Source organism: Callithrix jacchus, chromosome 2 (assembly GCF_049354715.1).
Source record: "Callithrix jacchus isolate 240 chromosome 2, calJac240_pri, whole genome shotgun sequence".
Lineage (NCBI taxonomy): Eukaryota > Metazoa > Chordata > Mammalia > Primates > Cebidae > Callithrix > Callithrix jacchus.
Window position 1 is genome coordinate 66,484,525 of NC_133503.1, and position 144,179 is coordinate 66,628,703.

At 44.4% G+C, this 144,179-nt stretch overlaps 1 protein-coding gene across 1 annotated transcript; it reads left to right on the forward strand.

Annotated features, from left to right (window-relative positions):
• The first annotated feature begins 2,339 nt into the window (after positions 1 to 2,339).
• Positions 2,340 to 72,633, forward strand: NSG2 (neuronal vesicle trafficking associated 2). The gene is made up of 5 exons (XM_002744559.5): positions 2,340 to 2,462; positions 3,357 to 3,507; positions 21,835 to 21,918; positions 67,932 to 68,042; positions 70,759 to 72,633. Exons 2-5 carry the CDS (start codon positions 3,379 to 3,381, stop codon positions 70,948 to 70,950), a joined length of 516 nt encoding a protein of 171 aa, XP_002744605.1. The 5' UTR covers positions 2,340 to 2,462; positions 3,357 to 3,378; the 3' UTR covers positions 70,951 to 72,633.
• The last annotated feature ends 71,546 nt before the right edge of the window (positions 72,634 to 144,179 follow it).

The window sequence follows — 144,179 nt, forward strand, 5'->3', positions numbered from 1 at the left end:
TGTGTGTGTGTGTGGGTGGGACCCACCGAGCCTGATCACCTGGCTCCCTGCCTCAGAGCCATTTTTAAAAGTTGAATGGTTGACTCTCTCCCAGGTGTTCTAGTCGCCTAAAGAAAAGATGCTGGGATCTGTGTGATTTTCCTTGCGGTGACTCACTGCACCGGCTGAAACAATGGCACTGAGATTCATGGCACTTTTTTGCCTGGGAATCTGCTGGCCTGGCTCCCTGTTCCAGTCCTCTGTTTAATCAGATGAATGGGTGTCTCTGCCTTCCTGGAGCTCCAATCACCAGCTTAAAAGGGCAACCAGAGCAGTGTATTTTGTATGGAGAACTGCTGCACTGGGGCACTGGAAAACAGTCATGCCAGGCAAAACAGCTGTGCTGGTGACCCTTGGGGTTCCTCCACCTGGGAATCTCCTGGTCTGTGGGCAATAAAGATCCATCTGGAAATGTGGCATCTGCTCACCCTCTGCACTTTCACTGGGAGCTGCAATCCTGAGCTGCTCCTAAACAGCCATCTTGGATCTTCTCCTGTATATGTCTTCTTTAGAGAAATGTCTATTCAGGTCTCTTGCGAATTTTTAAACCATATTTTTTGGGGCTTTTGAGTTGTTTGGATTTCTTATATATTCCAGATATTAACCCCTGGTCAGATGCATAGTTTGCAGATATTTTCTTCCATTTTGTAGGTTTTCTCTTTAGTTTGTTAATTATTTCCTTTGCTATGCAGAATCTTGTATTGGAATTATTAAAAGTGTAGTTTCTATGTGTGAATCAATCACGAGACATGTCAAAAGGAACTTCTTTTTCCTCTGGAGGCAGCAATAATAGGATTAAACACAAGTGTTCACAATTGACTCTATGTGGTTGTCCACATTGTGTCGTCCTGTTGTCCTTAGACAATGATTGCACCTGAAAATCATCTAGGTCTTAGGAAAGAAGGGAGTTGAGGACTAACATTTATTGGGACACTCCCATCTCATATATCTGCATACTTCTATTAAAATAGCTCTGTGCAACTCAGATGTGTTATCCTTTGTCCTCTTAGAAAATCTCTCTCTCTCTTTGTCTACACACACACACACACACACACACACACGTTTCACTACTGAACAATATATATAATACGTAAGTTTTCTCCTGGCCTTTTATCTAGTAGAATGTATGCTCAGCACGTGGGCACTAACTAGGGTGACCTATTTATCACATAAACTAGAATACTTTTGAAAGCAAAAGAAGACCCTATTACAAATGCCAAGACAGCTGGACCTCATGAAGTGCATCATAAACAGCACTTCAGCTGGGGAATAAACAACCATCAGTGACTTGAGTCACAGCTTAGTGAAAACAGTGGCAACAGCCTTGACCTCAGAGGATTTGAAGAGTCTATGAGCAATCCCCAGGGATAAAATAATTCAGCCATTCAGAACCTTGTCCCTAAGTAATAAGGGGTTTCCTTGAGCACAATCTCTTCTCATATTCACAATTACTCTGCAAGAGAGATATTATTATTCTTATACCAGAGATAAGGAAATGGAAGTTTAAGGAATAAATGCAAAATGCCCAGAATCCTTACAGCCAGAATTTGGTAGAGTAGACACTAAGGACTTTGCCCTCTCTGATTCCAGACACCAACTTGGAAGCCATATAATGCCCTGGGCTGGATACAAATTTTAGTGGTCATGGATCAGGGTTGAAGTCCCAGCTCTGGTTACTTTGGCTCACCTGTAAAATCACAGTGCAATGATGAGCATAGTAGCTTATGTGAATATGGTGCTTGCCATAGTCCCTGCTCTGTACTAAATGCATTCCCTATGCTATCCCATTTCATACTTTGTACTAACCCCATCATGTAGGTACTATTAGAAACCCCGTTTTGCAAATGAGGGAAATAGTCTGAAAGAGGATGGAAAAGTGCCCACTGCATGAAAGATACACAATAAATATGTTTCCCTTCTGTCCTGACCACAGGGTCAGAGCACAGTAGAGATCTTGAACCATTCTGTTTTATGATATTGTTCTGGAAGGCCTTAGGAGGCAATCCGTTCTCCAAATGAATGTACCTGCTTTTCCAGTTTTTCCAAAGGCTCAAGGATTCCTCGTTATATGGTGCAAAGAAATTTATTTTTGATGTGGCCAGAATCCCTCCCACTTTCTTAAAACCATTTTGTCCCATGCAGTGGTTGTGGCCATGCATAGGAAACAGCAGGTGGTGCCAGATGACAGATGGTGTGGGAGCGCGTTCCCCAGTAGGAGGGGGCGCGAGCGAGCAAGCAGGCAGGCAGCTGCCAGGAGCTCGTCCCCGCTCGCTCACGCCTGCTCTCAGAAGCTCCGATCCAGACACACGCGAGGCGCTGTCCTTTCAGCACCACAAGCTCGGGCTGAGGAGGGAGGACTCCTGGCCGTCCTCCTCCTCTTCAAATTGGCTTGAATCTGCTTCGACCCTCAAGAGTGCAGCACAGTAAGTAGACATTTGTTTTTGTTATAACCACTCCCCAATATCTTCCAACCCCGTTCACTCCCACAACAACACTGTTTTGTCTAATAACGTTCCATCAGCAGGATTGAGAGAAGAAATTCAGTTGTGTTGAGCTTCTGGGGGTGGGAGAGGAGCACCATTTGACATCCAAGAGATCTGGAGACAAATAAATGTGATTTGTTTATTTAGTTGGCAATCTTGCAATATGGGAGCTGCTAACTTTCCATGGAACCCACCCCCCCCAAAACAATGACCCTTCGCTATTGAGGAAATGGAGGCATTCCATGGCTGAATAACAGGATCAGGTTCAAGCTAGCCTTTTTGTTTTGTTTGTTTTAGGAAATTGCACCTCATGTGCAATCCACATATGATGTAACAGGGTTCACATAGAAACACTGAATGGATTTATTGTGTTTTAGGGTATTGCTGATGGAAAACCAGTATAATAAAATAGCAACCAGAGTGGTGAGGTGAAATTTACCATACTGCGGGAGGGGGTGGGAGGATGGGATAATAGGACTTCATTTTGTACTAAAAATAATCTTTTTACTGGCATTGTTTGAACACTTCAGCTTTAGTGTCTTGGGTATTTGTTTTACACATATATTTTTTTGTGTGTAGGTTTAGGATTTTCCTTGAATTCCTTAAATTTCAGTGCTGTTGAACCCTGTGGGCAGGTGGCATATTTTGATAATTAAAGAAGTTTTATTGGACAATGGGAATCATGTAAGGAAATCTAGTGGAAGATCAATGACTGATCGCTAGACTGTGAGCCACTTGAATGGAGCTGTTGAGGACAGCGCTATTTTCTCTGTCATCAGCTTTCTCTTTCTGCCTCACCTCCTGCTGTAACCAGAATCCCACTGCTTGCCTTAGGTCTGGGAAGAAAGGCGCAAGGATGGTGAAGCTGAACAGTAACCCCAGCGAGAAGGGAACCAAACCGCCTTCAGTTGAGGATGGCTTCCAGACCGTCCCTCTCATCACTCCCTTGGAGGTTAATCACTTACAGCTGCCTGCTCCAGAAAAGGTAAAGCAGGTGCTGTTGCTCTCATCAGCCCCCAGGCTACCCCCATCTCAGGAAATAAAGCAGCAAAAAAATCCACCTCACAAACCCTTTCATTCCATTATCTGCCAAATGTGCTCCATTTCTTGTAAAATGTAGTTATTCCTTCCAGAGCCAAGACATATCTTATGTTATTTCAGATTTATGGTAAGTGTTTATTCATTTTTTGTTCATATCTGCATAAATGGGCAAGCAAATTAATCTTTCCTTGTTAAAGTTTTCTTACAGCTGATGAATACTAATAAGCTTATAGATGGTGACAGAAAATTCATCTTGATTATTTTGGGAAGGTGTTTCAAAAATTGACAGGTATAGATTTGAGGACAGAGGACTGGATTCACTCCAACAAGCATTCAGTTTGTACCTGTTAAGGCCCTGTCCCTATACTAGGAGTTGGTTATAAAAAGGCAAAATTACAAAATCCTTTTCCAGTATGACAAATTAGTCTAATTCATCCGGTTATATGCTATATGCGAGGATTACAAAGATTGTGAAGGTGCGCAGGTGGAAACAAATTCTTTTGGGGTGGAGAGGGTTTGGGAATGGGACTGAGAAGACAGGTTAGGCAAACAGCAGAGGAAAGCATTTGAATTGGGCCTTTAAAGGTGAGTAAAAAACCTTTTTGGCAGACCATGGAGCAGGGAAGGGAAGGCATTTTTAAGGTAAAGGGCACACATGTGCAAAGTATGGAGAGCTTTCGGGGAGCAGCATGACTGCAGGAGAGTGTCTTTGGGGGAGGCGTGGCTGGAAATGAGTGACTGGCTGATGGCACATCTCCTGACATGGGAGTAGTCCATGAAGAATGGAGGTGGGCATTCATACAAAGGTGGGGTGGAGGTTATGGACACATGGACACAGAAGGGAGAAACAGTATCATTTAAGGTCCACCCGGGACAAGTTGGGGGTTTTATTATGTGAGCTTTTGTACACGGTAAGGGAGAGACTTGGAGGCTAATGATAGAGTTCCCTGGCTGAAGAGCGAACAATGGATCATTCCATCTGTTTGATTTCCCACTGGCATCTGTAGGAGGGTATTGTGTGTCTTAACCAATTGGCTTCAACCAATCAACAGAAGAGGAGCCAAAGCTAGATAAAGGGGCTGCTGATTGGCCAGGGGTTGAATCATTTGTTTTGAAAGTGCAGAGATTGTCAATATAAGAACGTGTACGGGTGGGGTGGCACACAGAGAAAATTCTTGAGAGCCATCCTGAGGAACTGATAAATACTTTAAAGATAAATTCTGAACAGGCAACTAACACTAAAGAGATGCGAAGTGTATAAATAGAGTACCTGATACATGTATATCAGAGCTTCTTGGTTTTGAACTGCATGTTAGAATCACCTGGGGAGCTTTTGAAACTCCTGCTTTCTAGGCCACACCCTAGAACGATTGTATCAGAGCCTCTGAGAGTGAGACCCAGGCACTTATATGAATTAAATCTCCCAGGTGACTCCTGTGTGCAGCCAAAGTGGAGGACCAGTTTTAGGTGTGCATTACCCCTGGGAGTCAGGGATTATTCATTCGCATTTATTGATGAAAATTTGGTGAGTTATCCAAGCTCACAGAATGAGTAAGTAGAAATACTGGAGTTCAAACCCAGATATAAGTAGAAGTTGGGTAGGAGAAGAGAGGAATATTTTCTTGGGGCTTTGTGAGGCCAACAGCTACAGCCTTGCAGATCTGCATGTCCCTAAGAGGTGTGCAAAGAAAGGGGATTGTGTTGAGGTCATCTCTCCCCTAGTCTTCTACATGCCTGCAGGTCCTCTAGAGATTATCATGGTCTCTGTCCTCCCTTACTCTCCTACCCACCTCCCAGGGCTTTATTCTTTCCTTGAGAGAAAATGCAGGTCTAATAACCACTGAGCATCCAGCCAGGTGTACCAGAAGGTGTCCCAAAGCCTGAAGGATGATGCATTTTCTCTAACAGTGGGCCTGCATGTGTGCAAGGGGAAACCAATTAACCTGGAAAATTTGGGGAGCCCAGTGTGACACATCCTCACAGGGGCACACTGAAGACTCCCTCTGATTGTCACCACACAGTCTTTCACCTGGGTGGCCTCAGTTTCCTGTTTTGTGACATGGGGAGGATCATACCTACTTCAAAATGGTCATATGTAAAGTGCCTGGTTAAAAAAAAAAACTATAAGAGGACAACATCGTCATTTTTCAGGTGCTTCCTAAATTCTTGATGCTAAGCTGTATGTGCACACACACACTCTCACACATGCATGCAATTTTATTTCTTCTTCTCAGGAGTTAATAGGCTCCAGTGAGAGAGTCACTACTTTGGTTCGAATTTTACAGAAACTCAGACACAGGGTGGTAAAGTAGCTCCCCACAGCAAATAGCTGGGAAAGCATCCTGGATGTAGAGCCCAGGCAGTGCTGTTCCAGAACCTTCCTCCTTATCAGGAATGAGGAGTGAGCTGGCCTGGGAGTCCCCAGGTATGGTCCATGGCTTGAACTCAGCCACTAACCTGCAGTGCACTCCATTCTCCTCTCTTAGGTCTCTGTCTTCTCTGACTGGGGAATTGTATTATCAGTTTTCTGTGCTAATATTTAGATTTTTTGAATCTTTACAAGAGTAAATTTTTTCCCCATGAGAACAGATGTGTTAAAAGTAATTTTTATTTAAGAAACTGAAGGTCTTCTAAATGCTTAGAATAGCATCCTGGTTACCAGCAATGACTCTGAAGCCACCTCTTTTGGTGGGTTCAAATCTCACTCCAACTCTTACCAGCCTGCTTTTGCTAAGAACTTGGAGGGTAGTTTCTTAAGCTGTCTCAGCCTCAGCTTTCTAGTGTATAGAATGGAGATGCTAATTTGGGGACTCACCTCACAGGACTTTTGTAGAGGAGGCAGAGTGAGCCCTGACATAGTTGTAAGCCCTTTGATTAGGCTCTAGTCAGATGGTGAGTATCTGAAGGTAAGATAATTATCAGAAAGAAGGATATTTGACCCTAATGTCAGATCATGGCTTTCGTTTTTGAAAATGTAAAATACAGAGTGTGCTTATAATACTGAAAATCATTATTCTGAGTATCCTTTAGTAGTATGAAATCTGAGTATCAAGAGAACACCTTCTGGAGGCTAGCTAGAGTCCTCTTATGGAACTTGTCTGAAGACTTGCTCTGGGCTAGGGGTGGGGACTATGCAGGACATTCGTGTTATTTCAGTTAATCTTCCTAGCAGCCATTTGAGGCGGGTTTCAGTGCACCTATTTCACTGATGAGGAAACAGGCTCAGATCAGTATAATGACCTGCCCAAACTTTACAGAAGAGTGGAAGGACTGTGGTTGGAACCTCAGTGTACTTGATGTTCCAACTTTTTTTTCTGCATTGCACTGCCTTCAATAAGAAGTCTCTTATTTTTGGATAGTAATTCCTCAAACTCTAGGCTCCCTCATCTGTGGCTGCATCTGGCCCATGAGCCCTCCCCTTGGCAGGCTCCTGGAAGGGACCTGCACTGGTCCCCCAAACAGAACACCAGAATCCCCAGTGCTCTCTCCCTGCCTGGTGTTGAAGAGACTGGTGTCTGCCTCTGCGGGGAGCACCAGTCTCCTAAGTGGCCTCATGCCTCTTCCTTTCATGAACCTTAGTCCTCCACACTGCCCCCAAGCCTTCCCAGGCTGTGCCTGGGTCCTTCTCCCATGGAAACCCTCTGCATCCCCACGCCACAATATCCCCTCCCTGAATCCTAACCTTACCACTCCAGCTCCTTCACCATCTGGCCTGCTGGCCTCCATTCCTTTCACTCCCACATTGTGCCTGGAATGTCAGCATGCCAGACCTTCCTGGAGCAGCAGTACTGCAGGCAGTTTTCTCTCCCTTGGGGACAGTTAGCAGTATCTGAAGATATTTTTCATTGTTACAACCAGAGGGTGGATTCTACTGGCATTTTATGGGAGGAGACCAGGAATGCTGCTAAATATCCTACAGTGAACAGGACACCCCACTCCTGCTCCTGGGAAGCATTAACCTGCCCCAAATGTCAACAGCACCAAGGTTGGAAAACCCTGCCCTAGAGTCTCACGCACTCCCCTGGATATTCCATGCCCCCTCCTCTATGAACATGCCATTCCTTCTTCCCAGAATGTCCTTCTGGCTCCTTTGCTTGTATGATGGCAATATTCATCTTTCTAAACCCAGTTCAGAAAGCAGCTCTCCTGAATGCCTTCCTCGACCACCCATAAGTATAGCTATAGTTGTATTTATCACACTGGAAGGTATTCCTTCATTCATTCATTATTCATCTCTCCATCCATCCATCCATCTGTCCATCTGTCCATCACCCATCCATCCATCCAGCAAATTTTGTAGGGTACCATCTGTGCGCCAGTCACTGTGCTAGGCCATAGATACACAGCCATGAATAGACAGCATTGGCCACTGCTTTCATGGAGCTTCCCGTCCAATGGGGAATAGAGACTTTGAACAATCCATTGTACAAATAAAAGGATATAGATGCAAATTGTGAGAAGGGCTATCAAGGTGTTGTAATGAGAGGAGAAATGAGACATATAGGGGACCTGATTATAATAACAGGGTTTCAGGCAGCAGGCCTGGCTGAGCCCTGAGGAGGGTAGAGGAGGGGGCCACATTGGCTGGAGATGTCAAATGATGGGGAGCGACTTAACACATGAGGCAGGGTGGGCACCTGTTCATGTGGGGCCTGGTGCTTTTTTTTTTTTTTTAAAGTGATTTAAAGCATGAGAGTCATGCTTCAATTTTTGGAAGATTGGCCTCATTGCTGTGAGCCACCCTAGGGACAAGGGACAGGCTCAGTCTCATGCCTGGTCTTCTGACCTCCATTACCTCTTTCTTCCCAATAAGTACTCCACGCAGCACAAGATTACTGTCCCCCAAAACAGAGGTGGCTGGGTTGCCGGAAGCACCCCAATATGGGAGTAGAAGAAAATAATGGGAGGCCTGACACCAGCTAGAAGGCCACTGCCACGTTCAGGGAGAAGAGGGTAGTGGAGCAGTGGCAGTGAGGTGGGGAGGCTCGTGGTATTTAGAGATGGTGCCAGGTTGCTTAGGAGGAGAATTTGCTTTCTTTGCTCCATTTGCCCCCTAGACCTAAGGCCCTAGCTAGACCTGAGGCTGTGTCATCTCGGGAGCCTTAGGTCTGGCATGCAGTGGGCAGTGGAAATTACTGGCTGATCCCTTTTCGCTTGCCTAGCTTAAAACTGGGCTCGGTTTCTCCACTTGGTAGCTGAGGAAATAGACTCAAATCTAGGTGGCTTTCCCCTGGTCATGGGAGCGAGCTCTTGAGAAGCTGGAACATTAGTCTGCAGACATCAAATTTCAGGACAGGCCTTTGGGGCCTTGCTGCCTTAAGTAGCCACAATACCCCAGGTGTCCCCACAACCCCTGTGACGTGCTACCATGATCTGCATTTTACAGGTGCAGAAACAGGGTCAGACAGGTGGAAAGCAGAACTAGGATACACCAATGGAAAACAGTGCAGCCAAGATCTGCATGCAGGTGTGCAGGGAATGCCAGCTAATGAGTGGCAGGTCTGCAGAAAACAAATCACAGACAGGCACAACCCACCTTGGAGAGCCCCAGGTGAACTGTAATCACCAAGTCTGCTGCTGTGCTGTGGGCAAACGCTCCTTTTCTTTCTATGGATTATTAAGTCTTTATGCATCTTGGAGGAGGTCATTTGCCTGCTTGTGGGAGGAGATGAACACAGATATTTAGAAACCAATGACTAGTGTATGGCATGCTTCAAATTTTGCACAGTAGGCCACATGCACTTTATAGTTTTAGAGACCTGGGTTCAAATCTCAGCTAAGCTATTTACTTACTGTGTAGCTTTAGGTACACTGCTTAGCGTCTCTGGGCTGAGTTTGTCCATCCCTAAAACAGCCAATAATATCTGCCTAAGAGGGTGCTGGTGAGGGAAACAGTGTGACAATTGTCTAATGGGCTCAGCTCAGTGCAAGGCATACTGAGGGAGCACAAAGATATAGTTTCCTTTCTTTCACTTGGCATTCAGAATATGTATCTTGAAGATGACAGGTTTAGAAGGAGACTGCAGAAGTGAAGTGTGCTGAGAAGGATAGAGTTTCACAGGTGGCTGTCTGGTCCTGATGATGCTTTGCCAGGGAGGCCTGAAAGGGGGACCTAGGGCTGTCACTGAGGACTGCATGCCTTCTGGGCCTCTCTCTGGGCTTTCTGCAGGGTTTCTTTTTCTCCCTGAGACACAGGATAGGAGAAGCATAACCTTTCCCCAGGGAACAGCAGAAATGCACATCCCTGCAGGCTCCAGGCTCTAGAGCCTCCTGGTTCTTCAGAGAATCTCAAGAGATGAATTATAAATCATCCCAAATTGGGACAGCGTCTCTGACTAGGCAGATCCAGCAAATAGGTAATGATCAATAAACATAACGAGAATACCTTATAAAGTGAAAACATAATTTAAACAAACTATACTTTTTAACCTATCAGATTGGCACAAAAAAATGGATATTTCCGTGTTGAGAACACGGATGGCAACTTGTCCTCAATTCGCTCTTGTTGGTTATGTAATGTGATGCAGTGTTTTCAGAGGGTATTTTGACATTGTCTGTAAAATGTAAACCGTGGATGCCATTTGACTGGTATGCTTTTCACTGGTAGGAAATTACCCTCTGGGTATATTTTTCAAGTATGCAAAGGCCACTGTATATTGAAAAGAACTGGGAGCAACTTGGACTTTTCCCTGAGAAGGGCCTGGTTAACTGAGCTGTGGCGCATGCAGGCGGAATCCTAAGCAGAGGTTTTGAGAACGAGGTTGATGTGCACACACCAGCATGGAAAGATGCAGCAGACACTGCTCCATCCAAACAGCTTTAAAGAGAGTGGTGTGGAGTGATCGCATGTGGGGAAACACACGCAGTGTGAGCATATTTTACTCTTGTAATTCATAAGACAGTTTTGGAAAGACACACAAGAAACAAATGTTTGGGAAATGGGGATTGGGGTGGGTGGGTTCCATTTGAAGAATTTTATTCTATACTTTCCATGTTTCTTTTCTTTTTTTTTTTTAACCATAAGAATGCACCAAATTTTATTCATTTAGTTTTAGAGACAGGGTCTTTCTCTGTCATCCTGAAGCTGGAGTGTAGTGGTGTGGTCCTATATTGCTCCCTGCAGCCTCAAATTTCTGGGGTCAAGCAATCCTCCTTCTGACCCAGGCTGATTTTTAAAACTTTTTATAGAGATAGGGCCTTCTTGCCCAGACTAGCCTCAAACTCCTGGCCTCAAGCAAACCTCCTGCCTTGGCCTCCCAAAGTGCTGGGATTACAGGTGTGAGCCGCTGCACCTGGACTCAGAATTTTTATTAAAAAATCATTCCCATTTCATGGCTGGTGAATGGTCTCAGGGAGTGGATGTAATTTGTTCACTTTCACACACAGGGAGATCACTGTGAAGCCACTGTCTCTGTCTGTACAGGGAGGTGTCACAACAACACAGTTTGAATTCAAATCCTAACTCCACCTACTTGCAGTGTGACCCTGCGCAAGTTTATTAACCACTCTGACCCTCTGTTTCCTCATGACGCTAATATTTTCCTCTAAGGATTGTTATAAAGATAAAATGAGGAAAATACATAGTAAATATTTATCATAGTGCCCAGCATATAGTAGATGCTTAATGCAACAGTGTAATTATTATTGCTGTAGTTCTTAACATTATCTGTTTAGTTCTAGAATCAGGTTCCCTGTTTCTGGAGGTCACAGGGACCACCCCAGGCAGCAAGGAGAGGTGAGCAGTGACATGGCCTGGGCCTCTGGACTGTGGAAGACTCAGGTGGCAGAGCTACGAGCACCACTGTAATGATTCCATCCCAGGCAGCTTGCCTCTGTTCAGAGCAGAAGGAGCTGGAAGTCCCTCATAGAGAAACCCATGGAGATTACCTCATCTAGCTCCATGTTGTGCATTGCTGTAGAACTAGGGAGTTACAGATTTGTTGGGCCAGGTGGTTCACTTGAGGCCAACTTTTATACTGAGAAAACAAAGGTCCAGCAAGAAAAACAAAGTTTATTCCATGGCAAGAGCTCCGAACTGGGAGTTGGCATTCATACTAGAGACCTGCTTCTGACTCAGTTTTACTGTGTGACCTGTGGCAAATCCCTTTCCCTCTCTGCCTCAGATTCCCCATTTGTGAGTTGATGGGGTTGGACAATACTGCCACTAAAGTCTTTGGAGCACTGACATTTTTATTTATTTATTTATTGCATTTTAGGTTTTGGGGTATATGTGCAGAACATGCAAGATAGCTGCATAGGTACACACATGGCAGTGTGTTTTGCTGCCTTCCTCCCCTTCACCCACATTTGGCATTTCTCCTCAGGCTATCCCTCCCAGCTCCCCCCACCACTGTCCCTCCCCTATTCCCCCCAATAGACCCCAGTGTGTAGTACTCCCTTCCCTGTATCCATGTGTTCTCATTTTTCCTCACCCATCTATGAGTGAGAATATGCGGTATTTCATTTTCTGTTCTTGTGTCAGTTTGCTGAGAATGATGTGCTCCAGATTCATCCATGTCCCTACAAAGGACATGAACTCATCATTTTTGATTGCTGCATAATATTCCATGGTGTATTTGTGCCACTTTTTCCCAGTCCAGTCTATCATCGATGGGCGTTTGGGTTGGTTCCAGGTCTTTGCTATTGTAAACAGTGCTGCAATGAACATTTGTGTGCATGTGTCCTTATAGTAGAACTATTTATAGTCCTTTGGATATATACCCAGTAATGGGATTGCTGGGTCAAATGGAATTTCTATTTCTAAGGCCTTGAGGAATCGCCACACTGTCTTCCACAATGGTTGAACTAATTTACACTCCCACCAGCAGTGTAAAAGTGTTCCTATTTCTCCACATCCTCTCCAGCATCTGTTGTCTCCAGATTTTTTAATGATCACCATTCTAACTGGTGTGAGATGGTATCTCAACGTGGTTTTGATTTGCATCTCTCTAATGACCAGTGATGATGAGCATTTTTTCATATGTTTGTTGGCCTCATGTATGTCTTCTTTTGTAAAGTGTCTGTTCATATCCTTTGCCCATTTTTGAATGGGCTTGTTTGTTTTTTTTTTTTGCTGTAAATCTGTTTGAGTTTTTTGTAAATTCTGGATATCAGCCCTTTGTCAGATGGGTAAACTGCAAAAATTTGCACTGACATTTTGCCCTGTGTTCTGGGCCCAATACCAAACTTTAAGGGCCCCAGGAAAACTCAGACCCAAAGTGGAGTGAGCAGCGAGAGGTGCAAATGGGGAAAGTTCCCCACTAAGGATGCAGGCCCCTTTGGGCAAGTTTGCATTCTCTCTTTAGAAATAGGATTTATTTGTTCACTTATTCATTCCACAGTTTTTATGGCCTCCCTAATTATGTCCTGGTTCCCCAGGATCAGGGTTCAAGTGTTAAGTGGCATTTGGATCTGAGCTTAGGTTCAAGTCTGGGCTCTGCTTCCTAGTGGCCATGTGAGGTTGTGAAGTCATTTCTGCTCTCTGGGACTCAGTCTTCTTATCTGTAAAATGGGAATAATTACCTTTACCTCATAGAGTGATTAAGAAGATTGGATGAGATATAGGATGTAAAGTGTTTGACACAGTGCTAGGTATGTGGTGGGTAACTTTACAAAAAAACAAAAAACATGATCAATAGGAAAAAGTATGATATTCTTGAGTTTGAATCCAGCTTAACTAGAGGCTGATCATTTGATCACAGGCAAGTGAGTGGTCTATTGGAGGCTAAATTTCCTCATCTGAAAAATGGGAATAATAACGATTTTGAAGGAGAGAATTGAGGGTTGGAGAGAATGTTGTCAGGAGAATTATGAGAATTGAATGAGTCCACCTCAGCAGGGCATCCGGCACCATGCCTGGCTCATAGTAGGGACTCAGTGCCAGCCATTCATTGTCCTGGCTCTGAACCTGTCTCTTTGCTCCAGGGATGAGCTGATGGATACAGCTTAGATCTATTTTTGGACTGTGCACATCCAGCTCATAAAAATACAATCTCGCTCCTTGTCAGCACTTCTGCACTTTTATTTATTGTTCCTGCCAATCCTGGGACCTCTCCATGTGGGAACCTCTTCATTATTGATAATCCTGGGAAGTAGTATTTTAAATTTTTATGATCTGTACTTTGCAGCGTCTAAGCCACCATGTATTATCTGGCCTTGCCAGTGAAATGGGTATTCTATCCAGACAAGGGGTCTTTTAGTGATTAATAATTTATCCCATTTTCACAATGCCAAGTATGTTAAATTATGTTCTTCATATTAGCAGCTGACAGGACCATGGGGATCCAATGTGTAAATATGAAAAGAAAACAAAGTTATTGCTTTGCCGAAATCCACAATCGTATTTGAAAACCTGGAGTTTATTTTTCCAAATATGTATAAAAGCCCACTTTTAAGAGTAAAATCAGTTTTGCCTCTCCCCTCTCCACTTTTCTTCTCTCATTTCTGTTGATAGACAAGGTGCTCAGGTCTCTGTTTTGCTTTATTTTCTTTTAACTGTGGGAAAAAGAAGAATGTCTAGAAGAGAGGCTTTCTTTGCAAATTTATTTTTCCCCTCTCTTGCTCTCTATGCCTATGCAAGCTGATTCCTCTAAGGTACAATTAATAATGATTGGCAACATTTCTTATGCTTTCCCTTTCAGAATACTAAAAAAAGTAACTGTGACTATATCGTTTATAGAAGGGAAATGTTTCTGGCTTTACTTCATAGGAACAGAACACCAAGCTTTTTTTTTTTTTTTTTTAATTTTTTATTGGATTATAGGTTTTGGGGTACATGAGCAGAGCATGCAAGACAGTTGCGTAGGTATACACATGGCAGTGTGCTTTGCTTTTCTTCTCTCCTTCACCCACATTTGGCATTTCTCCCCAGGCTATCCCTCCCCACCTCCCCCTCCCGCTGGCCCTCCCCTTTTCCCCCCAATAGACCCCAGTGTTTAGTACTCCCCTTTCTGTGTCCATGTGTTCTCATTTTTCATCACCCACCTATGAGTGAGAATATGCGGTGTTTCATTTTCTGTTCTTGTGTCAGTTTGCTGAGGATGATGTTTTCCAGATTCATCCATGTCCCTACAAACAACACGAACTCATCATTTCTGATTGCTGCATAATATTCCATGGTGTATATGTGCCACATTTTTCCAATCCAGTCTATTATCAATGGGCATTTGGGTTGATTCCAGGTCTTTGCTATTGTAAACAGTGCTGCAATGAACATTCGTGTACATGTGTCCTTATAGTAGAACGATTTATAGTCTTTTGGATATATACCCAGTAATGGGATTGCTGGGTCAAATGGAATTTCTATTTCTAAGGCCTTGAGGAATCGCCACACTGTCTTCCACAATGGTTGAACTAATTTACACTCCCACCAACAGTGTAAAAGAGTTCCTTTTTCTCCACATCCTCTCCAGCATCTGTTGTCTCCAGATTTTTTAATGATCGCCATTCTAACTGGCGTGAGATGGTATCTCAATGTGGTTTTGATTTGCATCTCTCTGATGACCAGTGACGATGAGCATTTTTTCATATGATTGTTGGCCTCATATATGTCTTCTTTCGTAAAGTATCTGTTCATATCCTTTGCCCACTTTTGAATGGGCTTGTTTGTTTTTTTCCTGTAAATCTGCTTGAGTTGTTTGTAAATTCTGGATATCAGCCCTTTGTCAGATGGGTAGACTGCGAAAATTTTTTCCCATTCTGTTGGTTGCCGAGAAGGAAATCTAGGCAAAACTATCCAGGACATAGGAGTAGGCAAGGACTTCATGAACAAAACACCAAGAGCATTGGCAACAAAAGCCAAAATAGACAAATGGGACCTAATGAAACTCCACAGCTTCTGCACGGCAAAAGAAACACCAAGCTTTATGAACGTCCTCTAGCTGGCTGGTTGCAGTAACTCTGTAGGGCTGTATTTTCCCTGCTCTCTTCCAGTTCCCACGAGGTGTACCTTCACTGTAGCCAGAGGCCTCTCCTGTGCCTGACTTGCATACCTACAAGGGCATTTTCTCATTTATGATCATTCCTCAGCTCTTCACTGCACTCACATTAATCTTCAAACTAGCATGGCTTTCAGAGCCTCTGTGTGCCTCTCCAGCTTACTCCCTGTTACCCACTCACCTCACCTGACCTGTTCCCTGGCCATTTAAAACTGACTCTCTGTAGTTGCCTCCGGTGTTGGCCTCCCAGGTGTCTTCTGAAGGTTTGGTGGTATTGTCTCTCAATCTAGAGGGATCTTTCTCATGGCTTTGGAAACAAGGAAGCTGGCCAGGGTAAAAGTCCAAAGAGAGATGATGATGTCCTGGACTGTGGTAGAGGCTATGCAACTGGATGGGTGGGTTGATTCAAGGAAAATTTTTGAGGAAGCTGGAGCTGGAATGGGTGGAATAATGGAATGAATTTTGAGACTAAAGGGAAAATAAGAGTCGTGAGAGATTCCTGTATTTGATTTGATATAAACAGTGTTTTGGATAATGCTGCTGTTGTCTTCTAAGTTGGGGATTACATGGAATGATGATGTTGAGGGTGAGGTGGCTGGGGCAGGAGGGTCAAAACTCAAGAGCTTTAGTGCAATCATGGTAACTTTCTTGTGTCGATCCAAGGGAGAATGTCCAGTAGGATCATCTGAGTGTTAAGTGACATCTCAGTGGAAGTATAAATTTGGGAGTCTTGAGAATAAACAACTTGATTAGCCAGGTGTGGTGGCAGGTGCCTGTAGTCCCAGCTACTCAGGAGGCTGAGACAGGAGAATTGCTTGAACCTGGGAGGCAGAAGTTGCAGTGAGCTGATATCATGCCACTGCATTCCAGCTCGGGCAACAGAGCGAGACTCTGTTTCAAAAAAAAAACAAACAAAAAAACACAAAAAAATGCCAACCAACCAACCAACCAACCAACCCACCAATCAAACAAAAACCAATAAACTTGGAAGTGATGGGAGTGAGAACATGCAGAGGAGGCTTGTAGATGGAAAGAAGAGTGGTTGTGAGCTGGCTTTGAGAAATCCCAACACTGAGAGGTCAGGAGAAAGAGGAGGAGCCTGGAGAGGAGACTGAGAGGGCTGACAGGTGAGCCAGCAAGAGAACCAAGAGAGAGGCTGCCATGGTCCCAAGGGGGGAGAAATTTTCAAGGAGGAGGGAGAGAACAAGCCTGTCAAAAACGACTGAGAAGTCGAAGAAGATGAAGGCAGACCACTGCCCATTTGTTCCAGGCAAATAGACCAAGACCTGTTGAAATGGAGATGGAATTCCAAAGAGCTAACACTTCCTTGGGTTGGAGATAAAATACTGGTAGCAGCTTGAGTTGCTTTTGGAGAGAATGTGGCTTAGCTAAAGAGAAAAGCAGATGACTGAGCACTCACATGGTACCTGCCTGTCTCTTGGCCTGTGTTTGAGCTTTGTGGTTTGAGAAGTGAGGCCCTGAAGCTAAAGGAACTGTTTTCATTAGAAAGTCACTCAGAGCCTCAGTAGCATTTCAGAGGGGTTCAGAGCAAAGCAGGACATGGATTTGAGGAATGCGTTCTGGCCCCAACTCTGCCTAACTTCAGCACCCTCTAAGCCCATGACTGCAAATGGTGAGTGGTATATTTTTTATGATAAATATATTATACATATAAATTATTATACTTGAAGCTGATGTAAATGACATCACACAACATATAAAAACCTCTTGATGTCTGATGATTTTGTTCAATGTTTATGAAATTCATCAATGCATATGCATGCAGTATAGCTGTGAGGCATTCTGTTTTATGAGTAAACCACAATTTATCCGTTCTCCTATTAGTGCACATTTGAGATCTTCCCAGTTTGAGGCTATCAGGAACAAAGCTGCTGTGAACGTTCTGGTGTCTTTTGGTGGACCCATTATGTTTTTGCGTGGACTTTTTGCTGAACCTAGGAAATCTGTTGATTTTGGTTTGCTTATTTAGTATTTGGCTATCTTACTAAATTCTAATTGCTTTCCAGTTCATTTTCTTGGGTTTTCTTGGAAGACATGTGTATCAGATAGAAAACTTTTAGTTTCAAGTAACAGAAAACCTAGCCAAAATTGGATTAAAGCCCAAAGGGTATGTATTTGCTACCATAACTGAGGAGCCCAGAGTAGGTCTAACTTCAGGCAAGTTGCAATCCCGGGATAGTATGTCATCTGGACCCAGCTCCATTCCTCTGGGTTCCTCTTGACTCTGTCCTTCTTTGTGTGCTGCCTTTGTTCCTCTTCTTGTTCTCATCGAGGTGGCAGGACTCAAGTCTTTACCACACCATCCAGAGGAAGAGTCACTCTTATGAAGACCTACAAGGCTTCTTTCATCAAGACACTAGTCAATACTACCTCATAGCTCATTGGTCCAAACTGGGTAACATGCCCATGTCTAAGCCAATCAAATTGTGTGATCAATGGGATGGTATGCCCTGATTGGCTCAACTTCACTAGGGCCCATTGCTGTCACTAAGGAAAGGGTCAATCCCACCAAACCACATGGCTGCCACAAAGTGAGGCAGGGGTGGGTTCCTGAAAGGTATACCATACAGCTTTTGGTTGAAGAAGGATTTTGGAGAAGCAACCTCAAAATATTTATTACTATATGAGAATAAGAATGATATTGCCTGTAATGATTATTCATGGTCTTGTTCTGACAGTAATATTTTTTAGTTCTGTCTCCTATCTTAACATGTTGGCTAGAATATGGGATCTTTTAAGTTTACACAGAATAGAAATGGTTTTGAGCTTTTTCAAAAGCTCTGGGAAGGATGTTCATAAAAATATGAAGAGGGAAAGACTAAGAAGCAAGTACTTCTTAATACATTTTTAAAATTTTTACTAGTCTCCGAGTTTGCTTCTGACATTTGATGTGAAGATGGTCAAGACCAGTCTGAGAACTGTGGATCTAGAAAGGAAGGGATCAAGCCAAGAGGTGATTGAGATAGACTTGGCAATGTAAAAAGATGGACTAGTTTTCTATCACTGTGTGACAAATTACCAAAAATTAAGTGGCTTAAAAACCACAAAGTTAGTATCTCACAGTTTTTGTAGGTCAGAAGTCGAGCCTATCTGGGTTCTCTTCTCAGGGTCTCCTGACCCTGAAATCAAGGTGTTGGCCAGGCTGCATTTCCACTGACACTTGGGATCCTCTTTCAAGCTAATTTAGGCTGTTAGCAGATTTCAGTTCCTTGTGGTTGGAGGACTGAGGTCCTGGTTTTCTTGTTGGCTGTTGGTTAAGGGTTGCCCTCAGGTACTAGCTGCATGGCTCTCTTTCACCATGTTAGTTTAATTCTTCAAGGTCAGTGGAGAATCTTGTTCCACTATGTTATGCTGGAGTTTTACATAGCATAATGTGATCACAGGAGGGACTAGCCCATCATGACCACAGGTCCAGCCCACATTCTAAAGGTAGGAAATTATACAGCACATGAACACCATTGGGGAGGAATCTTTGGAGCCAAATTAGAATGCTGCCTACCATAAAAAGCAATTATTACCCCCCAAGGCTTGCGGCTCAGGCTGACTAGCAAATATATGTATTATATATATTAATAGATATGGTATATGCATATATTATACACATATATATACACACATGCATGGGGAGATACAACTAAAATTGTAAATCCAAGTTTGTGAATATTTCTAAAACTGTGGATTTAGAGAAATAATCAGACATCTAAATTTTCTGTACCACTTCATAATTTGACAGTTGATCTAGTGATATCTGAAATATTTCTAATAACTGGAATTTGTAGAATATACGTTCAGTTCACAAACTACCTGTATATATGTTCTTTCATTAGTTCTATCCTAGATTGCTGTAAATTACTTAGGAGCTTTAACATTTGCTTTTTTGTTTACATTAGCTTCTGACTCTCATGTTCCCATTGCAGTTCACATGCCAATAAAGCAGGTCCTTGTAGATCACATGCTATTTCACACTTTTGTTTCTTTGGCTCTGTGGTTCATTTTGCAGAGACTGTCTTTCCTTGTCTTGTCCACCCAGGAAACTTCTATTCATCTTCCAAAACTCTTTTTTTTTAGGCAGATCAGTTTGGAGCATTCGCAAATGGCCTTGTTCTTGAGACGTCCTTGTGTTGCTCTTGATAGGCTGGGTAGGGTGACCTGCAGGCTGACAGGTGCAGTGCTCCATTTTACAGCTGCCTCAGACATCTATGGAAGATAATGTGATAGTACCCAGATGTTACTGGATTAATGTTCTGAATGTCTAACTTGCATCAACTCATTTATCCCTCTCAACAATCCAATGAGGTGGTCATGGTGATTTCCCCATTTTATAAATAAGAAAACCAAGACATGGAGGGCTTCATCAACTCACCCAAGGGCACCAGCTAGTAAGTGATGGAGCCAGGATTTGAACCCAGCCCACATTTGTACTCTCCCTACAATATTGACATTATTGGTGTCTGCTTCATGGTGCAGAATTAAGTGAGATAAAGCATGTCAAATGCTCAATACCTGCTATATAGTAAATGCACAAAGTATGAGAATTACTTTTCTTATCTGTGGTAAAAGAACTTCTGTTTTCCTATTCTTTGGCCTAGAGGGTAGGAAGAAAATAAAAATAACAGAGCATCCTTCTGTCCTGCTCCCCCATAAGCTCTCATTCATGTTTGGCTGCATTGCTTCCCTGTTTAAGGAAGCCAGGGGCTCTCTTTTTGTTGTTTGGAGGGACAGACTGCAAAGAGAGTGGGATACAGCAGCAGAATTTCCATCTGGAAATGGGCTCTAGAGATCAGAGACGGTAGGGTGCTGATGGCCAGGGGCCAGGGCCTCCTTAACTGGCATAAGTCCAGCCATAGGTGAGCTGGGTTTAGGTGTCATCTGGTAGGTGTTCAATGTGTGGTAGCGCCATCCCCATCTCTTTTTTTCAACTTCATTGAGTCCATGGCATGCCTCACATATGTTAAAGGACATTCTTCATAGAAGAATTCTTGCTGTAGTTAATACACTTGGCTGTTGTCTCCGGGGAAAGTTGGTGTGCATTTTCAGGGAAAATTCTGTTAATTTAAGCTATAATGGGAAGTAGGAGTGATCATGGAGAGAAGATTGCTTCATTTTGGCTGTGTGACCCCGGACAAGTGACTTAGCATCTCTGAGCTTGAGTTTCCTTGTTAGGAGAATGGAAATCATAGTGATAAGTAGCTAAGGCCTATGAAGTGCTTGATCTAGTTCCAGCATATAATAAATGGTTCAAAAATATTGCTCATTATCAGCTCACTTAATTCTCAAAGCAACCTTATAAAATAGGGATATGATTAGGATTATTGCCCCTATTTTGCAGGTGAGACCCTGAGGCGTAGACAGCTTCTCTGTTCTTCATGGCACTGCAGCACTTGGCAATAGTTGTTGATTATCTGTCAGGTTTCCTTTCTTTCACTTTGCCTGCACAGTGGGTCGGAGTTACATAAATGTCTTGTCAGGTTGACAGCATATCTTGATAGGATGTTAACCACCTCTGCAAAATATTCAGATTTTAGAAAATAAGATGATACAACAGATTCAATAGAACTTTATATTTTTCTTCTCACAAGTCCCCAAATCAAATTGGATCTAAGGGTGTGTGCAAAGGTTTAGAAACAGAATCTTCATCATAACTTTCTATTTTATTTAAACTTATTTAGATATTTGTTTAATTGTTGTGGGTACATGGAAGGTATATATATTTTTGAGGCACATGAGATATTCTGATACAGGCATGCAATGTGAAATAAGCACATCATGGAGAATGGGGTATCCATCCCTCCATTTATCCTTTGAGTTACAAACAATCCCTTAACTTGTTTATATAACCAAACCATGGAAGCAACTTAAATGTATAACAGTTATAGATTTATTGGATCAGTTGTAGTAAATACATGCAGTGAAATGTTATACTATACTGAAAAGCAAAACAAAATCATATATTTGTTTACATTGGAAAGTTGGAGACAAATATAGTATTGTGTGATAAAAGCAAGTTTTAAACTATAAAGTATGAATTCATCTTATAAAATATGTATTTTCATAAATAGTAAATACATAACAATATATACATACATAAGTCTACAAAATATCTAAAAAGGTATAATCAAAATTGTTACCTAGGATTGTCCCTGTTGGAATGGGGAAGTATTATGGGTAATTGGAATTTCTGTTATGTGTATTTGAAGCGGGTTCTTTGTTTTTTCGATCTTTATGTCACGTGTAATAAATTCTGGTTACTAAAAAAAGGGGAGGAAAATATTTTAAGTCTCCATACATGCTAACACACTGGTTGAATCTTTCAGGTGATTGTGAAGACAAGAACGGAGTATCAGCCGGAACAGAAGAACAAAGGGAAGTTCCGGGTGCCGAAAATCGCTGAATTTACGGTCAGTTTCTTGATGGTGTAATAGAAAGAGTAAAGGTGGACTGGCTGGCTCCAGCCAGCTCAGCACACCTCGCGCTTAGAGCACGTACTGCTGTGGTTGGGGAAATGACGCAGGCTATTTCTGGAGGATTTCTTGAAGCCATACAGTCTGGGTCACTGAGTTAAATCTAATAATAAGAACTCTGCCTCTGAGGTCTATCATACTCTCATGTACTCTGGAATGTTATGATAAATCTCATAATTGATAAATGCCTCTTTTATTCCTTCTCCTTTCTCCTGTTCCCTTCTTCCTGCTTTTCCATCACAAGATCTAGGAAATGTGATGGAAATGCAGTAAGTAACTCAAATTTTAGTCTGCTGTTGCAACAAATATGGAAAAAGAGGGAAGGGGGAAGAAAACCTGGCTTTTTGATGGTGAAACCCTAATGGTTGACTTCCTATTTCTTGATGGAGGGGGCTTGAGGAGCACTGAGGAATATGATGCAGCTGTGATGAATTGCATGAAGGAGCAACTATGCGTGCTCTGTGAGGGTGAAAGAGGAACCCCAGGGAATGCCCTGAGGAAGTCACTTAGGAGCTGAGGTGAGTGGGAAAGTGGGTATGAAGCAGGTAGAAAGGTGCTGGGAGGTGAGGAGAGTGCAGCTTATGCAAAGGCCCTGAGGCTGGAGGGAGGCTAGCCCCAACACTGAATAGAAATAAGGATGGTGAGGCCAGGCTCTAGGAGGGCATGGGGAGCAGACACAGATGAAGCAAAAGATGTGGATGGAGGGCAGACAGTTCCAGGCATTGAAGGCTGTATGAAGATATTTAGGGTTTAATACTAAAAGCAACAGGAAGCCTCTGAAGGACTTCAGGAAGAGAAGGGACATGATTGAATTTGAGTTTTGGAAAAAGCATGCTGGCTGTTACATGGTTAATGGAGTGTAGTGGATGAGAGGGAATGTGAGGGCACTATTAGGCTACTGCAGTCAAGTGAAAAAACACAAAAAACTGTATCGGATCAGATAAGAGTGATGAGTGGGTGGAGAGATGCAGGCAGACCTGAAATATTTAGGAGGCAAAAATCAACCATGGAGGCAGCAGAACAAGTGGTCCTGTGGATGGACAATGCAGCAGCCTGGCTGGGCTTGAGCCTTGGTTTTACCTTATTCTAGCTGTGTGGCTACAAGCAAGTCACCAAATCTCACTTATCAAATCGAGACAATAGTAGGGTTGCTGTGAAGATGAAGTACAAAGTACATGCAAAGCACTTGGATCTGTATAGGATAAGTGCACAATTAATAATAGCCTTTTTGTGTCAACTGTGATTGGGAGCTTTGAAAGTGAATGTGACTCTTCGTTGGTTATCTGGGAATTGAAGTGTATGCAGGGAGAAACATACAGGTTTGTTTCTGTCTTTGACTAGTTTTCCTCCTGCTAAATCAATATTGAAGCAGCTGAGTATGTGGCCCAGGGGAGGAGTGTGGTCCCTCTGTGTGCATCCCCTAGAACGTGGAACTTCCCTAGATGCCACCCTCCTCTTGGAGAGCAGGGTTTGGTCTTACTGTTTATTGTACTTTCAGTGTCTGCCACACAGCACAGGCCCAGTGAAAGTGGACCAAGACCTAGCTGCATATAAGTACTTGCAGGAATAAGCAGGTAGCTGCATGAATGAACACAGGGCTTGCAGGAGAGGCCTGGGGTATCTTGGTGTACCAGGCCATGGGGTCAAGTTGACCCGTCTTCCTGGCAAGTGATCACAAGAAATATTCCAAGATTTACAAATAAGAATGTTTACTACAGTACTATCTATAAAATCACAGTATTAGAAACTAGACTTTCAAAAACTTTCTTGTGATTTTATAAATGAGAACACATCCATAGGATGAACTACTTTACAGTTTCTTAAGAATTATCTTTTTCCCTCAGAGAGTAGTTGTCTCTGAATTATACATTTATGAGATAATTTCATCTAATTCTTACTTTTCTATGCTTTCTAAATGTTATGCAACATGCACTTAATTATTTCAATAATCAGACAAAAATGAGAATTATTTTTAAGCATGCTTAAAACAAACAAATAGAGTGTTAAGAGTTTTAAATGAAATTATTCTTTATCCAGAAGACATTTGAAATGTTGGCTATGAAGTGCAATAATTTGGGCAAATACTTAAAGAGAGAATGTTCAGTGAGTAAGGCAGAGATTAAAATTGCGTGCTTTCTAGGATTGGAGCTATGGAAAACTACAAACACAGAGGAACAACAACATGGAAATAAATGTATTAATATTTATTTTCCTAAATATTTATTTATAATAAATGTATTAATAAATAAAATGCTGTCTATGGCTGTGTTCTTAGCAGTGAGGTAGGGCTATGGTTATTTTTTGTCTTCTTTGACAACTTTTGGTGATGTGGCTATTTTATCATATCAAAATGAGAGATTGATATAATCCCCTATGGCTTGGAGAGGTGACATAACGTGCTTACCCACCAGTAAGTGGCAGAGCCAGTGTGCAGAGCCAGGGCCTGGTGGCCTCTCTGCTCAGCCATGATGCCAACAGTAGGTAACTACTGGGTAGAACAGAAATGAGTCAGCTAAATCAGAAATGAGTTAGCTGGGTCAGGGACCAGGGTCTGTAGAGGTTCTCCACCCCCACGCAGTTTGACTCAATTAGTCCTGGGGGTCAGGAAAGAAGGGCTTTGTGGTTCAGGGGCAGCCCTGCTGTCAGGCATGGGCAGATGGGGACCTGCACTTGGAACAAAATGGGAGGAATGGAACAGATTCTCTTATGCTTATATAAAGCTACAAGCATTAATTAGCCTGGTTTTTAGCTTTGTTAAAAAGAGCTCTCTCTGAGCCCCATGAAGGATGCACCTGCAGGTGCAGGGGTGGACATAGGGAGGCTAGGGAGGAGGTGTGGAGGTAATTAAGAAGAGTCTGAGGGTCTGAGCTGAGTCAGCTCGCTGGAACTCAGGATCCAGGGGGGCTGTTATGGAGGTAGAATTTACAGGACTTGCTCCCGGTTGGAGGAAGGGCATTGGGGGACTCCTTGGTGTTTGGCTTGTCTACCTGCTGCTGAGGTAGGGAGCTGGGGAGATGCTCTGATATGAGGTGCCTGGAGGCCATGGGCGGGGAGGGGGAAGATAGGTGGTCTGGCTACCCTTGGAACTAACAGGCTTGGGGATCAGGATGGAGATTTCACTAGAGAACCAGGGCTGGCATCAGGGAATTTACAGTTAGAGAGCTTGGTGCTGTTACACAGTCAATGGGTTACCCTGTAATTATATTGCCTGGGGCTGAGGGAACCTTAGGAACTGCAAAGGTATACCCCTTCTCATTCCAATCCCTTCATGGAACTGGGACAGCTTGTGATTTGAATTTCAAAATTAACCTGGAGAAAGCAGTTTATAGTAATTATTATACTGTAAGAGAGAAAAGAAGGGAGTAGGGTGGGGAGAGATGAGTAGAGAAAGATTAACTGAAAGAATTATCTGGAATTTTTGTCATTTCTGAAACTAAGGAGGCCCTGCAGTCATTGTAAAGGGCCACAGACTCGAAAGATCTTCATCAGAGTTATGTGAGAAAATGGGAACATGCAGAGAAAAAAAACCCCTCCTTCTTTCTTCATCTGAGAGGCAAGAGTTCTCTAAAACTGATTTTGCTATGGAAGGTGCTGGTGCTGTGGAAGGTGTTTGTGTCATGGGATTCTGGTGCTGTGGAAGGTGCTGGTGCCATGTTGGGGGTGCTGGTGTTATGGTGATCCTGGTGCTGGGGAAGGTCCTGGTGCTATGGAGGATGCTGGTACCATGGTGATCCTGGTGCTATGGAAGGTGCTGGTGTCATGAGGATCCTTGTGCTGTGAAAAGTGCTGGTGCTATGGAGGGTACTGGTGTCTTGGTGATCCTGTTGCTATGAAGAGTGTTGGTGTCATGGTGATCCTGGTGCTATGGAGAGTGCTGGTGCTGTGGAAGGTGTTGGTGCTACGGAGAGTGCTGGTATCATGGTGATCTTGGTGCTGTGGAGGGTACTTGTGTCACAGTGATCCTGGTGCTATGGAGGATGCTGGTGTCATGGTGACCCTGGTACTGTGGAGAGTGCTGGTGTTATGGTGATCCTGGTGCTGTGGAGGGTGATTGTGTCATGGTGATCCTGGTGCTATGGAGGGAGCTGGTGCCAAGGAGAGTGCTGGTGCTCTAAAGGCTACTGGTGCTCTGAAGATTGCAGTGCTATGGAAGGTGCTGGTGCTGTGGAGGGTAGTGGGGCTATGGAAGGTACTTATGCCATGCTGCCAGGCATGGTTGTTTCTAGGTTAGTCCATGAGTTGGAGCTGAGCCTGGTTTGGAAGTCATTGGTGCTAAGCTGTGGAGATGTACAACTGTCCTCCAGGGAGAGACTTGGGCTTGAGGCTAGGATCACCTGGACATCTTAGATATTGGCTTTGCCATATCTTAGCTACATGACCTTGGGAAAAATCTCTTCATTCCCATGCTTTCAATTTTTTCATTAATAAAACCAGACAATCATAGTGAATAGTCTAAGTCTTAGGGGCTTAATAAATGATCATTTTATTTCCTTCCTATTCATATCTTCTTATTTCCTCTTGTGTTCTTAGCTTCCTGTCTAATTAGCTGGATTCTGTCTGTTGGTTGGGATCTGGGCCTCTCTTTGCAGGCTTGTCTCCCTGGAAATGTGACTGGGAGAACCTGGAGGAACATTTCAAGGGGTAGCCGGCTCGATGTCAGGATTCATGAGTGGTCTCTGGCTTTTCAGATTCCTGGAGGGACATATTTGCTTGTTGGTAAGGGCAGGTTACTTTATTTTATTTTATTTTTTTAATAACTGGTCACCAAGGCTGGAGTGCAGTGGTATGATCATGGCTCACTGCAGCCTTGACTTCCCAGGCTCAAGTGAGCCTCCCACCTTAGACTCCCAAACAGCTGGGACTACAGGCACATGTCATCATGCTGAAAAAAAGTTTTTTGCTAGAGATAGGGTCTCACTTTGTTGCCCATACTGGTCTTGAATTCCTGGCCTCAAACAATCCTTCTGCCTTGGCCTCCCAAAGTGCTGGGATTACTGGTGTGAGCCGCTGAGCCCAGCCTGTCCATTTTTTTTGTAGGCTAATTTTTAGTACTTCAGTTATAAGATGAATAATAATAATATCTTAAATATGCTTTGACATCTACTTTTCAGCCTAACAGCAATCTTGGGAAGTAGGTACTTTTAACAGATGAGGAAACTGATGCTCAGAGAAGTGAGGTGACTTTCCCAAGGTCGCTTAGCCAGGAAGTGTTAGAATAAAATGCGAACCCAGCTCGATGGCTCTGTATCCCATTCTCTCTGCCACAACTTGATGTCACCCTGCCATTGTCCTGGCCAAGCTGTGGCCTTCCTGCCTTCTTTGTCGCCCTCCCTTTTCTTCTTTGTCGTTATTAATATTGGTTCCGTGCTGGGCTCAATACTTGTTGCTGGGAGATACAAAGTTGGGTAAAACAAAACCCCTGCCTTGAAGGAGTTTGCAAGTGTGTGGACTAGACAAGAAACATTTCTGTGAAGCTTTTCAGTTGTACTTTTTCTGGAGTCAGCAACTCTAGGATCCCTTCCTGTCCTCTTAGCTGGATTTGGGCCCTCCTCTGGGCTCTGCAGGGTCACGTGGAGGCCTCCTTCCCCATTGTCCTCTGCCTGGCTGATACCACACCTGCAGCCCCCTGTAGCTTCTGATCCCTGGAGGGCAGGGAGGTGACTGGTACATCTCTGTGTTCCCAGTTCCCAGCACAGGCCTGGCATGGATTAGGCTTTGGGTGCATTGCATTGTGGGGCCCATCTCTTGGGATGATCTCAGGAGCTTCCCTGACCCCACATCCTGATCCAGCATTCAGAGAATCTGCCTCATTAGGCTCTGGCCAGGGCCAGCTCAGAGTGGAGGGCATGCAGGCACTTGGGGAAGGATCCTGGGAATGCCTGCGGACCAGACGTGGAGCACATCCAGTGGACAGAAGCTGCAGAGGGAGGGGCACCTTAGCCCAAAGGGACCAGAGCTCACCATTCTCTCATTAAAATGAGGTGGGGCCAGGAATTGAAAATGAAAGGGCCAGTCATTTTTAAAGAATCAGTGTCAGTGGGCTATTATTAAAACAAACAGCAACAAGCAAAACAAAAATAAAACCCCAGTTGAAATTTCAGGCTAACATTAGAATATGTGGATTTTTTGCTGTTTCATCCCTTCACCAATCCATTCCACTCTTTGGGCTCCTGCCTGTGACTGGTGCTTTGTGTGCACTATGCTGCTGAATGGTCCCGGCACGCCAGGCTGGTGAGATTATTACTCCATTTGCACGTGATGAATCCAGGCTCAGAGAGGTGGAGTGAGCCATTTGAGGTCCACACCCTGGAGGCTGTGCAGCTGGGCTGCCTGTCTGGGGAGACAGGGTCATGTAAGGCTACTCAAAGGAAGCTGCTGCTGAGTGGAAAGGCATCCCCGGCCACATAGGAATGGCTCCCTAGGGATGCTGCTGAGCTCACTTACCTGCCAGTGGCTCCTTCTCCTTTCCATTCATAATATAGGGCCAAGAAATGGGGCCGTTGGCAGCCTGTCTCAAGCCTCAGCACTGCTCACATTCCCTCCAACACTGACATGGGAAGAGGTAGGGAGAAACACAGAAACCAGCCTCCTCAGTGCTAACCACCACATCTAGCAGCCACAGAGCCAGACCACTGTCCCCCTGGAAGTCTCTAGTGACTGTCTTCTTCTCCGTTCTTACTCCAACACTCTGGGTCAACCTACATCACCGCCTGTTCCAGCCCTCTCTGTGGTCCCTGGCTCCCTTTCCTCAGCCCCCTCCAGTCCTTTCTCCTCCCTTTTAAAAACACATGCCCCACAATGGCATTCCTGTGCCTTCATTGCTCACCTGCCTCTCCCATAGATGCCTCTACCTCCTGGAAATACTGGCCCTTCCCTCGTGATCCTGTCCGTTTGATGCCTCTCTGACTTTGTCCATGTCTTCCCTTCTAGCTGGATTGCCTTTCCTGCCTGCTATGAGGCCATCTCCCTATTCATCCCTTACCACCCAATAGACATGGCCCGGGCCTATGCAGTTTTGCCTGCAGTGCCATGTGAAGCCTTTCTTTCCTTCTTTAGGTTCCTGCACTTCCCATAGGACTCTCCATTCTGGTACCAATTAAACAGAGTTGGCATCAGCGAGTTACCTACTGGGTCTCCCACTGACTGGACCGTTCCTGCTCTTTGAGGCAGGAATGGTGTCTTTTTTGTCTCTGTACCCTAAGAAGCCAGCCAGCGTCTGGCCAGGTGAAGCACCAAAAAATGCCTCTAACAAATGAATAAGGCCAGGCGTGGTGGCTCACACCTGTAATCTTGCCGCTTTAAGAGGCCGAGGTGAGAGGATTGCTTGAGCCCAGAAGTTTGAGACCAGTCTGGTCAACATGGCAAAACCCCATCTCTATAAAAATTACAAAAAAAAATTAGCTGGATGTGGTGGCACATGCCTGTGGTCTCAGCTGCTCAGGAGGCTGAGGCAGAAGGATCATCTGAGCCTGGGAGGTTGAGGCTGCAGTGAGCCGTGATGGTGCCTCTGCACTGCAACCTGGGTGACAGAGTGAGACCCTGTCTCAAATGAATGAATGAATGAATAAGGTGGTGAATGAGCAGATAAAAAAAATTCCTCATGGCTGATCAAGAAACTCCATGTTGATCACACCGACAGCTCTTTCTGCCTTGTTTCCAATATCTTTATTTAAAATCAGAACTCTTTTCTGAACTCTTGTTGATAACACATCCTCATAACTCTCTTTCTGATGCCATATTTCTAAGGAGGTGAGACCACTTTTCTAGCTTCACCATTTGCTACTACCAATTTTTCATCAAAACTCCAGGGCCTCCATTTCATGGGATTCTAATATTTGCTGACAGCAGCAAATGGAGATAAGAGATTTTACTTTATTGTCTGTTGTCTTGCTTTTTATTGCTCTCCCTCTCTCTCTCTCCGTTTTAATTTTCAGGAACATTTTTAGGCAAATTATTCAAAACACTGCCTGCTGGGTTAGTAGCAGAGTCATTATTTGGATGGAAAGAATTTGCACATGCAGACTTGGTGGAGAAAGGCTGCCAGAGTGTTTCATGTTTATTATTTCACTTCTGGCCAGGGTTTTATTGAAAATCAGACTGAAGATGCTGGTCTATGTTTTTGTCTGGGTGCTTTCTCCTGGCTTTATAAGTGTTCTGCTAGAGTGACCTTCAAAAATATATGCTGTTATTAATTGATAGTTGCAAAGCAATTGTGGCTTAATTTTTTTTTTAAGCAAAACATTGCTCTAGAAGAGGAAACATACATGGTGCTGCCTTAGGAGGAGTGTGCATAGGGTTTGATGAGAGACAGGGTGATTCAGTGACCACCCCACAGCAAAAGGATGGGCTTTTATTACTGGCTTTACATTTGCATTGATCTAAACAAACATTGGTAAGTAATCGCTGCAATAAAGCAAGTCACTTGTGGATAAACTTAGTGTAAAAGAAGACTTCTAGGGTGTAGCGAGCACTGTCGTTTCCCATGGGACTCCTGCAGGGGTGGGCTGGAGCAACTCACACCCACTCCTGAGAGCTGATTCTTCCAAGTTTGCAAGCCAGTTGTGAAACTGTTGGAAGCTTGAAATCAATCATGGTGGGAGTATTTACACGGAAATAGGTAAATGCTACAGATCTCCTCCTCTACCCTCAAGAGAGGGTTTCTCAGCACACCTCTGTGTGAAAGGCAATATGGAGGAAATACATGGGTTAGGGATTTGATTCCATGGGTTTGTAAACTAGAACATGTCATTTCAGCTCTCTGAAACTGTGTTTCTCAATCTGCAAGATGGGTGGCTGATGGCTCCATCATAGGCCTACTGTGAGGCAATGTAAGTTAACATAGTTATTCCACGATGGCTCGATAAATGTGAGCTTCCTCTTGTTGCTGCATGGTAGTTTCATTTCTGGGGAGTGGGGTCTCTTGCTAGATGGATGCTGCCACCTAGCTTGGGTCTCCAGTGGGAAGCTATGCCCGGTACCTGTGGGCCTCCATCCCAGGGGACAGTGCCCTGGCTTAGTTGCTACTCCTGGCTTACCCTTCCCACCATGCCAGCTTCCAGCTTTCCATCTCTGTCCCACCCCTTCACGCACTATGAGCAAAGTCAGGTTAGATCATCATATCACTCTTCTGCTTGAGAAATCTGTGATGTCTTCCTGCTGACTAGGGGCTGCAGTGTGATGTCCTTAGCATGGCACTGCAGTCTCTTTCAAAGGTGGGCCTTGCTGCTGGTTCCTGTCCCTCTTCCACTGCCTTCAGTATTCTGGGGCTCTCATAGCACTGTAAAACTGCCACGCCTTTTTACACCTCTAGGATTGCCCACACAGCGTCCTCTGCCTCCATTGCTGTCCATGTTTTCTGGCTGGAGACCCTGCTCAGAGCTAATCTCCCCTGGAACCAGTTCTGGACTCCCCAAGTCACTTTCACACCTGGAAGTCCTGGGATCCCAGCATTACAACATTTCCTTCTCTTCCTGTGCCTCACTGATGAGATGGCACATTGGCTTTCCTAGAGTTCTGCTACCCGGCTGGATTGCTGAAGGTGCCACTGAAGAAAGGGCTTCCTAAAGGTTTCTCAAATCCTTGGTTGGAGTAATAAAAGGAAGATGCTCACAGAAAGTAAAACAACATTTAAAAAATAATTATTTGCAATAATAAATAATAACACATTTATTTTATTAAAGTTCTATTATGTGCCAGGTAGCCTGTGAGTCATTTTCCATCTTATCTTTATTACAACTCATGAAATAGGCATATTTTTATTATACAGATGAGAAAGCTGGGGATCAGCATGATTAATTAAGCCACTCAGGGACACACAGCCAATAAGGGGGCAGAGTCTGGCTTTTCTGACCCAGAGAGGTATGTGCACTGACATGTGATTATGTGTATGTGTGTGCATGCATACATGTGTATTCTTTTATCTATACCATCTTCCAAATTGGGAAACCCTGCACACTCGGGGAGTTGCCTAAATTAAGCTAAACTGAAATGTGGTTGCAAGAATACTAAAATTCTGCTGCAGATTCCTGTTATTTGCTAAGTGTTAGGTTAATTTTCCTTTGGCTCTCTTGTCTTATTTTTTCTCTTTAAATATGCTGTTTGGCCAAGTCCTGAAATGCATTGATCCAAAAGGGAAAAAGAGAAGTGACAATTTCCCAAAAAAGAGACGCCGTTTTCCTCAGGGTCTGTCATGCCACCTGCTCCACAGTCCCAGTCACAAGGCAGGAGAGTTCATCTCCTGACTCCCTTCTTCACTCTCTGGGCCTCTGCTCCTGCAATGCATGATTATATTAAATGCAATTTTTAAAAAGTTGAGATGTTTAACTGTTAGAACTCCTGGAACTGTTAGAAGAAGGCCTCAATAAAGTGACTGTATGTGCAGCTTTTCATGTTGCCACCAGGTTCTATAATTATAAAAAAATGAGTTGTTATAGCAACTGCCATGTAGGCTTTGCTTCCTCCTGGAGATGCTGAGCGCTCAGCTCTGTGATTCCAGCAACTGGGAGGGAATTTGGTTCTTTAAGGGGTTTCAGCTCTCACTTGGGTGATCATCATTAAGTCGTTCTAATTCTCCACAACCTGGACCCAGTTTTACTTCAGTTCTATAACTCACTGGCAAGTCACCTCACCTCCATCAGCCTCAGTTTGTACTTTTGCAAAATGGGGATGCCAGTGCCCACCACTTCAGAGAACCATTGTGATGATGGTGCTTGTGATGTGGCTAGCACAGTGCCTGGCATGTAGTAGCCCCTCAGATAGATTGGACATACTCCCTTTAACTTCTTTCACTGGGAGCAAATGAAACATGAAGATGCTAAAAGTAGAGAGGGTAGGTGTTTTCATAGTGTTTGAAAAAGTATTGGCATTAATTTGGGTAGCATTTGTGGCTTGAAAACCAGGCTGCTAAACAGTAATTCTAGGCTGAATCATGTATAAGATATGAGACAGGGGAAAAAGAGAAATGAAGAAGAGAGAGAAAAAAGCTACATATAAATGATTATTTAGCTAAATGAAACTGACTTGAATGGAAACTGCTCCAGTTTCTTTTTGTATTGCATTTCTCTGAGGCTCTGAAAAAAAATTCTACTTTCTAAAAGAATCTTTAAACTGAGTCAGGAAACCTGGTTTCTGGTCTCAATCTTTGGGCCTCAGTTTTCCCCTTTGTAAAATGAGGAAGTTGGGTGAGATCATCTCCAAGGGTCTTGGAACAATCGTTCTCAATTAGAGGTAATTTATTTCTCAGGGGACACTTGGCAATATCTGGAGACATTTTTGGTTATCACAACTGGAGGTAGGGGTGCTACAGGTATCTAGTGGTTAGAGGCCAGGGATGCAACTAAACATCCTGTGATACGTAGGACAGCTCCTTACATCATCCAGCCCCAGATGCCAAGAAGTCTTGCTCTAGAATTTACCAGCATGTTGGCTGGGCCTAGAACCAGAAATCACACCACAGTCATGCCACCAAGATAAGTCAGATTTGTTTGGTATTTCAGTTTCTTATCCTAGCAATCTCCCAGAGATTTGAAGCCTTAGAAAAATTAGAAAAGGTAAAGACAAAAAGACTTCTCAAGGTTGTAGGAAGCCTACTAAAGAATGAGATGGCCACAGGAAGTGCGGTGCTGCACAGCTCTAAACAGACTCAATATGATTGTTTGGTGCACAAAGCAAAATGCACTCAATGCAATTTTAGGTCTATAAATAGCTTTATTATTTTTTGCGTAGAGGAGGATAAAAACAAATCTTGCAGACATTTCAACTGACCCATTCATTTCCAGCTCCTGTCTTTGGCTTTGACATGTCAAGCCATAGTCAGAGTGTGTCTCTTCTGAAACTCACAGGCAATCACTTTCTTTTCCTGCTTCAAACCATTCTGGGACTTTTCTTGGCTGTTAGGGTAAAATCTGAATTCCTTTGCCTGCTATACTTGGTCTTCGAAGACTGTCTCTCGCTCATCTCTTCAGTCTCCTTTCACTAAGTTGAATTACTTGTGGAATTCTCAACACACTAGACCCAATTTAATCTCTACTCCTCCACTTAGCTGTTCTTTCTACTCCAAATACCCTTCTCTCCCCACAGTCTGGTGGCCACCTATTCATCTCATAAAACTGGCTGGAACATCACCTCCGGATGATGCCTCTCCTGGTAGCGTCACCTCTCTTCCCCATTTTCAGATAGGACTGACCATTTCCTCTGCTGGGACCTTATTCACTGGGCAGAGTTGGTCATCTTTCCCTCCTTCATGCAGTTATTTCTTAACCTGCATCTTTCTGGTCCTATGAAAGCCTTGGCTCTAGAGGACAGAAACTGCCATGATTCAGGCGTATAGCTCCTTATGCTTATACATTCTGGGGCTTTGAATATAGTAGGTGGTCAGTAACCTTTGTTTTAAAATAAGGATAATATACAAATGTACAACATTCCAATAGCACAGAAAGGCATTTCACTGAGAAATTCAAGTCTCCCTTTCCCTCCTTAATAATTCTCACAAAAAAATATCTGTTGTCTAGGTCTGTGCTGTTCACATTGGAAGCTCCTAGCCACCTGTGGCTAGATACATTTAAATTGGTCAAAACAAAATACAATTTAAAATTTAATTTCTCTCCGGAAAAGGAAGATGGCGCGGTAGGAGCAACTCAGGATTGCAGCTCTCAGTGAAGGCGCAGAGAGGGAGAGCAAGCCGCATTTCCAGACGGATCTTTGTTGCCCACAGAATGGAGAAATTCCCAGGTGTAGGAGAGACATGGGACACCAGCACAGCTGTTTTGGCTGGCACGGCCGTTTTGGCCAGCGCTGCAGTGCAGCGGCACTCCGCACAAAACACACTGGTCTGGGTGCCCTGTTAAACTGGCAATCTGAGATTTGGGAGAACAGATTAGCATATCCATCTAATTAAACAGGACTTGGACAGTGAGCCAGACCAGGAGATTCCCAGGAAGCAATGTTTGAGCCAGTGCAGTGGGTTGCTGCACGGGAAATCACACAGATCCCGGTGCCCTATCAGCAGGCGACTGAAACACCTGGGAGAGAGTCAACCGTTCAACTTAAAAAAAAAAAAGGGCTCTGAGGCAGGGAGCCAGGTGATCAGGCTCAGCGGGTCCCACCCCCACAGGGACAACCAAAATGGCGATTCAAAACTCTCGGGGTTGAGAGTTTCACTGCAGGCACAGCTGAACCCAGGATGGTGCAGCTTGGTGGGGGAGGGGCATCCACCATTACCGAGGCATTCCGCCCCTGCAGAGGTACACTCCCATTGCTGATGCAGCCTGCCATTGCTGAGGCAACCCGCCATAACAGAGAGACTCTGCCAATGCAGAGGTGGGCCACCATTGCCACAGAGTTTTAACCACACCCATATAAACAGGACTACAGGGAATTACACTCGGCAGCAGGGTGGAGCCCATGGCAACAGGGCGGAGCCCATGACAGCAGGGCGGAGCCCACGGCAACAGGGCAGACCACCACGGCAGCAGGGTGGAGACTTGGCAGGCAAATAGTGACTAGACTGCGTCCTAGCTGGGCAGGACAGTGCAACGGATACTCATAAAGAAAGCCCTAACTCCCCAAGACATAGCATCTGAAGAAAAAAAGGGATTTTATGAGTTCTCCTGCAGCAGACTTAAACATACCTAACAGCCCTGAATGAACAATGGAGCTCACAGCTCAGCACTTGAGCTCCTATAAAGTACAGACCATCTCCTCAAGCAGCTCCCTGACCCCTGTATATCCAAAGAGTCACCTCAAAAAGGACTGATCAGACTGACATTTGGCAGGCATCATTCTGGGACAAAGATAGCAGAAGAAGAAACTGGTAGCATCCCTCACTGTTCCGCAGCTGCTACAGGTGTACCCCAGACAAGCAGGACCTGGAGTGGACCTCAGCAGTTGTACAGCAGAGGGGCTAGACTGTTAAAAGGGAAACTACATAACAGAAATAATTCATCATCAACAATATGGGCGTCCACTCAGAGACCCAATCGAAAACTCAGCAACTACTCAGACAACAGGTGGATAAACCCATAAAGATGGGAAGAAACCAGTGCAAAAAGGAGGAAAACACCAAAAACCAAAACACCTCACCTCCTGCAAAGGACCAAAACTCCTCACCAGCAAGGGAACAAAGTTGGATGGAGAATGACTGTGATGAAATGATGGAATCAGACATCAGAAGGTGGGTAATGAGAAACTTCCATGAGCTTAAAGAACATGTTCTAAATCAATGCAAAGAAACGAAGAACCTTGAAAGAAAATTTGAGAAAATGATAACAAGAATGGACAACTTAGAGAGGAATATGAATGAATTGAATGAGCTGAAAAACACAACACGAGAACTTTGTGAAGCATGCACAAGTTTCAACAGTCGAATGGACCAAGCAGAATAAAGAATATCAGAAGTTGAAGATCAACGCAATGAAATAAAATGAGAAGCCAAGATTAGAGAAAAAAGTGCAAAAAGGAATGAACAAAGTCTCCAAGAAATGTGGGACTATGTGATGAGACCTAACCTACATTTGATAGGTGTACCAGAATGTAACGAAGAGAATGAATCCAAGCTGGAAAATACTCTTCAGGATATTATCCAGGAAAATTTCCCCAACCTAGCAAGGCAGGCAAATATTCAAGTCCAGGAAATACAGAGAACGCCACAAAGATACTCTTCAAAAAGAGCAACCCCCAAGGCACATAATCATCAGATTCACCAGGGCTGAAATGAAGGAGAAAATGCTAAGGGCAGCCAGAGAGAAAGGTCGGGTCACCCACAAAGGGAAGCCCATCAGACTCATAGCAGATCTCTCAGCAGAAACTCTACAAGCCAGAAGAGAGTGGGGGCCAATATTCAACATCCTTAAAGAAAAGAACTTTCAACCCAGAATTTCATATCCAGCCAAACTGAGCTTCAGAAGGGAAGGAAAAATAAAATCCTTTGCAAACAAGCAAGTACTCAGAGATTTTGTCACCACCAGGCCTGCTTTACAAGAGCTCCTGAAAAAGGTACTACACATAGAAAGGAACAACCAGTACGAGCCATTCCAAAAACATACCAAATGCTAAAGAGCATCAACAAAATGAAGAATCTGCATCAACTAATGGGCAAAACTGCCAGCTAGAATCAAAATGGCAGTATCAAATTCACACATAACAATATTAACCCTAAATGTAAATGGGCTAAATGCACCAATCAAAAGGCACAGACTGGCAAATTGGATAAAAAAACAAAACCCATTGGTGTGTTGTAACCAGGAAATCCATCTCACACACAAGGATACACAAGGGCTCAAAATAAAGGGATGGAGGAAGATTTACCAAGCAAATGGAGAGCAAAAAAAAAAAAAGCAGTGGTTGCAATTCTCATCTCTGATAAAATAGACTTTAAAGCAACAAAGATCAAAAGAGTCAAAGAAGGTCATTACATAATGGTAAAAGGATCAATACAACAAGAAGAGCTAACGATCCTAAATATATATGGACCCAAAACAGGAGCACCCAGATATATAAGGCAAGTTCTTAACAACTTTCAAAGAGATTTAGACTCCCACACAATAATAGTGGGAGACTTTAACACTCCACTGTCAATATTAGACAGATCAACCAGACAAAAAATTAACAAGGATATCCAGGGCTTGAACTCAGACCTGGAACAAGCAAACCTGATAGACATTTACAGAACTCTCCACCCCAAATACACAGAATATACATTCTTCTCAGCACCACATCACACCTACTCTAAAATAGACCACATAATTGGAAGTAAATCACTCCTCAGCAAATGCAAAACAACTGACATAATAACAAACAGTCTCTCACAACAGAGTGCAATCAAGTTAGAACTTAGAATTCTGAAACTAACTCAGAACCGCACAGCTTCATGGAAACTGAACAACTGGCTCTTGAATGATGACTGGATAAACAATGAAATGAAGGCAGAAATAAAGAAGTTCTTTGAAACCAATGAGAATGAAGACACAACATACCAGAATCTCTGGGACACATTTAAAGCAGTCTCTAGAGGAAAATATATAGCAATAAGTGCCCATATGAGAAGAGTGGAGAGATCCAAAATTGACACCCTGTCGTCAAAATTGAAAGAGCTAGAGGAGCAACATCAAAAAAACTCAAACCTAGCAGAAGACAAGAAATAACTAAGATTAGAGCAGAACTGAAGGAGATAGAGACACGAAAAATCCTTCAAAAAATCAATAAATCCAAGAGCTGGTTCTTTGAAAAGATCAACAAAATAGACAGACAGCTAGCCAGACTGATAAAAAAGAAAAGAGAGAATAACCAAATAGATGCAATAAAAAATGATAAAGGGGAAATCACCACAGATTCCACAGAAATTCAAACCATCATCAGAGAATACTACAAACAACTCTATGCACATAAACTAGTAAACCTGGAAGAAAGGGATAAATTCCTGGACACCTGTGTCCTCCCAAGCCTAAACCAGGAGGAAGCCGAAACTATGAATAGACCAATAACAAGTCCTGAAGTCGAGGCAGCAATTAAGAGCCTACCACACAAAAAAAGCCCAGGTCCAGATGGGTTCACAGCCTAATTCTACCAGACATACAAAGAGGAGCCAGTACCATTCCTTCTGAAACTATTCCAAATAATCCAAAAAGAGGGAATCCTTCCCAAATCATTTTATGAGACCAACATCATCCTGATGCCAAAACCCGGCAGGGATCAACAAGAAAAGAAAACTTCAGGCCAATATCCATGATGAACATAGATGCAAAAATCTTCAATAAAATACTGGCAAGCTGATTGCAACAGCTCATCAAAAAACTTATCCATCATGATCAAGTAGGATTTATCCTGGGGATGCAAGACGGGTTCAACATACTCACGTCTATAAACGTAATTCACCACATAAACAGAACCAACACCAAAAACCACATGGTTATCTCAATTGATGCAGAGAAGGCATTTAACAAAATTCAACAGCCCTTTATGCTAAAAACCCTCAATAAATTCGGTATTGATGGAACGTATCTCAAAGTAATAAAAGCAATTTACGACAAACCAACAGCCAATATCATACTGAATGGGCAAAAACTGGAAACATTCCCTTTGAAATCCGGCCCTAGACGAGGATGTCCTCTTTCACCACTCCTATTTAATATAGTACTGGAAGTTCTAGCCAGAGCAATCAGGTAAGAAAAAGAAATAAAGGGTATTCAAATAGGAAAGGTGGAAGCCAAATTGTCTCTATTTGCAGACGACATCATAGTATGCCTAGAAGACCCCATCACCTCAGCCCCAAAACTCCTGAAACTGATAAGCAACTTCAGCAAAGTCTCAGGATATAAAATCAATGTGCAAAAAATCACAAGCATTCCTATACACCAATAACAGACTTAAAGAGAACCAAATCAAGAATGAACTGCCATTCACAATTGCTACAAAAAGAATAAAATACCTAGGAATACAACTTACAAGGAATATAAGGGACCTCTTCAAGGAAAACTACAAATCACTGCTCAACAAAATAAGAGAAGACACAAACAGATGGAGAAACATTCCATGTTCATGGTTAGGAAGAATCAATATTGTGAAAATGGCTATACTGCCCAAAGTAATTTACAGAATCAATGCTATCCCCATCAAGCTACCATTGACTTCACAGAACTGGAAAAAACCGCCATGAACTTCATATGGAACCGAAAGAGAGCCTGCATAGCCAAGTCAATTCTAAGCAAAAAGAACACAGCAGGAGGCATCACACTACCAGACTTCAAACTATACTATAAGGCTACAGTAATCAAAACAGCATGGTACTGGTACCAAAACAGAGATATAGACGAATGGAATAGAACAGAGGCATCGGAGGCAACACAACATATCTACAACTATACAATCTTTGATAAAGCTGACAAAAACAAGCAATGGGGAAAGGATTCCCTGTTTAATCAACGGTGTTGGGAAAACTGGCTAGCCATGTGCAGAAAGCAGAAACTAGACCCCTTCCTGACACCTTACACTAAAATTAACTCCAGATGGATTAAAGACTTAAACATAAGACCTGGCACCATAAAAACCCTAGAAGAAAATCTAGGCAAAACCATTCAGGACATAGGAGTAGGCAAGAACTTCATGACCAAAACACCAAAAGCATTGGCAACGAAAGCCAAAATAGACAAATAGGGCCTAATCAAACTCCACAGCTTCTGCACAACAAAAGAAACAGTCACTAGAGTGAATTGGCAACCAACAGAATGGGAAAAAATTTTGGCAGTTTACCCATCTGACAAAGGGCTCATATCCAGAATTTACAAGAAACTCAAACAGATTTACAGCAAAAAAACAAACAAGCCCATTCAAAAATGGGCAAAGGATATGAACAGACACTTTACAAAAGAAGACATATATGAGGTCAACAAACATATGAAAAAATGCTCATCATCACTGGTCATTAGAGAGATGCAAATCAAAACCGCATTGAGATTCCATCTCATGCCATTTAGAATGGCAATCATTAAAAGAAATCTGGAGACAACAGATGCTGGAGAGGATGTGGAGAAATAGGAACACTTTTACACTGCTGGTGGGAGTGTAAATTAGTTCAACCATTGTGGAAGACAGTGTGGCGATTCCTCAAGGCCTTAGAAATAGAAATTCCATTTGACCCAGTAATCCCATTACTGGGTATATATCCAAAGGACTATAAATCGTTCTACTATAAGGACACATGCACACAAATGTTCATTGCAGCACTGTTTACAATAGCAAAGACCTGGAACCAACCCAAATGCCCATCAATGATAGAGTGGACTGGGAAAATGTGGCACATGTACACCATGGAATATTATGCAGCAATCAAAAATGATGAATTCGTGTCCTTTTTAGGGACATGGACGAATCTGGAGAACATCATTCTCAGCAAACTGACACAAGAACAGAAAATGAAATACCACATATTCTCACTCATAGGCGGGTGAGGAAAAATGAGAACACATGGACACAGGGAAGGGAGTACTACACACTGGGGTCTATTGGGGGGAATAGGGGAGGGACAGCAGTGGGGGGAGCTGGGCGGGGATAGCCTGGGGAGAAATGCCAAATGTGGGTGAAGGGGAGGAAGGCGGCAAAACACACTGCCATGTATGTACCTATGCAACTATCTTGCATTTTCTGCACATGTGCCCTGAAACGAAAAATGCAAAAAAATAAAAAATAAATAGAATTAGAATTTTCAGCCACACTAACCTCATTTCAAGTACTTAGTAGTCATGTGAGCCTAGTGACTACTGTGTTAGACAGCTCAAATTTAGAGAACATGTTCATCATTGCAGACAGTTCTGTTTGTCCAAAAGTAGCCTTTTATGTTCTTACATTCTCATGCAGGGACATTTTCTGAAGGTCTTTTTTTTTTTTCTGAGACAGAGTCTGGCTCTGTCACCAGGCTGGAGTGCAGTGGTGTGATCTTGGCTCACTGCAACCTCCGCCTCCCAGGTTCAAGTGATTCTCCTGCTTCAGCCTCCCAAGTAGCTGGAACTACAGCCATACTCCACCACGCCAGCTAATATTTGTATTTTTTCAGTAGTGATGGGGTTTCACCATGTTGGTCAGGATGGTCTTATCTCTTGACCCCATGAGCCGCCTGCCTCGGCCTCCCAAAGTGCTGGGATTACAGGCGTGAGACACCACGCCCAGCCTAAGGGTCTTATATGTATAGTACACACACACACACACACACACACACACACTTGATTTCCTTGTTCATCTTCTCAAATGTAACCATTTTATACACATTCTCTTGTACCTTGATTTTTTCTCTTAATATCTCAGAGATCTTTCCACATCAGCACACTGAGATCCTTTTTGTTCTTGTTAATGGCTGTAGACAGAGGATGTTTCATCATCTTTCTCAATTAGTCCATGATTGTTCTAGCTTCCAGCCTTCTGCTGCTGAAATCTTGCTGCAGCTTCTGGCCTTTTGCTGCTGAAATCATGCTGCAGTGAAATTCTTTCCAGTGAACTACACATACTACTACAGTTTGAATGTTTATGTTCTCCCTGAAATTCCTATGTTGAAATGCTAACCCCAACTTGCCATTAGGTATTAGGAGGTTGGGCCTTTGGAAAGTGATTACGTCATTGGGGTGGAGCTCTCATGAATGGGATTAGTGCCCTTATGACAGAGGCCCCAAGAAGCTTGATCTACCCTTCTACCATGGGAGGACACAAATAGAGGCACCATCTGGGAACCAGAAAGTGGGCCCATCCCAGATACCAAATCTCCTGGTGCCTTCATCTGAGGTCTCTCAACTTTCTGAACTGTGAGAAATAAATGTCTGTTATTTCTAAACTACCCTGTCTATGGCATTTTGTGATAGCAACCCAAATGGACTAAGACATATGCACATACACACATGAGTACACACATCCCTTTCATATGTTCTGCAAGTGTACTTGGAGGGCATGAGAGTCTTCAATCTTAAAAAATTTGACAAAGGGTATGTACAGCTTCCATTTTAATTAATAGGTTTTTCCAAATTGCCTTCCAAATACATTCCACCAGTCTATATATACTTCCCCCACAGTGCCTAAAAGAGTGCTGCTCCTCCCCATGTGCCAGCACTAAGTTTTAACCAACTCTAAGTCCTATCCATCTGATAGGTAGAAAATGGCCCCTCCTCTTGAAGTCTGTATCTCTCTCTCTCTCTCTCTCTCTCTCTCTTTTTTTGAGATGGAGTCTTGTTCTGTCATCCAAGCTGGAGTGCAGTGGTTCAATCTCAGCTCACTGTAACCTCTCCCTGCTGGGCTGAAGCAATTCCTGTCTCCGCTTCCTGAGTAGCTGGGATTACAGGTACATGCCACCATGTCTGGCCAATTTTTGTATTTTTAGTAGAGATAGGGTTTCACCATATTGGCCAGGCTGGTCTTGAACTCCTGATCTCAGGTGATTCTCCTACCTCAGCCTCCAAAAGTGCTGGTATTACAGATGGGAGCCACCATGCTCGGCCCTGCACGTCTTCCATTACCAGTGAGTTTGAGCTTCTTTTCACGTTCTTGTTGTCTGTTTGATCTTTCGTTCTTTTCTGGAAACATTCTTACCTGGTTGGATCATTTGTTCATTCCTCCTGATTTGTGTGGCTACCTCCCAAAGCCACAGACTTAGTTTTTCTCCCTTGCTTAGTATTTCCTCAGTCTTCCTTTGCCTTTTGGTTTTGTTTGTGGTATAACTACTTTTTTCATTCTACAAGATTTCTAACTTGTGCTTTAACTCACATTAATCATAGACTCTAGAAGGCATGAGGAAAAATATTGATATATTTGACTCTAAAAATTAAGCTCTTCTCCCACCCTAAATTTATGTTTCCTTCTGGTGCTTTTCTGATTGTGTTTTATAGGTTACAATTTTGATTCATCTGGAATTTGTCTCTGTGTAAAGAGTGAGCTGGGAATCCAGGTTTATCTCTTTTTGAATGGCAGTTTGTCAGGTGTTCTAAGATCATTTATTAATCTTTTCCCTCTCTGACTTGACTTGCAACCTTTTAAAAAAGATACCGCATTTCCATATGGGTTTCAGTCTACTTCTGTTCTCTCTTTCCTTCTATTGATCTGACAGTTTTTTCTTATTGTATACCAAAATCTTTCAATTACAGCTTTGTTATACACCTTTATATCTGTGTAAATTACTCGTCTCTCATTCCTTTCACTCTTTAGAAACTCCTTGCTCATCGTTGCATTTGCTTTTGAAGGTAAATATGCATATAAAATATAAATATATGCGTAAAAAATAAATATATGTGCATATAAATATATGTTAGATGTAATATTATATATAACTCTATAAATAACCTTATTATATATAACAATATATATGTTTATATTTTGCTACTGTTACTTTTTACTTGGGTTACATAAATTTATGAATTTCAATTTGAGGAGATATTGCATCTTTGCAATACTGAGATTTTCTTTTTTTTTTTTTTATTTTTGAGAGCGAGTCTTCTTCTGTCACCCAGGCTGGAATGCAGTGGTGCAATCTCAGCTCACTGCAACCTCCACCTCCTGGGTTCAAGTGATTCTTGTGCCTCAGCCTTCCGAATAGCTGGGATTACAGGTGCACACACCACCACGCCTGGCTAATTTTTGCATTTTGTGGTACAAATGAGGTTTTGCCATGTTGGCCAGGCTGATCTTAAACTCCTGACCTCAGGTGGTCTGTCCGCCTTGGCCTCCCAAAGTGCTAGGATTACATGTGTGAGCCATTACGTCCAGCCTAAAATATTGAGATTTTCTATCCAGAAACAAGATTGCATTTGTTGAAGACTTTCATCACTTTCTGTTGAGCTTTAAGATCATTTTTGCAATTATTGTTAAACTTATTCTAAAGTATTTTACCTTTGTTGTTGTTGCTGTTGCAACTGTAAAAGGTATCTTTATTATTTTTTCTAACTAGGTATTATTTTTACTCAATAAAAATGCTTTTGAATTTTGTATATTTATTCGCCACTAGGCAGCTACCAACTTGTCTTATTGTTTCTAATAATTTGTTTAAAATTTTGATTCTTTGTATTTACAAAGAATATACAATTGTTTCATCTGCTCTAATTCTAATATTGCTTCTCTTTTTCTGTTTGTTTTCTTATGTTATTTCCTCTTGGCAATTTTTAGATTTCTGATGTCATATTCTATCTAATTGCAGTGGTCAGTACTTTCGGATTTGCTATTTCTAGTGTTTTAGCATTTACATTTTAATGGTTTTCTTTTCTCCCCAAATGCCCATTCTGCATTTATGGACACTGTGACATAGTTTGACTTCTTTGACTCAGCATTATGGTAAATTATACTAACATATTTTCAGATATTAAGACATTCTTACATGTTCTCATTTGATCATGGTGTACCATGGAGTTCCGTTTGCTAATACATTACTGTATTTAAATTTTTTTTTGAGACTTAGTTTTGCTCTTGTTGCCCAGGCTAGAGTGCAATGGCATGATCTTAGCTCACTGCAACCTCCACCTCCTGGGTTCAAGCGATTCTGCCTCAGCCTCCTGAGTAGCTGGGATTACAGGCATGCACCACCATGCATGGCTAATTTTGTATTTTTAGTAGAGATGGGGTTTCTCCACATTGGTCAGGCTGGTCTTGAACTCCCAACCTCAGGTGATCCACTGGCCTCAGCCTCCCAAAGTGCTGGGATTATAGGTGTGAGCCACCGCACCTGGCCTGTATTTAAATTTGCTTTATTAATATTGTGAGGTTGTATTGAGTTTTACTTTTTCTGCTGTCTTCAATTAGGTCTGGTATTAATGTCATTCTGCCTCTGTACATGCATTTTTCTTTCTCCATGTCCTGGAAAATTTGAGATTAAAGAAATAATCTGTTTATGTATTTTTTAAAAACAGAATTAACCCACAAAATTATCTTAGCATTTGGAAGAATGTGGGTAGTTTCCTGTAAGTATGTGAAGAATTAATATACAAATAAATTTCATTTATGCCCGACCACCTCTCTAAAGCTTTGAAAGATTATGTTTAGAAATTCACCCATTGTCGTTCTCTTAATTGTAACTCCCTTCAGCAATTTATCTCAGAGTGACCCCATTCAATCAATAAATGTTTACAGAATATCTTCCATGTTCTGAGCTTTGGGGTAGACAGTGTGGGTGATTCATGGAAGTACAAGATGTGGCCTACAATTTAATGTACCCAGGGTGCTGACATAAAGCTGAAGCTTCCATTTATGTGAATTTGGTTCTAGAGCAGTATCATTTATCATTGACTATTAATGGAGCGGTATTTGCAGATTACCCTATAGGCTTACATTAGTCATCCTTGGATCTAGAGTATAGTAGCTCACTCCAGGCTGCACACACTGAGCCAACACATCATCTTTCCTTCTTACGTCTGAGTCTGGCTTCCATATCTGCTGCCGGTCTGCAGAATAGAGCACATTGCTCTGTGGGGCGTGGCTCTGCCACTATGTGACTCACTTCTCTTTCATGAGTTTGGGTCTTTTATCTGTAAGAAGGAGACACTGATCTTATTTTGCCATACTTAGATACTATAGGTAAAGCATCAAAACAGTTGGCACCCAGAAAATCTATATTTACCTCCTTGTTTTGGTATCTCCCAAAATACCTAGCTGAGTACTGGGCTATGAAGTACTATGGGGTATGGGATACTTGTTCAGGCCTAGACTATTTTTAGAGCCCTTGACTGGTCTTCCTACTCCCCAAATCCACTCCTTCCAATTCAGTTTCCATCCAAGCTGCCAAAGTAATTTTAAAAACACCAGTGGAACCATGTCCACGAATGTCGGATGTTAAAGACCCACGAGTTCTCTAGTGCCCCCAGTAAACTGTTCAGTCTAAACCTTATGCTCCTTCCTCAGGCTTCCTCTGCTTACCATTCAAGACTTGTCTTTCACTGTCATGTGCCACCCCGATGTCCACACCTTGGTGCAGGCTCTTCTTTCCACCTGGATACCCCTTTTACTCTCTCCTTCCAGACTGGCCCAGGAGCCCCACTCCCCAGTGCCATCTCCATCACATCACTTCTCACCTTGCCTTCTATGAGTCTCTCCTGAGAGCAGATACCAAGTATGTGTCATCCATGCATCCCACGTGCCTGGCCCAGGGCCAGTGAAGGGCTAGGCATTCAGCTTGTATCTATTGTCCAGTGAACAATTAGACTTTGGCTTACATGGTAAAATATGAATAAGATTTCCTTCTTTTTAGTTCTCTGGGGATCCTTGGGGGAAATTGTTCTTTATAACAGAAATGAGACCAGGAAAATCAATTGTGTTTCTTGGCTGCAGGGGAAGACGGAACAGCGTGACTTTCCCAAATGTCTCAGGGCACAGCACTATAACAGGGTGGCAAGAGGTGGACTGTGCTGGAGGCCCCTTTCCGTCTTATGTGCATTTCAAGCTGAGCTCCAGCGAGAACTCACCATTCAGCTGCCCACTGCTTATGAAATTCAGGAGCTGACATGCTTGCAAAGCTTCCTTGCACATCTCCTTTCTTCTTTTTAGTAGTAATGAGCTGGTTGGGCAGCTGCTTGGTTGCCGATGATTTTAGAGCTAAACACCCGTACTCCAGGGCACTGCCTTCAATAAGTGGAGGGAGAACAAAAGGCCACAAGAAAGACAGGAGAACGAACATTGATACAGCATCTTCTGGGTTCTAGGCACAGTGCCTGCTGCATTTGTCTACTTCCTTGACTTGCATAACTGCCCTGTGAGGGGGATATTATTGTAATCATTCCCTTTGTACGGAAGATAGAACTGAGAATGAAAGAGAGGTGACCTGTACAAGGCCACATGGGTTAGATAGGGGCCATTTGTGTGTCTTCTGAGCAATCACTTTGTTTTTATCTTCTGGAATCTGTGAACATTATGACGGACACAGAGTTTCCTATCACTGGTCAGGTTTCTGGAAAGCCTTGAGCTAATGTCTTGCCCACTTACTGTAAGTAGGGACACTGTTACCGCACCTGCCTCCAACGTATGGCCGTCCTTTTTCCTTCCGTTTCTTCCATTACTATTTTCCTCATCTATAAAATGCGGATAACAATAATTATACCTATCACAAAGTATTGTTGTGGAGAAACCAAGTAAACTGCTCAGGGGAGAATTGGCACAGTGGGATCACTCAGCGTGGAGCCTGTGAGTTGCCTGAAGTCATTTCTGGAAAAAGACGAAAGTGTAATAAAGATAAGATGAGTGAAAAAAGTTACGTAGCATTTATTTACTTAGCATAACTTTATTGAGCACCTACTGCAGCCAAGCCCTGGCCAGATGTAGGGGCTACCAAGATGAGTCCCCGAAGGCCTTGGGCCTGAAGGGACAAGTAGTTCAGTCAAATCCCAGATCTGCCACAAGTGCATGTCAAACAGGCTTTCTCAGCTGGGTTGATGCAAGTTTCCTCCACGGAGCCTGTAGCGAAGGGCATTCCACACTCTCTGCATCTTCTGTCCTGCTTTATTTTCTGTGTCCAGGAAGCAGCCCAGACCTGAACCTTACCTCCAGCCATGTGGTTTGTCTGTAGCCCCTCAAAGAAGAGCTTTGCATAAAGAAAGACACCTTGCTGATGCCCCACCCTGGGTCATGAGGCCCCGCTCATCCTGCCAGGGCTGCAGGGGTTATGGTTGACTGAGCACACAAACAGGGGACCCAAATTGCAGCTGCGACAGGCAGCTCCACTGAGGGAAGATAATTTCATTAGGTTCCAGGCTCTTGCTCTAATGCTCTGTGGCGATGTCTCTGTGGCCTTGCAGGCTGGCTGTGTGTGCACTCCTGTGTCTACTCGATAATTTTCTTGTTTTTGTACAGTCAGAATGGTGCATAAGGATCTGCACGTCCATTTTTTGGAGCCAGGAAGAGTGGGTGAAATGCAAGAGTCTGATTTCTGCCCCAATCAAACCATGGGAAAATTAATTAAGGCTGTGATTTACCAGACCATCTTGATGAAATTAAGCAGTCCAGCCAGGCATCTGGCTATTTCAGTGGCAGCAAGTCAAATGGTTGGCTGTATTGGTCACTCCGTAGGTGTGCATTTCAATAATAATGACAGTAATTCCAACATTTATAGGAGCTTTACATCCAGCATTTTTGGCACTCCACCCAGTGTACCTAGTAGCTGGGTGTTTGATTTAGATAGATGCAGACAAGGTGACGAAGGCTCAGAGAGGTTGCAGCGTGTACTGAAGGTAACACAGCCAGGAAATTGTGGAGCAGAGATTAAATCCTAGTCTGATGGTAGGGCCTGTTCTCCTTCTCCCACCTCACACTGCTTCACTTTTAGACTCCTGCATCCCAGGCTCTGAACAGCCAAAATGAAACTGCTATATCATTTGTATCCTGAATGCTTGGTAGCCCTTCATTTCCTTAATAACAAATTAAAATGATCATCGTGGCAGCTGTAAGTAAACTTTACAACCTCACTGCTCCAAACCCATTTGCCTGCATTTTGGGACAAATTTGGAGCTACAATCATTGCCTGTGGAAATAGCAAGGCTGTGTGATATCTTAATTTCCTGAATTTCACTTTGTACAAAATGACCCTGGTGAGACTTGTGAGGGTTTTCTTGTTTGGATCATTTTTCCCAGATGCCAGGGATTGACACGTTCGTGGATGAAAGCTCCGCATCCCAGGACAGAGGAAGGCCTAGATGTATTGAGCAAATGTCAGAAAGAAGAGGCTCGGCCTGGCCTGGCTGTGTGAGCCTAGGAAGTCCCCTCACCTTGCCACAGTCAGATGGGGATTAATGACATCTTCATCAAACCATTGTTGTTATTTTGGACTTACACTAAAGCAATGCACACAAAGCCCAACTTCCAGCTTATAGAAATGCTCAGTGATTCTTAGCTTCTTCTCCTCTATGCTCCCAAATTCCTCCATTATGGTGGGTAGTGGCCTGTATGTATTTGGAGATGTTTTGTGGACACATGTCTCAGGTCCATTTAACCACCTGCCCTAGCCTATAAAGTAACTGGCCACAGGAGCCCATGGCGCCAGCTGGGAGCCAGGTCCCAGCTCAGCCCTAGACAAGTCACACTCCTGGCGCTCACCCTGGGCCTTGTTGAAGAGATTGGGGTGATTTCTGGCTAACCGACCCTGGGCCAATCACTTTCCTTTTAACATAGGGATAAAAAACCCAACCAGGGCTGGGTGCGGTGGCTCACATCTGTAATCTCAGCATTTTGGGAGGCCGAGGTGGGTCGATCATGAGGTCAAGAGATCAAGACCATCCTGATCAACATAGTGAAACCCTGTCTGTACTAAAATACAAAAATGAGCTGGGCGTGGTGGTGCGTGCCTATAGTCCCAGCTACTTGGGAGGCTGAGGCAGAAGAAATGCTTGAACCGGGAGGCGGAGGTTGCAGTGAGCCGAGATCGTGCTACTGCACTCCAGCCTGGAGCCTGACGACACAGCGAGACTCTGTCTCAAAACAAATAAAAAGCCTAACCAGACAGGGTTGTTGAAAGGCTTAATGCAAGTACCCAAAGAAAGTTATGAAAGCGGCCGGGTGCGGTGGCTCAAGCCTGTAATCCCAGCACTTTGGGAGGCCGAGGCGGGTGGATCACGAGATCAAAGAGATCGAGACCAACCTGGTCAACATGGTGAAACCCCGTCTCTACTAAAAATACAGAAAATTAGCTGGGCATGGTGGCGCATGTCTGTAATCCCAGCTACTCAGGAGGCTGAGGCAGGAAAATTGCCTGAACCCAGGAGGCGGAGGTTGTGGTGAGCCGAGATCGCGCCATTGCCCTCCAGCCTGGGTAACAAGAGCGAAACTCCATCTCAAAAAAAAAAAAAAAAAAAAAAGAAAGTAATGAAAGCACCATCCCCAATTTAAAAACTGGGAAATTTCATGATCTCTACCTTTCTTGAAAAATCAGATCAGCCATTTTAGAATCTCATTTCCACTCTTGACATTGATTGTCTGGAGCTGGGCAGCTACTGTCCCCTGTCAATGGGGCAGGTTCCCTCTAGGTTCCAATCATGCCATGCCAGCCCTCTCACTCATTGGTGGTATGTGCCTATTTCCTGCTTGCACAGAGAAGGTCATCAGGCCAAGTTGGCTCCTTCCCTCTTGACAGGGTGAGATCCAGGTAAACAGGTTTCCATCTAAGATGCTCTTGCTTTTACTTTGTTGCCTTATAAAGGCACAAACTTGTGAATCAAGTCTTCAACTTCTCCATCCCTTATGAAGTTCAGTGTCAAAGGTCTTAATATTCTCTGGCCCATGTTGAATGATGACTTCAACTTTTAAAATGAAAAACGTTTTGGGAGCCCAGAAATTTATCTCCTACATCAGCAGGGCCCTCGGACCCTCGCTCTTCTTCCTAATGATTATGCCACAGCACATTAATTTGGGAAATGAGTTATTGCTTTGGAATGTTTCAGTTCAAACTGTGCTTTTTCTCTTTCAAGGATTCCACAACTATTAATGAGTTTCTGGCTCTACACCCAGGAATCACACTTCTACACTCATTCTTCCCATGAGGAGCTTTCCTCTCTGGGTTCTGAAAGAGACTCCTGAATTATTGCTCATATAAAGTTTGAGGCCACAGATGTTTCATTTTCCTTTTACTTTCAAAAGGCAATTTACTTAGTGAGATTCACTGGGGCCCTAGAGAATGCGCTTCTTTAATTGGTTTTTGGGGGCTTCCATGGGGAGCTGACCAAACATTATGATAATGCAATCTTTTTGGTGTGAGGATGGAGAGAACTTGTGTGTTTAATGCTGCAACAATCATACAGCCACTCTAGAGGCTGTGGAGTGAGTAGCAGGTACACATGGCTTTTGGGGTCACACCTGAATTCAAATCCTGGCTACTCCATTCATTAATTGAGTTTCCTTAGGCAGGTGACTTAACTACTCTGGGTTTTATTTTCTTGATTTATAAAACATGAAAAATGACAGGATCTACCTTATAGGGTTGGTTTAAAAAAATATTAGGAAGAAATGAGGCTGAGCATGTGGCTATGCTTATAATCCCAGCACTTTGGGAGGCTGAGGTAGGAGGGTTACTTGAAGTCAGGAGTTTGAGACCAGCCTGGGAAACGTAGTGAGGCTCCATCTCTACAAAAAAAAAATAAAAATAATAAAAAAAATAGCTGGGCATAGTGGTGCATGCCTGTAGTGCAAGCTACTTGGGAAGCTGAGGTGGGAGGATTGCTGGAGCCTGTGAAGTTGAGGCTGCAGTGAGCCAAGATTGCCCTGCTGCACTCCAGCCTGGGTAAGAGAGGAAGACTCTGTCTCAAAAAACAATTGTTGATAAGAAATGGAGTTAAAATAGCTATATCATGTTTAACGAATTCTAATATACATCTTAAGTCTTTCCAATGAAATCATTTTGGATATGAGAGCATGGCCCACTGACAAAGCCAACTCCTTTAGGGATTGACCCCAATTGAGGGATTAGACAGAACAATGGGCAGTAAGCAGGCCCTCCACACATGTCATCTCCCAAACCTGTCTTGCCATTTTAGGGTTGTCGTTTCTATCCAAGAGAGTATCTTTATAGAAATTGTTCTGATTGTTTCTATAAAGTTATCCAAGAGAGTATCTTTATAGAAATTGACTTAGGTGCCATTTACCGAACACGCACTGTTTCAGACCAAAGTCAGATAGGTGAGCTCCATGATCTCATTCCATCCTCCAGTGTTTTGGGGTGTGAGAGAGCATTATAATTCCGGTTTTATGAATGAAGAAACTAAGGCTTAGAGATGTCACAAAACTTGTTCAAAGTCGCACAGGTGATAGTATGGGGAGAAACTGCAGGGGGAGAGTGTGTTTGCCCCCAGAGGCTACGCTGGCTCTGGACCAGCTCTGGCCAGTAGCAAAGGCTGTCTTCAGCCTCATCCCAGTGTTTCACAACACACCGTGGAAACAATTCCTTTTCCTCTGATTAGGAGAAATAGACCGACAGAAACAACATGGTCACTCTGGTTCTCTCCTTTCTCGGGTATGTATGTGAGTCTCATAAATCCAAAATAGGAGGATGAATTCATTCATATTGAATAAATGCAGTCTGTTTGGCATGAAAATAACTCATCCGAAACATGAGAACTATGGGACAGGGAGAGGGAACAAGACTTTAGATCCTAAGACATGTCACTTCTCCCAGATCCTTGGTCTCTGGGCACCTCCTGTACGCCAGGTGCTGGGCTTGGTATTTCCACACAATGATTTCATTTCCTCCTTACATCAGTGCTTCAAGGTGGCTATTAGGAGTCTCATTTCCAGATGAAACAGCTGAGCCCAGAAAATGTAATAAGAGACCCAGAAAGTGATGGGTGGGAATCTAAGCATGGGTGTTTCTGGCTTCAGGCCAAAGCTGTGACCAAGACCTGGTTTTTCTCTTTATCAGGACACAACAGATTGATTTAAAAGTGAAGTCACAGTAAAACATCCTTCCTGACCTGGGAACATGTGGGCTTTGAGGGCAGACTTGGCTTCTAGGTATTATTTAAAGGTGAAATTGGTGAGCCCCTTGAAGGAGCTGAGTGGATGTGGAGTCAGCCGTTACCCACTTCTACAGACTGATACTGACAGGTATCAGAAAGTGGCTTAGGGTGCCGGAATTCCACCACTCTTGCCTTCTAAGGCTTACTGACAAGGAGGTCTGTCTATAAGGACAGGCCCCAAATGTCAGACAAAGAGCTGCTGTATTCACCTGGGAAGCATTCCCTAACCCTGAGGGGCAGTATCTCTGGTAAGCACAACTGAGGTTGAGACTCAGGACAGGACCCTCAATGCATCTGCAGCTTCCTGTCCTGTTGTGCCCACCCTCGCCCCAGGGAGAGGTCTCATCCTGCAGTGCAAGGGTGGTAGTCCAAAGTGCACACCAACCATCACCAGAAGGAAACACACAAGGAGAAAGGTACGAGAGGGTGTGTTTGTTCTGGTGTCTAGTGTCAGGCTCACTGAAAGATAGCTGAGGTCAGGATGCCACTGGGGAGGAGAGGAAGAGGGTGTGCAGGAAGAATAAGATTCTTACCCTCATCCTGACTCATGAGGAAAGAAGGGAAAGAAGAGATTGTGGGGATTTTTTTGTTTGTGTGTCTGAGATGGTTCTTGCTTGATTTGTTCCCCAGGCTGGAGTGCATGATTCACTGGAGCCTCAAACTCCCTGGACTCAAGTGATACTCTCAGCCCAGCCTCCTGAGTAGCTGGGACTACAGGTGTGCACCATCACTCCCAGCTACTTTTTATTTTATTTTGTTTTGTTTTTGTGGAAATGGGATTTCGCTATGTTGCCCAGGCTGGTCTTGAACTCTTGGCCTCAAGTGATACTCCTACATCAGCTTCCCAAAGTGCTGGGATTACAGGCATGAGTCACCACACCTAGCCAGGAAGAGATGTTAGTGGGGCCTGGGCTGTGGGAGGCAGGAAGAGAAAGGCAAAGGGCTGGAATCTGGTGCTTGCCTGACTTTAAGGCACAGGGTCCCTGGCAAAGCATAGTTTGTTGCATGTCAGACTCTGAAAAATAAGATACAGAATGTCTTCTCCTGCCTGCACATTGAGCACAGGGGCAGCTGTGTTGATGGTCTCCAAGACCATCCCCAGGTTCAATGACTTGCCAGGAGGACTCACAGCATTCAGCATATGGCTGTATTCATGGCTGTGATCTCTTATAGCAAAAGGATACACAGCAAAATCAGCAAAAGAAAATAAAAAGAGCATGAAGCAACGTTGAGGGGAATCCAGGCACAATCTTCCAAGAATCCTCTCCCAGTGAAGTTATGCAGGATGTGCTTCATTCCTGCAGCTATTTCAGAGGCTCATGGGAATGTTCGCCAGGGAAGCTTGTTAGAGACTGTGTCCAGGGTTTTCACTGGAGGCTGGTCACATAGGCACCCTTTGCTTAGTACCCACCCATGTTTCAGACTCCAGGTGTTCAACACAAGCCATATTGTAAGCACAGGTTAGGCAGGGCGAGCTGCTTTTTTCAGTTCTGGGAATGGTGGGAACACTCTTAAAATCCAACTTCCCTGACACTAGCCTAGGGGCCAGTCTTGCATGTGGACCTTTCCAAGGGTACCAGTCTCAGGCTGGCTACATGAACTGTTTTCTGTGAAAATGTCCCCGAGACTCCTTCCAGGTAGAGAGTGTCTGTGTGTCTGTGTGTATTTGTTTAGGGCAGCAGGGTGGGGAGGTGAAGACGGTAGAGATTCCTTCCTCCTCATGGACAAGGTGGCAATTGAGCACAGGGACAGAAATGCCATCTTCCCCAATGTGGCTGACTTATGCCCAGAAGATATACTGCTGGGCATGCTGGACTGTGGTATTGACAGGCATTATTCTTATCCTTGCAGGAATTACAGGGAGACATGGAGTGGTTTATCTGGCAGGGGTACCCCGACTGGCATCTCTAGCAGTGCCACACATTGAAATTTGCAGATGATTTTTAATTTTCCAAACCAACTTTGCTGATCTGATTCTTTCTTTTCTTCTTTTTTTTCATCAACTTTTCTGCCAAGAAAGGGATTGAGGAATGAAAGTAACTTAATGGAACAAGCTATTTGGGCTGCTGGGCTCATGTTTCCATGGAGATGGTAATGCAGACAGAGGGCTGGGGGTGATGCAGCAAGACAGTTGTGCGCCTCTGAGTGGAGGCTGGATCTGCACCGATGGCCCTCTAGGCTGAGGGGGATGGTCTGGCCCTACTCTGGGGCCTGTTTCTTGAGGTTGGCTGGAGCAAATAGATGTGAGTTCTTCCGAGTTCATCTGTGTGCGCTTTGGCCAAGAGCTGGGCAGGTGACCACCGAGGCACAGGCCCTTCTCTTGAAGAGCACATGGACTGCTGGGACAGGCTGATGTGTCACAAGGCCGTTATAGCACATGCGATGAATGGCCGCAGCTGGAAATGATGGCCTTGGGAGCCTTGGGGGGACCTTGCTCATGGGGGAAGTCTGGGAAGGCTTCCTGGTATGTGTGTGGGGCACCCTCCAAGTGGGAAGCCGTGGAAGGCATGCCAGTAGCAGACAGCCAAGAACTTTCAGGAACTTGGACTGTCTCGTGTGTGTGTGTGTGTGTGTGTGTGTGTTTCTGGGGTAGGAACAATTGGTGAAGTGGGACAGGTAATCAGGGGCCAGATGATGGAGATAGTACAGTGCCAAGGAAAGAACATGTGTTTTGGATCCAGACAAACCTGGCATCTAGGTCTTGAGTCCCCACTAATGGGCTGGATAATCCATTATTTAATCCACAATTTACCCGACTTCTCCAAGCCCCAGTTTTGCCATCTGAAAACCAGGAATATCAACAGTGCTCACTTTATGGAATCCTGGGTAGGACTTAGTGAGATGATACTTGTCAAGTGCTGAGTAGCTGATGATTTAAGGATATGAGTTTCTTGCCCTCCTTTTTTCAGAAACCAGACAAAGGATTTTGAACGTTGTCTTGCTCCAAAGACAGTCTCCAGGCTACTTGCATTCAAACCACCTGGATTTGTGTGGAAAATGCTGATTTCTAGGTGTTATGGCAGGATGAGGGATCAGAATCTATGTGTACTCAGGACTCTGCATCTTACCAGTCCCCTTAGATGGCTGTGATGCTTAGTCAAGTCACAGACCTGCTGTACCAGGAGATGGGAAGTCAGGGGAGGGCTTTCAACCCCACCATGCAATGTTCAGAAGAGTCATTTAAGAAGATATTTTGGTGGCCAACAGGGAGAATGGATAGGGTGGGACAGGCAGGAAGGCTCAGAGAGGAAATGACCCACGTCAAAGCTGCTTTTCTGCCCCATTCATGTGAATCGTCAGCAAAACCCTTAAAGGGTGGGGCTCTTGGGCCCTGGGTAAGCTCAGACACAGAGGGTATGGCCCTGCCCTTGAGGGGCTGTCAGTTAGTTGGGGAGTTTGGATTACAGATGTAATACAGTGTAATACCCAGGCAACACAGAGTAATACCCAACGGCTTCATGCTGAGGAGATAGCCAAACCAAATTCATAAATGATACATAATTATAAAAATAACAACGACAGCAAGAAGCATTTAATTGTCACTTTAGCGTTTACATGGTACTCTTCCCTTTTGCATTAATCATCTTGGTTTTACCTCATGACAGTTTTTTGTACATTAGCGAAATGATTTAGAGCCACTGTATAGATGGTGAGGTCAAGGCCTGTCTTGATTCTGAGGTGGCCCAGACTTGGTGCGTGAGGATGCTCCATGTGATTATACAAAGTTGGAGGGGCCACAGTGTGTAAAATGGGATGGAACAGAAGGAATCAAGATTTGTGCTGGAATGCACATGGATGGGAGCAAGAAGCAAGCCTGTAAAAACTTATGGGGAATTGATGGCAGTATTATAATAGGTGTTTTTCCTTTTGGATTTTCAATATTCTTATAATAATGGTTCTTATAATAATGGTGCAATATATTTTTAATAAAAATGAACTCTAATATCATTGTAGGTGTATAGGCAGCATAACATATGGTTAGCCAGCTGGGCTTCTGAGTTAGACAGGTCTGAGTTATAATCATCACCCTGACCCTCACATATCTGTAGTCTTTCCATTTATGTCTGATACAACATTGTACAATGGGCTCATTCATAGCACCTAATCCATGGAGTTGCAAGGGCATAAAGTATTGTGATGCATGTATGCATTCTGTGTATGGTAATTAACTAAAGGCATTCCCAGGAGAGTCTAGGCATCTACTAGGATAGGCCAGACCCATCCTGAGGGCTTTTATGTACTACCATGCCCCGCCATCCAACAGCAAGTGTGAGGCAGCCATCAGTGTCACCTATCTTTCAGAGAAGTAAGCTGAGGATTCCAAAGGGTAAGCCAACTTTCCCAGGTTCGTATACTGAGCAGGTGGTGATCTGAGCTTTCAGTCTAGACCTTCCAGCTTCAAAGGCTCTGCTGCATTCATTACTTGGTACTCGGGGAAGGGCTAGGAAAACCCGGGTGTCATCTGGGCAGAATTTACAGAGTTTGCAATCCCTTAGAACTTTCTGCTCAAGCCCTACTGTCAGGATCTTTGGGGCTCAGCCAGGAGCAAGGTGGCAGGAGGGCTAATTCTGTCTCTGAGGTTCCAGCTGCCACATACAGAAGACAAATGTCTGTTTGGCAGCCCCATTTTTATTTCCCCACAAAGTTTAATTTCCCTGATGTGAGTGGTTCCATTGCTTTGAGGTTTCCAGGGTTTGCATTCTTCATAAAAAAGAGTGGTTTATTGGGCACTGTGGTGTCGAGGTGTGGCAGTACCTGAGTGTTAATTCAGTTCATGTTTCCTGACACAATGAGGGTCCTAGATCAGTGTCCTGGCTTGACAGTGTAAGGGTTTTTGGTTTTCTCCACTGTCTTCCTAATTCCTGAGGTTTCTACCTGGGTGGTGACATATCTTCCTAGAATACGTTTATAATACATATTGTACATGATAATTTGCTTCATTGCACCATTACAAGCAAATGTAGCTGCAAGACAGGAAAATATGTATCACAAGGCCAGTTAAGTTATGGTTAGGTTTAAGACATGAGGGCTTTAGAATCAGATACTCCAGAGTTCTAAGCAGGCTGTACTTGTTCAGTTACCATGTGGCCTCAGACAAGTTACTAAACTTCTCTGTGCTTCAGTTTCTACAGCTGTAGAGTAGGGGGTAATAATTCAGCTTCCAAGGCTATCATGAGGTTTAAAGGATATCGTACATAATAATCGCTTGTCAAAATGCTTAGCTCAATTATTGAATAGTCAATAAGTGATTGTTATTATCAGGCAAGCCCATAGGCTGGACCAATACCAGGCAATTTATAGGCACCATCTCATTTAATCTTCACAGCAATTCTATGGGGTGGGATTGATTTTTTGGTCCCCATTTAACAGATGAAAAAAGAGGGGCTCAGAGAGATGAAGCAGCTTACCCAAGGTCACACAGCTTATCAGAAGCAGAAGCCAGATTGACCCCTGTCACGACGTGACCATAGTTAACTGCAGAGAACTGCCTAAATGTTTTCCGGAATGCAGGGTCCAACTCTCTCAGTTGTCAGAAAGCACAGCAGGTAGACAAAGAGGTCACATCAGGGTCAACTAAGAATTCTTCCAGCATCAGACTGCATGCAGTGATTTCATCCAACTGGGTTTTTCCCTTCCCTTCAGTCACCCTGTCAAGCTATAGAACAGTTAAGATGGGTCCTGAAAACTCACTGCAGCCAGTGCTTTGTACCAAAAATGCGGATAAGGTGTGGGCTAGGGAATTAATTAGCCTCTCCCCTATCCCATGCTAGGTCATGAGTTGCAAGTTGGGAATAAGATTTGGTCCCTGTCCATGTAATGCACACAATGAACAACTGAGATCCAGTGGGCTGAGTGCTAAGTGGTAGATGGATGCACAAAGTGTAGGTGAAAGCACAAATAGGCAAAGGAAGGCTTCTCAGAGGAAGTGACATGGTGAGTTGGGTTTTCAAGCATGACTAGGAGTTCACGAAGGGGAGACTGGCTGAAAAGATATGCAAGAGCAGTTCATATGACAGTTCTTCTGAGTGGTTGGAGCTTTTGAAGTCCATGCTGAGGAGCATGTCAGACAATGTGGGGGAACAGAGGAGCCCATATTTGTTGCACGTACACCAGGCACTGTGGGAGGACGCTATATTCATTTCCTGGAGCTGCCAAAACAAATGGCCATAAACTGTGTGGCTTAATACAACAGAAACTTGTTCTCTCACAGTTCAGGATGTCAGATGTAAACAACTGAGGTGTTAGCAGGGCCATATTTCCTCTGAAGTCTCCAGGGAAGAGTCTCTCCTTGCCTCTTCTGGCTTGTGGTGAGTGCAGGCGTTCCCAGGCTTCTGGATGCATCACTCAAATCCCGCCTCCCGTTTCATGTGGCTTCTTTTCTCTCTGTGGGTCTGTCTCCCTATGCTTGTCTCTCACAAGGGTGCTGCTTGAATTAAGGGCCTACCTGCATAATCCAGGATGATTTCTTCTCAAGATTCTTAACTTCATTACATCTGCAAGGTTCCCTTTCCGAATAAGATCACATTGACAGGTTCTGGAGATTTGGTGTGGGCATATATTTCGGGGGCCACCACTCAACCCACTATCAGGCCCCACATACATTATCCCATGTAACCCTCAGAACTCTAAGAGGCAGATGTTGTTACAATTCCCCTTTGACAGAAAAGGAAACTCACTCAAAAGATTAAAGGCAGGCTTCACTTGAGCAGGGATGCCTCTGTGCTCTTTGTGTGCCCAATGGGTGCAATTATCTCTGACCCACTGTAAGCGCTCAGTTAATATTTAGTGAATAAATAAGTATCTCAGCCCAAGCTTTGTGAGGAGCATAGCAAAGGCTAAGAGCCCAGGCCATCCTACATAAAACCAGATGCCTGACTGGATTACTTAATGAGCTGTGTGACCTTGAGAAAATTATGCAACCTCTCTGTGCCTTAGTCTTCTCATCTTAAAATTGAAGATACAGTAGCATGTACCTCATAGGACTGTTGTAGGGTTAGCAAGAGCAAATCCCTGTGCAGTGCCAAGAACAGTACCTGGCATGATCAGTGCCCAGTACACGGAAGTGGGAAGTATTACCCCACACTGTGGGTAATATTAACCTTACCCACAGGTGAGGTTAATTACAGGTGGCCTACGAGAAGTGTCTGGAAGAGCTGTGATCAGACAGGGTAGCGGCTCAAAATTGCCTGAGGACTTTTGGGGAAGACTTTGGGGAGGAGGAGATAGTTGAGCTGAGTGTAGGGTGAGCAGGGACTTGACAGGGTGGGGAGTGGAAACTGGCATTCTAGGCAGAGACCAGCAGCTGCAAGATCATGGGGGTGGGGGAAACTAGGGTGTCTGGAGCTGGGAGGGCCAGGGTTGGGGCTGAAAGGGGAATGGAGGTTAAATCCAGAAGTGCCTTGTCTGCTCTGCCAAGGAGATGAACTCTGATCCTGCAGGTGTGGTGGTGGTTCGTTCATCAGGGAGGCAGTGTGACCAAGATGGCTTGTTGGAGAGTCTAGGGTGGACCGGAAGCCTAGAGGCTGGAAGCCCAGGGGCAGCCAGGAGCCTGCTGCACCCAGGGGAGAGGTGATGGTTGTTTGACTGGAGGGCTTATGATGAAGACGGGGACAGGGGGAGGTAAATAAGCCATGTCAGAGGCAGAAGCTGCCAGAGCTGCTGTCTGACTAGGCACAGCTCTGGGGGAGAAGAGGAGGCAGGGCTTGTTGCTGAGTCAGGCCCCAGATGTGGTGGGCAGTGCTGCCTCCTGCCACCGATGAGGGTCAGACGCTGAGGCTGGTCATGGATGTGATGAGGTCAAGGTGCCCATGAGACACCTTGGTGCCTTTTCTGGACTTACCTTTTACCAACTGGGGAAACTTGGGCAAGTCATTTCACCTCTCAGAGCCTCACTTTTTCTATCAGCAAAATGGAGATAATAATTCTACCTCATATGATTGTGATGATGGTGTACACTGCATTCCCAATCACTCTCAGCATCTGTTAGGATTGTTATGACTCCTGCCACTGTGATTAGATGGAGTGAGGGTCGTGGGGCAGTGGTCGCTGTGACTGTAGTCCCAGCATACCTTTGCCAGAGTCGCCAACTCCGTGCTCTATTTTGAATTCTTCCTCTCTTTTCTCTCGAATCTCACAAGCCTAAAGAGGAATCTTGGGTACTAACCCAAACCCTGATTCTTCTCAAGGTTAAGGTTTTTCGTTGGGCGCATGTATGGAGTTGGTGGTGGGCGTGGTTGAGGAGAGGGAAAAGAACAGGAGAAGACATGCAGGTGCTTAGTGCGCCACTCCAGCTGCACATGGCGCTGTTTGGGCCAGGTTGCATGTCTGTCTGTCTGTGGATGTCTGGGGGAAGCTGTGTGTGTGTATGTCTGGGTGTGTGTGTCTTTCTCCGTGTGTATATAACTGTGTGTGTGTTACTGTGTGTGTGTCTCTGTGCGTGTGTCTGTGTGTGCCTTTCTCTGTGTGTGTGTGTGTGTGTCTCTGTGTGTGTATGCCTTTCTCTGTGTGTGTGTGTGTCTCTGTGTGTGTATGAGTGTCTCTCTGTGTGTGTGTCTGTGTGTGTGTGTCTGTCTCTCTCTGGTCCTAATTCAACTCAACACTGCAGTTCAGGAAATGTTTCTGGTCCCCACTTCGTATGGGCCACTGTGCCGGGCACAGAGAAAAGGGTGCCACTCATTTGCTGCCCGAAGCCTTCCTAGCAGAAGGTGGCTGGGAGGCATGAGGGGTAATGGGGACGCAGTATGCTGTGGTAAAGGAGGAGCTGAAGCAGGCTCCATCTACAGATTGGGGGTTCAGGGCTGGAGCTGAATGCCAAGGAGGTGTTCTCCTTGCTGAGGAAGGGTACATGGGGGCTCCAGGTCTGGAGAAGCAACTGCAGGAGCTCTCAGGGGCTGGAGGGGACAGTGTGAGCCAGTGGGGAGAGGCACATGAGGCTGGAGGGTGGCTGAGGGGGGCCAGGGCTGCCTCTGTGGGGAGCTCCTCTCTTGGGCAGGACAAGGGTGATATTGGCCTCTAAAGCCCTACAGGGCTGGCCCCTGCCTTCCTTCCAGCTTCATCTCAGCACTCTCTCCTCCTTGTCCCCTCTGTCACAGCCAGACTGCTCCTTCCAGGCCCTCTGGAACCTCGAGCTCCTCTTCCTTGTAGGATCTCTGGGAAGCTGGGAATGCTGCAGTGCTCTGGCCCGGGATTGCCTGGAGCCCAGTCCCCTCTCGCTTTCAGGACCATCCCATCAAAGGGCTCCCTTGTGTGCTCTGTTCAGACCACACTCAGTGCTTGCTTTGTGATTGTTTGGTGATTTGCTCATTGAATATCTGACTCTCTCCCTTCTGTGAGCTCCTTGAGGCAATGACTGTGCACAGTGTCCGGCTCACAGTAGGTCCTTTAATAGACTTGCACTGAGTGGATGATGAGTGGCTGAGTGAGTGGAATGAGGGGAGATGGGTACAGAGAGAGTGTGATTCTGTAGTGAGGAAACCCTCCAGTCTAGCGCTGGAGAACTAGCGAGCTGTTTATTGTGAGGCTCAGGTTGTTAAATTCAAGAGGTGAAACCAAGGGCTTTAGAACGTCCCTGAGGATAGAGGTTATATAAACCGAGTCAATAAATATTGATGTGGAATCCGGCTTTCATGTTCAGAGGTACTTTGCGGGGAAGTGGGAGTTTCTCTCCCCGGCCCTCTTAGGCTGGTCCTGCACGGTGGAGCTTTATTGCAGGGATCAGGCACATGGGGCCTCTGAATTTCACAAATCTACCAGAAATGGGGAGACCAGGTTTCAGCAGGCTGCCTCGCAGAACTGAAACCTGCCTGTAGGAAATCTCATCCTGGAACTAAACCAGGACTCTCCAGCTCCTGCCCCACCCCAGCAACCATTGCCAGCTCTGATCCAGAATCCAGAAAGCTTGCATGTGGAACTCGCCCACCTGACCTGGCTCTTCCTCCTCTTGTCTCACGGTGCTGTGTTCACCTCTGAAGCTGTCTTAGGCCATTGACTCCACCCCACTGCCCCATCTGACCTCAGTACCTGGGACATGCCGTACTATATCAGCCTTCCCACTGGCCTCCTTGCCTTCAGCCTTCCCCCCGCAACCTGCCTCCTGTTGCCCCAGAGACATCCCTCTGAAACATAATTCTGACCCTGTTGCTTCCCTGCTTAGAACCGTCACTGGCTCCCTGTTGTCCTTGAGATCAAGTCCAAGTGTAATGTGTTCTCTGCCCCCTGCCCAGACCCCCAGGCTTCCCCATCACTTACACCCCTTGGGCCAGCCATGCCAAGGCCTATGATGTCTCCAGAACAGCCTGAGTGCTCTTCTTGTTCGGTCCATGGCTGATGCCATTTCCTCTGCTCAGAGCCTTCATCCCCCGCAATCCTAATGTACTTCAATGATGTCACTTCTGATGTCACATCCTCCAGGAGGACATCCCTGATACTCCCACCCCCAGGTTGGTTAGGTCCAGAAGCCCCCTGTGCTGATGGCCTCCGTCATGGTGTTGCCTCTGCTCTGCAAGTGCCTGCATCCATCCGTCCATCTCTCTCTCCCCCTGTAGACTGTGAGGCCTCAAGAGAGAGCCTGTGCCTGATTGGCCACAATGTACTTTCTGACCTCCGCAGACTCACGAAATGGTTGGCCTTTAGTTGCAGAACTTACAAAAATTCAGGACAGGGAGACAAACTCTCTGTCAGCTAGAACAGCCTCCATTCAGCCTAATTCTGGGGTCATGGAACAGGTGATTCAGCCTGGCGGAAGTTGGCCCTGCTTGGGCCGAATCCCATGGGCTGGGCTGCACCTGTGGCAACCAGTCAGCATTAGACCCTTGACTCTGACAGTCACAGAGGACACCTGGCAAGTGTCAGTACACAGTACTGCTTGCATGTGGGGACCACCTGCCTGGACTGCTCCCCCAGAGATTCTGTTGTAATTGGTTTGAGGTGGGGCTAGAGCACCAGGATCATTTGAAACATCCGAATCCCAGGGAATTTTAACATGCGCAGCTTCTTGAGAACCACTCACAGGCAGTCCTACTGGAGCAGTGGTTCTCTTCCTGATTGCACATTGTAATTACCTGGGGAGGCTTGTCTTGGACCCATGGAATTAGAATCCATGAGGGTGGTGGAAACCTAAGCATCAGCATTTCCTAGCTCCTCAGCTGCTTCTAATGTGAAGCAGGGTTTGAAATCACTACCTAAAAGGGACCTCCTTCCCTCCCTTTTCTTTTTCCAAAAACACTTGCTGGAGGCCTGCTCTGTGCTCATGGTCTCTAGCCTTGGTGGCGCTTCGGTGAATCAGCCCCTGCAGTTTCTATTTGGGATTTCTTTTCTTTTCTTTTTTGGGGGGGATAGATTCTTGCTCTGTTGCCCAGGCTTCAGTGCAGTGGTGCGATCTCAGCTCACTGCAATCTCCACTTCCTGGGTTCTCCTGCCTCAGTCTCCAGAGTAGCTGGGACTATAGGTGCGCCACCATGCCTGGCTGATTTTTGTATTTTTAGTAGAGATGGGGTTTCACCATTTTGGCCAAGATGTTCTCTATCTCCTGACCTTATGATCTGCCTGCCTTGGCCTCCCAACGTGCTGGGATTACAGGTGTGAGCCACCGCACCAGGCCAGGATTTCTTAACTCAGGGGATGTTAGCAGTGGAAGAGCCCGCCCTGGAAGGGAACCTGTCCCACAGGCAGGCTTGCTGGGTCCTGCACCAGCTCCTAGCAGCCCTTTACTAACCTGCTGCTGACCAGCAGCCACATCCAGCCCTGTCTGGGCATGTCCATACCTAGGTTGGGACGTCTTGCCCAGCTCCTGAGTCTTCCAAGAGGTCTGGGACTCTGCCTAGGCAAGGGTTGGGGTTTGCACATGGTCATTCTGATGGGAGGCTTTCTAGGGGCTCCCTCAGACCCTGCATCAGGCTAGAGGCAATGGCAGGCTGGGGTTGAGGCTCTGAACTCCCTCCTGCCCATGCACGAGCTCTGCAGCTGCACTGTAGTTGTGGATGAGCCTGTGACTAGGTGTCCCCATCTCTCATAGGCAGCTCTCTTAGCTGGGCCCAGGTGCGCTCAGGGAAGGGATGGCAGCAGGATTTTAATGTCCCTTTAACAGAAAGAGTTACCACTTAGGAAATTGGCTCCCTGCCCCCAGTGCAGAGCTGCAGATGCCAGGCTGCTCCCTGAACTCTGAGAATTTGTTTTAAGAAAATAAGATAAACCTCACATAACATAAACTTAATGACTTTAAAGTGTACAGTTCAGTGGCATTTAGTGCATTCATAATGTTGTACAACCATCACCTCTGTCTAGTTTCAAAACATGTTCATCACCCCAAAAGGAAATCCAATGCTCCTTATCAGTCATTTCCCATTGCCCCAGACTCCCTAGTCCTAGTGGCCTCCAGTTTCTGTGCCTTTCCCTGTTCTGGGTATCTCATCAGATGGAATCACATGACATGTGGCCATTGGCATCTGGGTTCTTTGGCTCAGCGTCATATTTGGAAGGGCTGTTTGCATCTGCAGCTGGTCCTTCACTCCCTTTCATGGCTGAATAACATTCCATTGCATGGATAGACAACAATTTGTTTAGTTATTCATTCGTGGATGGAAATTTGGGCTCTTGGGAAATCTGGGAATTTTAAATTACTTTATCTCTCTACTCCAAACACATGTTGATCACATATTCCTAGGTCCTCAGCATTGGTGAGTAGTGGTCTTGGGTGGTCCCCTTTCCTGTACTATTCAGATAGAAGGTTCCTAGGGTGCCTATGTGTCTTCAGGGTATCTCTTACTGTAAGTCCAGCTTCTGTTGGTTTCTCCACTTTGGCTCCACCTCTTGCCTGGGTGATATTGGACTGATCTCTGCATCATCTCACCCCATACTGTTCTCACTCCAATCCAGAGCAGGAGGCTGATGAACGTGCAACAGGCTTCAACTACTGGCTCCAGGTAATGGAGAGAATGGACAGCACACTGTGTCAACAGTAGCTTAAAACTGAATGTTACATGGTGTTGTCCTAAAAATTCATACACACACTCATGAGGAATTGCTCAAGGACAGTGTTTGCCCATGGGATTTGGACAGAATCCTCCCCATGTCCATCTTCCTCTTTTCCTTTTCAAGTTCTTCCCATCCAGTATTTAAAACTGCCAACAAGCAACTCCAAAGTTTTGAAGCAATATAGACTCCTGTCCTTATAAACGTGCCCTGGGGTGGCAAAGAGATGGCATGAGCACTCCCAAAGTTAATTTTATTCTTTTTCTGAATCAAAAGGAACCTTTTTCCATGAGAAGAATCCTACTATATTTATAGGCCAACTGACTGAAAGGGTCATCAGCTTTAAAAAATGACACACACAGAAATTCTGCTTGTAATATTAGATGCCTCAGTATCACAGGAGCTTCCCTGCCCCCTTGTACAGAGGTGGAGGGACGGGATCAGTGCAAGCCTAGAGGTGCCTCTGAAGTTAGCCAGTTACTGCTTTCAGATGAATCCTGATGGTGACCCCACTTTGTTTGGGTTGTATTCTTTTTTTAAGTTTGCTTTCAGGTAGTGGATAGGAACTGGGTTTATGCTCTGAATGAGCTGGAGACCACTACATGCTTTCAAGCAGAAAAGGGCCATGCTTTGTTTTATTTATCTATTTATTTATTGAGACGAAGTCTCACTCTGTCACCCAGGCTGGAGTGCAGTGGCATGATCTCAGCTCACTGCAGCCTCCACCTCCCAGGTTCAAGCAATTATCCTGCCTTAACCCTTTGAGTGGCTGGGATTATAGGTGCCTGCCACCATCTTCAGCTATTTTTATTTTTTGATTTTTTTGGTATTTTTAGTAGAGATGGGGTTTAACTATGTTGGCCAGGCTGGTCATTTACTCCTGACCTCAAGTGATCTGCCCTCCTCAGCCTCCCAAATTGCTGGGATTACAGGCATGAGCCACTGCGCCTGGCCCCTGCTTTGTTTTCGATTTTTACAAAGCTCTCTTTGATTACTGTGTGCCGAATATATCCCAGAGGACAAGAAAGCGAGAAAGTCGTCACTAGTTAGAAGCCTGTTAGACGGTGCAGGTGAGAGATGATGATGGCTTGCACCCAAGTTGGAAATTATTGAGGTGGTAAGAAGTGGTCAGATTATGGGTGTGTTTGAAGGCAGAAATGATGGTTTCTTCTGGTAGATTGGATGTGGTGTGTAAGAAAAAGGGAGTCAAGGATGCCTGAGCTATTTGGCCTGAGTGACTGTAAAGGTGAAGCTGACCTTTTCTGAGATGAAGAAGAATGCAGGCGGAGCAGGTTTGGGTTGGGAGGAGAATGGGAATTTGGTTTGGAAATGTGTTGAAGGTGTGTATCAGATGTCCAAGCAGGGACAAAGAAGCAGTTGATGTCCAAGGTTGGAATGCACCAGTGGTAGGGGAAGGCGGGATGGAAAGCAGGAAGCACTGGAAGTGACGGCTAAATGATCAGCCCCCCACAGCCCACAGAGTTAGCAGGAAAAGTAAAATGAGGGGAAAATCATATTTGAAATCAGAAAGGAGTGGCCAAGCGCAGCGGCTCATGCCTGTAATCCCAGCACTTTGGGAGGCCAAGGTGGGCAGACAACCTGAGGTCAGGAGTTTAAGACCAGCCTGACCAACATGGCGAAACCCTGTCTCTACTAAAACATGCAGAAATTAGCTGGGTGTGGTGGCAGGTGCCTGTAATCCCAGCTACTCGGAAGGCTGAAGTAGGGAGAAGTGCTTGAACCTGGGAGGTGGAGGTTTAAGTAAGCTGAGATCATGCCACTGCATTCCAGTCTGGGTGACAGAGCAAGACTCCATCTCAAAAATAAGGAGCTTCAGAGATTATCCTGAAGAAGGGGGAAACTGAGGCTGAAACAGCACAGGTGACTTGCCTAAGACTGCAAGTTAGCAACAAAGCCAAAACAAAGCCAGTTCCTTGGGTCTGTCCCCCTTTCTAGCACACCATGCTGCCTGCCAGTTCCAGGTTTTGAAGGCTGCATGCAGGGGCTAAAGGTGTGCAGAGTCTCAATTTTGTGTTCCTGCAGGTCACCATCCTTGTCAGCCTGGCCCTAGCTTTCCTTGCCTGCATTGTGTTCCTGGTGGTTTACAAAGCCTTCACCTACGACCACAGCTGCCCAGAGGGATTTGTCTATAAGGTAAGAGATGGTTGGGTAGCCCCAGGTCACTCTCAAGTTCAGTTAGAGGGTTGATCAATGTCTTCTTTTCACTGGTGTTCAAATTCTGGTTATGACAACCTCCCTACTGACTATTTAAAATGTAATATGTGTTTGGCAAGGAGTTTCCAAGTTTTAGTGAGGGAGTGTCTCCAGTATGCAGTAGAATTCCTCCTCCAGGATGGTGCTTTCCAGAGTCAGGAGGTGGTTCAGCTTCGACAGCACACCAGCAGTGAGGGAAGCTCACTACCTCTTGACATGGACTGTTCCATCTTGGGAAACCTCAGCTTGACACGGGTCTTCCTGGCTCGACAGCTGTTTGCTTACCCTTGCAGTGAAGGCCCTCCAGAGCTGTGAAGGCAGGTCTGGTACTTCTGAGGTTCTTTGAAGCTGTCTCCAAGTATCACAGCTGGGCCCCTCCCCTGATTAAACTCCTTCTCTGAAAGAACGAAACCTACTGTATGACCTCTGGCTCTGGGAGTGTCCTTGTCCCTCTGAACTTCATTTTCTCACGTGCAAAATGGGGGCTGATAATGCCTGCTCCCAGGATTTTTGGGAGGCCTTAAAGAGATAATTTAAGTAAAATCAGTTAACAAAGGACCTATTAGATAACGAGCTCCCAACAAATGTTGGCTCCAATAAAGCCAGAGTCTGTTTCAGAGCTAACAGAGCTGATAACTACTAATATTTATAATTACCATTTGTATCTCATCAGACCATTTCCTAGATGTTGCCTTAAACATTGTCTCAGTTGGGCTGCACAACCACTCTGAGAAATAAAGTTTCTTTGGCTCCCATTTCACATATGAGGAATTACACAAAGAGAGTGTTTAGTTAAAAGGATTTCCAAGACATGGCAATGATGATGTTTCTATGTGGGGAGATCAAATGGGAAGTGTGCCAGCCTGAAAATATGTGTCCTTCAGTTCCGCACTACCTAGACTGCACTCCAATGTGACCGCCTCTAGCTGACTGACTCACTTATCCCCTGGTTGCCTCTCTGGGTCATTGCTCACAGCCAGTGATGTCTATTTACTCCATTTTATACTTACGTCTCTTTTCTCTTATATCAAAAGTCTTGGCTCCTAACAACGTTCTTGTAATGATGCATTTGCATTATCCTACTATATATATATATATCAGCCACAAAATAGCACCAATATTACTGCTACTAAGAGGTAATGAACCTGGAGACTACCAAATACACTCCACCGAGAGTGTAGTCTGACTTCCTAGACTTTCACGGAGGGAGTTTGGATCTGACTTCCTAGATTACACTCCACGTGGTCAGCAGCTGACGCTCTGGAAAACTTGAAACAATGGGAACAGTTGAATAAACGGTGACATATCCACACAGTGGACTTCACTACAACTGGGAAAATAACTAAGGGAGGCCTGTATCCATGGACAGAGAACACTTTCTAAGATAGTAAGGCTGAATGAAAGAAGGAAGGTCCTGCTTGTGTGTGGGAAAAGGGGAGGTGAAAGCTATTTGCTTATTGAAAGAAATTCAGGAAGTATAAATTTAAAAAATTAGTAAAAATGATTCCTCAGGAGGAAGGGAGGGAACAGAGTGGAGGGCCAGGGATGGATGCAAGGCTTCTCTGGATCTATCTTCCTAAATATTTGCCCTTGAAATATGTAAATGTTTGACATATGTACAAATAAATAAATGAGAAAAAAGAAGAGGTTCATTGTTTAAAGAACCTAGCTCTATATCAAGTTAAGGACATAAACATGCAAAGAAAATAAATCTTTCAACTGGCTGTAGATGACAGCATTTGGACCTCACACCTTCAGTGAAGTGTAATCTAAGGACACACAGAGCTGCAGAAAACCTCCAAGTTCGTATGTAGTCCCCAGGTTCATTACCTCTTAGTAGTAATATTGGTGCTATTTTATGACTGTTCTATATATATTGTAGGATAATGCAAATATACCATTATATTAATGTTGTTAGGAACCATGACTTTTGATATAAGAGAAAAGAGATGTGAGTATAAAATGGAGGAACTAGGCCGGGCATGGTGGCTCATGCCTATAATCCCAGCACTTTGGGAGGCCAAGGCAGGTGGCTCACCTGAGGTCTGGAGTTCAAGACCAGCTAACCAACATGGTGAAACCCCATCTCTATAAAAAAAAATACAAAAAATGTAGCAGGGCATGGTAGCACATGCCTGTAATCCCAACTACTTGAGAAGCTGAGGTAGGAGAATCGCTTGAACCCAGAAGGCAGAGGTTGCAGTGGGCCAAGATTGTGCCATTGAACTCCAGTCTGGGCAAAAAGAGCAAAACTCCATTTCAAAAAATAAATAAAGGAGGAAATAAACAGTCATTGGCTGTGAGCAATGGCCCAAAGAGGCAACCAGGGGATAGGTGAATCAGCCAGCTAGAGGGGGGTCTGTGGGGGTCCCTACAGCATCCACCACAGTCTGACAATCAGTATGCAGAGAAGACTGGCTTGAATCAGTGTCAATATCAGGTTCAGGTCATCTGGCTTCTTCTAAGTGGAGCTTTGGTGTTTGTGCTGGTGCTCGTTTTGGGAAGGCTGCTACATGCCAGGCCCAGGTCAGGAGCTGTCACCTGCCCTATGTCTAAGAGCTGGATGCAGCTGTGCCTCAGTCAGGGTGACTGTGTTTCTGGGCAGGTTGGGAGCAGTTTGTTGAATGACCCCTGACGCTGTCTCTTTCTTCCTCAGCACAAACGCTGTATCCCAGCATCCCTGGATGCTTACTACTCCTCCCAGGACCCCAACTCCAGAAGCCGCTTCTACACAGTCATCAGCCACTACAGCGTGGCCAAGCAGAGCACTGCCCGGGCCATCGGGCCGTGGCTGTCGGCAGCTGCTGTCATCCATGAGCCCAAGCCGCCCAAGACCCAGGGCCACTAGAGGCCTGCCCCAGCCAGAATGTGGGGGGGGGGGGCGGGATGGAGAGGAGGACCCCCATTGGCTAAGCCAAGCTCCAGTTACAAGACAACACTGTACTCCTGGGATATGGGGGCGGGGGCGGGGTGGGGCAGGGCAGGGTGGGGGGAGGAACGCACCAAAAACATGGTGTGTACTGGAATTGTCTGAACCGATATTTCTTTTTGTTCCTTGGTATTGTTGATTCGTCCCCAAGTCAGGCTCATGTACAAAGGCATGTTTCGTGTTGATTGTTCCCATGTAAGATATTTTTAAAGCCACTGCTTATTCTTTGTTAGGAAAATATAACAGCAGAAAAGGAAAGAAACAAAGAACATGAACAAAAAGCATTAAACTGACTCCATCGGAAGATGTTGAAGGGCAGTGAAGAGCACAGACTCCGTGGGCTTCTTAGATAAGAAAATGTAGTTTCAGTGGGGCTCCAAGGGTGCAGAATATGTGAGTGACACAGACCAAGACTATTTGGTTAGCCTGTGGTCTGCAGGGTAGGAAAACGGGAAATTAGGAATGGCCGAGCTGGAGAGAACTGATTTTGGCATTTCTGAGCCCAGCATGCACACAATCGATAGTGAAATGTACCAGCCTCTGGTACATTTTGCAAGATGAGCACAAACTTTCTGGGCCTCTCTACTAGGACCTGGGCAGACCCACGTGGCTGGGCTCTGAATGCTCACCCTGAGACGGTGGGCTCTGCATCAGCAAACACTGACGAGTGGGCAGATTTTCTTTGTCTTTTTCTTGCATTTTCTAGGTCCACACCTGGATACTGCTCATGATGATGAGACAGCAGTGGGTGGAGAGGGAGGGAGGGAAGGTGCAGCAGCAAGAAGGAAGGCACGGGACAGGCATGTGACAGTAGGCCATAAGCGATAAGCACAGGCACCTGACTTTTAAGTTTTTGTTTGTTTGTTGTTTCCTGAAGTGCTGATAACAATAGCAACACAATAGGATTCCAACCAGGAGTCTCAAGTGACAGCCAGGAAGAGATCTGAAGATTGGGGCCACCACAATGCCAAATCATTTCTAAAGGAAGCTGAAAAATGGGACTGTCTTTTGCCTACTTCATTGTGTTAAAAGGGGGCATTTGTCCAAACTCTCCTACCGAGTTCTAGAAGCTCCTGATGAGGAGGCAGCATCCAGCCTTGACCAGGCCTCCCAGTGTCCTGGAACCATATCAGGCATTCCGCTGCCTCTCACAAATCTTTCAGGAAGGCCAGTTCTGCAGGGTGTCAGCTCCAGGACCCACAGGTCCAGAACCAGCTGGGAGAATGGGTTATTTGAGATGTGGTACTGCTTTCTCACGAGTCTCTGACAGGCCCGGTAAAGGGTATTTTTTCGTGGCTTGCTATGTTGCTGAAATCATCATATGCAACAGCTGGATAATAAGACTAGAATAGCTCAAACTATCCTGCCAAACTCTCTCATCTGATTTTTCCTGCCTTCTCCCCCAACCTCCCATCACCCTGAGTCACCTGTAAATTCATTTGTCATCCAAAGCAGAATAACAAATTGTCCCTAGCCAAACTGCTGAGCGCTTTATAATTTCGTGGTGTATTTTTGTCAGTAGGTAGCAGAGGCTGAAGTATTTTTTGGTGTAATTCTTGAAATTTTCTGACAGGAAACAAATAAAGATAGATGTGTCTGAGAGTCTTGACCTTCCTTTGCAATGTTCTTTATCTCCTGCTCAGTGATACTGATGGGGAAGATGCTGGCGGCAGGGGTCCCAGAGAGCAGTGTGAGCCCTACAGTGTCCTGTTGGGCTGGGGCTAGAATTGGGCTGCAGGGGAACATCCATCCTCAGGCAACTGGGGCCTGAGGTGGTGCTGAGGTCCTAAGGAAGGACCAAGAGGTGCACCTGGCTGCTTGTCTGGCAGCTCAACGTCCTTCATGTGGTAGAAGCCTGTGGGACACTTTCTAGGACCAGTCTCTGCTGAACATGGGGAAGACAGCAGTGGATGACACAGAATCATGGCCCTGAAGTCTGGCGATGGAGTTGGATGTAAAAATAAAGGTGTGATGGTGCCATTGACTTAATGCAACTTGTGGTTACCCACAACTGAGGAGGAAGATGTTGAAAACCCCTTTTTAAATTAGCTCATTTAGGTCTCAGCATGACCTTGGCAGGTAGCGGTCATTGACCCCATTAGACAGATGAAGAGGTGGAGGCTCAGAGGGTAAAAAGAGACTGTACGAGGGCTGTAGCAGAGTAGTGGGGAAGGGGGCATCCAAACCTAGGCATGTGGGACTCCTCTGCACCCCCAGACTACTTCTGTTCCATATTAGACCCCAAGCAACACTGTCATGGTTCTAGTTAATTTTCCAGGAAGTCAAGTTGCAGCTATCATAAGAGTGAATGAGCTGATTCTCAGCCAGAACGCAGTATCAATGGTGACTGTGAAGAAGAGCCAACGCTTAAACGCCCTGTGCTCCATGCCAAGTATTAAATGCCTGTGTGTCTTAGTTCATACAGCCCTCCTCCCAGTTCTGTGAAGTAGGTGCTCCCACCTTCAGCACCACTGCCATCTGCTTCGTGGTCATCATCCCCATTTGGAGACGAAGAACTGGAGGAACAGAGAGGTGAAGCAGCTTGCTCGAGGTCATGCAGTCAGTAAGTAGCAGAGCTGTGATTGAAGCCCACACCTTTTGGTACCAGGATCTTCAGCCCTGTGCCATGCCACTGTGACCACACATCTCTGCATCTTGCTTTGTAGGTTGTAGTTTGTGCTCACACATCTTCTCTAATGTGGGTGGCAGGTTGTCTGAGGAAGAGACTAGGATTGACTTTGGGCAGAGTTGGAAGCTGAGGCTTCCAGTGGGTTGCTGTGCTAGGGGTTGGGGCTGAACATGCACCGTGGATGGTAGAAAGAAGGAAGATGACACAGAACCTTCCAGCTGGGGCTGCACAGGCTGCTGAGCACAGGGCCTCAGACAAACCTACCCCCTCCCATACAGCCTTGTGTTTCCAGCCTGGCTTTAGGAGATGGTGAGTGGGAAAGCACAGGGATCGGAGCTGGCATTTCACCCACAAAACCTGGCTGATCCGCATAGCTAGCACAGAAACACCCAACATTTCTTTCAATTACACAGAATCAGCTAAAGGCTTAATGAACACATGTATAAACACTCTGTCATAAGTGGATTTGCCACTCCAGTGTCTCAAAAAGTAAGAAAGCTATTGCTTCTCTGGAATGAATAGGCTATGGGTATATGAGTAGAAAGAGGGAGACTGAGAGGGCCAGGAGAAAGGGGCAGATATTTCTGTTTTCGGAGTGATTCTGGGGCCAAGTTCTATCCTTATTGCAATAAAGGAAGATACCTAACTCTTCCCCTGAATGTATCCAAGGAGTGTGGCATCAGTTAGAAGAGTTTAACCAAACGTGGTTTGGTCAGGGAAATCTCTGAATTTTGCAGGGTGGGGTTTTACAGAGCCCTGCTGGTTAATGGAGGGTCCAGGGAGCCAGGCAATGATCCTAAAAACAGCATCTTCGTTTGTAGATCAAGCTCTATTTGTGTTTTTTGCATGCTTTTTAATCTATTCACCAACACTGGGAATCTCCCTAAAGAGCCCCCAAGATAAGACAGAACAAAGGCTATACAGAGAGGGTGACTGGGCTGGGCCCGCTTGTGGCAAGATGTTCTGAGGCAGACCAGATGTTCTGTGTGGGTGTCAGCCTGGGTTCTGGAAGGACGTGGCCCTGGAACTGGGCCTTGAAAGACGGGTTGCATTATGACAGGAAGGATTCGGGAGGGTGGAGGAAAGACAACACAGAGACACCCTCCCAGGTAATGGGAGCAGCATTGTAAAGGTTTGGAGGAGGGAAAGCCCAGGGCTTCTGCTCACAAGGCTGCTGGGGTGTCTCCCCCAAGCCAGTGCCAGAGGCCAAGATTCAACTCTCTGCCCCTGGGCCCAAAGTCCAGGCCAGGGGAGAGGAGGAGCAAGATGAAAGAGCAGTCCATAGCTGCATGTTGAGGAGAAGCAATGATGACACCCGGAGTAATCCCAGTGGTCAAACAGATCAGAAGGTATTTAGGGAGATACACATTTTTTTCTGGAAAATTGAAAGACCACCTGTCAGAACTGCTGTTTGTCAATTTATCTTCCCTCAACTCCTGCAATGTATTCTAATCCAAATGGGGAGTCATGTGGAAGAAGAAGAAATCGATCCCCAATAATTTTTCCAGGAAGCACACAATACCATCTCTTTAAAAAATAGCACTCCTGAACAGTGGAGAGGAAAGGACTGGTTTCCACGGTAACGTCAGTGCTGTTTCCCATAGATCAGACTCAGGCTAGCACAGCAGGCTGTTTATCTGAGTCCGCCCTTTTGTCAGAAATGACCTGTTTCTAGAGTTCCATTAGTCAAAGTTGCCCTCAAAGATGGTTGTGCCACACTCTGGACACTCCCCACTCCTCTGTCTCCTTGCTGTCTCCTCTCTTTTTCTGTCTCTGCCTCACTGTCTCCTTCTAATGGAATGGTGTCTAGAGGCTGTGGACTGAGCTTATGTAATTTATTTTTCAGTTCCAGGCCCTTGGTAAGCTCCTTGCTGGGTTTGGGCCAGGTATGGAGGGTGTGGCCGGTGGGACGGGGACAGGGAGGTCCCAGGAGGAGAGCAGGCAGCCCTGGGACCCTGTGTGACTCCTCCTGCACTTGCCTCTGCCAGTTCCCTTCCTCTCTTCACACCGCAATTTCCTTATTTTAAAATGGGGATAAGAATTGTCTCTACCTCATTTTGTGAGAATTTTATGACATAGTGTTTAAAGATTTACCTAGAGCAGGAATTCAACAACTTGTAGCTACTGTGGATCAATCTCTCTGCCTCAGTTTTCTTATTTGTAAATTGAAATTACTTGTAAATATAGTCCCCACCGATAGGGTTGCTGTGGGTTAAAATAAGGTTATGAGCTTGAAGTAGCTATAACAGAGAAATTGATTACCTCCTGTCCACATTCAGGAAGCTTCCAGGCCCCTGTCCCTTTCCTCCCAGGGCGGCCTCATGTCATCTACTGCATGTTCCCCAACACAAAGCCACAGCCTGCCCCATTCTCTTCCAGTCTACTCACAGTTTTTAATTGCTACATTTAGTTACACAAATACATCATCTGTAAAATTTTTTCATTTTATTTTACGTTCCGGGATACATGTGCAGCATGTGCAGGTTTGTTTCATAGGTAAATGTGTGTCATGGTGATTTGCTGCACCTATCAACCCATCACTTAGGTATTAATCCCAGCATACATTAGCTATTTGTCTTGTTGCTCTCCCTCCCCCTGCCCCACCCCAAACAGGCCCCAGTGTGTGTTGCTCCCCTCCCTGTGTCCTCTGGTTCTCGTTGTGCAGCTCCCACTTAAAAGTAAGAACCTGCAGTGTTTGGTTATCTGTAGCTGTGTTAGTTTGCTGAGGATAATGGCTTGCAGCTCCATCCATGTCCCTGTATAGGACATGATCTTGTTCCTTTTTATGGCTGCATAGTACTCCCTGGTGTTTATGTACCACATTTTCTTTACCCAGTCTATCACTGATGGGCACAAATATGTCATTTTTAAAGATTAAAAATAAAGTGTTGTTATGAGGTCTCTGTCACATTTTCCAAAACCATTTTGATTAAATTCTTTACATGCACTCAAAAACAAGCAACCCCCCTCCCACCGAGATTATAGACTTTATTCAAATCTCACCAGTCTTTTCACTAAAATGCTTTCTCTGTTTCAGGATCTGACCCAAGCCCCTGAATTACATTTGGTTGTCTCCTCAGTCCTTTCAGGTTTGCGACAATTCCTACCTTATCTAGTCTTTCACCACCTTGACACTTTGGATGTGCTGATCAGGTACCTTGCAGCTTCTCTCTCAAATTCGCCTGACGTTCTTCCATGATCACACTGAAGACAGGGGTTTTGGAGGAAGAATTGCACACAGGCAATGGCCCTTCTTAGAACATCATATCAGGGGTATGTGATATTGATATGTCTTATTGCCAGCAAAGTTAACCTTGACCCCTTGGTTTGGGTGGTATTTGCCAGGTTTCTCTATTACAAGTTATATATTTTTTTCTTTGTAATTAATAAAAATATGAGGGAAGTTCCGTAAGGACAGTGCAAATATTGTTTCTTCTTTCACACATTAATTTTAGTGTTCGTCAGTGGATCTTGCCTGCAGCAATTACTATTATGAGTGTTCTAATAGTAATTTTATATCTTCCCCACTTCTTGTACATCTGTTAACTGGAATTCCCTTATAAGGAAGAGTCATTGAATCTCCACATTTATTCAATCATTTATTTATATTAGTGTAGACTCATAAATTATTTATTCTTTGGATTATAATCCAATACAATATTTATTTTGTGGCTCAATCGTTTCTGATTTTGTCATTGAGTGCTCTTTCAGGTTAGCTCATGTGTCTTTTTGACACATCTCTTTCTTTTTTTAAATTTACTAATTTTCTGACACCACAAGGTACTCCAGGCTCATCTTGTGTTTTCCTCCTTTCAGTCCTGGAATCAATTGTGTCCCCAAGGAGCCCTGGTTCCTTTGATGGAGGAATGACATTTAGAAACCCAGTTCTGGATGTTAGCTGTGCTCACTGCTGCGGGGATCTCATTGCTTCCATGCTTTCTTAGTATACTGAGCTAGGAAGTTATGGATGTATACTAGCCTGTGTGTACAATCTGTCTATCTGTCTGTCTGTCTGTCTGTCTGTCTGTCTATTCGAATCACACAACCATGAGTGTTTTAATCCCTCTTACTCCAATGCAAAACCTTAGGGTTTTTTTTTTTTTTCTAGGATTCCCTCTTGCTTATGATTTCTTTCTCTGACAGTGGGAAATAATGTCTCTATTATTTACATTATATTTACTTATTCATTCATCTCTAGTGTACATGTGAAGTCACTTCAGATACATGTTTTGTTTTGTTTTTTTGCATTTATAATTTCTAATATTGCTAGGGACACTTTCCGAATCACTAACATTGTGTTTGAGAGTGTAGCGTCTTCATTTGTGTTTAATTGTAAGGACTTATATAAAGCCACTTCATGTTTTCTGAAGGCTAACATTTTTGGAGAGGGCAGTGTGTTGCATTATTTATTTATTTATTTATTTTGAGATGGAGTTTCACTCTTGTTGCCCAGGCTGGAGTGCAATGGCGTGATCTTAGCTCAATGCAATCTCCACCTCCTAGGTTCAAGGGATTCTCCTGCCTGTACCTCCCAAGTAGCTGGGATTAGCATGCGCCACCACGCCCTGCTAATTTTGTATTTTTAGTAGAGACAAGGTTTCTCCATGTTGGTCAGGCTGGTCTGGAATTTCCAGCCTCAGGTGATCTGCCTGCCTTGCCCTCCCAAAGTGTTGGGATTACAGGCATGAGCCACAAAACGCCTGGCCGTGTTGTATTATATTTTAGCTGAGTTTCCCAAGGCCTCACCACTTAGAGTAACAATGAGGTCTTATGAACAACAATACCTTAAACCTTATAGATAACTACTCCCATCAGCTCATGCAGGATCCTGACCCCCTTGTAACCTCATTCATCAGCCCACTCTCCCAGGGACTGTCACATGTGCTCCAGCAGATGTGTACCTTCTGGACTTGGCTGCTCCTCTGAGCTCCATGGATGCCCCAGATGTTCTCAGATTCTGATGGGCAGCTCCACAGATGCCCTGGAGTTCTTGCAGTTTCCAGCTGCCTAGGGATCCAGTGGAGCAAGTGAGGAAGACATTCTTATTTTATGTAGTTTATTTTATTTTAGAGACAGGGTCCTGTTCTGTCACTCAGGCTGGGATGCAGCAGTATGATTATAGTTCATTCACTGCAGCCTTGAACTTCTAGGCTCAGGAGATCCTTCCACCTTGGCCCTTGGAGGTATTTTTCTTTTGAACTTCATTCCATTATCAGGGGTCCACTGCAGAACTGCTTTTGCCTCCAGCATCCAACAGAGTTTTAACCAAAATGATTCTTCGTTCTTTCTGTTTTATCCATAGCACCCCTACCTTTGCCCTACTCCACGTGGGACTAATGCATGACTCTGCGAGGGCGCATTGAAGGCAAATCTGAGTAACAACCGTCATGCTTGACATGCACTATACCTCTTCCTGTCTTCACCATGGCAGGCTCTGCAAATCAGTCAAATCACTCTTTTCCACTGAGCCCTGTTGCAGCCAAGTAATTGTTCCCCGTACAGCTCCCTGTGTTCCCTCTGGCACTCATTTTGATGCTGATAGTGATAGAAATTTCACTGTCAATGGGGTCATGATTTGTTATCAGGAAGGCCATAACTAGTGGGGATTTTCTTTCTTGGCCCCTCTAGCTTTCAAGCTTGATGACATACTAGGAATCACCACTTGGATGTGAATGGAAGTGATGTATATCACTTCTGGGATGTCATTTTTAAGCAAGTGGTAGGTGTTTCTCTATTCTCTCTTCTACACCAACTTTTCCAACCCTGAAATATCTGGAAGCTGAGGCCTCTCAGGCCTTAGGGGATAATGGAGCTTCAGGCTGGAAGGAGCCTGGATCCCTGAATCTCTGAATGGAGGAGAGCCACATGGAACTGCCCACACTGGGCTGTTGCCTGAGTAAAAAGTACGTTTTACAGTGTTATTAGTGAAATTTTGGGGTTTATTTATTACAGTGGAATTACCCTGACCAATACACAAATGAAACCCATTTTCTCTCTGGGCACCATACCCGGGGTTATAACTATGGCTGGGCTCATGATGCTCAGCCTGGCTTTCCCATAGGTGAGCTGTCTCCAGAAAGCATCTTGGCCTCCAAGCTTTCTCATCCACCAAACACGTTCCAGTTCATACTTCAGGACTCAGGCCAGGCATCACTTTTTCCATGAAGTCATCCCTGATCTCAAACTAGGTCGGATCCTCCACTGTAGTTTTCCTGAATCCTGTATATCCCTCTGCTGCAGAATTACCACAACCTATTTTTATCATCCAATTATTTATCTGTGAATTCCTAGACAGATGTTTAAGTCAATAGATGAAAAAATAATCTCTATGCCAGTAACTCTAAAACATCTATCTCCAGCTCTGATCTTTCTGTTGAGATTCATACCCATACACACCTCTTCCTGCTGGCTATTTCTAATTGAATATCATCAGGCACTTCAGACTCAACATGTACCCCAAAACCTTTGTCATATTCCCCCAAATTTGCTTAATTTCCTGTGTTCCTTAAATTGTATGATGACTTCACCAACCACTTGGCTTTTCAATGACTGTCGTTATTATTTCATTGAATAGATGAAGAAATTGAGGCTCAGAGAGGTTACATGCTGGGAGTAGTGAACCTGATATGCAGCCAGTGCCGGGTACATGCCCCTGTACCCTGGCATAGAGCCCCTTTGTGTCCCTCCTGCCCTCCTCCAGCCTCCTTGCAGCCCTCTCCCAGCCTCAGTCTCCTGCAGGACTACAGCATCACTGACATCTCCACCGGCTGGCTTTCCCCCCTGCCGCTTAAATAAACACATCTGATTAGGAGGATGTGCCTTCCTATGTTGGTAATTTACTCCCTTCTATGCAAATCGTCCAACTAATTAAAAAGGAAAAAAACAACACAATTTAGACCAGTAAGCTCTTGAAAGAGATAATGAAGATGCTGTAGAAGATCCTGCGCCTTGAGTCACACAGATCTGCGTCTGAATCCCAGCTCCAGTGCTGTCTGGCTATGAGACCGTGGTCAGGTCATATCACCCTTCCAGCTTCACTTTCTTCATCTGCAAAATGAGGATAAGAATCCCAAGATGCTTCCTCGCAACCCTCAGAAGAACCAACCCTGTGGATACCTTGACAAAGGATCCAGATGTTTTTGAAACTGTAAGATTCAGTAGAAGTAGTGGAAGAATATTCCTTTACATTTGATTGCACAAAAACAAACAAGTGGCCCTCATATCCTCCTGAGGACATGGAAGTAAACATGGTCACCTTGCTAGAAACTCATGGAGTTGCGATATGACTCAGGGCTGTCTAAGTCTGTTACGGGTTGATTATGTCCCCCATAAAAATACGCTCCAGACTTCATCACTCAGTTCCTCAAAATGTTACTTTATCTGGAGGTAGGGTCTTGACAGAGATACTCAAGTTCCGAGGCCAGTGGGGAGGGCTCTGATCCATTCTGACTGATGTGCTTATGAAATTGGGAAATTAGACACAGAGAGAAAAAGACACATGAAGACAGAGGATTGGGGTGATTCATCTACAAGCCAGGGTCCCAAAGATTGCCAGGAAACCACGCAAAGCTGGGGAGGCGAGGCATGGAACAGATCCTTCCCTGGAGCCCTCAGGAAGAAACAACTCTGCTGACACCTTCATTTCATACTTGTAGCCTCCAGAACTGTCAGATGATTAATCTCTGGCTATTTAGGAATGAGAGAACCATTCTGGTCTCTAGGAATGGAGAAACCAGCAATGACCAAAATGCAGACCCTCCACCTTTAAGGCAATAGTGACAGATGCCAAACACAGCCCCAAATGCTGTCCTTTCATTCTTATAAATGTCCCACAGCCATTCAGGCAGTGCCCATATTGCCTGGATCAGCTGGTAAGGACTTAAAAGATGGAAGGGCCTGACGCTGCCCTTATGAAGTTCCCATGTGAACACTGGTGGGGCTGGACTTAGGGTTACAAAAAGCTTGAAGAGAACCATATTAAGGAAGTATACCACAGCCTCTAATGCTGGGGGTTTCACAGTGTGGTGACAGAGAGGACAGTCCACAGACAATAATGACATCGTGCTGATAGTCACACCCACAACAGCTACCCAACCATTAGCCAGCCAGGAGAAAAACAAGAGGAGAGAAACTGTGTTTGGACTTGACCCAGAAAACAACCTCTCTTTCTGACATATTTGCTGGTAGTTCTCAAACTCCTTTTTCTGTAATCATGAGAGTGAGATAAAATAGCATCAGCAATTTGAAAAGGAAATCAGCAAAGGTAGTTGGCATTTAATTGCATTTGGAACAAATAAACAATAGGAACATCTTTTAAAGTGATTATTGCATTTTTTCCAGCATGAGAAGTGGTGCTTTTGATTAGTGGTTCTTTGACCCTTCTCTCAGCAACCCAGATGAAAGCTGGTCAGGCTGGGCTCAAGGCAACCTGAAATTCACTTCCATCCTCTGCCATGTTCCTTTAGTAAACAGAGGGGGCAGCTGCTGGTGTAGACAGACACCTTCTCATTGGAGAGAGCACTGCCCTCCAAGTGAAGAGGGCAAAGGGGCTTCAGATTCTGCATTGCTGAAAAGCAGCAAGCAATACTTTCTGCTTGGGCTTCGGCCTGCAGTCTCTTCCTGCAGCTGTGGGAAGAAAGCTCCTTTCAGCTGAGGCCTGGAAAATATGTACAGCTGAGAAGCACACCATGTGATTCTGTGGTGCCCTGAAATGCCTATCTTTCATCCGGGCCCATCAGACAGCTTTATTGTGGCTGATCGAACTCTTTGCAAATGAATTTCCTTTCCTGAAAGCAAAGGGACAGCTTTATTATACACCCCTCCTCCTACTCAATGAGATGGGGAGAATTCATTTCACCAGATTTCCTCCTGAGAAGAGCACTGTATTTATTTGGAAGAAATGCTTTGAGAAGCCAATTGGATGAAGGGGAATAAGCTCAGGCAGTGGTCTTAAAAATTTTTACTTAAAGTCCCCCTAACACAACAATAATTTTAAAAAAACTATGTGTTCCCTTAACAGGTTTTTAGGATGATATGTAAAGTTTTAAAATCACATGGTTAAAGAGTTGTAAAAGATACAATGTGTGATTTATTGCATTTAAATATGTGCTTTAAATATACTTTCTTTGAAACCTCAAATCTGCACATTTAGCTCTTTCAATTTTAAAAAATGTCTGCCGTGTAGTGCAAATGGCAAGGCTGTCTATTTAATTCATCAGCCAAATCAAACCGTCTGCTGGAAAACACCTGACCTCATCCCCCAGTTCAAATACATTCGACCTTGAGACAAGCATCCCATTTCCACATTCTAAGTTAGACAGACAGAGAGAGATAGATGGTTGAATAAAGTCAGACAGGAGCCCTGCAAGCAGTTTACTTCAGTATTCCTCACTCACTGTTTCTGCTTTGTTGTGGAACTGTCCATTCTCAAATCTTTCCTTCTTTTGGGGCCTGGAGACCCTGCCCTCTATGCCAAAGCACTGTCGTAATACTGAGAAGCAGTTTTCACTTTTGGGAGAGGGGTGACTGGGAAGCAGGGGTGGCATAAGAAAAAAGGGCAGGCAGACCTTGGAAATTGCCAGAGGTCCTGTGTTAGAAGCCAGGCTTTTGGAAGCTGAAGATCTGAAAACTGATTCACTAAAACAAACCTAAGTCTTTGTTTGCCATCCAGGGGTCTGCTCCACCCATTTGATGATTCTCAGACACAAAAGTGGAAAGGGGAATGAGGAAATCTTGCTAAAAGGTTCACAGATTCATTGAGATGGCTGGAACCCAACCCTAGGCTCAGCTTCCTGAGCCCAAATCCATGCTGCAGAGGGGCCTCCTAAGGAGGCCAGTGTTCCCTGCAACAGGGCAAGGTGAAAGGACAGAGAAACAAAACTAAAACAGCCTCCTGTCTCAGCCCAGATGACTCCTCTCTGGTATTAAACAGGTCAAGCCTTTCTAGAGTTAATAAAACAACACAGTGGTGTGGATATTGAAATAGTCTACATTTATAGATCTTTTCGTCCCAATAAATTGCCTTCTGAATTATGAATGCTCTTCTCTCTCTAAACTCTGTCTGGTGTCTTGGTAGTAGTTTGGGATTTCTTGGAGTGCACAGAGGGAAAATTATCATGCTGTGTTATCAACCTTTTAAAAAGATGAGCGACATCTCTCTGACTTCGGAGGTACCCGTCAAGCTTCTGTTATCCTCCAGAATATTGCAAAAGCTTCCCAGCCAGTCACCCGCCTGGCTGGGCTCTTCTTTTTCAAGTCTGTCTTCCTCAGAGGGCGCCACAGTGATCTTCCTTTTTAAAAATCTTAGAAAGTTGTTGGTGGGAGTGTAGAATGATACAGCTACTTTGAAAAATGTTTTGGAAAGTTTGTACACATATATATGAACCAAACATATACCTAGCCTATAATCAAGCATTTGCGCTACCAAGAAATTGGAAAGCACATGTCTGCACAAAGACTTGTATAAGAACATCCATAACAGTGTTTCCACACTAGCCAAAACAGTGGAAGAAGCCCAGGCCTCCCTCCATCAGTGGGAGGATGGGTAAAGGAACTGTGATACATCCATATAATGGAATACTATTCAGCAACAGAAGGAACGAGCCCCTGATCTACGTAATACCACGGATGATTCACAAAAACATTCTGCTCAGTGAAAGAATCCTTACTCCAAAGAATACAAACTGTCTCATTCCATTTACATGAAGTTTTGTAACAGCCAAACTAGTCTTGAATGATAGGAATCAGGACAATGCCTGCCTCTGAGGGTGGATGGGTGGGAGGAATTAACTGGGAAGGTTCTAGGGTGATGGAAATGTTCTGTATCTCGAGAGATGTTTGTGTTGTACAGGGATACCATTTGTCAAAGACTTGTGCATTTCACTGCATAAAATTTTACAAAGTCCATTACACCACTCTGTATGCCTCTGTGTATCCATAGCTTGGCTTCCATTTATAAGTGAGAGCATACTGTATTTGGTTTTCCATTCCTGAATTACTTCACTTAGAATAATGGCCTCCAGCTTTGTCCAAGTTACTGCAAAAGACATTATTTTGTTTTTATGGCTGAGTAGTATTCCATGGTGTATATAGCTCACATTTTCTTTATCCACACATTGGTTGAGGGGCACTGAGGCTGGTTCCATATCTTTGCAATAGTGAAATGTGCTGCAGTAAACATATGTGCACATGTGCCTTTTTTGCTATAATGACTTATTTTTCTCTGCGTAGATAGCCAGTAGTTGGATAGCTGCAGGGAATTGTAGATCTCCTTTCAGTTCTTTAAGAACTCTCCATACTGCTGCCATAGAACTTTTACGAATTTACATTGCCACCAGCAGTGTATGAGTGTTTCCTTTTCACTACATCCATGCCAATGTCTATAGTTTTTTGACTTTTTAATAATGGCTATTCTTGCTGGGTAAGGTGGTATCTCATTGTGGTTTTAGTTTGCATTTCCTTAATCGTTAGCGATGTTGAGCATTTTCTCATGTTTGTTGGCCATTTGCATATATCCTTTTGATAATGTCTACTCATGTCATTTGCCCACTTTTTGTGGGGATCATTGTTTTTTTCTTGCTGATTTGAGTTCCTTGTAGATTCTGGATGTTAGTCCTTTGTCAGATGCACAGTTGGCAAATATCTTCTTCCATTTTGTAGACTGTTTACCCCTCAGATATTTCTTTTTTTGTATAGAAGCCTTTTAATTTAATTAGGTTTCATTTATTTATTTTTGTTTTTATTGCATTTGTTTTTGGGGTCTTAGTCATAAATTCTTTGCTTAGGCTAATGTCCAGAAGAGTTTTTCCTAGGTTATCCTCTAGAATTTTTATGGTTTCAGCTCTTAGATTTAAGCCTTTGATCCATCTTGAACTGATTTTTGTGTAAGGTGAGAGTTGGGGATCCAACTTTATTCTTCTACCTGTGGCTATCTAGTTTTCCCAGCACCATTTATTAAAGAGAGTGTCTCTTCCCCAATTTATGCTTTTGTTTGCTTTGATAAAGATCAGTTGGATGTAAGTATTTGGCTTTATTTCTGGGTTGTCTATTCTGTTCCATTGGTCTGTGTGCCAACTTTTATATCGGTACCATGCTGTTTTGGTAATTATAGCCTTGTGGTATAATCTGAAGTTGGGTAATGTGAGGCCTCCAGATTTGTTCTTTTTTCTTAAGATTGCTCTGGCTATCTGGACCTTTTTTGGGTCCATATGAATTTTAGGATTGTTGTTCCTAATTATGTAAAAATAAATGCTGGCATTTTGAAAGGAATTGCATTGAATCTGTAGATTGCTTTGGGTAGTGTGGTCATTTTCATAATATTGATTCTTCAATCCAGGAGCCTGGGATGTGTTTCCCTCTGTTTGTGTCATCTATGATTTCTTTCAGCAGTGTTTTGTAGTTCTTCTTACAGAGATCTTTCACCTCCTTGGCTAAGTATATTCCAAAGTATTTTATTTTATTATATTTTTTGCAGCTGTGGAAAGGGGATTAAATTCTTTACTTGATTCTCAGCTTGGTTGTTGTTGGTGTACATAAGTGCTACTAATTTATGTACATTGGTTTTGTAACCTAAGACTTTACTGAATTCGTTGATCAAATTTGAAAGTCTTTAGGAGAACTCTTCAGGGTTTTCTAGGCGTACGATCACATCATCAGTGAACAGCAATAGTTTGACTTCCTCTTTTCCAATTTGGATGCCTTTTACTTCCTTCTCTTGCCTGATTGTGCTGGCTAGGGCTTCCAGTACCATGTTGAATAGAAGTGGGGACAGTGGGTATCTTTGTTTTGTTCTAGTTCCCAGAGAGAATGCTTTCAGCTTTTCCCCATTCAGCATGATGTTGGTTGTGGGTTTGCCACATACAGCTTTTATTATTTTGAGGTATGCCCCTCCTATGCCTAGTTTGTTTGGTCTGTCTTAAACAACACTCGATAGCACTATGAGTTTAGCATTATGCCTGCTGTGAGCTACTTCTCAGACATTTTGCTCACAGGGTTTTCATACTGATCTTATGCGGTATGTATCATCGTGGGTTATAGATTATAAAACACCGGTTCAGAGGGGCTAAAATAACATGTGCAAGTTCAGATCATTGTTAAGTCTGGATTAGAACCCAGGAAGCCCACCTCTGACACCCAATTTTGGTAATCTCACCAAGACCAAAGGCTGCCCTTTTAGAGGTCAGTAGTTATTTAAAATCTTGGAAGGTAAGGTTGGAGAAACCGTCAAGTGTCTACTATTCTCCAGCGACAGACGTGACAGAGGCTGCTTGACTTTGGCACTGCACACTTGACTCTCTTACCTGGCCCCAACTGTTTGTCCTTAGAGCATTTTGATTTTGAGACAATGACTGTTATGGGTTGAATCCTCCCCAGATTCTTATTGTGAAGGCCTTACTCCTAGTACCTTTGAATGTGACCTTATTTGGAGGTAGGGACTATAAAAATGATAAAGTTAAGGGTGGGCCCAAATACAATATGACTGACATTCCCCTAAAAGGAGGCGATCTGCACACAGAGCTAGACATGCACGTAAGGAGAATACCACACAGACAGGAGGGCAGAGATGGGATGATGTATCTATAAGCCGGCAAACTGGCAGAAGCTAGAGGAGACGCATGGAATAGATTCTTTCTCAGCCAAGAGAAGAAGCCAGTCCCATTAACATCTTGATCATGAACTTCTACGCTCCAGAACTGTCAGACAATCCATTTCTGTTGTATAAGCCATCCAGTGTGTGACACTTTGTTACGGCAGCCTTAGGAAATCGTGCAACAGTGATGTAATTCTTAGTCCTAGGGCACTTTATGCTGTGACTTGTTTTGACACCTGTCTCCCATCCACACACACATACTTAAGAATGTTTAGCTGATTTCTTCAATATGACATGTTGGAAATATGTCCCCAGAGAAATGTGACTTTTATAGTCAGAAGACAGGACTTAATTTATACAAATCTATTTTCCAGGTGACCTTTCAGGAATTATCTATGTGTCGTGTACTGCCATAGAGATGCCGGGATTGAAAGTGAGACTGTTCATTAAACCATTATGTTTTTACGTAGTTATGCTAACATCCTGTTGTCTATGGAAAAAGTAGCTCACGCTCATTTAAAAGAGTGAAGACTCAAGGTAAATAGCATAATTTTTCCCACTTAAAGGGAAAGAATAGGACACCTTCTCTTACTTGGTCTCTCTTCCTTCCTTTTGTCCCTTACCTGAGCTCCTATAACATGTCCTATAGGAGGTGTGCTAGCTGCTACTGACAATGTGTAGCAGACATGCTTCTCAAAAGATTGATGAATGTCTTTTATGGGGTAGAATTGTTGCAGAAAGAAGTGGTTGAGCTTTGGACTATATTTCCCACATCTTCCTAGAGGGGGTCATATGACTGAATTCTGGCCAATGGAGTGTGGGAGAAAGTGTAGGCTATTTTCCCATTAACCTGATTCTTCATGATAGATCAGAAAACTTGGTCCCTTTAACTGTAGATACTTCACTTCATTGTGACATATTTTTGGTTGTGGTGATCAGAAACCTTTTGGTAGGTTAAAGAGAAGGAAAATAAAAAGGCTATCATGGGGAGAGATTAGGGACTTGTTAGAACACTAGCCTTTTTTCTTTTGACAGGGAGTCTTGCTCTGTCTCCAGGCTGGAGTACAGTGGCGAGATCTCTGCTCACTGCAACCTCCTCCTCCCAGGTTCAAGAGATTCTCCTACCTCAGTCTGCCCAGTAGCTTGGACTGTAGGACTATAGTCCTCCCAGTAGCTGAGACTATAGCTACCACCATGCCCAGCTAATTTTTGTATTTTTAGCAGAGAGGAGGTTTCACCATGTTGGCCAGGATGGTCTCGATCTCTTGATCTTGTGATCTACCTGCCTAGGCCTCCCAAAGTGCTGGGATTACAGGCATGAGCCACTGCACCCGGCCAGAACACTAGCTTTTAAAGGTACCCCTGAGGCAGGGAGATGCTCTTAGGAGGCTGGGGAAAAAGCATTAAGTAATATTGAGTCACACAAAGAAAAGGTTATTCTTCTCTGAAATCTTTATACATCTTGATACATTAAAGAGACAGTCTCAATTTAGATCTACTTTATTTTAGTACATTTCTCTGTGTCTCCACCTTCAATGTATAATGGTACCTAGCTAATACTTACATTGTTTTAGTTATATTTACTTTTGTCATTACCTGTATGTATAGCAAATGCCACTAATTTTCTATTTACAGTCTTGACATGCAGTTTCCTTTGTAAATAAAAAGTTTTAAGCAAACATATCTGTTCAATTTAAAGAAGAGTATTAAGTAACTGGTGGTGTGAGAATATGGCTAAGATAGGTGTGAGGATGATGTGGTTTGAGGATATGTCTAAGACAGGGATAGTATTCAAATGCCCAAATATTACCTTTTGGAAAGGTGGTTGAGAAATACAGGCCAGGAAGATGCTGTGCTGTTTCAAGGAGCAGGGCCTTAGGGACCAGAGAATGGAAAGTGTTCGTGAAACCCTCCAATTCTGTTCTATCTCTGTCTCTATTCACACAACTACTGTATTTTGGTGTTTCTCAGCAGACCAGCTTTATCACAGTAGAAAATGGTCATCAATAGCTCCCAAATTTTATAGCCACTTGGGGCATGATTGATTGACTTGCTCTCATTCTAAATTTCACATTCCATAGAAATGGAGTCCTTATCCTAGTGGATTCAGAGGCCCATCTGTGCACAATCACTTATATCCATGAAGGCAGGATGACATTGGAGGCACATGACTGTCTGCACTACAGTCATGTGCTTAGAACCAGGAGTAAGTTGGGAGAGAAACAGAGATCCTGACAAGCCAGAGAGAGAAAAGTGGATGATTTTGACATTAAAACACAAGATTTTCTCCCAATAAAAAACTCATCAGGAACATTAATTGATAATATCTCATATCAACAAATTACTGATACTTCTGAGATATATATCAGGAAATATATATATATATATATATATAACCCCTACATATCAATTAAAAAAAGAAAACTCAATGAGAAATTAGGCAAAGAAGATGGACCCGTTCCTTCACAGACAGGCAGATCCAATTGGCTAAACAATACGTGAAGAGAGGCTCAAATTCATGAGTAATGAGGGAAAAAAAAATTCAAACAGCAGAGATAATCCATTTATATCTATGAGTTTGACAAACATTAGTAGTGAATAATGCCAAGTGCTGGTGGGGATGTGGGGAGACCAGAGCTCTCCTGCTCTGAAGCTGGAACGTAAGTTGGCAGAGTCCTTCTAGAAAGTGACTGTAACACTTAGCAAAATGAGCACACCTATGCCCTATGTCCCAGTGAGCACATTCCTAGGTATATGATCCAGATACACTCTTTCTGATGTCTGTGAAGGAAGATATACTGGGGTAGTTGTTGCTAGGCTCTGTGTGGAAGTGGAGGAGAGCATTGAAGGCAACCTGGGTGTCCATCATTGGGGCAAGAACAAGTATGATGTGGTGGATATACACTGTGTGGGGCACTGTGCAAGAGCCAGAAACCACAAATCAGGTGTACGCACAGCTGCATGGAAAGGTCTCCATGCAACAAAACTTGGAGGCAGGTAGGAAACCCAGTGAAATTAACCCCATGGCACAATGTATCTAAATTAAAAGCATCACACACAAAGTAATATTACCTATTTTATTAGAATCAATGCATATTTAAAGCTGCGTATGAGACATAGTAGGCTGGGAACTAAGGGAGGTCAGTCTAATAAAGAATCAGGGAGGGCCAGGCATGGTGGCTCACGCCTGTAATCCCAGCACTTTGGGAGGCTGAGGCAGGTGGATCACCTGAGGTCAGGAGTTCGAGACCAGCCTGGTCAACATGGTGAAACCCGGTCTCTACTAAAAATACAAAAATTAGCTGGGCGTGGTGGCAGGTGCCTGTAGTCCTAGCTACTTAGGAGGCCAGGGCAGGAGAATTGCTTGAATTCAGGAGGTGGAGGTTGTAGTGAGCCAAGAGTGTGCCACTGCACTCCAGCATGGACACCAGAGCGAGACTCCATCTCAAAAAAAAAAAAAAAAAAAAAAAGAGAGAGAGAGAGAAAAGAGAGAAATAAACAGGGTGTCTAGGCAGACACTTGGAGGCTATCTGACCAAAAGTCTAGGTATTGCATACATCAGAGATAGCAAAGACAGGAGTGGACTGGGACAGAGAACCCAGTTAGGGGCTACTAGAATAGTCTGGGTGAAGAAAGATAAGTGGCTAACCTCTGTAATCCCAGCACATTTGGAGGTTAAGGTGGGCAGATCACTTGAGTTCAGGAGTTTGAGACTAGCCTGGGCAACATGATGAGACCCTGTAACTATAAAAAACACACACAAAAAAATTAGCCAAGCGTAGTGGAATATGCCTGTACTTCCTGCTACTCAGGAGGCCGAGGTGGGAGGATTGCACGAGTCTAGGAGGTGGAGGCTGCAGTGAGTCAAGATTGCACCACTGCACCCAGCCTGGGTGATGGAGTGAGACCTGTTTCAAAACAAAACTAAACAAAACAAAAGAGAAAAGATAAGACTTGAACTAAGTTTGGAAATAAAGTGATTCCAACAGATTTAAGAGACACATGAGAGGAGGCAGAAATGATGGGATGGGTGATGGACTGAATGTGGAGGGTGAAGGAGAGTGATGCATCTAGAATACTTCTTGTGTTTCTGCACACTTATGTGGACTGTGCTGGCATTACCAGGACACAGAACCCATGGGGAGCACCAGATTTGGTCTGAAAATAATGAGCTCACTTTTGATTGTTCATACAGGATAAAATTATTGGTGTGTCCATGATGAAGTGTGTGAATGTTTTACTTCAAATAAACATTTGCGTAATGCAGTTGACATTCCCTAATATCACACACGCTGCCATGCTAAATTGGCCTTTACAAAATGGCTACGATGACTTCATGAAATGAATTTCTGGACCCAAGAAGAAAGCAAATAATATTTATATCTCAGCAAAGGTCAGATTCAGGCAGACCAAGATTGAATAAAAGGTTTTCATTTGTTGAACTGAAACACAGAAGTTTATTTTTAAATCTCTAAGTTGTAAACTGGGATTTGTGCAAAGCATTTGATACCCCGTGGACTCCAAATTGTGATGAATATCAATACTTCAGGGCTTTCATAATACAATGCCAGAGTTTATTGAGGAAAAAAAATACTTATGATGGCAACAAAGATTTCACTACTCAAACTCTCAATTCACAAAACAGTTGGCCACTGCCAGGACTGAGGACTGGCCTCAGTCTCTGACCTACACAAAGGCTGAGAGAGGAGTAAGACTCATCTTTAGATGTTGTACTGAACTCCACAAGGTCTCACTACAGGTTCGAGCAGAAGAGAGTAAAATTTAGATGAAAAGTGGGGCAGGTCACTAAACTCACTGTTAGAAAGCCTGGGTTCCTAAAGACACATGCACATGAATGTTCACTGCAGCACTGTTTACAATAGCAAAGACCTGGAACCAACCCAAATGCCCATCAATGATAGACTGGACAGGGAAAATATGGCACATATACACCATGGAATACTATGCAGCCATAAAAAACGATGAGTTCATGTCCTTTGTAGGGACATGGATGAACCTGGAAACCATCATTCTCAGCAAACCGACACAAGAACAGAAAATCAAACACCACATGTTCTCACTCGTAGGCGTGTGTTGAACAGTGAGAACACATGGACACAGGGAGGGGAACATCACACACTGGAATCTGTTGGGAGGGGCAAGGGGAGGGACAGCAGAGGATAGGGAGGTTGGGGAGGGATAACATGGGGAGAAATGCCAGATATAGGTGATGGGGGGATGGAGGCAGCACACCACATTGCCACGTAGGTACCTATGCAACAATCCTGCATGTTCTGCACATGTATGTACCGCAGAACCTGCAGTGCAATAAAATACATATATACACATGTACATATATACATATATATACACATATATACATATATATACGTATATATACACATATATACATATATACACATATATACATATATATACATATATATACACATGTACATATACATACACATGTACATATACATATATATACACACATATATATACATATACATACACATTTATACATATACATATATATACACACATATATATACATATACATATACATATATATACACATATATACATATACATATATACACATATATACACACATATATATGCATATACATATATATACACATATATACATATATATACATATATACACATATATACATATACATATATACACATATATACACATATACACATATATACATATACATATACATATACATATACATATACACACACATATATACATATACATATACATATACATATACATATACACACACATATATACATATACATATACACACATATATACATATACATATATACACATATATACATATATATACACATATATACATATACATATACATATACATATACATATATATACACACATATATATACATATACATATATATACACATATATACATATACATATATACACATATATACACACACATATATACATATACATATATATACACATATATACACACACATATATACATATACATATATACACATATATACATATACATATATATACACATATATACATATACAGATATATACACATACAGATATATACACATATATACATATACATATATATACACACACATATATACATATACATATATATACACATATATACATATACATATACATATATACACATATATACATATACATATATACACATATATACATATACATATATATACACATATATACATATACATATATATATATATATATATAATTTTTTTTTTAAAAGCCTGGGTTCCAGTTCTGCCACAGACTTGTTGGGGGGCCTTGGGTGAGTCACCTCTGTGTATCTCCTTTGGGATCTTCTGTTGCTTCATTGATAAAATAAGCCTGTGTGATGATAGGGTCTCTGAGTTCTTTCCCTATTGATTCCAATACTCTGCTCCATCCCACCCCTCTGTTTTCTACAACTGTGATATAAAACAGACAGGTTCACTCATGCGGCTTTCATTATTGAAGATGTTCCCACTCCTGATTGCTGTGGACCACATCATTATGATCCCTCACTTTTTCGTCTTTAAATAAAAAGTTTTGAGTAAACCTGTCTGGTCCATTTTTAAAAAGTGTGAAGTAAATGTAGTAGATGTGCTGCTATAATATGGCTAAGAGAAAAGTAGCATTTGAATGCTCCAATATCACCTTTTTGGTCAGGTAGATAGGAAACAGATCAGGAAGATGCCGGGATGTCCCAAGGAGCCTGACTTGCAGTCTGCAGGCAGCACGTACAGGGCCTCACTTTCTAAGTGTAGGAAGTAGTGCTCAGGAAGAAAGCAATTCCCCAGACTGCACAGGTAAAAATTAGTGTGACCAGTTATCTCAGCTTGCCTGGGACTGTCCCAGTTTTAACACTTGAAGTACCACATCCCATGAAACCCTTCCCTCAGTTTGGGACCACAGGGCAACCTAGGAAAGTGCAGTCTCAGGGATTTTACAGTCTTTGAGAAAAGATCATTGATTCATGAGAATTGGCAGGAAGGTGGCAGCTGTTTGAATTCAGGCAACAAATCCCACCAGGTACTGTTTTGAGAAGGCCGTAATGGTGAATACTTGTGCTTAGAGTATGTCAAAAGCAACTCTTATAGGGCTTCACCTTTTCCTCCCTGCCAGCAACAAGGCTATATCTTCTGGCCTACAGATTCCTGCTAAATTGGACCCAAAACAACTGTGACATTAGACACACATGCCAGAGGTTGAATTGTATCCCCCCTAACACCGGCAGAAAAGATTTACTGAGGTCCTAATCCCTGGCACCTATGAATATCATCTTATTTGGAAAGAGGGTCTTTACACCCGATCAAGTTAAAATGAAGTCATTAGGCCCTAATCCAATAGGTCTGGTGTCCTTATGAAAAGGGGAAAATGCTATGGGAAGCCACAGACGCAGATGTAGGAGAGAACTCCACGTGAGAATGGGGGGACGAGGATTGAAGCGGGGCAGCTGCAATCTGTGGAACAACAAAGATTGCCAGCAAGTAGCCAGGAGCTGGAAGAGCCCAGGAAGGATCTATTTGTTTCAGAAGGATTTCCCTGCAGCCCTACAGGCGTCTTGATTTCCGACTTCTGGCCTCTACTGCTGTGAGGCAATATGTTCTTGTTGTTTCAAGTCCCCCAGTTTGTGGTGCTCTGTCACAGCAGCCTTAGAAACCAGTGCAGTACTCAGTTGAACAGCTCCATGGGAGAGTCTTTCTGACACATCATGTCTGACCACATGAACTCTCCAAAGCAGAATCTCTCATGGCTCCTACTGCATATGGGATAAAGCTCAAACACCTTTTATCTTCAACATCATCTCCTGCTTTGTTTTCTATATGAACTTTGCTCCAGCCACCCTTACTCTCTTTCTCCTCTTTGAATTTGCCAAGTGGGTGCCCAGCTTAGAAAGGGTCTTGGAAGACTCCCTTGCAGGAAGCCTTGAGCTGAGTTTTCATGCGCTGCCCAGGATCACTGTGTCTGCCAACAACAACCTTCAAAACTCTCTGTCCCTAGCTGGTTTCTCCTCACCCTCAAGGAATTAGTTCAGATGTCACCTCTAAAGTGTCTTTGCTGTGCACACCATCCAGGCCACTCTTCCTGAGCCACTAAGCATCCTGCCACCCTGTTTCATTTCTATCATGGCACTTATTGCTAGAACATATCATCTATCATATTCCTTTATTTGTCTACATGCCCATTGCCTGTCTTCCCTTGCTAGGGTATAAGGTGCATGAAGGCAAGAATCTTGTCTGTTTGGGTCATTATGATGCCTCCAGTGATCAGAACTGGGTCTGGCACCCAGGAGAGCTTAACGCAGATATGCCAAATAGATGGATAATCACGTATAACAGATAGACCATTGTGCTAGGCCTGGTTTAAGTCCTTTAAGTGTACTAAAGTTTTAAAGATACTTTTTGCAATTGCATGAGAAATGCAGAGTGACTTGGCCAAGGTCATACAGCTGCTAAGCGGCAGAGTTGAGATTTGAATGAGAACTAGCACTGTTAACTGCCGTGCTGCCATTCCATGCTAACTCTTGGTGGAAGACAGAAAACTGTTGCAGTCACTGTGTCCTCTCAGAATTCATGCCAAACTCTTCTCACATGCTTACCCAGGGTTCCCTCCAGCTGCTGGGTGTACCTTAGCCACAGCCTCCTCCCATTGCCCCCCAGGTATTATTGTGGCTTATCTAGGTTTCCATCTGTTAATATACTGTATGATCCTTGATAACTGCTGCTGTCTGCTTTTCTGTACTCCATAGGGTGTGTCTGCAAAGTCCTGTCAATGATCACTTCCCAACTTGCCTGCGTGTTTCTCATCCTTCCAGGTCCTGGCTGTGTCAAGTTCTCTCTTGCCTCTGGGCTGTTGCACATATATTGCCTTTCCCCCGAATGCTTTTCCCCTCTCCTCTTCCTGTCTCAGCCCTCTTGCCATTTGAGGTACATCACTACCTCCAGGAAGGGCTCTCTGGGCTGGGTTGCCTGGTTGGGTGCCCTTGCCGTGGGTGCTCACAGCCTGTTAGTTGTTCTCCCATTAACGGCACCCATGTGAGTGGGGTCACTGTCTGTGTACCAGCTGCCTCCCTCACTATACTACAGAGACATGGGTGCCACAATCACATCTTGGTTATCTCTCTATCTCCCACATTCAGGACCTAGAAGAGAGTGGATGCTAAGTAAGGGCTAGGTATATAATGCCATATCTTATTGTTATTATTATTATTTGAGATGGAGTCTCGCTCTGTCGCTAGGCTGGAGTGCAGAGGTGTGATTTCAGCTCATTGCAATCTCTGCCTCCTGAGTTCAAGTGATGCCTCTGCTTCAGCCTCCCAGGTAGGGACTACAGGCATGCGTCACCATGCCCAGCTAATTTTTGTATTTTTTAGTAGAGATGGGGTTTTACCATGTTAGCCAGGATAGTCTTGATCTCTTGATCTTGTGATCCACCCACCTTGGCCTCCAAAAGTGCTGGAATTACAGGCGTGAGCCACTGTACCCAGCCAATGGCACCTCTTTTTATTTTTACTCTTGGCCAACATCTTTTGGGTATTTACAATGTGCCCGGTATCATTCTCATGCTTTCTATGTGTGAACTCACTAATCTGTAAAACAACCTAATAGGGCAGGTGCTATTATTATTTTCAGTTTACAGATTCAGAAACCAAGGCATGGTGAGGGGTCATGCCACTTGCTCAAGGACACTCAATAAGAAACAGAGTTGACTTTCAAACCCAGACAATTGGGCTCCAGAGCCCACTCTTTCAGCTGCTAAACTATACCTGCAAAGGGATAACAAACTATCTGAGGATCAGCCTCAAGCTGCCTGCCCCTATGGGGCAGAGGCAGCCCTCTGGCTGTGTTGGCTATTTCCTCTTTGGGGTGAGGACGGGACTGGGGATGGAGATCATTACCCCACATCCCTGCCCTGTGCCCTCCAAACCTCTACTCTAGTTCTGCCAAGAGATCAGGTGTGAGGGTAAGTCTCCCTCTCAGTTCACATCTATGGTTTTAAAAAGCACTACCTCTCAGGATGCTTGGGGAGGAAGATGTGCACCTTGTCTTGAATATAGCTGTCCTAAATTTGCTAAATACCAAGATCTCATAAAAAAATAACTATTCATTTATTATTTACCCATCCGTACATCTGTCCATCAATTCATTAATCATATATCCATCCATCCACCTATTATCCATCCATTCACCCATCATCCATCCATCCATCCATCCATTATTCCATCCAATCATCATTCATTCATTCAATATCCATCATCCATTAATCATCTATCAATCCATCATGCATCCATCCATTCATCATCCATTCATTAATCTATCCATCCATTCATCATCCATCAAACCATCCTCCATCCATCCATTCATCATTCATTTACTCATCTTTCCATCTATTTTCAATCCATCATCCATTCTTCATCCATCCATCCTTTGTTTATTAAGCCCTCATTCTGTACCAATCATTATTCAGAAGATTTCACAAACCTCATCTCACCTAATCTTCACAGCAACCATTCAGGTATTGTTAACTCCATTTGCAGGTACAGAAATGAGGGCTAAGGGGCTGAGCACCTTGCCCGTGGTAGCAGGGCTACGGTTCCAAACCAGGTCTGCCTGACATTAGAACCTCCAGTGAACAGGCTATTGAAAAAACGAATGAACTAACCAGTTACTGAGACTGTTGAGATGGTAATGCCTGGAGGCAGCACTACTCTATGCAGCTACTCATTTGCTCAGCTGGGATGATTCCTATTCATTCATTCATTCATTCATTCATTCATTCATCACACATCAAGGATAATATAGAGTGTTTTAAAAACTCCACTAAGGTGTTTTCTGGGAGGGTTATAAGATACTGACCATGAGGTTCCCTGAATGGAGGAATGCAGAGAATACCTCTGAAGGGCCTTCCTCCCCCTCTGCAGAGTTCTGGCAAAGTCTCTCCAGCTTTGCATAAGCATTCTCTTCTATCTAGAATGTTCTTTTCCTCCCTCCCTGCTTTCTCCCAGCCTACTGAGACTCTTATAATTTCATTTACTTAATTTGCTCACACACTCATGCAGGCCTTTGTTCATATATCTTTATTGAGCACACATGTTGCGTCAATCGCTCATTTGGGTTTTGGAGATACAGTGATGAATAAGGTAAGCAGGGTCTCTGCCCCCAGGGAGCTCACATTCTACTGGAGGAAATGGGAACCACACAAGCAAATTAGGAAATGGACCAACTACTGTCTTAGGAAATAATGGAGATGGGTAGAAGGGGCCTTACTTTTGGTGGAGGTGTGAGAGGGTGTTTGGAGATGAAAGGGGAGGAGCTGGCCATTTGAAAAACCAAGGGCAGAGTGTCTCCAAGAGAGGGAACGGCAGGCGTGGAGGCCCCCAAAAGCAAGGAGCTGGGAGGGCTGGGGTCACTGCAGGATGTAGAATTGTTGCCCCCTCCCTAATTAATCGGCTTTCCATCTGTGTTCCTGCAGCATGGTGCTTCCTTCTGCTTGAGCCCCTACCATATGGTTATTATGGATTCACGTCTTTGTCTCCCCCATGGAACTTGGAGTGCTTCTAGGTCAGAGACCATCTGTAATGTGTGGTTAACAACAGTGCAGTCCTTACAAACCTCACAAGGTAGTTGGGAAGATTAAAGGTGATAATCTAAGAAATGTCTTTAGTGCAATTTCTGAAACTGTAAATGCTCAATAAAGTCTAGTCATTGATATTGATAGTAACCTAGTGCCCACCCAGCCTGGGTGCCAACACATAGGAAGGATTGAACCCTGTGTCCAGTGTGCAGGAAGGAGGGAAACAGGTAAGCTGGTCCAAGAGCAAGGCCATCAGGACTGTCGATGGGTCACTGCCAACTGGCTAGGGGCACTGCTTCCAGGAAAGAGCACTTGCCATGGATCCCAGCCCACAGACAGTGCAAGAAACATACTCATTTTCTATTGACTTCTATTTCCAGCCTCCATGTTAGGGTGGTGGACATCATCAAATGTTTCCCTACTTTTCCTAGGGTGACATTTGTGATCTGGAGGTCTCGAATACCAGACAGACCTTGAGGATCTGGCTCCTTTGGTTTTTGGTAACATTTATTCAAGACAGGATTCCAGTCCACTGGCCCTTGGTTATCTGTCAACATGGGACATTTGTTCATTCAATAAAAACTCATTGATCACATCTGAAGCATCAAGTGCTGTCCTAGATTCTAGAGATACAGACGTGAGAGAAACAGACAAGATCATGCTCCGGAGCTACATTCTAATAGGGGTGAAGGTGGAGGATAGAAAATAATCCAAAACACATCTGTCAGGTGATAAGAGCTAGGATGGTCAGAGTGTGGGGAGTGAATGAGTGGGGGTGATGATGGACAGGGTGTGAAGGTGGTGTTTAAGCCAAGACCTGAAAGAATTGAAGGAGTGAGTCCCGGCTCGGCCTAGGAGCACTCCAGGGCACATGCAAGGGCCCCAGTGTAAGCCCCATGTGTTGGAGGGACAGCCCAGAGGGTGGGGTGGCTGGAACTGAGTGAGCAAGGGGGACATCACTGGGAGACAAGGCCTGAGGGGTGGGCAGGTAGGGTCTTGTAGGTCACAGATGGAATTGGCCTTTTGGGCTCAGCAAGACCCGGGGTTGCTGGGGGATTCTGAGCCGAGGAGGAGTGTCATGACCTAACCTATGTTTTGAAGGGATCACTCTGACTGCTGCAGGAAGAAACAATTGTAACAGGGTGAGGGTGGGGGTAAGTTAGGAGGCTGTCGTGGCAATTCAGGGGAGAAATGGTGCCTGGGTCCAAGGTATGAGGATGGCAGGAAATATAAAAGTAGAAAGAGCAACACTAGTGGGGCATCTCCCTTATACTTACGTTTTGAAGGACAAGCCCAGTATCTGCTGATTCTTCAGAGAAAATGGGTCAAGGCTGCCCTCTCAGGTGTGCAGGCTCTGCTGGGTGCTGGCGGGGTGCTCGGATGTTGTTTCATTGCTTCTGCAGCTCCGGGCCATCAGCACATCTGCATGAGCCTGTCTGGGGGCCATGTTTCCAAGACACATCATGCACTGGCTTTTGTGGTTTCTTTCACCCTCCTTGTACTCTTATGAAATCTCTAACATGAGATCCCACACACTTCTTGAGGATTTTTGTCCCTTCCTGGGGACTTCTGGAGCAGAGATCAAAGCATTTTCTCTAAGACTCCCCTGAAGTGTCTTGATCCTCCTCTGATACCTTTTTGCTCCAAGTCTGTAGAAATCTGCCCGGACTTGAGGGATGGCAAGCTATGAAGGAGGGGGAGTCTTGTTTGTACAGCTTCATGTTTTCTTCTAAATGTTTTGTGTGTGTATCCCTCTGCTAAGAATTTAGGTTTTTTCCCTTTTCTCTGCTTTAAGCTCCAGAACAGTCCCAAGGGGGAGGGGTAAGGTGCAGAATACCAGTTATAATTTGCAAAGATTATCCCACCCCAAAAGCAAAAGGAGCAGTTTGTTTTGGATCCAAAACACAAAAATATGCCTTTCAAAAATGGCTTTATTGGGGTGTTTTTGATAAAGGATGGCACATATTTAATGTGTATGATTTCATGAGCTTGGACATTTTCAAACACCTGTGATACCATCGCCACCATCGAGGTGATTGACAAAGCACCTTCCAAAGTTTCCACGTGTAGCTTTGTTTTTGTTTGCTTTTCTTGTTTTCTGGTAAGAACAATTAACATGTGATCCACCCTCTGAACAAACTTGGGAGGGTCCAATGCCATATTGTTAGTAGAGGCACGGCGTTCCACAGCAGGTCTCTAGAACTTGTTCATCTTTCGTCACTGAATCTTTTAATCCATTGAACAAGTCTCCATTTCCACTCCCCTCACCTCCTGGCAATGACTATGGTATTATTCTCTACTTCTATGAGTTTGTCTATTTTCGATACAGACATAAGTGCAATTATAAAGTGTTTGTCCTTCTGTGTCTGGCTTATTTCATTTAACATGAGTGAAATAAGTTTCACTCATGAAATATTTCACTTAATGTAAGTGAAATAAGATGAGCCCTCCAGATTCATCCATATTGTTGCAAATGGCAGGATTTCCTTCCTTTTTATAGCTGCATAATATTTCCCTGTGTTCATATACCACATCTTTCTTATCACTCCTCACATGCTTACCCTGATCATTTCTGCCTCAAGGACTTTGTCCTTGCCATTCCCTTTACCAGGCACGTGGTCCCAGCTGGGTGCAAATGGCCTTCCCATGTGCCTGGCTGGGGAGAGAGATGGCTTTCGTGAGTGAGCAGCCTATCTTCTCCATGGTGGCTCTGTGTCAGCCCACCTTCATGACACCCACCCTTTGTCAGTTGAGATCTGCAGGGTTGGAATGGCCCTGTTTTTATGGGCGTAATGTTGGGATACAGTGTGGGACTGTTCCACCTTTCTGCACCAATTACAATACAATCTGTCAGTCTTCTCAACAAATTGTGATGAAATATCCATTATATATCATGCACTATACTTGGAAATGAAGATACAAATAAAAAGTCATTAGAGTGAAAAAGATTACACTCATCCATCTACTGACACATGCATTTTGCAAACATTTACTGAGTCCTCATGTTGTGCTCAATGGTCATAGGCCCTGCCACATGAAAAGCCCATGTGAGCCATATTTCATGATGAATGTGACCATGTGTGAATAATTTCACCTCTGAGTCTCAGTTTTCTCATCTGTAAATGGAAATGGTGATATGTCATGATTCAATAATCTTGCACAGAAGGTGCCTGGAGCAATAGCCACTTCTTGGGTTTTAATATCTGAGCTCTTTCTTCCCTCACCACTCCACCATCCCCCTCTTTTTTCTTTTCAGAGACAGGTCTCACTCTGTGGCTCAGGCTGAAGTGCAGTCGCACAATCATAGGTCACCGTAATTTTGAACTTCTGGGCTCAAGTGAACCTCCAACCTTAGTCTCCCAAGTAGCTGGGACTAAACCCATGTGTCAGTGCACCTGGATAATTTTTAAATTATTTCAGAAGTGAGGTCTCACTATGTTGCCCAGGGTGGTCTCAAACTCTTGGCCTCAAGCAGTCCTCCCACCTCAGTCTTCTGAGTTGCTGAAATTACAGGCTTGAGCCGCTGTGCACAGCTTTCTCTTCCCTTTTAAGAGCTCAGACTATCTGTTCAGAAATTCTCACTTTCAAAGCCAAGGTTTGCCAACAATTGGTGCCAAAAAAGAGGGAGAAAAGCAGGTCAGAGTTTAGGCCTCCACAATCTCACTTTACATAAACAAAAAGGAAAATAGTGCCTGAATCCAGGAATGGGGAAGGATTTAAAAAATGTTAATGTGAACATAATTAGCATGGAAGAAAAAAGGGCAACTTGTTCTCTTTACTGTTGACATTTAGACAAGACTGAGCTTGGCACCGGGAGAGAAAGACTCCCATGGAGGCCGAGCACCAAGGCAGCAGGGCTTTGTCCCTGCCACGCCCCTGCCACGTTCCTCTCTCCCTTTCCTCCGGCACTCGTCCCCTTGAGTTTTCTGGGACGTAGGTGGTATAATGTAAGGAATTTGGGTGTTGATGTCTGAAGGAACCGGATTTGATTCCTGGCTCTCCCCTTTCCTACATGTGAAAATGTGAATAGAGTTTTCAGCCTCTCTGAGCCTCAGTTTCTTCATCTGTAAAACAGAGGTAGGAATACCCCACCCATGGACTGAGTGAGGCAGTGGATGTGAACCGTCTGGCGTAGTAGGTGCCTACACGTGATTGTTTCCGCCCCTCCTGTTTTCCCTTGGGAATCTAGGCCTCTGCTAATATCATAAAGCAGTTAAGTTTTTCATTTAAAATTTTCTTAGGTCTTCTTTTTCCTAATTTCATTCTCACCTTGATTCCAGAAGCTCATTCCTGCCTTCTCATTTCTAGATCTCCTTAGCTTCCTCCCAGGCCCTGGTTTAGGACACTCCACCCCTCTTCTTCCCCACCCCTCCCTGTTCTCCTGCCTGCATTCTCTTTCCTTCTCTCCTCCCCACTGCCCCAGAGGGATCTTCCCAATCTTAAATTTGACCTCAGCACATTCCTGCTCAGAAGTTCTCAGAACTTCCTGCTGCTCTTGAGATGAGGCCTACACACCCTGACCTTGCATTTCAGGGCCAGCCCTCACTCGGCAGATTCCCGGTAAACCCTATCCAGCCATAAGGAATGTTATGTCCAAATGCAAACACATCTTCTTGTTTGACCCCCTGGCTCTTTGCAGACACAATGTCCTCCTCCACCTGGCTAACTCTTACTCATCCCTCAAAGCCCAGCTTAAGTCTCTCCTGAGTGAAGCCTTCTTGGCCACTGCTGAAACAGTTCTTCCCTTGTCTTGTTTTGTCTCTATTTTTCCTTATTCGGCTGTTCTCGTGGCATTAATCTTGCTGAATCCATATTGTCTGTGTGCTTGTCAGTTGTTCTACACCATACAGAGGTTCTCTGGGTGCAGAGGCTATGTCCTGTTATAATTTATTTATAAATTCATTCTACAGGCATGTATTCAGGATCTCTTTTGCCAGGCTCCCGGCAGGCATTGGCAACTCAGTGGAGAACAAGACAGTCAAGGTCTCTGCTTGGAAGGGACTCACACTCTACCAGGACAGTAAAGACAGGAAACAAACAGATGAATGAGAAACTAGCTACTGGTGATGAGTGCTATGAAAAGAAGGAAATCAGCAGGGACAGACTGCTGGGGGTGTGTGCTGGGTGCATGTTGGGTGGTCTGAGGAGATCTCTCTGTATCTGACATAGAACACACTAGAATGCTTGTCGACAGGATGTGGGGGAGGACTGATGGGTGTACTTCCCTCTCTTTGATGCATGTGGCCTTGTGACTGGTGGCAAGGTCATAAGTGAGTGCCCTTGGGTTTATGTTTTCCAGAATGGCCATTCTCAGATTGGATTCATCTTAACAAAGCTGACAGATGCTTATCTTTCTCACTACAACCACTGCAATTACCCTGTGGGTGGAGAGACCTGGTGAGTAGGTGCCAGAGGGGGGCAAATGTGGGTTCAGTATCAGGGGAAGCTCTGGAACAATGAGTGCCATGTGACATCCTCATAATAACAGCAATTATGACAAAAATAACCTTCATCTTCCCTTTCTCTGCTTTACCTTTTGCCATGTCTAAAGTATATTCATAGCCAATGCTGTATTTGAGTCGCTGCAGCACTGTGAGATCATGGGCCCTGTCTGTAGGAAGGGCCGCTGGAACCCATGGAATGCAGTGGCTTTCTGGGATCACACAGCTGAACCCAATATCTAACCTGAGGTGCTCATTCCCAAATCTAGGTTCCAGAAAGGGTTGTCTTGGGAAGCAGTAAGCTCTATCAGCAGGTAGGTGAGGAGAGGCTGAGCACCGCCGGTCCCCCTGCAAGGAGACAGAGAAGACTGAGGGACGGGAGGGAGGATGTGGGGCTCTGCTGTCCCTTCTCAGGTTCTGGACTTCTCACTGTAAGATCGTGGGAATAAGACATTTTTAGGTACACTGGAGGCCTTTCATTTTTTCATTTCCTTCACATTAGCAAGAAAGCAGGCCTGCCCTCTGCCTTTTTCTCATTGAGAGCTCTTCAAGCCTGCTCGCCAGGTTCAGAGCTGTGTGAAAGCTGTCCCATGGTTTGCTGTGTGAACTTTAAAATCTCAGGTGCTGAGCCTTACACGGGTGCCCGAGCCTTTCCCCCATGTTCCATCATCCTTGCACCAATAAGATCTAGGACTAACCGCTGTAAAAGATGATGGAGTTTTGGATAACCATTTGAAGGGTCACTATTTGGTTCCTAGGCACAGACAGCCACCTCTAGGGAGTTTCCTGGGTGGGAAAGTGAAGCCGGAATTGGCCAAACAGGCAGACGTGTTTTGGAGGGTGTTTACAGCAGTGCTCTGCATCAGAAGCACTTTCTTGTGCCGTGGGCCTTTATGATGCCTCAGGGAGGGGAGCACTGGAGGATCTGGAGGTGACTTCACTCTCTCCAGGGCTTTGGGCTTGCTCAGCTCTGGAGGCTTCAGCAGGGCAATGGGGCCTTGGATGGAGCAGGCTGCGGAGGTTGCTCCCCACAGCAAAACATGGCCACAGGCTTCTGAAAGCCCCTGGAGGCTCTGAGTCCCTGGAGTGCAGGCAGGAGGGTGTTCAAAAGGTGTGGCCTCTCCAAAAACCAGTGCCTTTGAATTCAGAGCTGGCATTCAGTTACTGCCACAGCCGACACTTGCCTTTCTGGCAGTTCCTGAGGCTGGAGGTAAGAACAGGGTCTGCTGTCGAAGTTCCTCTTAGCAGTGGCTTTGAGGTCAGACAGAGCAGGTTTGGTTCCTGGGTCTGTGGCTTACTCACTGAGGGACCTTCGACATAGCCCTCTCTCCTCTGTGCTTCCATTCCCTCATCTGTCACTGGACCCGATAGTTCTACATGGGAGAATTTATATATGTAAGACACTTAGAGGAAGAGCTTGGTATGTGATAGCGGCTACCTATTTTGTTATGAGTATTGTTATTGCTATTGAGGCAAGCATCACTCTCTTGGCAAACACAGGAAGCATTAGGCTAAAATTCTTTCTCAAAGAAGTAATGGGCTGGGCACGGTGTCTCACACCTGTAATCCCAGCACTTTGGGAGGCTGATGAGGGTAGATCACCTGAGGTCAGGAGTTCAAGACCAGCCTGGCCAACATGATGAATACCTGTGTCTACTAAAAATACAAAAATTAGCTGGGCTTGATGGTGGGTGCTGGTAATTCTAGCTACTCAGGAGGCTGAGGCAGGAGAATTGCTAGAACCCAGGAGGTGGACGTTGCAGTGAGCTAAGATCACACCACTGTACTCCAGCCTGGGCAACAGAGCGAGACTCCATCTCAAAAAAAAAAAAAAAAAAAAGAAAAAGAAAAAGAAAAAGAAAAAGAAAGAATAAAAGAATGGCAATGGCTGGCAGTGATCACAGTGTCAGTATCTAGGCTTCTGGAAGCAGATGCAATAAGCTGGGGACACCCTTTCAGGTAGAGGACCAGCCTCTTGAGTTTGGTGTTACTGGGAGTTTTTGGAAACAAACAATAAATCCTTTATAATAAATAACAGTAAACAAAATTAAGGCTGATATTTTTTAAAGTTTAATACGTGCTGGGCACTGTGCTAAGTGCTTCCTAATGACGAATTCTTTTAATCTTTTCAATACCAGTATGCACATGTTCTTATGAACTCTGTTTTACAGGTGAGGAAATGGAGGCCTGGTGAGGCCGAGTGATATGCTCTAGGATACTGTTTAGTCCTCTGTTGCTGTGTATTAAAATTAACCCCAACTTAGTAACTTACAACAACAAGCACTTATTATCTTATAGTTTCTGTGGGTCAGGAATTGGAGAGTGGAGTTGCTGGGTGGCTCTGGGCCAGGGGCTCTCGTGAGGTTGTTGTCAGAAGTTTGGCTGGTGCTGTAGGCATCTGGAAGCTTGGTGGAGCTGAAGACCTGCACCCAAGATGGCTCACTCACATGACTGCTGGCAAGAGGCCTCAGGGCTTCGCTGTCTGTCCACAGGATCCTCTCCTTGGGGTTGCTTGAGCATCCTCATGACATGGCAGCTCTCCTTCCCCAGCGTGAGTGATCCAAGACAGAAAGCAAAGACCAAGCTCTGGCCTAGTCTTGGGAGTCACATGCCATCATTTCCAATTTACTCTGCTTTCTAGAAGTGGATTAGTAAGTCCAGAAGACACCGCCAAAAAAGGAGAACTAAGTTTTAACTTTTGAAGAAAGTGTTAAAGAATGCATTTTAAAACCACTGTAGTCGTGAACCTAGTCTCATATTCAAATCTAAGTCATCTTGAAGCCTAGGGTCCTCCTGCTGCCTTGACAGGTCACCTTACACCCTCAGGAGTGATGTGTCATTGTTGGTTCATCTCAGGTGTAAACAGGCATCATCTGAGGGTGCCTGGAGCATCCAGAATCAGGGATGAGCTGCACCTGACCTAGAATTGATAATGTGTTTTTATTGGAAAACTGATGAATCAGAGAGGGGCCTCAGGTGCTAAGGTTATCAGCTGTCCTCTGCTCACCTGTTGTCAGGGAGCACTGAGGAGTGCAGTCACTCAGAGTTTTAGGAATGAAGGGTGAGGGGTCCCATTGTGTGTGTGTGTGTGTGTGTGTGTGTGTGTGTGTGTGTAGCAAGGTTGGGGAGGCATTGGTACCCCTGTGGTCTAGGGAACTGAGCATGATCTATGAAGAAAGAGAGACTTGAACTTTAAATCTCCACTGAGCCTCATGTTTCTCAACTGTAAGTTGGGGATAAACATTGTTCTGAGAATCATGAATGTATAGTATATGCAGAGGGCCGTAGCATACAGTTGGCGCTCAGATCTGCTCTACATCTCCTCCTCATACCAGAAGACCCAGGGAATTGGGAGGGATGCGAGTCCCCCTAGGGAAGCAGAGGAAGTTAGAACTGGGGGGGCTTCCCTCCAGAGCTAGATTCTGGGTGCATCTGATTCTTGCCAAAAACAAGGCCTTGCTCCCAAAAGTTCCCAGAGCCTAGCTGTGACTCATTTCTTCTGCCTTTGTTTTGACTGGTGCCTGATGCAGCCTGGCTCTGCAATGATGCAGATGCTGATGCTGTTGCTAGGCAACGGAGTACAGCATGAATCTTGAGAGGCCTCTGTTCTGCTCACTCCCAACCCATGGCTGCAGACAGTGGTTGACTTCGAAGGGGCTGGAAAAATTGGAGAGGTTCTTGTGAAAATCCACAGGTATATTACGGCAAGGAGCATATATGTGTGTGATGGGGAGAGAAACGCAGCAACAATAACTTCCACATCCCGAGGGCTTGTTCTGTGCCCGTCACTGCATGGATTAACTCACTTCATTTTGTGTAATAGCCTCAGGATGCATGTTGTAAACTCCCCATTTTACAGACAAGAAACCCAGGACTTAGAGAGGAAAGGGGGCTTATCCATGTCCACTTAAACATGAAGTGGTAGGGCTGAGAGGTAAACCTAGGCCTGTTCGATTTCAGGGCTCCAGAAAGATAAGAAATTCAACTTTGATTTCTTCCCTGCTGCATCCATTGTCTATTGCAACACATTCTCTGCTACACGACCAGGGGTTTGTTTGGAAAACATGAAGCAGATCATGTTGTACTCCAGCATGGCCCACCTTTGGGCATCCTGCTCCTTCTCTCTCCATGCCCTTACCCCTTCTTTGCTGTTTCTCCTTCCTTTTCTCTGAGTATCATGATCTTCTTGCCTCAGAGCAGGTGACTTCCTCGCCTTGACCTTGGTAGTTCCTCTCCCTCCTTCAGGTTTCAGCTCAGATGCCCCTCATCCCTGCAGCTTACCGTCCTACCCTGAAGCTGTGGGGTCTTTCTGCTCCCAGGACCCCAGCCACCATGCTCTGCCATTCACAGGGCCCTTCTCTATCAGGTGCTGAGGTTCCAGTCTTGCTCACCCCTTTACCTATCCCAACACCTGGCCCAGGACCTGGCACAGAGGAGAGGGGAGAGGCCACTTAGTACTTTTTGAATGAATAAGTATTTAAAAAGTGAACGTTAGAATTTGTGAAGTGAGCTTCCTGGGGTCTTTGGTCTAACATTGATTTGGGAGGAAGCAGCTCACTAATATTTCTCTGTCTCTATTCTGGGCCAGACATTTAGCTGAGTGTCTAGTGCATGTTATCAAATAAGCACTTACACCATGAAACAGCCTGTTCTGCAGGTGAGAAACCTGAGGCTCAGAGACGGGAAGTGACTTGCCCAAAGCGGCACAGCTTGTGATCACCGTACCATGATCCAAGCCCGAGTCCATCTGGTACCATGACTCTGCTAGGAAGCCCCAGTTCTCTCTGAAGGGCAGTTAAAATGAAGCTGTGCAGAAATAAGAGCACTGACATTTTCACATTTCCACAGTGTTTGCAGGCACCTTCAGTCTGAAGATAACACCTGCCAGAGAATGAAAAGGCCAACTGAATGAGAGGGTGGTTGCAGGGGTGTGTGGGGAACCACAGGGTCAAGGGATTATGGAAAAGTGAGGAGAGTGAGCTGTAGCCCTACCCAGCATGGGTCTGGCCTCTGCCCAGGACACCAGGAGCCTCTTCCTCCCCCAACCATGCTCAGCAGACCCCAAACCAAGCCCCAACCAAAATGCCTTGCTCCTTCATAGGTCAAGGAACTGGCATCACTGCCTTCATCTTTGCACCCTCAGCAGCCTGGCCACTCTGACCCTCTGCACCAAGGAGCTGGGCAGGGTCTCCTTGGGCTGAGAGGGGCTATGGCCACCCCTGGACTGCAGTAGGTCTTCTCAGGGAGAGGGGCAGGAGACACTTGGAGAAGGAAGTCAGATTGCTCTGGACACATGCAGTGAAGGGTGGGTGGGGGTAGGCTTTGGGGCAGGGCAGGGCAGGGCAGTTCAGGGACAGCTCAGGGGTGGGCAAGGGGGACCACTTCTCCCTCTCCAGGGCAGCCACAGAGCAACTTCCTCTGTCCACGATGTCTGCAATCTCATTTTCTTTTCACAAAAGTGAGGCTTATTACCTCCACATGACAGAGGACCTGGAGTCTCATTCATTCATTTATTCATTCATCTAACAGGTTTTATTGAGCACCAGTTAAGCACTTGGCATCTCCACTTAGATGCATAACCTCCCTAACCTCTTCCTCTCCTATTCTTCCCATCTCCCTAGGTAACTCCCTGTCCACACATTAGGACAGCCCTTCTCTAGTCTCTTCCACATCTTACACTTCTGTGCCTTTCTACTTCCTCCACTTCTGATATATCGTCAGACTAGGTCCATTTCTTCCCAACTCCAATACCCTGGTCTCAGTGGGCCCTTCTGTGCTAGGGTGTGGGCATTCATCTCCTGATTGTTTTCTTGCTCCCTTTTCCCCTTTACACATCACACATTGGATCACATCCAGCTCCTGATGGAAATCTTCCATGGCTTCCCAAAGAACTTTGAAAGAAGCACTATCGAGTGCTTTTCCTACTTGATACTGCTTGCCTGAGATGTATTGCCCTCTGCCCCCCTCTCTCCACCCTGTACCTGCCCCAGGCCCTTTGCTTTTGTGTCCTTTATGTTCCTCATCTTTGCATGGCTGACATTCAAGCCTCAGCTCATGTCACTCTCCATGTGGGGATCATCCCTCTCCTAGTCACTCTCTGTCACAAGATCCTATTTTATTAATTGGCAACATTTATTTTCCTGTGTATTATTTTTCCCTCTCTATGATACTATAATCTCTATGAAAACAGGAGTTAGTCCTGGCTTGGCGCAGTGGCTCAAGCCTGTAATCCCAGCACTTTGGGAGGCCGAGGCGGGTGGATCACAAGGTCAAGAGATCGAGACCATCCTGGTCAACATGGTGTCCTGTTTATAGCACCTGGAACAATGCCAGGCACTGTGCTGGCAAGGCTGATACACTGCAAACTCCCAGGGGCACAATTCATACCAAAGTCTGTATGAAAGACGCTCTGTAATAGTGCAGTGCACAACTTGTGTAGCTGTACATAGCAGACCCGAGGATACAGTAGTGAGCAAGGCTGAAACGGTTCCTGGTCTCACAGAGGTTTCAAGGGCTTAGCTCAACAATTTGAGCCTTTTATAATAGTAAGTGCCAGATACTGTCATACAATTCACATTTTTCCTAACAAAATCCACCATTTTACAGATTATAACATTTTACAGAATAGGACACTGAGGCTCAAAGAAGTAAAATGATCTGTCTTAAGCTTACCCACATGGTAAGGGGCAGAGCCAGGACACAGACACACTTCAGTCTGGTGGCAAAGTCCAGGTCCTCAGAGATGCATGATTCCTGTCCCACGGAGTGCTCTGTCTTCTTTGGGCAAGACTCTAGTATTTATTGTGCACTTAGCATGTGCCTGTCATGATGACAAAGTTATGCTCATTTTTTCTTGTCATATTTAAAATCTCACAAAAATTGGGGATAGAGACTCAAAGAGGAAAAGCGGCTTCCCCAGAGTCACACATATGGAGAGTCAGAGCCTGGGATAGGGACCCGAAATCATCTGAGTCTTGAGTTCTTTCCACTTCATGGCACTGACCAGGAATGATGGTAGCTAAATGTGGCAGCTGTTGTAATTGAGGAATGAACTAAATGCTGAGTAGGGGAGAGGAGGATATTTTGCTCTGCTCAGAGAGGGACAAGCGTCACAGAGAATGACCTGGAAACAGAAGCAGGAAGGGTTCCCTGGCAAGCTGTGACATCTCAGAGGGTGGGCCTGGGGAAATGATCTCCACTCTCGAGGCCATCATCAGAAGTGTCCTTGGGGCCATAGCCCAGGCCTCCTGACCCTTTTCGTAGCCCAGAACCCTGGATGATTCTGACTTTCTTCTCTCCCACATCGACTACCAAAGGAGACATTCATTAGACATCGGATGGAATTGATAGGGAGGGTGATTTTCCAGCAACCTGAGCCCTGTTGAACTCAGTCACGCTGAAAATTTCTGGTGAACTAAAAGAAATACAAAAATGGACCCAGTTTTTCTAGATCCTTCCATTACCTAAATAAAGATCGCTGAAATGTCAGTGGCTTGAGAGAAAGGGGGCACTTGGAAGACCGAGCCTCCAAAGGTTTTAACTGCATGTCAAGATTGCTGTCCTGTGGGATTCCTCCCCTAATGAGATTTTTAATCAACCCCTTCACAGATGCCCCCTGGCTGCCTTCCTCTGTCCGTGTCAGCAAATGGCACCATTTCCCCCTTTTGCTTATAACTGGGAGCTGGGAGTATCCATACCTCTTTCACCCAGCGTATTCCCCACATCCACCTGATCAACAGGCTCTATTAATTCTGTTTCCCCATAAATCCCAGCCTTGTGCACAGTCCTCCACTTTCCAGGTCTATCTATCCACAAGGTTCTTTCCAGCATGTGATGAAGCCGACACACAGCTAGTTGTAATTCCACAGTGGCCGGGGTGGGGGTGCTACTGTAAGAAAGCTGTGGGTAAGAGGAGGAGAGAACCACTAGCTCTTTCTGGTCTGGGACAAAAGGGCGACATTGGAGCTGAGCCTAGAAGGCTGGCTGGGGAAGTGATCACAAAGCCTACAAAAGAACTGTTGACCAAGGGCCTCAGGAAGTCCCAGAACCTGCTCTGAGGCTCTGGAAGGGCAGTTTTCCAACAGACCTTTTAGTGTTCAGTTCTACAAACAGAACAGACCCCATCCCAAGTGCCACCTACCCCAGCTTAATGCCCTTGCTTGCCCTGGGCAGGCAGAGATGGCAGTCTGAATAAGGCTTAACAAAGGTGAACGGGGGATGAGGGATGCTCCCATTTTTGCATCTGTACAGTGGATGTAATCACCCTCCCCATCAGATCTGTGAAAGGTTAATTAGGGTCATGGCTGACTGCAGCCTGCCATGGGAGAGACGGACAGGAGGAGACAGAGCTGGAACTCAGGCCCAGGGTGGGTGTACAGCAGGCTTTCCCTACCATGGAGAGTGGGCTTGGGAGCCTGACTGCCAGGACTTGAATCCTCTCCACTATTGACTAGTGGGGGCTCTTGAGTGAATTGAGTATTCTGATATGTCCCACCATTTGTCAAGGCACATACAGCAAATGACCAAATTTGTTTGTCATCCTAGAGAAATCAGATGAGTTTGCTCATAGTCAGGGACTATGTCCAATGCTGAGGGCATCAAGACTATCTCAGCACACACCTCATCTAATAGGAGCACCTTGTGGGGAAGTGTAACAACCTCTGTGAGCCTCAATTTTCTTATCTGTGTAATGGAAAAATGATAAAAATAGCATTATTCTCCTACAGTTGTGGTGGTGATAAATCGAGAAAAATCGATGCCAAATGCTTTCTCCATAAGAAGAACTCAATGCATATTCACCATTCTTCTTGCCTATCCTCTCCCCTTGCTCTGATGCTGAAATCACTCCATTTCCTGCCCTGCTCTGCTTTCGGTCAGCTGCTGATGACTCCCAAGAGTGCCCTCACCAACTGACCCAGCCTCTCTCTGCTTCAGGGAATGACAGAATGTAACTTCTGGTTCATGCATCCATCTCTGGCAAGTCTGACAGATTCTGAGCCCAGTCAACTCCAGGGGCCCTCAACAAATTGTGTTTCTGTTCTGGCCAAGCTGAGGCATAGCTCTTGACCGTGGTGGTTACACCAAGCATGGAGGCAGATACGCACGTGCACCCACATACACATGTGTACACACTCACATGGGAATGGGGGAGAGAAATACACACATACATACATACAGTGGGAGAGAGAAAAGTGAGATTATTTACTAAGTGGTAGACTCTATACATGATCTTACTAGATTCTTACAATAATCATGTGGTGTTGCTACTATTATTAACACTGTTTTTATTAACAGATGTGGAAGCTGAAACTGTGCTAGGGAAAGCTACTTGTCTAAAATCACACAGCTGCTAAGAGACAAAGAGGGTTCACACCCATATCTGTGTGGCTTCTGAACTGCATGATCATCCATCCATCTATCCATGTGTCCATCCACCCATTATGTCCACCCATCCATCCATCTGCCCATCCATTCATCCATCCATCCATCCATCCATCCATCCATACATCCATCCATCCATCCATCCATCCAACATTAACCAAAGTCATGCCAGTGCCTATAAACAGTTGGTTAAGGGGCCTCTGTTTCTCTCTCTTCTCCCCCACTTGCCCCTTTCCTCTGGCATAAAGCTGTCCAGCTTCTTTCCAGTTCCTGCAAGGGGCCCCTCAATTCTGTCTCAGAAACTTTATCTAGGCTGTGCCACCTGCCGGAAGTACACTTCATCTGCCTGATGCCTTCTCCTATTTCAGGTTCCAGCTTCTGTGTCCACTCTGAGAGGCCACCCCGGTTACCCTTTCTAAAGTAGGTTCTTTCTCATTATATCTATCATTGAATCAGGTTAACTTTTTCCCCAGATTTTGTCACAGCAGCAATTAATTTAATAATTTAACATTCAGTAGTAGCTATATGAGTTAACACTTATTGAGTGCTTGCTGTGTGTCAGACACTGTTCTGTTTCTCCATGTAGACCTCATAACAACCTGATGGTTATTATCATCTCCATTTTATAGAGGAAGAAATGAGGTTCTGAGAACTTACCTTTATTCCTTTGTTTACGAGATTATTCTTTTTTCCAGCTTTACTGTAATCTTCATGAAGGCACAGCCATTGACTAGCCCATAATAGGTGCAGATAACATATTTGTTGAAAGAATGGATTCCAGGTTCTATGGGAGAACGGGAGAAAAATGAGACATGACAGGCTTAGGAAGAGAGACAAATGGTTTCAGAACCACACCGCCAGTACTATAAAAGGAACCTGTTATAATATACCAATGGAGTTAAGAGAAGGAAAAGTTCATGATGTCAAGGGGGATCTTGGAGGGCTTTCCAGAAGACACAAAATTTGAGCTGGATTACAAAAAACTTTAGTGAGTTATAATTTATGTCTGTTACATTGCATCCATTTAAAACATGTAAAATTCAATCAATTTTGACAGAATTATACAGCCATGAAACCAATGTCACAATCAATATACAGGATTATTTCCATAATTACAAAAGGATTCTTCATACTCCTTTACATGCCCTATCTTCACCTATACAAAAGTCCCAGGCTGCTGTTGATCTGATTTTTATTATTATATAATAATTTCCTTTCCTTGACTTTTATATAAATGAAATTATGCAGATTGTGTATGGCTATCTTCCACTAGCATACTAATTTTTTAAAAAAGTTTAAGGTATAATACACATTCAGTAACATTCACCTGTTGTAGTACATGGTTCTGCAAATTTTAACAAATGTATATAATTAAATAATGCTGCTAAGATTATCCAGATAGACAATCAAGATATAGAATAGTTCCATTAATCCCTCCTCAAATTCCTCCATGCTTCTTGTAGTCAATCTGTGTCCCACCCTCAGCTCCTGAAAACCATGAATGTGTTTTCTGTCCTTACAGGTTTTGTGTTTAAGTGGAATTATGCACTGTATAGCCTTATGAGTCTAGCTTCTTTCAGTTAGTATTATGAATTTAAGATTCATTCTTAAATGCTGTGGAATCTCAACCATCTATCAATAGTTAGCTCTTTTCTTTTTCGTTCTTTCTTTTTTTTTTTTTTTTTTTCTTGAGATGGAGTCTTTCTCTGTCGCCAGGCTGGAGTGCAGTGGCACAATCTCGGCTCACTGCAACCTCCACCTCCTGGGTTCAAGCGATTCTTCTGCCTCAGCCTCCCAAGTAGCTGGGACCACAGGTGCATGCCACCATGCACAGCTAATTTTTGTATTTTTAGTAAAGATGGGGTTTCACCATGGCCAGGATGGTCTCGATCCCTTGACCTCATTATCGACCCACCTCGGCCTCCCAAAGTGCTGGGATTACAGGCATGAGCCACCGCGCCTGGCCTTTTCTTAAATTTCTGAGTAGTATTTCATTGTGTGGATGTTCCAGAGTTTGTTCATTCACTTACCAGTTGAGGAATATTTAGGGTTGTACCTAGATTTTGTCGATTGCAAATAAAACCACCATTTACACACACATTTCATCTCACTTAGGTAAATACCTACAAATAAACTTGCTGGGTCCTGTGATGAGTGTATGTTTGACTTTGTAGGAAGCTACCAACCTATTTTCAATGACTGTGCCATTTCACATTTCTATCAGTAATATATGAGTTCCAGCTGTTCCTCATCTGCGTCAATATTTAGTATTATTGTAAGTTTATAACATTTTTAAAGTTATTCATTTTAATAGGTATGTGGTGATATCTCATTTTGGCCTTAATTTGCATTTCCCTTATGTAAATTCTTATATGTTTTTTCCTGGATTATTTATTTTCTTATTATTGAATTTTGAGAGTTGTTTAGACATTCTGAATACAAGTTTGTTATCAGATATGTGATCTGCAAATAATTTCTTCCAGTTTGTTGCTTGTCTTTTAGTATTTAAGGAGTAGAAGTATCTAATTTCCAACATTATGTTGCTCAATATTAGACTGTTTGTAGTAGCAGGACCTTACAATAGTATACTGGCAATTCTTCTCTCCCATCCTTTGTGCTACTGTCGCCATAAATTTTACTTTTATACATGTTATAAGCACACAATACATTGCTACTCTTGTTGCTCTAGTTAGTTGTCATTTGATGCAGGTAAAAATAAGAAAAACTGATTTTTACATTTGTCTTTGTTTCTACCTTCAGTGTTTGCTTTGTTTTGTTGTAGCTCCAAGTTTCCATCTGATATCATATTTCTTCTGCCTGATAAAATTCTTCTAACTATTTTTGGTAATGCAAATCACCCAGCTGTGAGTTCTCTCTCCTTTTGTTTATATGAAAAATCTTATTTCTCTTTCATTTTTGAAAAATATATTTGCTGGGTATAAAATTCTGTGTTGACAGTGTTTTTATTTTAGTTCTTATTAACAACATTCCATTATCTTCTGGATTGCAGAGTTTCTGTTGAGAAGTCTGCAGTGAATTATTCTTATCTCTTTCCTCTCTGGCTACCTTAAATATATTGTCTTTTTCTTGTTCATTTGTTTTGTTTTGTTTACCTAATTAATTTGGTTATTCAAGTTTTTCTCAGAATATATATTGCCTTTTTCTTAAGTTTTCAGCAGTTTGAAAGTAATATGGCCAGTGTCTGGATGTGATAAACTCAAGAAAAATGTTTTATCTTTTTCAGGTTGCCTACAATTTTGGTTTTTATAAAGGTGAGAGAAATGTTCTTTCCAGCTTTATGAATTCTAAGCTAAAGCTGTAAGTTCTTCATTATCTAGCAAGTGTATTTTAGATTTCAGACATGCTATTTTTCAGGACTTGATTTTCTATTTGGTAAACACACACATACACACACACATTCTATTTCTCTGATGGCATTCCCTATTTTTTAATTTATTGGTATTTTTTTTACTTCATTGAGCAAAATTAGAATTTTAAAAAATACTTCAAACATCAGAGTCACCTTGCAGTTTACCATTATTAATTTTTTTCTTTCTATTGCAAATGAGTCAAATTTTCCTAGTTCTTCATATGTTGTTATGTTGATTTAATCCTGAACATTTTGATTATTATGGAATAATAAACTCTGGCATATAACAGAAACTCTGGCTTTCTGTTATGTTCCCCCCAAGATTGTTAATATTTTTGTTTTAGCAGACAATTAGCTAGATTCCAACTGTGATCTCTTGTTTGCCTGGAATGGATGGTAGCTCAATTCCCAGGTCTGGATGTAATCCTTATTTGGGCTACTTGAGTGTGCCCCATTCATGCATGGTTCAGGGGCCTGGCCAGGTAACTGGACAAAGTTTATACACCAAACCCGGGTCTTCTCATCTCTAGATCTTTCCTTTCCTGGATCCTTAGTCTCCTGCTCAGTTTCTGGTGGTTGTGGCCATGCTAACCTCTGTCCTCTTTTACCACAGAAAGATGATGGGTTTTCTTTCAGAGCTTCAGCTGCTTTATACCACTCTGAGGGTACAGCCCTCCCTCAGACAAAGCAGCAAAACTGGGAACTCACCCGATGCCAGTCCTTTCAACATTCTGACTTCCCTCCAAAATTCACCTGTTTTTCATCACTCTCTAGAGTCTTTAATGTAGTTGCTGTTTATATTCTGTCCATAGTTTATAGTTGTTATTTCTGGGAGGGTTGATGTCTGCTGGGACTTAACTCATCATACTGTAAGCAGAATTCCAAGCTAATTCTTAAAGAAAAAGTACTTCTTTTTGCAGAATTTGTGGGCAAGGACATCCAAGGCAAAAGGATCAGCATGACAAAGGCATGAAGATAGGACACAATGTGATTAGCTCAGGCTTCTCTTAGGATATCTTTCCTTCAAATAAATATACGAGAGAAAAGGCTTGCAAACAGATATAGCTACCATTTCTGGCATCTCTACAGACTGCCTTTTCCCCTTGAGAGAAAGAACTGAGATAATGAGTGCTTTAAATTCATCTTTCTGAATATAGACCAAATCCTACCGCCCATGTTGTCTTCCACACAGCCCCTCAGCTAGAAGCCCTGAAGGGCAATGACAGACTTTGAACCCATTGTTTGAGACGAGGTCAGGAAACTTAATTCTGGTATCTGGATATTGTCAAAAGAAATAAATCTTCTCCTGTCTCATTAAAATGCCTTGCAGATTTTTGTGACACATCTGTAAATTTATTGGCAGCAAGTTCAATATCAACAATTTAGAATGTGTGCCACTTTGGACCCCTCTTCTGCTCATCTCTTTGCCCACCCCAGCATGGCACCTGTGTCAGGAAAGCAATCTGCACATGCATCAATGCTGTGGGCTGGAACTCTGTACAATGTGATCAAAGGCTACTATGTTTGATTCCTAGCAAACTCATAAATGTGCCATTTTGAAGTGAATAGAAGAAATACAAGATAATGTATTCCATCTGACCCATGTTTATTTTTCCTGATGTTAGTTAAAATAATTTCTGAAAACTACATTTTTAATGGGCAAAAACGCCACTATTTATGCTCACTTAAAAAAATGAAAGAATAAGTAAACTTAGATGGTTTTTTCCTCTTTACACATATCTACCCATAGTATTGGCAAAGAGTGAAATCAGAATAGATTCACAAAAGATGAATATGATGTTTTATTTATGGACGCATTGCCTGATAGTGCTTTTACCAATTAGGATTTACCAGGAAATAAATGTTGCTTTGTGAGTTGTTTCTTTTTAAAGGAAGCTTTTTCCCTCTTTAACCTCTTTTTGTGACAGCTAACACTGAGGCTGTAGTGGCCTGTATGGGTGAGAAGCTCTGCATTTGCCTCTGCTCGTTCAGTGGGAAGGAGGATGTGGTCTCTGATCCTGAGGGCGGGGCACCGAGACCTGCCTTTCCTCTGCTTTGGACTGCTGTGGAGGTTGCTCCACTCAGGAAAGCCCACACTGTGGGCCGTGGAGGGATGAGCATGGGAATGTTGGGGCCACTCTCATTCACAGCTGTGCCCATCTGAGCCAGCAGGTCCCTGGACAGGACACTTGGGCCCTTTCACACTCTGGATCCCACGACCCTCTGGAGCTCTTCTCCTATCACTACTGTTGCTTCTACATCACCCAAACACACCTCCACCTCAGGACCTTTACATGTGCTGACTGCACATGCATCCTGTGGTCCAGGTTTTCACTGCCTGGACCACAGGTCTCACTCCCTTATATCCTTCCATCTACTGTTGGCTCCTTAGAGAAGTCTCTCTGGCCACAGTCCCTGTCCTTCCCAGATTTATTTGCCTCTGGGCACCTCCTGGCATTTTATATTTTTGTTTGTTCATGTGTGTCCCTCTCCACACGAATGCCAGCTCCCTGAGAATGGGTACTTTACTTTGTTCACTGCTATATCCCTTGCCTTTTGAACAGTGCCTGGTACATGGCAAGCATTCAAAAAATTTGTTGAATGAATGAATAAAGTGTGGTTTGCCATGTGTCTTGATTGCACTCAGTCTTAGTTTCCTCATCTTTAAAATGGGAACAGTGTAAATTAGTTACACCATTGTGGAAAGCAGTATGGCAATTTCTCAAAGAGCTAATGGGAGAACTACCATTCAACCGAGCAATCTCATTACTGGGTAAACACCCACAAGAATACAAATTATTCCATGATAAAGACACTTGCACACAAATGTACATTGCAGCACTATTAACAATAGAAAGATGTGAAATCAACCTAAATGCCCATCAGTGGCAGACTGGATAAAGAAAATGTGGTACATATACACCGTGAAATACTATGCAGCCATGAGAAAGAATGAGATGATGTTTTTTGCAGGAACGTGGATGGAGCTGAAGGGTATTATCCTTAGCAAACTAACACAAGAAGAGAAAACAAATATGACATGTTCTCACTTATAAGTGGTAGCTAAATGATGACAAGACATAGACACAAAGGAGGGAACAACAGAGATTGAAGTCTACTTGAAGGTTGAGGGTGGAGGGTAGGAGAAGAGAGAGGAGCAGAAAAGAAAACTATTGGGTACTGGGCTTAATACCTGGGTGATGAAATATCTATACAGCAAACCCTTGTGACATGAGTTTACCTATGTAACAAACCTTCACATGTACCCCCCAACCTAAAAAAAAAGTTTAAAAGAATAAAAATGAGATTAGTGACACCTACCTCACAAGTTGTTATGGAAATATGAGTTATGTTGCTATACAGAATGGGAGAGTTCCATACAACAAATAATATGAGTGAAAACAGTTTTACTCTTTGAATAATATATCTGCTGGGCATCATCATGTTACAGATGTGTTTTACTGTGTACTTACATGCAATGGAAAGAGTGCTAACACCTTATGTGGATGGTCTTAGCTGTGAGCAATGCTGGCACTCAGCTGGTCTACAGAGGGCCAGTTCTGATCAGCCCAATAGCTGTTCAAATTAGTTGAAGACCCTACTGAAAATTAGCTGGGAAGTTTTTATCTCCAGTGCTGTGAGGGAGCTAAATGCTATTACTCCCCAAGTTTGATAATTGAGGAGACTCAGATGTGAACTGCCTCACTCTCTGTCACATAGTGAATCTGGTGTGGAGTCAGGGTTTAAAGCAGCTCCATCACACTCCATCCATCTATCCATCCATCCATCCATCCATCCATCCATCCATCCATCCATCCATCCTTCATTCAACAAATATTTTTTGAATACCTACCATGTACCAGGCACTATTTAAAAAATATAGCAGAGAATAAAATGAAATTTTTTCCCTTGTGGAGCTCATGTTCTTCTTGAGGAACACACGATGAACAAATAAAAATATAGTATGTCAGGTGGTGACAAGTGCTCTGTCTTAGGGGCCAGAGCAGGGCAGGAGGGTGGGTCCCAGAGTGGAGCTGGTGGCAGCAGCCAGACAGGTGCGAAGTTTCAAAGCGGAGACTGCAGTTCCCCATGCAATGTTGTCCAGGGTCAGCTCCAGGCCTGGGCTAATCAACAGGGCAGAGCTTTATTCAGTGAGGTTGTACTGGCCCCAGGGACTATTACCTCCCTCAAAACTTGTCTACTGGAGTTGGAGTCCCCTGGAGAGGAATTGTCCTTGGTCGTATGACCCCAGGGATGCTAATGTCCTCTGCCCATGAACTGTGCAGAATGGGGCTTTCTGGTTTGTGGAGGGCTCCCTGTCCTGGGTCCTCAGTGACCAAGAGGCTGGGTGGCATCTGGGGGCAGAGCATGGGCTGAAAAGTACTGAAAAGTGTAGGATCATGGTGAGGGTGAGTGTCCAGGCTGAGATGATCTCAGGAGGGTGGGAGGGGCAGGGTGGGGACACGAATTTGAAGAGTCCTGCCCCATGTAGTCACACATGCCCTGTGTCCTTTGGTGAGGCAACTGGCCAGCAACTCAGGGGCTAGAAGGGAGGTTGAGGGCAGGGGGCTCCCCTTTCTTCTATCCCTCCCCAGCCTCTGAAAGCTGTCTCACCTCTCCTTTTCTGCCTGGGAAAGTTCAAGAACTTGAAGTTCCAGCCTAGGAATCACCACCTTGGTTAGTGACCTGCTCCAGCCAAGGGACCTGGTTTGAGACCTCCCTCTTTTGCGCCTCCATAGATAGGCAGCATTTCAGAGCGTGAGCTTTGGAGTCAGACACGCCCGTTCAAATCTGGGTGAACACTGATCACTGCCATTTGGTTCAGGGAGGTCATGTCACTCTGATTTTTTTCATCTGTAAAGGATGATAAAGAATATCATCTTCGAAGTGTTATTGGAAAGATACATGAAGTGACTTAGGTACAGGGTCTGGTGTAGAGTAGGCGCTTGATGTGTCATGAGCTAGTAATTATGGTTATCATCGTGCCTTTTTCTTCTTCTGATGCCAGTGCATGCTCCTTGTCTGCCTTAGTTTCCAGACTCTGGGCCCCGTGAGGAAGGGCCTGGGCCCTGTTTTCTTTCATGTCCTGGAGTTTAGAGAGGGGTGAGCAAGCTGCAGCCCACTTTCTGTTTTTGTAAATAACAAAACACAGCTGGAACACAGCCACCCCATTTGTTTCCACGTTGTTTATGTCACAAGAGGAGTCTTGAGTACTTGCAATAGAATATGTATAGCTCTCAAGCCTCACGTATTCAGTCTCTTGTCATTTACAGAGAAAGAACAATCTAACACCTAACAGATGCTCATAAATACTTCTTCCAAGAACCATCAGATGAATAGGTGCTGTATAACTGTGTCATGGATTGTGGTAATGCATTAGCTCAATTGGAATATTTCTCTTGTTAGTTTTTTTTGGGGGAGGAGGGGATAGTAGGTTGGCTCTCTCCCCCTGGAGCTAACTTATATTTAAAGCTGACACCCTGATTATTAACTTCATCTGAATGTGGCTGGCTGTGTGGGTGGATGGTGAAGCCCTGGAGGAAAAAAATGAGAGGGAGAATAAGCAGGGGAGAAGGGAGAGGAGGCAGAGAAAGAGACAGAAGCTGCTTCCTTAGCTTTTTCTGGTGCCACTGGCCTTGGTCAGGCCCTCATTAAGTCAAGCCTGGATGGTTGCAGTGGTCCAGCCCACAGCTTGGCACGTGGGAAGCACTCAGTAGATTTTTCATTGAGTGAGTGAATGAGATGCCTGTGCAGCATTAGAAAGAGCACAGGAGTGGAGCCTGAGACGGAGTTTACATTCCAGCTTTATCCACCAGAGTGACCTCATAGAGGTCAGCTCGCCTCTGCTCCAACAGGGATAGGATTCTTGCTATGCTCCCTCCTAGGAAAGTGGGGAGCAGTGCATGATACAGCAGGCACCAAAAGGAAGAAAACTGTCATTTATGGAGCAAGAACTATGTGCTGGGCACAGAAGAGGATATTTACATCCCTAAACTGATAATCACAACAAGCTAGTGAGGTAGAGATCAGCCAGTTATATAGCCAAGAAACTGAGGCTCAGGAAGTCAGGCTGATGGCCTTTTCATGTCTCTGAGCTTTACTATCTTGGCTTCTCCCAGGAGGAACGGGGAAGGGGAGGTGGCTTCCTCAAGTCTAAGAAGTGAAATTCTTAGCTGGACAATGAGTTATAACCCAAGGAGAGGAGCTAACAATTTACTAAGAGCATTCTCAATCTATCATCCTCATTTAATAAAATAATCTAAATACATTAAATATGAATATGGCTACCATTTAGTGAGTGCTTATTTTGTGTCAGACACCATGGGACTTGCCTTGACGTGTTACTTTGCTAAAGCCACATGGCCATGCGAGGGTAATCATTTTAACCCCATTTTACAGATGAGAAAACTGAGACTCTGAAATGTTAAGTGACTTGCCCAAGGTCACACAGCTAGTCGGGGCAGAACTGGGAACTCTCATCTGTATGACTCAGACTGCTAAATTGACTGGCTCTCATCCTGCGACTTATTGGTCACTGACAAGGGGTTCACCAATGAGAACACATGGACAGAGGGAGAGGGATAGCACACACGGGGGCATGTTGGGTGGGAGAGAGCATAGGAAAAAGCTAATGCATGCAGGGCTTAATCTCCAGGTGATGGGTCGATAGGTGCAGCAAACTGTCATGACACACTTTTACCTACGTAACAAACCTGCACATCCTGCACATGTACCCCAGAACTTAAAAAATAAAATAAAATAAAAAAGAATAGGGGTTCACTTTGTTTTCCTTCCAGAAAAAGGTCGCCATTTAGTACCACGAGGGCAGCATGACTGATGACAATAATTATAATATCGTGCAAGAGTTTTCACTGCTGTTGGGTCCAATGCCACAAACATAGCCCAAGCATTCCAACTCTTTTGAAAGAGTTGATAATTAGGTTCTTGTAATTACACACCTCATTTTCTCGGAGCTAGAAAGAAAAAATTGGTTTCCTGAGTTGAGAGGGAGTTCTTTACCAATGGTCAGAAATGGCTATTTTAACAGCACTGGGGAAAATGTGAAATGTAAAAATGGCCTTTGGGAGCTGAGGCGTATGGAGTGTAGGGCCAATGACTCTGCATCTAGAAGGGTTTTTGCATTTAAAGACTCTATAACCAAAATGAGAAAAGATTTAGGCAAGGCTTAATTTTAGATTGGATTTCATTGAATGCAGCTGATACTAAAGGCAAGTGTTTGATTACAGCCCGTACCTAGAGGTACCCTGGGGGTGTGGATTGGGTGTTGCTCTCCTCAGCATTTTCTTCCCCTTCTTTGGCCAAAAGACTGATCTTCAGGTGAGACACACCCCTCTTGGACATAAAGAGGGGAACCTGGGACATAACCAGCTACTGAGCTCTTCCGTTGCTCCTGGTTATCTGCGCAAGTGAGCTGACCTCTGTAAACCTCAGGTACCTAATATGTACAATAGGCATACCCATTGTACCTGTACCATAAGATTGCTGTGAGCCTTAAATAAGATAAAAGCTGTCAGTGTTTTACAGAAGTAAAGTGCTTGGAAATGTTAGCTATCATCGTTAACTGTAACTGCTTTTTTCAGTTTAGGAAGTAACAGTCTCTGAAAGTGGAAAATCTCAAACTTCAGCTGGGTACCATGGCTCATCTGTAACCCAAGCACTTTGGGAGGCTGAGGTGGGCAGATCACCTGAGGTCAGGAGTTCGAGACCAGCCTGGCCAATATGGTGAAACCCTGTCTCCACCAAAATACAAAAATTAGCCAAGCGTGGTGGCACATGCCTGTAGTCCCAGCTACTTGGGAGGCTGAGGCAAGAGAACTGCTTGATCCTGGGAGGTGGAGGATGCAGTGAGCCAAGATAGCGCCATTGCACTCCAGGCTGGGCAATGGAGCAAGACTCTGTCTCAAATAATAACAATAATAATAATAACTCAAACTTTCTCCTCTGCTCTCACACCAAAATAGTTATCAACACAGAAGACCTCTGTGACCAAATGTGTGTGTGTGTGTGTGTGTGTGTGTGTGTGTGTGTTTCTCCCCACCACCAAGCAAGCAATCAGTTCTGCCGCAGACACCAGCTGGGTGTCGTCTAATTCAATTTGGCCACTACCAACCTGGAGACGGCATCAGATCCCATAATTTGAGGGCTCGGTCTCCAAGATTATCCTCCCACAGATACCAGTTGCAAGTCTAGGCCTCTGGAACTTCCGACAGCCTGGCTTCAAGTTGGGGTCCCATAACCCCCTCTTTGGGTTTCATTCACTTGCTAGAACTGCTCACAGAACTCAGGGGAAGTCTCACATTTATCAGTTCATCACAAAGGGTATTTTAGAGAATACGAATCAACAGCGAAATGAGATGATACATAGGGCAAAATCTGGAAGGGTCCCAAGTACAGGAGCTTCTGTCCCCTTGGAGCTGGGGTGCACCACCCTCCCGGCACATAGATGAGTTTTTGTTCATTGTCCTGCCAGTTTCCATGTGTCCATCTATCCAGAAGTTCTCAAAACTTTTTGTGGAGACTTCACTATGTGGGCAAGATTGATTAAACCACTGGTCATTGCGGAGGCTGGAGGGTGGGGCTGTAAGTCCCAACCCTCTAATCTTGCCTTGGATTTTCTGATGATCAGCTCCATCCTGAAGTTACCTAGGGGAGCCCAGCCAAGAGTCAACTCATTAGCAAACAAAACATATCACTTTGGAGTTTCTAAGGATTCTAGGAGTTGTGTACTAGGAAACTGGGTTGAAGACCAAATATATATTTCACAATATCATGGTCACATTTTTTTTGAGATGGAGTCTCACTCTGTTGCCCAGGTTGGAATGCAGTGGTGTGATCTTGGCTTACTGCAACCTCTGCCTCCCGGGTTCAAGTGATTCTTCTGCCTCAGCCTCCTGAGTAGCTGGAACTACCTGTGCATGCCACCACACCCAGCTGAATTTTGTATTTTTAGTAGAGACGGGGTTTCACCATATTGGCCAGGCTGGTCTTGAACTCCTGACCTTGTGATCCGCCTGCCTTGGCCTCCCAAAGTGCTGGGATTACAGCTGTGAGCCACTGCATCCAGCCCACAGTCAAATTCTTTAAACTGTGAAGTTAAGCACATATGAGTTATTACAAATCTTTCTGAGGATTTCAACTATCAGTCCCTCCTTGCCTGGCAGTTGGGCACATGCCTCCATTTTTCTTGCCCTGTCCTCTAGTCTTCATGCCTATCCTCTAGACTTTATGCCCTGCCTTCTTCTGAGCTTCTCAGTTTTCTTCCAGGCTCTCATGAATTGGGCTGAATGACAAGTACCTCTTCCAGCATCTCTTCTCTTGGTGACAGTGCTGTGCCTATTTCACTGATTTGGAAAATGTCTGTGAAACACATGATAAGGCTGTGCAGGGCTAGGGAGGTGGTTGACCAGCTGTCCCTATAAGCAAATGCCGACGCCTTGAGCTTCTCTGTGAGTAATGGCTCAGGATCTGTGAAACGCTTTTCTTGAGACTTTGCTCTCTTCTCCAGGACCCTCTGATGCTCCCCTTGCTTCTCCTGTATTGTCCTCTTGGCAGTGCCCAGCTTCTCTGTGTGCCATTGCTGCTACTGCAATTGTGCCTTTGGAGGGACTATCTTTCCAGCTTGCCAGGGACTGAGGGATTTCTGGGATGCTCCAGGACCTTGTTTCTCTTCTTCCTCTTCTTAGTGTGATGCTAATTCCCAGGCCAAGACCCCTTCACACTGCATGTGTGAGCATCTCTTATCTTGCTTGCTTCCTTCCCTCCCCTGCCTCTCTTCCCTGCTGCTCCGCAGCACCCCAGGGATCTCCCATTTCTAAGGAGGAATGGAACTGCCATTCTCACCATGTGGCTAGAACTGGAGCTCTCCTGATGAAATTAGCTCCCATTTCTGGACCCCCATTGCATTCCAATCTCATGCACATTACATGATTTCATCTGTGTCACCACCCTGTGAGGAAGGGATTGTCATTATTGGCATCTTATAGGCAAGGAAGGTATAGAGTTGGAGAAAGTCAGCCACCAGCCAAGGTCACACCACAGGCTACTTGTGAAACTGGATTTAGGACCCAAATGTCTCTAGCTCCCTGAACACCTCCCTCAGCCTAACTATGCTCCCTGCCTCCTGGCCCTGGAGGATTCTAGGACAGCTAGAAAAGCCGAGGTGAATCAAGACGTGAGGATGGCGCAGCAGTGGACAGGTTTCTCAGCATTTCACATTCGCTTCCCTCCAGCATGGCTCCACTGTATGCTGACTGCAGTGGTGCATAATTATTCCCTGATTGTTTGGTCATACATTACAAAAATCACCTGTTGTGTGTTTGCCCCCATGTCCAGCACAATATTAAATGTTTCCCCAAAATCATTTCATGGATGCTTTTTTTTTTGAAACAGAGTTGCTCTGTTACCAGGCGCCAGGCTGGAGTGCAGTGGTGCGAACTCGGCTCACTGCAACCTCCACCTCCCAGGTTCAAGCAATTCTCCTGCCTCAGCCTCCCAGGTAGCTGGGACTACAGGCACATACCACCACATCCAGATAAATATATATATTGTATTTTCAGTAGCGACGGGGTTTCATCATCTTGCCCAGGATGGTCTCGATCTACTGACCTCGTGATCTGCCCGCTTCGGCCTCACAAAGTGCTGGGATTACAGGCTTGAGCCACCATGCTGGGCCATTATGGATGATTTTTAAAAGTCACACAACAATCCAAGAGGTGGATGTTAAAATGCCTGTTCTATAGATACAGGACCAGACATTGCGAGGCTGTCATCAGCCACGTGACACAGCTGGTGGTAGGCAGCGCTGGAGTCTGTTCCCAGGGCTTCAGAATAAAAGCCACCTTGATGGAACACTCATCACTGGCAAATACTGACTTTTACAACCTCAAGTAAATTGTAAGCTCTGACAAGGCAGCAGACATCTCTGAGGTTTCTTTATCATCTTCCAAGCTGCTTTGGTCCAGTGCTAAGCACACAGTCTGTACTCAGAATTGACCTTTGAATGAACACTTTCCCAGATTATCCCCCCAAAAAGCCTCCAAAAACCAAAAAACAAAAGAACCCCAAAGCCCAACCAGAACTGTGTGTGAGGCTCATTTTCTCGGTGGAGGGATTAGTGTTGGGTTATAAGAAAAATCTGGAAGGAAAAGAAGCAGTTCTGGGCCCACTGTCTGTGCTGGGGACACTCAATTATGACCATCTTAGATGACAGGCCTGAACTGCAGGACAGAAAAGTGATTATGACCATTACACAGATGGGATGACTGAGTCCCAGAGGAGTCTGTTCTCTTTCCTCAAGTCTCAAATTTCAAAGTGACTGTTTTCTCCTCCCTACAGAAGCTTGACAGCTTTTCCACACTGCTGTCTGTCCTGCTTAGAGATTTTGACTCAGTGCCAGGTAAGCCAGTTCCTGAGGTGCCTGTCAGAGTCTCCCCCAGGGGGCTGTGTTTGGCTGTGCCCTCTGACAAAGTCCTCCTGAACTCCTACTGAGACACAGATGACGGCGGCTCTGGCTGGCAGGCACTGTCCTCATTAAGACCTTTGGAAAGGCTGGGTCTATTGTGGCTTTTTCCTCAAGGAATCAACATTTTTTGGTGACAACAAAACCCTGGGAAAGAAAGCCACAGAGCACAGGGACCAGGCAGAAAATTAGAAATTCTCGTTGAGTTTGGTTGTGGAAAGGAGCTACAGAAAATCTTAGTCTGATGAATCCTTGGCCAGGGTGTACAGGGGAAATTTATGAGATCAAGCTTGCGAAAAACATGACTGCTGTCCTGGAAGCCACTCACGGTGCCGGCTGCCCAAGCCTGACTTGTCTTGATGTGGGATTTGGGGATTACATTATTCAGGAATTGGAAACTGTGGCTTAGAGGCCCGAAGCTCACAGATAGATAGGTTGCTTTGGGGAGAAGAAACAGGACAAGGCCTGTCATGAATGTGAAGGGCATCTTGCACCTGGCCCTGACGGGTCAGAAATCACAGAGGTGTGTTCACAGTGGGCCTCTATACTTGAGGGGTTCAGCCCCCAGAGAGGGCAGAGTTATGCACAACTGGGCTGGGCGGAGGAAGTTGCTCCCCTTATATTTGCTCCATACCAACATTCCCAGAAGAAGAAAATTGATCTCATTTTGGTGAGTTTAAAATAGATCATGTGACTTCCTGAACTCAGCTGGTAACTACTGAGTGCCTACCAGGGGCCAGGCACACTTCTAGGGGCCGGAGATAGAACAAACAACAAACAAAAATCAAATGCCTGCTCTTCCTCATTCTAGTGGCAAACAGACAGCTTGATGTACGAAGATTAGTATGACAAAGAAGGCCAGGGAATGATGAGGAAAGATGACAGAGCCCGGCGGTCCAGAGGTGGCCACATGGCATCTTGCTTTTAGGGAGGCATACTCGTTGTTTGGAAGCACTGACACAGGGGCCTTGGCATCTGATTTCTGTGCAGTTCGGTGGGAGCGCCTGAATCCCCCTTGTGTTGGATGAGCCAGCACTCAGAGTGGGAGCGGGGCAGACGCAGCTAAGTAAGGGATGTCTAGGAGATAAGGCAGGCTTGGGAACCGGATGGGCATCCGAGGTCACTTTCGCTGGCCCAGCCAGAGAGGCAGAACTGGCTTTAGAGAGGAAGGACTGTGTCTGTGCACAGCCAGCCAGACGAGGAGGAGGAAGAGGGTCAGTTCAGAGAACTCCCTGAGCCCTCACAGCTGCAGTTCTGTTCTGTAGGCACCAGAGTCTTTCCCACTTTCCCATCGTATATGATGGAACATTTGGTTTTTGAAAATTTTCCTTAACAATTGTTCCTGAATGCATAAAATAAAAAATCATGGATGAATTCATCTTCAGTGTGAAAGGTTAAAATAATCTAAAAGAATACAAAGCAAAGTAAGAATTTTTTTACATCTCCATTTCCATCCCAATTTCCACCCCAAATGTATCCACTGTAAACAGTTTAGCGTCCATCTTCTGGACTCTTTTCTATGCATTTGCATTCAAATCTGTTCAAATGTGCTTACATCTTAAATCAGAAATGGAATTACAGTACGCATCTTGGTCCATGATTTTCCTTTTGTTTTCACTTTACAATATGTATTAGAAATCTACCTACGTCAGTAACTATTTCATTATGTGTTACATGATATAGCCATACATTTTTTACTATCAACCTCATTTTTTGCTACAGAGAAATATCATTGATTGAGTAGCCCATATTTTATCATAAAATAAATTCTTAAATGTATTTATCTGTTTCCACACTATTTTGTTCTTTTAATCGATTGTCTATTTCTGAGTCAGCAAATACACTTTTAATTACTACAGATTTGTAGTATGGTTTTATATGTTGGTATATCAAGTTTCATATCATTGTTCCTTTTGACATTTTCCCTGATAATTTGTATGTATTTTATGGTAGGTTTAGAATCAACTTGTTAAGTTTATTAAAATCAAATTATGATTGGGGTTGCATTGAATATGAAGATTATATGGAGATAACTTTTCCCTTTTTTTGTGATGGAATCTTGCTCTGTCACCAGGCTGGAGTGCAGTGGCAAGATCTCGACTCACTGCAACTTCTGCCTCCTGGGTTCAAGGGATTCTCCTGCCTCAGCCTCCTGAGTAGTTGGAACTACAGGTGCATGTCACCACCATGCCCAGCTAAATTTTTGTATTTTTAGTAGACATAGGGTTTCACCATGTTAGCCAGGATGATCTTGATTTCCTGACCTCATGATCTGCCTGCCTCAGCCTCCCAAAGTGCTGGGACTACAGGCGAAAGCCAACTCACCCAGCTCACCCAGCTCACCCAGCTCACCCAGCCAATTTTTACATTTTCACAACTTGTCTTCTCATCAAGGATTATGCCATGAATCTTCATTATTTAAGGTTTTTAAAATTGTTGTGATGTTTGTTTTATAAGGCGTAATCATTTTCTTCTTGCATAGTTCTTTTTAGTTTTATTCCTAGATATTGCATGTATGTTTTTTTTATTATGACTGGAAACTTTAATTAGATTTTCTAATTATTATGTGGTAATAAAAATTACTGATTTCTGAATGTTGTTCATGTGTCTACTCCCTGTTTACTGATTTCTCTTTATTAGTCATTTTGTTAGCTGATTTGCAAGGGAGACAATACCATTGCCTACAAATAATGAGAATTCTCTATGTTTGAAGTTTTATTCTTTTATTTTTTCTTGCTTTATTGCATTAGCTGAGACACTGATTATAATGTTGTATATCAAGAATGATACAGAGAGCATCATGATCTGTTCAAGTCCTCAAAGAGAGAATGTACTATATTTAACCAGTACATCTGATGTTTGATGGGCATTAACTACTGGGTTATGATTTTATTTCCGTGTTTAATTTGATCAAGTGTTTTTGGGTATTTTCTTCTCTAATCTATTAAGCTGGCAATTTGTATTAATAGGTTTAAAAACTATTGAATATTAAAATATCCTTGGCATTATTATTTTAATATATTGCTAGGTTTAATTTGCTAATATTTGACTGGTCATGTTATATCCATGTTTCTGAGTGAATATAGTCTACTATTTCCTTTTTCAGTTTTGATGTCAAGAGCTTTCCTCAGAGATGAAGGAGAAATGATTTCACCTTGTTTGATGTTCAGTTTATGTATCATAAATAACAACTTTTTTTGAAAATTTGGTAGGACTTGCCATAAACTGTCTGAGTTTATTTCCTGCTTAAGAAATAGGTCTTTGGCTAACTTTCTAATTTCTTCTATGTTTATTAATCTATTTAGGTTTTCTACCTCTTCTTGAATTAATTTTAATAATTTATATTTTCCTAAGAAATAATTTATTTTATCTAGATGCTCACATTTATTGACAGTAAGTTGTACCAAGCATTCTTACATACATTTCTAATATCACCCTTATCTATAAGGGTGATGAATGTTCTGTCATTTCTAAGCTATTTTTTAACATGATCTCTCTGGTTTTTTTTAAATAAGAATTGCCAGAAATTAGTTTATTATATTAATCTTTTCAGAGAGCAATTGTTGGATGTATTGATCAAATCAACTGATTTTGTTTTGCTTGTGTTCTATTAATATCTGCTTTCATCCTTTTAAATTGCTTTCTTTAGAGAGCAATAGTCCCCAAGCTTTTTGGCATCAGAGACCAGTTAAGTGGAAGTCAATTTTTCCATTGATGGGTTGGGGAGTGAGGAGAAGAATCATTTAGGGATGAAACTGTTTCACCTTAGATCATCAAGCATTAGATTTTCATAAGGAATATGCAACCTGGATCCCTCACATGCACAATTCATAATAGGGTTTGCACTCCTGTGAGAATCTAATACTGCTGCTGATCTCACAAGAGGTAGAGATCAGGCTGTTATGCGCACTCACCTGCCACTCACTTCCTGCTGTGCGGCCTGGGTTCCTAGTGACCCCAGGGGTTGGGGACCCCTGCGGGTTATTTTGTTCTTTTCTGTTTAAAAGATGCATGCTAAGGCCCTTTCTTGTCAACTTCTGTGGTTTTCTAATAAATGCATTGAAGGCCATAGATTTTTCTGTAAGTAGGTGGACTATCCAGATATTTTAATGGTGCATAGCAAGATAAGACAGGATTGCTACAGTCCTTGAGCATGTCTAGATAACCATGCTATCAGCCTGGTCACTGGTGCAGCAACAGATCAGACTTGTTTATATCATGCAAATCATGTTCCAAAACCTCCAAAGAGATTTTCAAACAGAAAAGCAGCTCATCCCAGGACCATCTCTTGTTGGCTTAGCTTTAAACAACTTTTGCTCACATTTGCATGCTTTCTTTTTTTCATTGCTCATCTACATATGTATGGGTGCATGTGCCAGTCAATCATTCACGAATCCCTGAGCACCTGCTACATGCTTGAATCACAGTAACGATGCAGTCTCTGCCCTCAAAGTGTTCCCAGTCTAGTGGAGGACAAATACGCTAGCAAATAATTTCAGTAAATGAGGTAAGTGCTCTAAGTCTAAATATTTTAAAGGCTGAGAGGAGGGGTGCTCTTACATTTGTGTGGAGGTATAGAGGAAAGACCTCACAAGGGAGGTGGCACAGGCTGAAGGTAAATGTTCAACCAGGATTGTCCAAGGCTTGCAGGGAAGGGCACTATTTCAGGCACAGGGAAACAGGTAAGAAGAAACACAGGGTGTTTGGTTAACCATGTAAAGCTCAGGCTGGCTAGCTGAAGCAATGGGCATACATCTAGAGGATGATACTAGGGAGTCAACTGTGAACCCCCAGGAGGGACTCTGAGGATGATGCTTGAGAGCCTGGACTTCACCCTGTGCTGTTGAGGGAAAGGCAGGATGACATGGCCAGAGCATGTTTGGATGTATTCTGTGGCCTTAGCTAAGAGGGGGTTTGTGGTGAGGAGAGAGAAGCCAGGGAGACCAAGTTGGAGGAGGTTCAAGTCATTTTGACTGTGTAAGAGTAGATTCCAGAGACACCTGTGTTCCTGAGCTGCTTCTAGGTTTGCATCAGCACCATAGCCTGGGGATGGAAAGTGAACAAGGCATTCAGCACTCCTTCCTTTCTCCCCACCTGGGTCCTGAATCAGGTGCCTATAATATGGCTACTATCTCCTGTAAGCACCACACTGGTGAGTGTACCACAGTGCCTACAGGCTCTGAGGATGGAACTCAGTGCTAGAAAGAGACTGCAAATCCCCCTGCCCCACATATTGATCTGTGGCCTTAGACAGGTTGCTTTGCTTTTCATAAACTCAGTTTTCTCATCCATAGAATGGGTGGTTGGGAGGGTTAAATGTGACAAAGCAAGCAGGATTGTTACTGTTATTACAGTGTCTATGTTGAAACACGAGCATATAAAATAAAATCCCTAACTGGCATTGAGGTACCTGTTATTAGTTTTGTTTTGTTTTTCCTTAAAAAATGAAAGCTTTAGTTGGTTTGATGTAATGGAATGGTTTATGTATTTTATTTTAAAGGGAAGAAAAAAAAGTACCTGCCACAAAAAGGGCTTCTGCCCCCCCAGTGCTGCCCTCCTCGGCATCTGCCGCAGCCTGACACATCGTGGCTTTGTTTGCAGCCTCCCCCTCGCAGCCTAATGACATTCCCGAAGATGGCAAAGGAGAGTTTCAGGTTGCCATGGAAACTGGGTGCCAGCAAGAATCCAAGAGAATTCTAACCCTTGAATGCTGTGTATTTATTCCCCGTTGCTCAGGGAGCAGAGCTGGCTGCAAAGATTAGGGGGTGGAGATGGTGGAGACACTGCTTTAGGTGTTGTCATGGGTCCTACCTGAAGGCAAAGGGGGTGATAGGAGGCTGTAAGGTGCACGGTCTACAGGGCTATTGTCTGGTAGCATCCAGGGCCTTCGTTGGGGCAATCTGTTCCCCTTTTTTTGAATCATGTCCAAATCCAAACATGGGCAAGAGACGGGAGAGGAGCAGGAAGGAGTGAAGGAAAGAGGGAATTCTATAGCTACTGGCAGCCTGCATCCATACCCGATGTCCTGAGCTGCCCCAGCTGTCATGGGTGCCCAATTCTTTGCAGGGAGTCTGCCAGGGTGCTGCCAGAGTCACCAACATCTCTGCAGTTCCCCATTACCCTGTCACTACTCGAGCTTCTTTGCAGATGACCATGCCCTTCCAAGTGCGTTAATCCTCTGGCTCCTCACACAACCCTGCCAAGGGAGGCATGAGGAGTCCTGTGCCCATTGCATGGATGAAGATGTGGAGACTCAGAGGGACTATGTTTGGAAGAGCAGAGGTTAACTTTAGTTCCCAGTTCTGTCATTCAAAAATCTGTCAGTAGCCAAGGTAGAAAGAGTCACAGGGGAGATTGAGGAAAGATCTGTAGGGCAGTGACTGGCTACCATAGCAGTGTCCACAGTGAGAGAGGCTTAGAAGGAGGCAGATCATCTAAAGGGGTCCCAGTGGGAATAAAGTCAAGCTCAGATCCTTCTTCCTTCTGAAATGCCTTCCAGGATGCCAGCCAGGTGCCAGGAAACCTCTATACCTTTCCGTGAAGGGCCTCACAAAACCACCTTGCAGTGAAGGGATTGCTACCCTCACTTTGCAGATGTGGAAACTGAGGCTCAGAAAGAAGTAACGTGGCTCAAGTCACATGTGAGTAAAGAGCAAGGTCAGGGGTTGATCTCATCATTCTGTCTGACTCCAAAGCCTCCCACTATGCGCCGGGGCCAGGCCACCACCTGAAGGGTAATTAAAGGAGGGCATCTTTTCCTGAAGATGTCACACTTGTGGTGGGAGGGAGTGCTGCCATCATATGTGTCATCCCTATGCAGACACACACACCCACATGTACACACACATGCACAGTTACACTGTCACGTACACACTCACACATTCACACACCCACACACATAACTTATACACAAATGCACAGATACATGTGCGTGTGCATGTGCACACACATACACACACCAGCCATTCTTTGTGTTGAGGGTTTACCAGTCCCCTCAAGGGTAGTGCTGAGATACTGGCTGATGTGCTCATATGCAGCTCTTCTCCTACACCTCTGGTCCTACCCATCACCTCAGCAAACCCTTTTTTCCAAAGATGCCGGCCAAGCATCCATCAGCAAGGTACCCCCAGGAGGGCACATAGCTACCTGCAGCCTGGCCTAGAACTCCCCACATTGCTCAGCCAAACCCTTAGAAAGAGACAGCTATCTGCTACACTTGAGTTCCTGCAAATCTCGGGGCCCACACCTGCACACAGGATGTTACCCTGGGATCTGCCTTCTGCAACCACTGCCTGTGCTGGGTTCCCCTCCCTTGGGCTGGCTCTGCTGCCCTCAGTCCGTGCTCTCTTTGGCTCCCTCCCAGGCTCAGAGTCCACCCAAAGGACTCTTCAGTCTTTTAAAGCTTTAGCACTCAGTTCCATGGCCAGCAGCAGTGATTTTCCAATTCTGGGTCATAACCCATAGTTACAGTGAAATCTACATAGTGAAAGAGGTCAGCATTTAAAAATATGTTGTGTGGATTAGAATTGAAAACACCAAACTGGTTGTTTTCTAATGTTAAGAGCCAGTGACATTTATTGAGACTGCGGTTTCTCCTCTATTAAGACACGAATGAGTGCGTCCTGGATTGTGATGCACAATGTGTTTCTTTCTATGAGGTGTGATCTCAGAGGCTCAGCAGTGGGTGGATTAAGTGAAAATTCGTCTGAGCTTTCAGGGTCCTCAAGGTCCAGCTCCTCCAAACTTCTCCAGCTGCATTGCTTGGTATTACCTCTTCCTGCACATGGCCACATAATCCACTCTCCTGCTCTCAGAACACACAGGGTCCTCCACTCCTCCCTGGCTCTGTCTGAGCCGTGTCTTTTGCTGGAATGCAATCCTATCCACACTCCATCCCACACTCGCTCTGCCTCACTGAAACTCCGGTTTCTCTTCTCAAACTCTGATCGGGGATCATTCCCTCGCTGAGGCTTTCTGCTCTTTTTTTCTTCCCTTCAAAGACAGTGGTCCACCAGGGCTGTTCACAGCCTGGCCATTTTACGTCACAGTGAATAGCTGTTACCTGCCTCCCTGGCCATTTCACAAAAAAAGAATATCCCATCTAGAAATACGGAAGGAGGGCTTGCTAGACATTAGACCATTTGCGGCACACTGGCCTAGCAGCAGTTAACAGATAGGAGTGCTCCTGCCTTTGTAAAACTTACTACTTGGTGGCAGAGGCAGAAAATAGGCAAGTAAGCAAACCAAAAACATTATTATAAATCGTGATATATGCTAGGAAAGGAAATAAAGGCTAGCCACTTTAAATAGGATTGTCAGGAAAAATCCCCAAGTCTCAGTGGCTTCTTAAATAGAAGCCCATGTCTGTTATTTCAATCCAGCTGGTATTAGGGATGGGTGGCTCTGCTCCATGCAGTCACGCAGAGACCCAGGCTAATGAAGGCCACGGCCTCTTCAACATACAACTTCCACGTCACCCAGACTGGACGTCTTAGATAACAGAAATGGATTATCTCACAGTTCTGGAGGCTAGAAAGTCCAGGATCAGAGTGTTGGCAGGATCGGTTCCTTCTGAGGGTGCTGAGGTCGAATCTGTTCCATGCCTCTCCCCCAGTGTTAGGTGGTTTGTCGGTGATGTTTGGCATGGTTTGGTTTGGAGAAGCATCACCATGATCTCTGCCTTTGTATTCACATCACATTCTCTGTGTGTGTATCTTTAAGTTTCCCCTTTTTATAAAGATACCAGTCATATTAGTTTAGGGGCCCACTCTCCTCCAGTTTGACCTCATTTTAGCTAATTACGTCTATAAAACCTCTATTTCCAAATAAGTCATCTTCTGAGGTTCTAGGAGTTCAGACTTCAACATATGAGTTTTTGTGGAATGGAATGCAATCTTACAACACATGATCATGCCTAATTGTGAAGGAGGCTGGGGATGTGTCTCAGCTGTGTGCCTGGATGAGGAGGACACATTTGATGAGGAGCTAGCTGTCTCCATCATACCATGGAAGATTAAAAGCAGAGTGACCAGGTGTGACCTGCCTAAGGCTGCATTTCTCAGATGCAGGGACTCATCTGGAACTGTCCTTGAGTCTCCCAGCAGCAGCTCCAGGCCTGGGTCTGGAAACCCACTCATTTAGTGAATATCTGTGAAATGGAACTGGGTTTCCTTGTGGGTAGGAAGAGAGCAGGTGGTGCAAAGTTAGAGGACAGGGAATTTATAAGCTGAGCGGCTGAAACGATTCAGAAACAAAGTCGGGTATATGTGTTCATGTGTGGTAACTGCCTTGTGATTCTGGCTGGAAACTTACAGCAATTCTGCCAACTCTGACCAAAGCCAAAAAGAAGCAGCTACAGGATGAAAAGATAATTTGTGTTTTCCTTGCTAAGGCACTCCTAGCTGAGCAGCAGAAGTTTAGGTTCCAGAAGGATGAGAACAGAGAAGCATTCAGCTTCCCTTTCCCACATGGAACAGCCCAGCCCCTCATCCACTCCCCATCACTCAAGCACAGTCACAAAGATGAAAGGACTTCATGGCCGAGGGACAGGAAACTATTGGTAGAGGATCGATCTGTTTGATATTCCAGCAAGGTTGTGAAAGATGGAGTGAGTATTAGTGAAATTGTTGGAGGCTGATGTCCTGGTGGGCAAGACTGGATTTATGTCAGATGGGCAATTCTGATGACCCTGGTGGCCTTTTGGTGTCTGGCTGAAAGGCCACATCACCACAACACAGAGCAACAGTGACAATCACTGTCATTTTCTGAGTGCCTCATATGTGCTAAAAACTAAGTACATATCAACTGACTAAGTCTTTAAAACCGTGTACAGAGTTGCTGTTTCTTTCTGCATTTTACAGGCAAGGAATCTGAACATCAGAGAAGTACAGTGGCTTGTCGAAGTCCCACGCCAGGGGTTCAAACCCAGGTCTGGCTGACACCAGAGCCAACACCATCACCACAGTGCAATGCCTCCCATGACCACTCCCAGCTTCTGTGGCCTGGGAGTTTGTAAAATGCAGTGGCTGAAGACAGGCACTATTGCATCAGACCTCCTGGCTTTGTCTCCTGGCCGGTCTGCTTTCTAGTGGGGCAGTCGCTTCACTTCTTCATGCCATGTCTTAGTTGGTTTAGGCTGCCATCACTGAATACCACAGACCGGGTGGCTTACACTGCAGATATTTTTTTCTCACAGTTCTGGAGGCTGAGAAGTCCAAGATCAAGGGGCCCGAAGATTCAGTGTCCGGTGAGGGCCTGCTTTCTGGCTTACGGCAGGCAGTCTTCTTCTTGGGTCCTCACATGGTGGAAGAGGCAAGGGAGCTCTCTGGAGCCTCTTTTTAAAAAGGCACTAATCCCATTCATGAGGGCTCCACCTTTGTGACCCAATCACCTCCCGGAGGTCCATCTCCAAATACCATCAGTTTAGGGGTTAGGATTTGAACACATGAATTTGGGAGAAACACAAACATTCATTCTATAGCAAGCCTCAATTTCTTTGTGTAGAAAATAGACATTATAAGAGTAATTACTTCAAAGGCTGTTGTAAGCATTAGTTTGACTTAGCAAAGAATTCAGCACACATGAATGCTAAAAAGATAGTCTGCTCTCATTGTGAGCATGTTCACACACTTATTTCAATTTTCAACTCAAATGCCACCTCTTCAGAGAAGCCTTGTTTGATCACCCTGTCTCAAGTGGCCTTGCCAGACCTTCTGGCCAATCAGACTGTTTTTTCTCCTCCTCTGCCACGTGTTGGCTGTCCTAGCCCCTCACTGACTCAGTTTACTCTTCTGAAAAATGGGGGACCCATGGCACTAGTTTCATGGATTTGCTGTGAGGATTTAGTGTCCACTGCTTAGCATAGCCCCATCCCTCAAAAGTTGTATCAACTGCCACCTTTGTCTCTACCCAGGTCTTCTCATCAACCATGCTTCTCAAAGTGAGGGGTCCGACCAGCCACTGGGCAGCACTGGGGAACTTACCAGAAATGCCAGTTCTTGAGGCCCATCGCAAACTTGCTGAGTCAGAAATTCTGGGGGCAAAGCCCAGCTATCTGCGTTCTGCTAGTCTTCAAGGTGGTTCTGACACACATTCAGGTTTGGGAACACTGCGTTTCCTCCCTGAGAAGAACAAATACATCATTGATTATGAGACACATCATTATTTCATATTCTGCTAAGACAGGAAGAGCATTGTCAACTAAATTATAATGCAGTCCTGTCTTATCATCATGATTCTAAAGACATTCTTATTTCAGAGTTGCTAAAATGTGAAAAGAAAATTACATCTTGGCATCAATGAAGTTTAGCATTAGGAATAGTTAGAGGATGAGAAACTGAGTTCTCACTCATCTCTCCTCTCCAGTGGGTTCACAGCCCTGACTGCATGTGAGACCCACCAGGCTGTACATTAGAGTTAAAAAATCCTAGAGTGGTGGCAGGAGCCTGTAATTCCAGCTACTTGGGAGGCTGAGACAGAGAATTGCTTGAACCCAGGAGGCGGAGTTTGCAGTGAACTGAGATCTCACCACTGCACTCCAGTCTGGGTGACAGAGTGAGACTTCATCTCAAAAAACAAACAAACAAAAAACAAACTCCCCATGTGCTGTCTGCACCCAGATGGACCACAGCAGGATCCCTGGGGCTGGACTCAGGTATCAGTAGTGCTTAAATTTCCCCCGGGGATTGCAATGTGCAGCTAGGCTTGAGAATCACTGCTCCAGGTCAAATTTCTACCCTCACCTACGACATGTAGAGATGAAAACAAGCTTACTGGTTTCTAAACAAATAAAACCCTGCCCCAAAAGGTATCAATCAATGTTCCTCACGGGCCTTTGGCATCTCATTGACAATGGCACAGAGGGGGCACCCAGGCTAGTTTCTATTTCTTGACTTTCTTCCAGGGCTGAAGGGCTTTTCCCACTCCACCGCAATGGCTTAGAGGAAATCAGTTTCATTTGTGCCCTTCTAAATCCTGACCTGGGAGGCTTTTTGCTGATATAAACCTCCTTCTGAGCCCCGGCAAGATCTGAGAATTGAGAAGTGGGGTTGAACGATTGATGAAGTCTGGGTAATTAGGTATTCTTCCCTGGGACCTAGGATAAGAGGAAATATTTATTGTGCATTTACTAAGAGCCAGAGTCTATGTGTGACCTTATTTCATGTTTTTTTTCTAGGAGGTAGATTTCATTCCCATCTTATAGAAGAGGAAACTGACAGTCAGAGAGGTGAAGGGACTTGTCCAGTGAATAGAAGAGCCAGAATTTGGATCAAGGGCTCTGACTCTTCCTTCTACTCAAATGTTTGCCTCCTTCCTTGGGTCATGAGACTTAGGTTTCAGAACATGGGAGTTGGATGCAGGCATTCTGAATAACCCATGCTATTTTCAGTAAAAATGAAGAGTGCTCCTTAGTAAAGGCTGATATTTGTATGTAACTCTGAGCTGATATTTTACATACAATGCCTTATTAAGTCCTTACAACAACCCTGTCAATGAGATAACATTGTCCCCAGTGTATAGATGAGGAAACTGAAGCAGATGACATTGTTCCCAATGTACGAATGGGAAAACTGAGGCACAGAAACTGGGGTGACTACTCTGTGTTCCCACCTGGGACCCTGCCTAGGAGGAAGAGGGATCCTGATGGTACCATTGGTGCGAGTGGCTCCGCGTCTCTCTTGGTGGGACATGAGCTCCCTGTGGGCAGTGACATGTGTGATCTGTCTCTGCACCCCCAGCCCCAGCACTGGGCTTGGCCCAGAGCAGACGTTTAGTAAAATTAAAAGCCAAATTGTCAGCTAGGGAAGTATTCTGTAATCTGAGGATTACCAGACTAGTGCTAGCTATTCTTATTCTTTATTCAAATAATACAATTGTCTGATGCCAGTTTGGAAACTCTGTGGCCTGAAGATTTGGTTGGCCTGCCTGAAACTCAAAGAATTTTGTGTAAAATTGCTTATTTTTAGTTTCTCTAGAAAACTTGAAAGCTCTAGCAACATTAGAATCACTTATGCTTGTGGCAGGAACAGCAACCAGCTGGAGCCATGGGGAAGCTCTCCATGAGACAAGGCGCAGGCCCAGCAGTTTTACTCAGGCCCCACCATACCCTGTCGTCTTGCATCCAGCAAGCATCGCTGTTCACTTTTCCCAGTAGGCACTTGTAGGAAATTGGAGTTTGCAACCCCTGCTTTAGGGTTTAAATTGCAACGACAATAATAAATGCATTTTGAAATAGGCATTCTAAATGGGCATAGCTGGTAAAATACAGCAGCTCCTTGGGAAGTCAAAGCCATATCCACTAGCAACCTTTTGATCAGGAACAAACCCTAGTACAAATTGGTGACTATTTCCAACCAAATATGCATCAACCACTATGGCCTGGACCATCCATGACCTTGAACTCCTGGGAACAAATGTGAACACCGTGCAAATGTAGGGGAGAGGCCTGAGGTGGCCGGGAAGTCACCTCGGTCATCTGTTCAGTTCTGTTTATGGTCCAAGTGATTTTGTGCAGAGTCTTGCAAAGAAGATTTAAAAGAACTCAATGAAAATGTTCTTGTACCTTAAAACACCTTTCCTGTTGGAGTGGCAAAAGCAATGAGGCCATAAAAATGCTGTTCCAGCCAGGTCTGCAGGTAAATTTCAGTCCCTGAATAAACATTCTCTCTTTCTTCAGGGACAATGTTGAGAAAAAAAACAAACCCTCTTTAAAGAGCTGTGAATGTACTAAGTGCTCATCTCTTCCTTACAACCTGTGGTTGTGGGGGGATCTGATTCCCATTTTGCAGATGAATAAACTGAGGCTCAGAGAGGGGAAGTCTCTCATTCAAGATCACACAGCTGGGACATAGCAAAACCAGGATAGGACTTCACTAGTTACTGGGAGGGATGAAGGCTTTGATTTGCCCACTGGTCCTCAAGGTAGGGTACCCCAGGTTCCTTCCCCATCCTGTCCTCTGGGAGTCTGGGGGTGATGTGTAATGAATGTGAAAACCCATCTGCTTTGTTGGCCTACCAGAATTCTTCCCACAGCCCTGACCCTCCTTCCTGTGTTCCAGCTGCTCGCCAAGGGATCAGTGGACAAGCATGTCCCACCCTTAGCCCTCCTCTCCTGGCTCAAAGTGCTGCCGGGAGGGCACCCTCACTGCTGCCTGATTCTGCCTCTGCCTGACTTCCCAGTGTCTGACAAATGGGCCTGCTCTTTGTCCTATAAATAACTCCAAACTATCAGTTGTCAGGTTATACTGATGTGTGTGTGTGTGTACTTTACACTTCTTTTCCCTTTATCTCTCCACTTGCATCCTCTCTGCCCTGCCCTATCTGGGTCTCATGATTTCTCTCCTGGGCCCAGGCATAAGCTTCCACACTGGTCTTCCTGCCTTGCTCCTCCCAGCTATCCTCCGCCCAGCAAGCTCCCCAAAGTCAGAGGTTACAGACAGATGCTTCTGCAGGGGCACTCAAGGACTTGGTGATCTGGCCCCTGCCTGCCTTCCCATTCTCCTCTTCCACCTCATCCCTACATCATTTGATCTGGACCCTGTGTTGTTTTCTAAATTCGTCCTGAGGGTTCCCACTACTGCACTTGGCTAGTGTTGTTCCCTCTGCTTATCATGCCCTTCCTAACCCATCTTGGCTTGCTAGGAACATGTTTGTCTTTCCTGCCTGACCTCAAAAGTCCCTTTTTTTTACAGGATCTGCCTCCTTCCTTAATCCTGGGAAGACTGCATTGGAAGAGGAAAATGCATGGGTTTTGAGCCTCAGCTTTGCAACCCAGCTCTGGAAATCACTTCTCTAACAGCACTACTTTCTTTCTTTTTTTTTTTTTTTTTTTTTTTTTGCGACAGAGTCTCTCTCCATCGCCAGGCGCCAGACTGGAGTGCAGTGGTGCAGTCTTGGCTCACTGCAACCTCTGCCTCCTGGGTTCAGGCAATTCTCCTGCCTCAGCCTCCTGAGTAGCTGGGATTACAGGCACGCGCCACCATGCCCAGTTAATTTTTTTTATTTTTAGTAGAGACGGGGTTACACCATGTTGGCCAGGACGGTCTCGATCTCCTGACCTTGTGATCCACCTGCCTCGGCCTCCCAAAGTGGTGGGATTACAGGCGTGAGCCACCGCACCTGGCCAACAGCAGTACTTTCATCAGTTATGCCAGGATAATAACCTCTAGCTCCTAGGGTTATGGAGAGGGAAGATTAGAGACGATCTTGGTGAAGGCTTGAGGTACTATAAGCCTTCAGTAAATAGGAGTTTCTTTCTGTCTAGTGTTCTTAACCTCTGAACACATCACAAGCTGCTCAATAGCTAAGCCAAAGTGAGGAGTGGCTCTATTTATCAGATTTTTTTGGGTGGCATGTGACAGCAATGCAACACAAACTAACTTCAATATAAGAAAATGCATTGATTTAAGTAAATGAAAAACCCAGGGGTAGGGCTAACTTCAGGCTCAGCTCGATCCAGGAGCTCAAATGACATCACTGGATTGTTTTTCTTTCTTCCGCTTGTCGTTTCTATCTATCTCTCCCTATTGTTTTATTCTGTTTTGGCTTTTTGGTTTCCCATTTAGACTCTTCCCATATAAGGACTCTGCACAGTCCCCACCCACATCCTGATAGCTTAGCAACCCTGGTGGA

Excerpts from the sequence above, each read along its gene's own strand:
- NSG2 (XM_002744559.5), top strand. The coding sequence starts at position 3,379 with ATGGTGAAGCTGAACAGTAACCCCAGCGAGAAGGGAACCAAACCGCCT. Across the intron at positions 3,508-21,834 it reads AGCTGCCTGCTCCAGAAAAG|GTGATTGTGAAGACAAGAAC; the intron begins GTAAAGCAGGTG and ends TGAATCTTTCAG. Across the intron at positions 68,043-70,758 it reads CAGAGGGATTTGTCTATAAG|CACAAACGCTGTATCCCAGC; the intron begins GTAAGAGATGGT and ends TTTCTTCCTCAG.